This window comes from Equus caballus, chromosome 10, assembly GCF_041296265.1.
Source record: "Equus caballus isolate H_3958 breed thoroughbred chromosome 10, TB-T2T, whole genome shotgun sequence".
NCBI classification, from domain to species: Eukaryota; Metazoa; Chordata; class Mammalia; order Perissodactyla; family Equidae; genus Equus; species Equus caballus.
Window position 1 is genome coordinate 84,123,211 of NC_091693.1, and position 144,179 is coordinate 84,267,389.

Genomic DNA, 144,179 nt, shown 5'->3' on the forward strand with positions numbered 1-144,179 from the left:
TATCATACTGTTTTACTCGATGAGTAGGGCACAGTCTCTAGTCCCTGAATATTGGGGGCGAGGAGGAGTAACCCGTGCCCCTCCTTGGCTTTGCTGTTTGCAGTGTTCTCTTAGCACTGTTCATCGACGCCCTCCTCGATCCATTTCGCCCTTGTCCTCTCTGCCCATGACCCTCGTCCCCAAGCCGCTCTCCTGGAGCCTGTTTCCAGGCAGACTGGCGGCTAACCAGTTGGGCGCTCCCTGGCTGTGTAGACAGAGCGGGCATTCTCAGTGTCTTCTCGGGCCAGGTTTGGCTCCGCACGCGCAGCGCCCGCGCGGCCCGCCAGGGGGACCCCGACCCGTCCAGGCGGCGTCTGATAAGAAAGAGTCCGAGGGGCGTGGAGCCAAGGCGCCTGCTCAAGGAAACCCGGGAATCGGCCGGGGCTTCCCTACCGCTCCGGGAGACCAGCGGGCCCCGGACCCCCAGCTCTGAGACCCGGGCTTCCACCGCAGCTCTAGGCGCGCTTCGCGGGTGGGCGTGTCCATTTCCACCCTGTGGCCTTCCACCCCGGTGAAGAGCTCCTGAAAGCGGGTATTTTGTTCCCAAAGATAGGTTTTGTCTCTGGTGATCCCGGTTCTTTGCGGCCGGGGCACGGTCGGGGGGTTGGGGGTCCTGGAGGGGGAGGAGTGGATCCTGTCTGCAGCCTGGAGGAGGAGGAGGAGGACCGCGAGCGGGGGTGCAGCAGGCGGGGGGAGTTCCCACGGGTCGTGGGCCGTGGTGAGATTGGCGGGGACCTGGGTCCCGATCGGGCGGCGTCGCTCCAGGATGCCCGCCCCGCCCCGCCCCCAGCCCGCCTCTTCGGCGCTTTGGGCGTGAGGTTTGGTTGGGATCCGTCTGGAGCCAAGCAGAAAACTTTTCCCCTCCCAGCTCCCGGGTCCCTTTTGTCTTTCGCGGCGGCGGCGGCGGCGACGCCTGAGCTGCGAGTCCCAGTCCCCTGCCCGGCGCGCCGCGCCCGCTGACCCCGAGGGCAGGAGCGCCCGGACGCTGCACGCCCCATGGCTGCGGCCGGCGGCCCCGCGACCCGCACCCAGCACGGGCAGCGCCGCGCCCCCCGCCCCGAGGCCGCCGCCGCCCCGGCGCGCGGGTAGGGACGCCCGCACCCCTCGCCGCCCGCCCCCTCGCCTGACTCATCCGCCCGCTGTGGCCGCGCCGCGTCCGCTGCCCGAGCCCGCTGGGATGGGGAGGGAGAGCGCGGCTGCCCGCGGCTGCCGGGGTTCCTGTTGACGCCCCCGACCCCGCCGCCTCCTTCCTCGTCTCCAGAGGCGCCCGACGTCCCACGACTCCTGGAGGGAGAGCCCAAGGAGGCGACTGGACCCCCCGAGGCCCCGCGCTCAGGACAGGTGAGGGGCAGGAAGGGTGCTGCCGGGACCGGGGAGATGGGTGGGCAACCCCTGCAGCTGAGACTGCAGCCCCCGCCCTTCTCCCCCCTTTAGCCTCCAGAGTTAGGGTAGACACTGTCTCCCGAAGTTTGGGAAATAAACCAAGTCAGCCATCAGTTCCGGACTCCCCAGTCCCCGGAGCGCAAGAGAAGCCGTTCGGGGCAGCCTCCGAGGACCCGGAGCCCTGGAGCGCCGGGCTGGGATCCTCCAAGCTACACCCTCCTTTGTCTCCGTTCCAGAGAATCGGCGTTCTCTGTGAAGAGGTCCACAGCGTTCCTTTATAGTAGTGCCCGGCAGGAGCAAAGTGGACAGGATTTCCTAGAGCAGTATCTGTATGTGGTAGTGTCTGCAGAGGGAAAATGGAGAGGCGAAGCAATTATTTGCCAAATTCAGCACTACTCTCTCTCTATAGTCTATCCTTAGGAGAAAGGGCTGAGGGTTTGCAAGATTTGCTTCATTAATCATTCTTTTGCTGTGATTAATTGTCCAAGCCAGCATTTCACATTGTGTAGGTGCAAGCTTTCTGTGTGTATTTACTACCCTTAGATTTAGGTTGAGAAGTGTGTGTGTGTGTGCACGATGTTTATAGTAAAAACAATTCATCGTTCAGTACCAGGCATTGGTAATGCCGGGAAGTCAGATGCTTCCCATACATGTAATTTACTAATCGGAGTCAGTCCCGGGTACACCTTAGTCTCGTGTATTTCAGAACCAAATACGTTTGACTAAAATGTCTCTTACCTTTTTTTCTGAAGACCTTCAGAAATAGCTGTACACAACTGTTTATATAGGAAATGTTTCAAGAATCGACAACTGTTTCTATTTGTCAGTAAGAATATTAAACTCTTTTGGTTCTGCAGTCAGACCAAGTTCTGAGGTACACTTTCTGAAGAGCTTTATGCATAAATATTACCAGGGCCTCTGAAAGCTATTTACTTTGATGGCTTGTCATGTCTTGTGTTATGGAGATACTTATTATAAAATGACCTTCGCTTGTTATTTGGCTACTGATACTAGACTGTATTACCATTTTGTGAAAAGTAGGCTAAGTTTTGAAACTTCTTAAACCTCACTTTATTTTTCCACTACTGTTTACCCAAACAGAAGCATCTGCTTGTGGTTTCCGAGCTTTTCAGTTTCAGTGAAGAATAGAGTCCTTCTAAGCAGAAAATAATGTTTCCATGAAGTGGAAACTAGAGTTAAATGGTTTACTAATTTAATGTTACAAGATTTTTATTTTATTTTATTTTTACTCTTAAAAATATATACTGAGGTGTTAGGAATGATTTTCTCTAATGAAGTCTTTCTAGAGAGCTCATAATTATGAGATGATTTAAGTGTAATTTGTAGTTCTGGTTATAATTAGCTTTGTATCCTAGGCTGGGGAAGCCTTTGGTGGAAGAGAGAGAGTTGTTGCATGGAAAATCTCTGTGTGCAGTTTCCCGGCAGTTGGCCCAGAAAGCTTTTACCTGTTGCTTCTGCGTTGGGTCCAAAAGGCACCCGTTATCAGAAGGGATTCTTCAGGAAAGATCATTGTAAGGAAGGATGGCTGCACTTGTTATTTCAACTTGGAGGAATTTTTAGTGAAACTCCAAGAGTTCGATTGCCATTGTAGACTTGTGTAGTTTCAGAATTTTGACAACAGTTCATTGGGCAGAGAAAGATAACTCCTGACATATAAAGGGAGCGAGTCTGAGCTGATTGTTTAAATTCTCTCCATCCCACAATGATTCTCAGCTTAAAGGGAAAGAAATTCGTATTTCACTTGGGAAAATAGGTGAGAACAAAGATAAAAGCAGATGTCACTTTTTACATTTCTTAAGCAAAATTAGTAGAAGGTAAAATAACAGTCCTCATGGTCATGTGTATTCCTCATCAAGTAGAATGTAGAGTCTGAAAGAGGAGGCATTTTTAAAATAAATTCCTTTAGTGTTACTGTCCGCAAATAGGAGACAGCAGGGGGAGGTTCATCAAGCAAAACACATCTGGAATAAGAACTTGTGTAGTGATGGAAAAAACAAATCTGCAGTGCGATGGACCCTTTGTTTTATTAAGGAACATATGATTTGCAGTTTTATCAAGCGTGTCCATTTCAAGGATTAAGATGTGTTTATCTACTAAGGTCTGACACATACCCAAGCATTCAGAATGTGGATGGACACTTGTGGTGACCTGCTAGCCACTGGATGGCAAGGTAGCCTCTCCTATGGGAGCTTACAGGCTGGTGGGGGAAGGAACTGGAAAATGTGCCACAGATCACTGAGCACCTGGGATGGTCCTTGAGTATCAGGGAACCGGTCTATACTGGAGAGAAGAATGGTGGGTTGCAAAGAGCACTGGATGAGGAGTTGGGAAATCCAAGTTGTCATCCTGACCAAACCACTGATTACATGGCCCTGGGTACATTGCTTGACTTTTCTGGGCCTCTGTGCCCTCATCAATAGATCCAGGGCTTGGGATTGATCTTTCCGTCCTCTTTTAAAATGCTTCAAGATGAGTTCTGGTGATATTAAGGAGAGGGAGAAATTAGAATGTAGTGTGGGGGTGCGGTTAGTGGAGTTTGGGCTGGGGGTGGACAGGCTGGAGGCCGTACTGGACATAGGGAAGGGTCATATGGTGCTAAGAGGAGGTAAAGGAGATCTGACCGGGAGCATCTGGCCCATCATGGATTATCTGAGTTCACAATACGTAATGAAAAAATACATACCAGCTGTCACTTAGTACTGGATGGTTTTCGATGAATTTTCACAAATAATGGCAATTGATCTTTCATAACAACTTTAAAACGTAATTAGAGGTGATGAAATCAGGACTAATACTGCACAGCACGTTTACCCCAGTATGCTCCATTGCCTTTCTGCAGGATTTGTAGAGATAGAATCCGAAACGTGTTCTGGAAACCCCATGTAAATGGGAGAGAGAGATAAGGTTGGTGTTAGATTTTAGTGGAGGTTCAAATGTCTTAGTAAAAATTTCGTTTATGTTCTGAAAGATGAGAGTCTCGGTTTAAGAGATCGAGACCTCCTGAAATGTCTTGGATTCTGATCACTGGTGTTTAGTCTGATTACTCCTGTTCTGTGCTTCCTCCTTCCCTCACCTCCCTCCCCTTCCTCAGCAGGAATTCTGGGGATTTGACTATTACAGAATCATTGATAAGACTCTTCCAAGAGCTTTGAGTGCAACTGGAAAAAGGAAATTCTCGTATAAAGGTGAGGATTCTTGGGCCGTTGCACTGTTAGTTAATGGGGTATGTTCCAGTAGCATGTTGTGCTTCAGAAACTTTGTCACCAGAGGTGAAATTACACAGAACTCACAGGAATGTGAGCTGAGCATGGTGTGAAGATGTGGATCTATACGTTCCCTCCTGCAGCACTCTTGTCACTCTGCCCCAAGCAGTAAGTACACCAAAGCTGGACTAGTCCCACCCCCCTACCCCGCCACCCTACAGAAGGACTTGTTGGCTCATGTGACTGCAAAGTCCAAAGGTTGACCTTGCTTCAGTCATGGCTGGAACCCAGAGACTCGCAGGACTTTGTCAAGGTTCTTTCTCTCTCCCCCCGTTTCTCAGCTCCTTTTCTCTGGTTCAGCTTCATTCTGAGGCCCCTTTCCGTGTGCTGAGAAAGACAACTGCTGTTACTTCTAATCCTGCGTTCTTGGGCTTTTCAGCTGTAAGAAAGAGAGATCTTGTCTCTTCCAGATCCCATTTATAGAAATCTCCTGGAAGGACTCTGACCGTGCTTCAGTGGTCATTGACTCAGTCTCCGCCTCTGTCAGAGAGTGCTACTATAAGAATCCTGGGCTGGATCTCGTGCCTAGTGCTGTGTGTATGTGGTACTGGTGGTGGGGTGGGGAGGAGGAGCCTGGTAGGAGCATCGTGATGGGTAGTTGGGTGAAGATCACATAGAGGTGCGGTTCTCCTGAGCTAACGATGCTGCCAATCAAAACCAACATGTCTACTATTGAGGAGAGTTGCCCCTTGCTTTTTCGGAACAGCCCCCTGCACAATGATATGAAGTTTGCACATGGAGGCAACTCAGATGCTCTAGGCCATACAAATTCTAGAAGTGTGACCCTCCTCTAGCCAAGGCAAAGTCCAGTGGTGAAATAATGCCTTTATGTCTAGACTTTGCTGGAAGGATTGTGGTTCCCAGAGTATTGTTGACTGAGGAGCCCACTGTTTATTCAAATATTTATATATTTTCAGCAAATACCCTTGTGCTTTATTTCCAGTCTAGGGATTTCATTTCTGGAAGCCGTGGTTATCTAGAGATCATGAGATTGGAGACTCCCTACTTTAGACGTGATAGATCCAGTGAAGTTTGAACAGGAAAGGGAACAGAGAACTATTGCTTATGCAGATTCATTGGGTTTCTGGGAGGTGGGCAGAGGGAAGGCAGTAGGCACAGCCTAGAGCTAGACTTCGCTGAGGAGGCATAAGGTCATGGTCCCAAATTAGAATATTAGCATGTGTAAGCAACATTCTGGAAGTCTAGTGAGGTTGCATGTCAGGAGGAAGGAGCATCTGTGTTGACAGAAGCATTTGTGGGATGAAATGGATCAGGAGGGACCAGACCAGGAAGACAGGCTGGGCCAGTAGGTGAAATGGCAGTGTGTTGTGGGCAGGTTCATGGCAACTGGATTGTGTAGAAAGGGGGCCAGTTGTCACCACAAGTTCAAGAGGCCAACCCTTTATATGTGTGGCATTGACATTTATTGAGGACCCACTTAGTATGCCAGGTCCCACATTACGTGCTTTAAATTCATTATATTACTTAAATCTCATAAAAGGCCTTTAAGGTGAGAAAATGGAAAGTTAGGGAGGTAAATAACCTTCTCAGGTTATGTGGTCATGAAGTGGTAGCACTGGGGTTCAAATCCTGGCAGTCTGAAACAAAAGTCTGTGCTTTAATAAACCACACAACACTGCCTCTCAAGCCCAAGGTCAGAATCCAGGATATGAGGCCAACTTGAAGGACAGGTCCAAGGTTGGGCCTTCTACTAGGCAACTGGAGTGACAGAGGTTCCAGAGGAGATGGAATAGAGGCCCTCAGGGCGAAGGTGTGGAGCATCCACACTCAGCAGCAAACTGGACAGGAATGCCTAAGTAAGACTATCGTGTGCATCGATTCTTGGTTTGGGGTTTGGGGTATGGGGTATACCAAGGGAGGTGGGTGAGAGCGGTTTCAGGAAATTGAACAGATGGGTAATCAATACAACAACTAGAGCTTCATTGTGGATCTAAGAACAGGAACTCTACCATCTGCCCAGCTCGAAGTGCCCTTCCGGGTGTAAGTCAATGAGAATACAGAGCTGGCGGCTCCTCAGAGGGAGACAGGATTCTCTTAGCTGTCAGGCATTATTAGAGAAGAAAGAGCTAACATTTGCAGAGCATTTGCCATATGCCTTAGGTACATAATCTCACTAATCATCATTAGAGTCCTGGGAGGGTAAATATTGTGGCTTTTTTTTTTTTTTTTTTGAGCCGGGAAATAGGGGCTTAGAGAGGTTAAATTACTTGCCTGAGCTCCTGGAGCAAGGTTGGAGGATGAAGCAGCTGTCATGGAAACCCAGATCTGTCTGCATCTCGACCTCATCCTGGATCTTTGGGGAGTCATCCTGGTCCTAGCAGGGCAAGGTCAATTTCAAGTCTAGGCGATAGAAAAGGGGAAGTCAGCAGGGCCATACGATTGTGAAGGGAGACCAGGAGTTAACTTTTAGACATGAGAATGTGAGATGGGAGCAGGTCATCTGAAGAGAGTTGCCCGGCAGGATTATATCCAGCTTTGGCAGAAAACTTAATAATCTAGTGGGATTTTTCCCCTCAGTGCGGGATCTCTATCATTATGCAGGATAGATACGTCAGCAAGTCAGATGTTTGGAAGGCTTAATTTTAGTCACCGATTTCAGTTGAAGAGAAGGGACCTCTGCCAGCTACCATGGCCTGAATTTACCTTTATATATACAGGTACTTTGCCCTGAAATATGATAAATAGATACATACAGAGAGAGAGAGAAAGCGTGAGCGAGCAGTAGCACATACTGAATGTAGCAGGAACATGGAACACACTCCAGTTATAAAGGTCTAGATTTGACGATATTCTAAATGAAACTATTTACTGATGGAATATGAGTGACATCAGATCATTCTCCAACAATGCAAGGTGAAATTCTTATCTGCTTAGACTTATGACTAAACATAGATTTTGCGATGTGTAGTGGACTCTGTATATGTATATATAATAAGAGGGAAGTGCATTAGAAGGTGTATAAAAATATATATTTGAGGCATATTTGTGAGAACTCATAGCCTGTTTGGGGAGATAAAACAACCATGCAGGAAACTTTTAAAGCAACACAGTAGAATAATATGATTCCAGAGTTGGAAAGATTTTTCAGAGAATAGCCAGGATCACAGTGCTAGTTAGAATTATGCAATACCAACTTAATAGCAGCAGTTGAACGTAAGTGTTATGGAGACTAAAAGGAGTGGGACCATCTGAAACCCAGAAGGTCAATCAGAGGAGGCTTCCAGGAGGAAGTGAGTTCTGTTTCATATATATGGACAGAGAAAAAAGAAGAGGGCATTCCAGATAGGACTAAGAATTTACCAATGTCCTCCAGCCAGAGACCACCAGGAAATTACCTGTGATTGAAGAGGCTGGGTTTGCTACTGGTTACAGCGAGGGAGGATGCACACCATAGGGAAACAGGGCGTCTCGGTAGGAGGGTGGGAGAAATTAGTTATTATGGGATTTGGAGTTGTATTAAGTGATGTGGGAGAGGATTTAAAGAAGCAGGGCTCTGTTGTGGATGGAAGCGGGGATAATCCTGTGATTTTGTGTCTTAATAAATCTTCTCTGGAAGGAGACAAGACTAGAGAGGCTAACGCTGTAACTGGCCAAGAAGCAGCAGTCGCTTATTAGCTACATTGGGGGGATATTGGTCATGTTGGGGTGGGACAGTGTCGTGGTTTTGTTTGTGTTCAGATATGATCATGTGCTGGTCTTGTTTCTGTCCTGAGCCAGGAGGTCACAGAGTTGCCTTGTCTAGTGGTGATGTTCTGTGAAATCGTTTCCATCCAACAGGAGAACACGGGGGTCGAGCTGTGAGCGCCAGCTCAGCTCCTGTGTCAGTGGCCGCTCTGCTCTCTCACAGCCTGGAAATTATATTCCAAATGTATCTGATTCCGTGCACCAACCAGGATTCCCAATACAACAGGATCCTGTTAGCGAGTGTTTCTCTTGGGGGTTATTAAGGTGACTTTCTTCTTGTATTGTAATAATTTATTTAACAGCATTTATTAAGTGCCCGCTGTTTACCAGGTACTCAGATTCTGGGGATGTCAGGATGAGAAAGATCTCAAGAATTTCATAATCTGATGAGAGAACCGGCTATAAACCAGTGATTACAATACATTGACATAAAGCTGGTAGAGAGATTAGAATAGGTAAAGAACGTTGGAGGCTCCTCGATGGAAGTCATGCTGAAGGAGCAGACTCTTGCAAAAAGTGAGCTAATCACAGAGGTGCTGAGAGGTGGGCAGCTGCTCAGGAATATTTTCCTTTTGGAGAATCAGCATCTTTGGGCTGAAATGCAGGGTGAATCCAGAGAACCTCAGGAGCCTCTCTAAGCTGATTTTGGCACAAATTTTGGCTCATGTGGCAAACCGCGTATCAGATCAGCTCAATCAACACAGGTGTGCAAGAAATTTTAATACAATACAATTACTTAGCATTTCTGAAGAGATGCTGTTATTTCTAATCATAAAAGCAATACATGCTCCCAATAAAGACTTTGGAAAATACATTAAGTATAAAAACATCAGGGAGAAAACTTGCCTCTAATCCCATGACCCAAAGGCACCCATAACAATTTAGCATTTTCTTCCTCTTTATTTTTAATGAATTTTTTCCATAGTTAATAAAATTACAGTCTGCTGTTTGCTTAACCTTGTGTCCTAAACATTTTCCAACTTCTCAGCAAGCTTTATTAATGTCTGTATATTTGATTGTATGGATACACCATAATTTATTAACTGTTCCCTTAAAATTGGTCCTTTAGGCTGTTTCCAAATATCTGATATTATAAATGGCATTTTGATGAAATCTTTATTCAAATTTCAGATTACTTCTTTAAGCAAGATCCATGGAAGGGTAATTCCTGGGTCAAAGGGTATGAATGTCTTAAGACTCTTGATACTGTAAAACTGATGTTCAGAATAGGTGAACTGGTGATTGACAGTGCAACTGAATGCCCCCTCGCCATGCCTGAGCCAGGGATTTATATATTTATTGTTAGATAAGAAACTCTACCATTTCAAAATGAGTAACAGTTTATGCTCACTCCTGACTTTGTTTCTTTGTTACCAAAAACTCTCTTTTTGGATGTAGACTATTAACATATTGTGATAAACCACGCAATTTTTAAAAATTTCTGAGTATGCAGATAGAGGTGCATGACAGAGAACATTGGCTCGTGAGTGGTTTCTTAAAGGCAGGGATTTGCACATCCTGTGAGGGCGTTCTTCAGCCCATAGCGTTGAGAGGCTGCGAGTGGAGGTGGTGCAGAACAAGAGCCCCGCTCTGCAGAGGGAAGCCTCCCCAGCTCCACCTCGGTAGCCCAGTGGCCAGGTCCTAGCAGTCATGGGATGTTGTAGCTGTTGTGTTCATGGTCCCCCGCTGTTCAAAGGGCTGTAACCCCCGTGAAGGCAGGGCCGTGTCTGGTTTGTTGGTGGCTGTGTCCCAGCAGGTGACCGAGGACCAGGTTGTGCTGGTAAGTAGCATGTGAGGGAGGATGTGCTCAAGGTAGGATGGGAAAACGCTTGAGATTCCTCCTTAAGGATTCCTCCTATGTTAGTCACTGATTCCCCCAAAACAAACAAAGATCTTGCATTCTGAGCCTTTAATTTTACTCCCTTTTCCAGAGAAAAGCCAACCACATCCTAGTATCTAGTTTTCATAGTGATGAACTCTGACTTGCCCCACAAGGAGGAACTCGGATCTTACTTAAACCCCTGTAGGGTTTTTTATTGTCCAAAAACATTGCTTGAGACTGCCAGGGGACTAGTAAACCTACTCTAGCAGTCCATTTGAGGTGGGTTTTGAGTGCCAGTTTCCATTTTTCCACAACTGCTGTTCTTCCACAAAAATATTTGACAACTAAAATAAAAATAATTTTGGTTTTCTTCTAAAAGTTGAAGGAAAATATTATTTTGCATTGTAATTCCATTTTCTTTGACAGATCTCAGTCAATAATTTTGAGCAAAATTATTTTCATTCATTTGTTCACCAAATGATTATTTAGTGAGATTCATTGAGTAGTTATTATTAAATTATACTCATGACACATTTTGTCAAATATGAGGCACACGTCACGTAATGATAGTGTAGAAAACCGTGCGGGAAAGCATGATCTATACATTTATTATTGGCTTTCTGATAAGACATGGAAAAGTTCTCATAATATGCATGAAATAGTCAACTCGAGCTCTCTAGGAAGTTCATTCATTAATAATTTATTCAATGAATATTATGTGCTGGCAGGTGGGGACACAGTAGGGGGTAACACAAAGGTTGTGGGGAAGGGTCCATTCTAGGTGGGGGAGACAGGCAGTTTCCGAGGGTGGAGAGTTCTGCGAGGACAGTGAAGGAAGCCGACGGAATAGAGTGCTCAGGCGTTTGTAGATCAGATGGTCAGGGAAGACATCTGTGTTTGAGGCATTTGAACTAAGACCTGCAAGACGATAAGGAACCAGCCTTGCATACTTGGGTGGCTTTGTGCTCAGTGCACTGGGAAGCCGTTAGGAGGTTTTGCTTTGGGAACATGATGTTTGAGATCATTTATTAAAACTAGGAGTTGAGGTTAAGAATGCAGATTAGCACCTCACTGTGATGAGGGCATTGGGGTTGGGAGCAGAAGCAGCATTCACGTTAGAAACTCTCTGGGAAGTTATGCCTTATGTCATTATGTGGCTGAAGACATTCCGTATACGCTGTATCTAACTTCAAATAAAAATATTAAATTCTAATATAAATATTGTCCTCTCAGTAGAATGTAAACAGTTTAGTCAGTCCACTGCAAAGTTTTGTGACGCTTATATTTTTTAATATTTTTTATATTGTTCAATTTTTTTATATTTTGTTATGTGAAGCTTATATCTTTTAACTGTACCTAGCATGGGTGACCCGTGTATTGTAGGCATTCAGTAAATGTTTGCTGAATTAATTATATTGAGTCTTCCATAATGTCAGGGAAAGAAATCACCCTAGGATGTAAAATCATATTTAAGAAATAGTATTTTTATCGAAAGACCAAATCATTTCTTTGAAGAAATTTAGATAAAATGTTAACTGTACTCTCAATAGTATTTGAAAATTATATTCTGAGTGTTAAAAATTGAAATATTGAAACTAAAAATATAATACACAGCTATAATTATCCTCTTTACATACTTCCCCATCCCACCCCAGTATAGGTGGAAATCTCTGGAAACTCCACATGTTAGATAAAGGTTTCATTAGCATCAGTTGGTCTTATCACACTAGCTTTACACCTGTGGAAATTCCTTATTTATTTTGTGAATCTCCCAATCCTTGAACTAACCTCTATTCAGAACTCTTCTGCCATCACCTGTATAGATGAATGTAAGTTGACCATTAGTGATGTTTGTTACGGAATATTTAGCTCCGCGTCTTCTGGGAGATCTAGTTCACAATATACCGATGGAGCCACAAGACATTTCTGGAGAGCGTGCTGAGTGGCAGCCCCTGTGGTCAGTGCTGGGAAGTCAGAGGCTCTCCTTCAAGAACCCACAGTCTAGAGGGCGGTGGGATAAGACTGTACGTAGTCAGAGTGAGTGTGAGAGTTTTGAAATAAGATGGTACATAGGTCACCTTGAGTCTAAATTTGGGGAAATGGGTGGTAGTGAGCGAAATTGTGGATTAATTCACAGAAGCCTTGAATTCGGAATTTGGTTAAGTGATGTTTAAAAGACAGATTACAAAAAGAAGACAAAGGTGGAAAAGGTAGCACACGCCGTCCATCTCCAGGTAACAAGGCCACCAACGTCCTGACTCCTGGTTCTGCAGCTCTTACCTTGCGGACGCCCTGTTCTCCTCCCCAAAGCCAGAGGCTCATTGTTCTTTTGGCAGGAGACCAGCTGACTGGCAGGCCCCCGGGACTCAGCCCCGCCTGCCGCCCCATGAACCCAGCCCTCCATTCTGCAGCCTCCTGAATGGGGCAGGGCTGGAAATGGGGGGACTGCCTCTTGTCTCTCCTGCCTTGGGATCCAGCCGCCTAAGCTCCTCCTCCAAGTCCTCATGGGCACAACTCCTCCCTGACCGTCACATACTTCTGCAGCTTTAGACTGGCGGATTCTCAGTCTTGCTGCCTTCTTGATGTCTAGCAGGACATCCCTCATTCATTCCTTTATTCATTCATTCAATAAATATTTTCCGGGGACCTACTATGGGCTATTTTAGGCACTGTATATATAACAGGAAACAAAACAAAGTTCCTCTCGTTGTGACTCCTACATTCCAGTTGGAGAGACAGACATTACACGTATAATTTGTTGTGACAAATAAGAAGAAGAAAAATGAAACAGAACTAGGGGACAGAGAGCACTGGGGTGGGCAGTAGATAGCACAGTCCTGGAAAGCCCCTCTGATTAGCAGAGTTTCATTTGAGCGGAGACCCAAATGAATGAGGGAAGGAATCCTTAGGATGTCTCAGGAAGGACAGTGCCAGGCAGGGGGACAGAAGTGCAAAGACTGTAAGGAGGGGGCATGTGAAGTGGGAGCTGGCTTGCAATGTTTGAATAGCAAAGGGCCAGTGTGATTAAAACAAAGCAGGAGCTCAGAAAGGCCTTGGGCCACAAGGAACTTTGGACTTTATTCTGAGTAACAGAGGGGATCCTAGCCTACAGTCAGGGCTTTGCTGGGCCCCCCCAAGGTCGTTGCTAGTCTCAGATGGACATAGGCAGTGAGTGGAGGCCTGGGTGACTGCATCATCACCAGATGGGCTGAACTCCAATTCAGGGCTCTCAGAAATCACGCGATCAAGTGAAAGTGACATTGATAAAGACCTTGAAGCAAGGCTAGCCTAGAGAATTCCAAAGTCAATGAGAGATGTTTTACGTTGGGTGTGAACAAAATTTTCTTTTGGATTGAAAACAGTGTGCATTCCCAGATGCACAGTGGAAGAGCCTGAGGAGACATTTTCAGACGACAGTGAGAAACCTGAGGTTGGGAGAGGTAGTTCACTTTTTCTAAAGTCCACTTACTAAATACTAGGTGCAAATACGAGATTTCTCCTCCTAACCTTGGCCCTTGAGTAGTGGGGGTGAAGACCATGTGTTAAGGGAAAGAAAAGCTGTGAAATTGGGGCTGAAATTAGCCACCTAATAAGGACCAGGGCTGTCAGATCAATGACTTGGAGCATGTCCAGAAACCTCCTTAAGTATCAGCATTCATTTGGTCAACAGACAGTCACAGAGCACCTGCTGTCTTCTAGGCACTGCACTGGGGATGTGTGTGATGCTGAGGAAAGCTGTACACGGGGTGGACAGGGAGCCTATCCTCTCGTAGTGGGGGCAAAAAAGTGACATCATAAATAATGTGTGATTAGTGCCACGAAGACATGCAGGTTGCTAGGAGAGAGGGTCATTAGTCAGAGGGTTAGTGAATGCGTCTCCGGGAAATGTTTCGCAAGATGGGACCAGAGACCAGAGGAGCTTGTCCAGAGAAGGTCCATTCCAGAGAGAAAAACCCATGCAGGTGGGCTGAGAAAGGAAGGAGTTTGGTGTCTTCGAAGAACAGAAAGAAAGGACTATTGTTGGATGACAGTGAGCAGGGGAGAGAGGGTGGAAGGAGAGGTTATGGGCTGGGCAAGGCCATCATGCAGTGCCCGGAGGGAAATAGTAAGGGTTGGACACGTGATCCAAGGAGCAGGCTCTGAAAAAAAGAGGAGTGACAAGATCCGATTTACAGTTAGACACCACTCTGGCAGTTTTGTGATGAAGGGGTTGGAGGAGGCAAGAATGCATGAAGGAAGAGATAACAGGGCCTGAGAGTGGGTGGCGGCAGTGAGGTTGGAGACAAGTGGACAGAGTAAAGGGGTTTTGAAGGCAGCGTCAGCAGACGTCAGTAACTGATAGCACGTGGGGAACTGTGGTCCAAGATTTTAGCATGAGCGGGTAGATAGATGGTGGTAGCGTTTGCACAGATGAGGAAAACTTTTCCTATGTTCAGTTCGTGAATTCAGCTTTGGACATGTTACATTTGAGATGCCTGTGAGATCTGCCAGGGCAAAGAGCAGGTAGACAGTTGGACAGATGCATCTGGAGCTCAGATGAGAAATTTGAACTGGAGACACAAATTTGAGAGTCGTCAGTGTGTAGTTGGTAATAAAGCCTTGGAGAATAGAGACTGAGCAAAGAAGGTGATTTGGGAGCCTGCTTTGGAGATTTGCACATCGAAGGGTAGTTAGAGAAGCATATGAAGAAGGAGCAGCCCTGGAGGCAGGAAAGAAGCTGGGGGACGTTATTGATAAAGGGGCATGAGGTTAACAGTAAAGCTTTGCTTGCTCATGCCCCTCATGTGCTCCTTTAGCCCTTTCTGAAGATTCTGGTTCAGTTTCTTTCTCCAACCTCATCTACCAGTGCAATTTGATGTAGTGTAGCCTTCAAATTTTTGGGTGAAATGGGGATAGAAATTACTGAAAATCTTTTTCTGAATTTCATATAGCTATTGCTACTGAATTAGAACAGAATAGACACACGAGTCATACCTCCACAATAATGATAAAATAACGTATCCGAAGGTCAGTTTCGTTATCATGCTGATTATTATCTGTTCCTACTATCAATTCCTCTGCTGCCTTCTAATTTAATAGATCTTCATACCTTTTAAAGCATTTGCATATGCTTTATTTAATTGAGATGTAATTAACATGTAACATTATATTAATTTCAAGTGTAAAACATAATGATTTATGTAAATATTGTGAAGCGATTACCACAATAAGTCTGGCTAACATCCATCACCACACATAGTTACGAATTTTCTTTAGGGTGATGAGAACTTTTAAGATCTCCTCTCTTAGCAATTTTCAAATATACAGTACAGTATCATTAGCTGTAGTCACGAAGCTGCACATTATGGCCCCAGGACTTATGTATTTCCTAACTTTATTTTAAAGCATTAGTAGGTCATATATTATCTTTGCGATAGATGTTTTTAAAGCCACAAATAGAGGTTTAAGTTATTTTCTTTTCCAGGACATGATAAGGAAAGTGTATAATTTAAAAGAGAATTGCTTGAGCAGCTAGCAGAAGACTCGGAGGATTACCCTGGCTCTTATTACAAATGCATTTTAGCTCATTAAAATGGAAGAGAAGAGATACCTGTTATTGGAGGCTGCCGTTAGTGTCTCTGTTTGGGAGCTTAGCTTAGCCCATTCTGTATGTGATGGTGGGCCCAGAGGGAGCATCACATCCTTGTTCTTATTTTCCTGCAAGGAAAGGCAGTGAAGAGCCGTCAGTAGTACATGAAACTAATGTGCAAAAATCGAAAATCATCCTCGTGTGAACATCATCAAATTAGAAGTGATTAACCACATTTACTTTACATTTTCTCTAATCTTCTAATATAGTCTTTTTATTTTTTATATTTTTCATCATATTAAAAGATTATTTAAGATTCAAGAGTAACCTTATTTATAAAATGATGTTGACAAAGCACTTAATGGTGCTTATTATGTCCATAGTACTTTCTTTTTGATCTTTTTGTTGAGGAAGATTGTCCCTGAGCTAACATCTGTGGCAATCTTCCTCTGTTTTGTATGTGGGATGCCATCACAGCATGGCTTGACTGAGTGATATGTTGGTCCACACCTGAGATCCAAACTTGCAAACCCTGGGCTGCGGAAGTGGAGCTCGCAAATTTAACCACTACGCCACTGGGCCGGGCCCCATAGTTCTTTCTTAAGTTATGATTGGAAAGTGTAAAATAAGTACTCTCCTGGAAGTATTTGTGGAAGTTGCCCTCCCCTTGGATAACTATGTCTGGTGCAGAAATTGAGTGAAAAATAACTACCAGTCCTGGGTTCCAGTGCTGGGGAACCTTTTCTCCAATGACAGTGCCCTTAGAACGTCATTCTTCTTTTTGTGGCAGCCGCAGCATGTTGAGTGACAGTCCCAAAGCTGCCTTGTGCTGCACCTGACAAATATTATAGCGTATTATCCCTGGATGAGGGGAGGCAGCCTTTTTTTTTTTTTTCTGTTGAAGTGTGCATATAAAAAGCAGTTTGTGTAAAGAGTCAGAGTGTCACTTTAAAATTTAAGCGTAGGGACCAGAAAGGTTTGTTTGGTTTTCATCCTTTAGTTCTGTAGTTTATCTAATAGGATTTGGGGAATTGCTAACTAAAGGTTAAGCTTTGAGAGGCTGCTTAACCTGCCTGCCTAGAGCTTCTCTGAATGGGATCCCATCCTGATCTGTGCTCCCTCTCCATTCATTGCAGAACCCGCTGCCATCTGGTCGCCCAGCTCTGGTGGCTCTCCTTCAAAGATATTTTTAAAAATATGTAGTTGACTTTTGATTGTCTGGCTATTTATGATTTAAGTGAGATTTTGTTTGAAAAAAAGAGTCCCATTACCGGGGATCATTTGAAAAACACTGGAGAATTTGAGCTTTCCCAGCTAAGACCTATGTGACTTGGTCAAATTACTTACCCTTGCTGAGGCCCAGTTCACTCACCTGTAGCATGGGACATGACATCCTGAGAAGGGTTATGGGGAGTTACTCACATCCTTTACATGCGAGTAAAGGATCTGGCACAGTGTGTGACATGAAGGGACACTGCACAGTGCTGGTCCCTTCTCTCCCTTCAGTCTTACCAGGATGCCCATACTTTGCACATATTCTGTGTGAAACAGCTGTTATCCCTGCTGGATGGGAAATCCTTGCTGGGGGGAGCACTTTTCATTCTTCCAGATCTACCTAGAATGCACCTCTTCTCTGGAGTCTTCCCTGCCTCTTCCAGGAGAGTTGGCTGCACCTTCCAGGGCTTTCGAGGTGCTTTGCTCATGCCAGCAATTAAGCCTGATGCACGGAGAGTGACTTGTCTACCTTCCAGACTCAAGGGTACAAGTAGAAAGAATGGACCTCACGTCTCCCTCAGGACAACATAAAGAGTTGAATGGAAAGTGGAAGTGGAATTAGTTTTTTCCGTTAGTGGTGTTACCCCTAGTAATGTTACCGAAAAGTAGAGCCTACTTCAGCTTTGTTGGTGTGGAGTTGAGCGCTTGCCTTTTGGAGACCAGAGGACAGGCATCTGAAGAAAGGCTGCAGCCCCACAAGTATCCCCTCCCTGCCCCCAGGAAACTTCTCCCTCCTTCCTCTTGGGGCAGGGGCAAGGTAGCTGCCCTGAGCAGGAAAATTTCTGCTACTGTTAAGTTACTGTCTGTGGCCAGGCTAATCAGGGCACCTGCTCTGGCTCCCTAGCGACTCTAGACGGGGAGCGAACTCTCTCACCTGGAGAATTGCGTGAGCTCCTTAAGGCCAGACTTAGTGCTGTGTTGTGTTTATGAGTCCTCTCTGAGGACTGAATTGTTGAATTAAATTGAGTTGGGGCAGCTGCTCTGAGGGGTTCATTAGATCCCTGTGACATCGGGTGGGGTGTCACCTTGATGGAGGGGCGGGTCTTATCAAACCAAGGGAACTAACTAGTTCAGAGGAAGAGCCACCCTAGACTTAGAAATTTTCTTCTTCGTGATTGCTAAGAAGTGAGCAATGCCATGCTGAAGAGAATGAAACCCCATGAGGCAGCAAGCCTGGGCATGCTGGCATTCTAAAATGTAGCCAGATGGGGAGTATTCAGTGACGAGAGACAATCCAGTCCTTTTCTTGGCCTTCCTCATTTTAATGTTTTGAAACATCCGTGAGGCCCTCTTAATAAACTTGAAAACTGAACACTTGAATGCCTGGCTGTGGCAAATAATATGATTCCCATAGCCCATAACTCTGCCATGTATCTAGATACTGTTTTCTGCATCTCTCTGAAAATACTGATCAATAAATTATGAGCTGTCATGCTCAAACCCCAAGAAATGTCTTCAGTTTTCTTTTAGTGTTTAGTGTTTTAGTAAATCACATTTGGTTGGCATGGAGATAAAAATGAATATCAAAAAGTGGTGAATTCTGTCTTAATTATGAGTACAAAGGATTATTTTTCACTTTTTTAAACTTTCTGAATAATTCTGACAGGTATTAAAACTTTCAGGGCCAATGGAACCAAAGAAGTCTATAGGAATAATTTATTCAAATAACACGAAAAAAGAAGAAATGTTTCTCAAGTACTTTCTCAACATTATAAGTTGTATTTATCAGTGTTTTATATAAAATAAATTTACCTTTATGAATGTGGTTTGTTTTTAGTTTATTATAAATGTTTGTCATATTATTGAAGTTTTGGTAAATATATCTTTCTAAAGGCTGCATGATATTGGTTACCTGTGTTTTTAAATTAAAGTTTTTAATTAATAAAAAAGGAAATATTGATTCTCATGACTTTTAAAAATTTCCTTTGCAATTTCCTTGAATCAGGAAAGAAAAGCATGTTTCCCAGATAGATCGTTGGATATTGTGGCATTTTCTCTAAAGCTTCACATCTGAAGTGATGATCAAACCCTACTGAAATTCACTTGTCAATGGGCAGATAACTCCTCTCAAGTTTTCTGACAGAACTGTTTCTCTTCTTCTTTTTAGATGCTTAAGAATGTCAGACGGTTTGGGATTATTTTTGCTTTTCTTTTAATATTACAAAAGTTTACATCTGGAGTACATTTATTTATTATCTTTTCTGCAAAAGGATTTGTCTCTATCTCAGCATCTTATCCATCCAGTGGTAGAGAAACCATTCAGTCATGTTGAATACAATCTGTTGGATATAAATATGAAAGAAAGTAGTGAGAAAAAGCAGTCTTTCTCTAGAAAGGGGATTTGCTTTGCTAACATTATGCTGCCTGCATGCACTTTTGGGGCATTATCAGTTACGGAGATCACATAATAAAACTTTTATTTCCTTAGCGAATGGAGCGCCTGCAAGGTCTGAGGGGGCTCGCTCCTGGGACCCTGGACCCTGGAGGTGAGTGAGCAGCAGTGAGGGATGACCTCAGGGCCTGGGGGACTGGTTGGCACCCAGAAGATGGCTTTTTATGGTCGTTTTTATAATCTGTTTATTCTTCCAGAGATCTGACAGAGTTCCTTTAGATTCTAAACAGTTTATCGTCCGGGACTTGTCAGGCCATTTCTTTTGTTAACCTTATTAGGTAGAACAGTTGGCTTATTTTGCCAGATCAAAGTTCCTCCAGTAAATACTTTCAATGCACAATAAAGATAGGTTGCTACCCTGGAAAAACACCCACTGTAAAAATAAGTTTATAGATCATTTTGTGGAGGAGGCTGTTTGACAAGGTTGTTCCCCATTCCTCCAGTTCTTTCCTCTCACCCAGATCCTCAAAGGAAAATGCCCTTAATTAGAAGCTCATTGTCTAAAGAAGAAATTAATTTCTTTGCACTTCTGTAATTTTGTAATTATATCATGTTCTGCTTGGAATAAAATGTGGTTTATAACCTTGTAACCAGGCATCTTTCATGCCATTTTCCATTTTGAAAAGCTTATCTGAGAGTCTGAGCATCAACCAACTCATACTGCTATGTAATTTCACATTATTATAAATAAACTACAAGAAGAGTTTTCAGTTGAGTTTATAGGGGCACCCTTTTGCCCTCTGGCCATGCTTTGAAATGCAAAGTGGACAGCTGAGAAAATTATCCTTCAGTGGAGGAAGAAAATCCCCTTTGTCTGAAATCATATTGCTATTCTAGGGGAAATTGTTTATATATTTGTGAGGGGAAGGTTCTTAAACATGGATTTTCTAGAATTTTCCTCTATTCTTTATTATTTCCCTTGTGTGTATGTATCTGGGTTTATATGACTACATATAGTCATTGGGAAAAATATCTGAAGAATTGAGGAGCTTCTTGCTTTCTGTTCTCTGAGGTGACCCCAGCCCTGTCCCTGAGAGGTAAATGTTCTCTACAAAAGTGAAACAGGAGCTCACACAGGGATCTGTCCTCTTCAACTGGCGCTCAGAGGAAGGGTAAGCGATACCCATGTCACAGCACTGGAGTGTTCTGACATCTTCTCTGCTGAAAGGCTAGCAGCTGAGTTTGCTTGGGGCAGAGCTGAAAGCTGCTCTGGACTGAGGTTGTGTCTGTCAGAGCAAGCTAGGGTTGCCCTAACAGGGCACCTTTTAGACTTTACTTTTAGAGTTTCCAAAGGAAACCGTGTTATTGTCAGCGGTAAAGACTGGCACATGGGAACCGATGGTGTTTTCAGAGCAGTGGACAGCATCTGGGAAGTGTTTAGAGAAGCCTTCTAACCTCCTCATCTTAGGTGTCAATGCCCACCCCCCCCAACACACGCCCACATGGACACAACGTTGCCCCCAATCTCTGCCCCTTCCAAAGGTCAACCTTCTAGTTCAGAATGGAAACCAAGAGTCTTCAAAAGCTACTCCAGATGTTTAGCACTGAAATACGCTTTTCACCAAAAAAGAAAAAGAAACTAGTAAAAATGTAATCTCAATAGAGACGACCTTGAAACATTTTCTAATAAAACAAATTCACTTTGCATTACAATGCTGTTATTTTAAAACCGCTCAATAGGCAGTATTCCTTGTTCTTCGTCAGCAGCATTTATTTGAAAGCCAGGTCCTTTTATAGATGACACTGCGGGACTCCCAGGCACTCCCTCAAGGAGAACCTCTGTCTGAATGGAAGCCTTTCCGTTGTAGAGGCAGTCGCCCAACACAGCTCATTCATCGGTAATCCTTTAATGCTATTCGAGCGAGTGGGTAGAATGGGGCCTTTTCTTTAATTACCAATTCTAAGAAGATTGACCTATAAGATTTTTTCTAGCTCCATCATTTTGTGACATATATCTTTCTTGTATAAAAGCGGTGATGCAAGATACTAAAATGCTCGGAAAGAAAGAGTGAGGGGTCATCTGTCTGTAACTGTCTCCCAACCCTCTTGTGTTTATAATAAAAATAACATAACAACATTCAAGTCCTTTGCAAGAACTCCCATAATACCTAGAGAATGTTTCCCTGGAACAGACGCATGTGAGGCTCTTTGGCAACTGGACTTGGGAATATTTAGGTTTAAAGTTTCTGACTAGAGTGGTTTGGAGCCTTGTCAATTTTGGGGAGTTTTTCTCTTTGGAAATTTTTTAAATTGCATTTGTCACCGTGAAGGTAAGAAAGCATAAAATATTTGAGGGGTAGGTATTTCAATGTTTTAGAGAATTGGAAATTTACAGTTTTTGTTTCTCAAAATAATTCTTCTTTCCCAGGTGGAAGTTTTCATAATGAGTAGCACTGGAGTGGAAGGGAGAATGGCAGGTACCACTCCGGAAAGAGGAGAGTCAAGTGTTAAAATTCAGAAACTTCATTATCCTCGGAAGATACCCTTCAATATCCTTGGTGGAGACCCTTGGAGATTATCACGTCTACTTCAGTTCTCTACAAATAAAGAGGGAAGTGAAGGAATTGAAGCTTAAGTGAGCAATAAGGCTTGATTAAGAAGTTGGAAAATGTGAAAGGAACTAGGATTATTCTGGTGAAGAGGAGGCTTATATTAATAGCTTGCAAATGTAAGAATCAGATATCTCCCTCTTTAGGGAAAAGCCAATTAGAAGGGAAATGTGCTTAAATTACAGCATTAGGAAACTAGCTAGGTAGATGCTTCCTAACTAAGTTGATAGCCCCCAGGATGAATTATCACGGGAGGTATCATATCTGTCCTTAGAGAAAATGGGACCTATCCTGACGGTGTGACAATTCATTGCTTAGATAAAAAATGTTTCTCTTGATACTGTATGTGCTTTCTTGCTCTGGTATGTTTTCATTCATGTATAGTATTTCATAATCTAAATCCATATAGCCCTGTTTTTTCCTATTTCTGATAAGGTGATTGATTCTTTCAGTGAGTCACATAATTAGATAATCATGCTTCCTCAATCTTGTCACCAGAAAAACAATGACTATTAATTTTTATATTTGTAGGTATATATTTGATTTGTGTGTGTGTGAGGAAGAGTGGCCCTGAGCTAAGTCTGCACCAATCTTCCTCTATTTTGTCTGTGGGATGCTGCCACAGCATGGCTTGATGGGCGATGTGTAGGTCCACACCTGGGATCTGAACCCGCACACCCCAGGCTGCCAAAGCAGAGCACACAAACTTAACCACTCTGCCACCTGGCAAGCCCCCGATTTTTAAAATAATTTCAGTACTTATAAAACACGTGTCACTCAATTATAAACACTAAAATTACTAGAACTGAAGAAAGCAAGCATTTGAATATCCTTATAGAAAGTATAATTATTGCTGTTTATGTGACTTACATCAACCACTGCAGGTCTGTGTGCTTATGAAACCATTTAATTCAAGGCATTCAGCACATCACTAAAGGGCAATTATTTTAACACTAATCATTATGCTTATGGAGAAGAAAAGCAAATTTATTTTTTTTAGAAAATCCTTCATCGTTCATCTAATAAAGATATATTGAATATAAATATAAGATAAAATGTATTTTATATAAAATAAAATAATAAGAAAGTACTACTACATTTCAGCTCCTTTATCTTTAGATAATCAGATAAGTCAATGATATTTTCTTTGCCTCTCAACAAGTAGAACCTTAGGATGTAGTTTTAGATTATAACTATAGATTGTTGGATCTGGATAGACTGTGGAAGATCTAATATATCCTCTGATTTTGCATATGAGGAAACGAAGATTTAGAATTGATACTCAGTAAGACAGCAAAATATTAGTGGAAGCAGAAATCAGATTGGGTTGAGGTGGGGGGAAGTCTCCTGATTCTCAGCCCAGGGGATGTCCCACCATAGTGCACTGTCCAGAATGCCAAGTGTAGATTTTTAGAAGGGCATGAAGGCAAATGCTGCAAATAATGACAAAGAGAGTGACTATTCCAGTGTTTGTACAATTAGGGAGGAACGAGGCGTGAGCCTGCAGAAAAGTATTAAGGAAGCTAGGACCAGAAACTGTAGTTCACCAAGCCAACTCACAGTGGTCACTGGGAAAGGTGGCCTTTTCAAATATAAAGGGCTGTGTGGGGTAAATCTTACTTTAGAATTTGAATTTCCTCCTTCTGTGAAGGCAGTGCCTAACATTCGTTAGTGGGCACTCTGTGTACCCTGCTAGGTAGTTTATTCCTGCATTCTCGTTTGATTCTTGCTGCACCGTGTGAGGTGACAATTCTCCATGGAAGAATGTTCTAGAAAAGTGAAGGAACTTGTCCTTGGTTGCTGACCAAGTAAGGAGCATGTCACCAGAGCTCTGCTCTTTGGACACTATGTTACCTCCTTCAACTCACAACTCTATCATCATATTAGGAGAAAAAAAAAATTTTTTTTGAGGAAGATTAGCCCTGAGCTAACTGCTGTCAGTCCTCTTTTTGCTGAGGAAGACTGGCCCTGAGCTAACATCCATGCCCGTCTTCCTCTACTTTATATGTGGGACGCCTGCCACAGCATGGCTTACCAAGTGGTGCGTGTCCGCACCTGGGATCTGAACCAGCGAACCCCGGGCCGCCAAAGTGGAACATGCGCACTTAACCACTGTGCCGCCGAGCCAGCCCCTTAAAGAAAAAAATTTGAGCGAAAAAAGGTGTTACAAACTTGAAACTCATACGTAGTGTTAATATTGGATCCGAGGACCGTCCACCCCAAATTTTTGAATATGATGGGGAGAAAGTAGTGATATTTTTGAGAATTTTGAGAAACCATTAGTTTGGATACGGAAGATCACAGTCAGATTTTAACACCATCAGTTGATTCTGATGATTTGCTGAATTTCAGATTTTCTCAGAAATTTCAAAATTTGTCCGTAAAATTTCCAGGTCAGTTGTCCTGAGTAAGAGGTATACGTTCAAAGTTCCATGGGCTCGTTTCATTACGTGGGCTTCCATTGTTATAATACAGCTATAGAGGCTCCACCCAGTTCTTTGTTAATATGCTTTGCTGAAGGTTTAGCCGTGTAAAAATTGCTCATACTGTCACTTAAGGGTTACTAGTAAAAATTATTCTGCTTCCAGGTGCATTAAGCACTTGTCAAGAATTGTCAGAAATAAGCTTTCTAGTTTCTTGGATGTTCTGGTTAATGAAGAATTACTATAAATGCTCTATCAATTTTCAAAAAAGTATAAAAAATGAAATGTGCAACAGATCCCAAACTATTTTTAACTATAATTTAATCTTTTTTGATTACACTATCTCAGAGCCTGATAGACACGATTATAAATCATACAGTTTTGTATATTCTATCTCAGTCGTTTGGATCCTGGAGAAATGAGGTCTCATTATACCTCTCAGTCGTCTGGTTTTAACCAAGAAGCATTCTGCAGTTTTTAACTGTAGCTATAGAGCGAATTTGAATGTGTCACATTTTGGTGAAATGACTGGTGTCTTTTACTATGTCGTGCGCGTGTGGCACGCATTATGCAGGGCGCTGTCATGCAGGGGCAGGAGGCGCATGAGAGCGACTTGCGTTCAGAGCAGCTCTCCCACTTTCTCTGTGGTCTGAAGTACGTCATTTCATCTCAGTGAGCCATTTCTGCATTTACAAAGCGAGACTAGTGCTACCTACTTCATAGGATTGCTCTGAGTTTTAAATGATGGAGCATGTGGAAAAGCTTGACAAGAGTTAGTATTCTTTATGCACTTAAATGTGCAAAGCCTGTCTTTCTCATGAATATTTCTCCCCCATAGATGGGGGGAGTGCATTACATCTAATAGGGGCTTAATAAATAATAAATAATTGATTGGGACTGTGAAAATACATACTGCCCATCGAGGAGCAGATGTCCACTAGGATTAGATAATGGCTCATTGCCTGGTGAATGCCTTCTTCTGGAGTCAGCTCCAGTGTTGGTGAGGTTGCCGTCATCCTCCGAGGCAGGCTCGAGGGTTTGCTCTCCTCTGCCCTGGCCTCTGTCCCTCTTCTTCTTACAGCAGGACTTCTCAACCTCCAGACTATTGACGATTAGGACCAGATAATTCTTTGTTGTGGGGAATCATCCTATGTATTGTAGGATGTTTTGCCATATCTTTAGCCTCTACTTACTAGATGCCAGTAATGCCCCACCCCAAGTTGTAGCAATAAGAAATGTCTCCAGACATTGCCTCTCGTCCAGTGGGGCCAAAGTTGACCCCAGTTCAGAACTACTGTCCACAGCGGTCATCCGGCATTTCCCGTTTTGGGATGTCATAACGGGTTTGTCTGCGCCCCTTCCCCACCAGGCTGCCAGCCCCTAGAGGGCAGCGCTGTGTCTTTCTCTGAGCCACAGCTCCTGCACATGGTAGATGAGTAATAAATATGGAAAGAGGAAAAGGAAAAGATACTTAAAGAACTAATCAGTTACAGTAATTGTGCTGGTCTGTTATATGTAGTGGATTTTTGTTTTCTTCTGGACCAAAAGTGCAAGGACTCGCCATAACCTCTCGGGTTTCTTCACTGAAAACATTAATGTCACCACCTTCTCAGATCTTTCTCTCCCCCATGCCCCAGTCGTTGACAGAATTATGCAATGTGCTCACTCAAAGTAGAGGATGATCTGGGGTTGGATACAGGAGACTTCAGGCTTCAAGGTCTGGGCAGAGATTAAAGGCACCTCTCTCTCCCTCTCAACCTCTGTAATGCCTTCCACACCAGGTCCCAACTAGCTCGTATATTTGAAGAGCCCTGAATATGCATCTCTAGCTTAGAACGTCCCTGTTAGTTCCAGAATCATGTTTTCTAGCCCCACTAGTAGTCTCCTCTTATGTATTTCACATGCTCCAGAAATAGAAACCCAGCATGAATACAACTGAACTCATCTTACTTTCTGCTCCTTTTAGACTTCCTGCAGGATTCTTTCTCCCAGGGAATGCTGTAGGCTCTGAGTCAGAAGCTTCCTTTTCCTCTTGATAACTAAGTGACCTTGTGTAGACTATTTCTCCTTTTGTTGCCTTGTTTTCCTCGTCTGTCAAATGGATACTGATTTTCCAGAGTTATTGTGAGGGTCAAATTAGGTAAGGCAAATAGATCACTTAGAAAGCAACTCCTGGTCTGCTTACTAAGTGGTAGATGCTGTTATTGTCTAAAAACGTGCTTTAAGCAGACACCCAAGGGCCATCTCTTACTCCTTCCCTCACCATTTTCCTCTTCCCATCCAAAAAGTCCCTATATTTGTTAATCCTGCCTTCCACTTAAAGTCAATGTGGCCCATCCTTATCCATTTCAAGTGCAGTGGCTTCAGTGCCAGCTTTGATCCTTCTTGCCCAGATTATTACAAAGCCTCTTAACCAGCCTTTCTGCCTCGTTTCACCTTCAGCCTATCTGTCCACTGTCTTGCTTCAGTCCCTTAGTCCATTGTCTTGTTCCCCAGGCAGAGAAATTCCTAGTGTCTCCAATTGCCTTTGTAATAAAGGCAAGCCTCTCAAGTGTGTTGTAGATGGTCCTCTGTGACCTGCCTGAGACTGCTTTTCAGTCTCACGATGGATAGCATCCCGACATGCATTAGCAATCATATCCCAACATGCCAGGCCCCCTCATGCTTCCGTGCCTTTGTGCCAACTTTTCCCTCTTTCTTGTTTTTCTTCTTTTTGTTGACCTATATTTCATTTTTAAGACAAAGCTCCATCATCTGTTCATCTTAGAAGCAACAATTGGCCACCCTTCACTGAGATTGTTGCTCCACTATGTGCTTCTCCTCTTACTACACTGATGCTCTGTGCATATGCATCTTCTCGCACTTACCATGCATAACTTATGCTTCTTGATTGTGTCCCCCACTAAATTGTGAATTTTTGACATTGCATTCATTTGGTTTTCATTCATTTTGGTTTCTATGGTGACTAGCTCACTTCTTGACATGTAGTAGGCATGTAATAATAACTATTTATAGTTGAATAAAGCTAGGATTCATGAGATTGAGTCAAGCAGGATAGACTTACAACTTGGCAGAACAACACTGAATCAGAATAAGCTGACAGAATTAACCGGAATGAAGAAACCATGCAGACATTTCTATTGGATAGAACCAGGAGATCAATGGATAGAGTATCTAAAAGAGAATCCTAAAGCTGGGATCAAGTTAAAGGTCCTAACTTAGTAAGGTAATCTGTATTGGGTAGTAGAGGGAGGAACACCGAGGGGTCTGGTGTTATAGCATGCTGCCTCCTTTTCCTGTCTCTGACTTCAGGGAACTTGGTCTCACAAAGGAGAAACACCGGAAGAAAAAGTAAATTAATTCTTACAATAGAGTACTATTTGAAAAGGTTTGTACCTAGTGTTACGGCAATAGAGACGAAGTAATTTTTCAACAAATGGAGTCACGTCATCGCCTGCAGGCCAGAAATGACCGGCTCAAACATCAGAGGCAGACGTGCAGGGGGCAGATGTTTTACATCAATTTCAAGCCTCCAGTGTCAATAACAGTTTTATGTAAAGAGCCTGATCAAAGATCACGTTCAGTGGGCGAGACTGTCTCAGGATCACATGGCCTCAGCCGCAAAAGGTGCCAGTGTTCTTGTCGTTTCTACCTAAGCATTTTTAGACTAGTTTGCAGCTTAAAGCTATAGTCTCAAGAGTCCTTTTTTCAGGAATATTATCTTTCAGCCCTGTCATGTAAAACAGGGAAACATGGTATGTCATTTTCTCAGCACTAAGGCAATGACCAAAACATCATTTAGTGACATCACTAACCGTTTTAACCTGTGATTTCTTCAAAGAAACCATGTTGTTCTGGTTGGTCCAAGGAACATGTTTCTACATTGGCCAAATATGTGCTCTCATAAATTACGTTAGAAAAATCTCTAACCACATTTTATCTTTTGGAATCTTGTCTCGCCTTCTGAGAAAGGACTTTATTCCTTTCTTGATCTTACGGATTAAGTATTGCATATCGCTCTTCAATTATAGTAACGAATGAGTTTCCCTTCCCATTATTTGTACATTGCTTTTTTGTTGAGGTGAACTAGCAATGAATCACATCCCTGGTTGTATTTAGTGATTATACAAACTGTAAACGTAAGTCAGTTGTTAGGATTTGAAGTCAATATTTGTCTATTTCTCAAAATCCTTATACCAACCTGGAAGATTTGGCTCTTGACTGCTCTGTATCGATGAAGCCAACACCCTTCGGCTAAACCCAGCCTAGAGTCTGTAAGCCTGAGACTGCTTCAAGGGAAATGCCGAACTGGTGTGCAAGAAAGAACCCTTATCAAGGCTTGGTATGATTTTGCTGTTAAACAGCTGTCATGTCGAAATTCCCTTCCGTTCCTGCAGAAGGGAATACTTACTTCTGCCAGCAGGTCCCTGCCAAGAACTGGAATGAATCCCTGTAAATACACAGAATAGCGGGGGTAGAAGAGCTTTCTTCTCTCCCCAAGCTGCTTCTGCTTCTGGCGAACGGTTGGGTATTGGCAGGGGCGCCCCGCCTCTGCACAGTCTGCTCCGGGAGGTGGGGGATTCCTCTGACTTCCAATTACCAGTTTCTTTGCATGTGGGAGGACATTTTTTTGGCACAGATTATGCTCTTCTCTTCATGTCTGGCTGACAGTACCCTTGCTAATTTATTTTTTGGCATCCTTTATGCATTTGTTAAGATGTCAAAAGGTACCTACAAAGCATTGGAGTGAAGGCTGAATTTACATTCTGGAGCTTCCAGTAGGTAGGAGATGTTAAAAGTTCCCTCTCTGGAATAGAGGTTACAGGCATGGGTAAATTGAGGGTAATGAGTGTGATTTACTTGCCCTCTTGCAAAAGTCTCAAGACTCCTTAGCGAACAGTGAGTCATGGAATCGTAAAGTTGTGAGCGGTTAAGGATTGGAAAGCTCACGTGCTCTATTACCTTCATTTCCAAGCCGAGGAAATTGAGGCCAGGAGGGCTTAAGTGACTTGCCCAAGGCCACTCAGCTGGCCAGCACCAGAGCCTCTGCTGGAATTCTGGTCTTCTCTCTTCGTCCTGTATTATTTTCACTATATTGCAATGTTTTGAAAGTTGTGGGCACTCAGTAAATTGTATTAGGCATATTGAGTATCTGTCTTCATTATTCTTTCTGCATATAGGATGGGAAAAAAAAGAACATCTTCCCTTTTCCCCTCCAAAAAAATTCTGAGTAGCTCCATAGCCATAGTGGATGGATTGGCTATGCTTCCTGAAGCTAGATTGAGTTGCCCGGAAAGGGGTCACTTCAGTGGTTTCCCGTCTCCCTAGTGGCTGGAACCCTTAGCTGAAATGCCAGCCCACTGAAACATGTCAAAATCAATTTGTGATGTTGGAGGCTGTGGAAAAGCAGTTCCTATCGCCTGCCCGGGACAGTCTGTTCCATTAAACTATCTGAAACATTAATAGCAGATTTGTGAAGGCATGCTCGGGAGGAGTAGATCTCACCAATTGTTTCTTCAGAGGAAATGATGATATTAACAACTCGTTTGAAAGAAAGTAGCTAAGAAAATATTTTAGGTTCTGGTTGAGGATCTCAAGCGCTCAATTAAGTAATATTTTAAAAGGTCCTATTAAACCCACTATTAGGAAGTGATTTTTTCCTAAAATAAAAGGTTAGTGAACTAAATTTCTGTTCATAACCATTGGTTTTAAATTCACTGGTCAGAGGGAGAAGGTTTTGCTGGCAATGGTGATAGAACAGGCTGACTGAACACTTCCTTGACTGGGTTACGTTGTGTATCCAGGAAGGTAACTTGAGCTGGATCAAAGTCCAGTTGAATTTAAAGCAAATGCTACGTGTAATGGCAGTTAAAATACAGAGACTGTAGTTGTGTGGTCATTTAAGACAGGACTCATTTTTTTATGGCAATTCTAAAAAGGGCAGGGATAGCAAACTTGTGATGGTGCCCTTAGTGGCTAAGACTTAGCACTTTAACATCTCTCTCTTCCTGCCTGGAGGAAATATGAAAACAGTGAGAAGCAATGTTTCATGTTGGCATCATTTTCAAAGAAAAGTATCGGACATTCTTTAGTTAAGAACTTTTGTGCTAAATCATTGTGGTTTAATGTTTTGTTTTGTTTTGGTTTTTTTTTTTTTTTTTGGCTTAATATCAACTAAAACTTTAAAAAAGTTTCTCTACTGTCAGACTTTCTGTTTATTACATTCGTGTTTCTGACATTTATGGACACGGGACCAGCAGTTTCTTACACACAGTGAGTGCCCTGCAGATATTGGCAGCTCAGATTGTAGGAGATTTAGAAGTTTAAGGAAAATCACACCAATTTTTTTATGTATTTTTGTTTGTTTATATTTTTATTGGAATTTTGAGAAACTCCTCAGACTTATTTTGGATTTTGACTTTTTTTTTTTAAACAAAGAATATTCTAAATTGGTGAGATAAAAGTTGTAAAGAGTCAAATTTCTCAAGAGGAAATGAGGGAGCTGGTTTCTGTGTTGTTGCTGTTGGTTTTATAAAAATGATACTTGGCCTTTCTTTTAAAAAACAAATCAGATAATTTAGAAAAGTAGAGAGAAGTAAATAAAAGTCAGTAATAAGCTCTCTCTCCAAAGAAATTGACTATCCACATTTTGGGCATAGCCTTCCTGATTTTTTTTAAAATTATATACATATTATTCCTTATATAAATATAGTATATATTTAAAAATATATACATATTAGATATATACATACACATACAGATTTATATACTTAATATATTTAGCAAAAGTAGAATCACCATATATCTATTTTGAAATCTGCTGTTTTATGTTTAATAGTGAAATACATAAAATATGCAAAAATATACAGAGAATAGGAGACACCTATGTACCCATCACCCAGACTTAATTTACTTCAACATTTTACCATTTAAAAAATACTTTTTAAGAAATAAAATGCTCCAGGTACCGTTGGAAACCCCCTCCCCCACATCCCAGGCCCCACCCCCCTCCTTGGAGGGCACTGGTACCTCGGGCAGCCTTCACTCCCTACTTCTAGACTTTTGTCATATATGTTTGTATCTATGATTATTTAAAGCATTATCCTGTGTATTTTAAAACTTACATAAATGTTTTCTTATCCCACATACCCAGCGTTGAAGAATAAGTGTTTAGAAAGGGAATCATTAGGTCTAAGAGTATACACATTTTTACAAATTGGATAGATTGTTTAGGAATATATATGTATGTATGTGTGTGTGTATATATTCAGGATAGTGGTTACATGTGAAGAGAGAACAAGGTTACGAATGGGAAGGACATTTGGAGGGCTTAGAGGAGCTCATAACATTCCCTGTCTGAACTTGAGTGGTTACCTGAGAGTTTACTTTATAACTATGCATTAAACAGTACATGTGTATTGAATACCAAAAAAAAAGAAGATAACTATTACAAGATTGTTATCCCGAAGGGTTATACCAATTATACTGCCAGCTCCACACTTCCTCCCACTTTGCCATCACTAGGTCTTTTCGGTTGTTTTAACTGTGCGAATTTGATAGGTAAAAAATGACATATTGCTTTACTTGGTATTTCTTTGTTAATAAGGTTGAGCATCTTTTTTTGTGTGTTAATAACCTTTTTAAATTTTTTATAAATTTCCTGATAATATTCTATTTTTCCGTTGGGGTGTTGTTTTTTTAAAAACATTGATTTCTAGCAACTCCTTATATTTTAGGGATAGTATTCTCTTGCCTGTCATATATGTTGTGATTTTTCTCTATTTGCAATTTCTCTTCTAAATTTGACTACAGTGGCTTTACTTTACAAGAATTTTGAATTTTATATATTCATAGCTTCCTAGTTTTTTTTTAAAAAAAAAACGTAATAGCTTTTGGGTTTATTACTATGACTAAAATACTCAAAAGAAGGAATTTATGAACTGCTTTTATCAGAAAAAAATTCTAACTTGACATCGGAGTAATTCATAGAATAAGCAAATGGAGGATTATGTAAAAATAATGTTTCCCAGAATAAATAGGGAAAAAACTTATATTTATACACTTAAAATAGTTAAAATCATGAAACTTTAAAGTGAAATACAACAGACAATTTTCAAGGAATTAAAATTGAGACCCTGTGCATCTCGTGGAGAGACTACAACTCTATTCGTGGAAAGTAAGAATCAATTGAGTAATAAGTGGAAAAAAGCTTAAGAGGCGCAGGAGATCTAAAGTAAAGAAGTGCAAAACCCACAGTCAGCGTGCTTATTTACAGATTGTTAGGGATTTGCTATTAACTGAATAGGCCCTACGAAGGAGCTTTATATTATATACTCTTGAGAGTTACTTGTGCATCTATCCAACTTTAAAGAAACTTTATTTTTGTGTTTATTATTCAGGTAACAAGTATTGATTACCTCCTGTGTACCAGAATGTAATTTGTGGGTGATGATTTTGGCTTATTAGATAGAGCCATATGAAATTGCTGATGTTTGACCTTTTTTCTCCTGCAATTCTAGCAATTTCATATGATTCAACCTAATACCAGCTCAGCTTCATCCTTCCCTCCTCTTCCCTCCTTTCTACTCCAGCCCCAGCTGCTAGGAGGAGCCAAGGCTCATTTGTCCACCTCGAGTTCCATAATTCCCTTCCTCTTCTAGAATCGACTCTATCAATTATGCCTAACTTTCTATATCTTCGATATTCCCCTCTCCCTTTGACTCCTGTTCTTCAGCCTGTGACATGGCCAAGATCTTTCAAAATGGATCATTTTATTGTGAAACATGCTGCAGAAGCAAAAGAGAGAGAGATGGTCTGTGCAGTTAAAACAACTCATATCCAACTCAAGGACTTTCTATAAGTCCTAGGTTTACAATTTCCTTAATTTTACAGAAAGTTGATACACAAAGTTTATTAAAAGTACATATGTTAGATGAAGTAAAATACCCTGTTTTCTATTAGAAACTTTATTTATATAACATCTTAAGTTACTGTAAAAATATTGCCTGTTTAAATTATCTACTTGTACGTAAGAGCCTTTCTTTATCTCTTTTCTCTCTCTCATGTCGCTTTTACCACAGTTTTTGCATGTTGGTCCTATTTACCACTCTCCATACTCTGAATCTGCAGTGGCTTAATTTCACGTGATTGCTGTCATTGGCAGCCCTGCTTCTCTCCTTCTGTCTCTAAGAGTAGCTGTACTAGGTGGAAACACTTGAGAAAAGCACATGGATGGAAAGTTCTGTCTTGGATTCCTCACTCCAACAGTCCCCTCCATTCTGAGAAGTGTCTAGCATGTGACTGCCTTAGTGATCACTAACTACTAATTGGAACTCTGTTGATAAATGTAGCAAAACATCCACAAGAATGCTTTATGATTTTTTTTTTTTTTTTTTTTTTTGCTGAGGAAGATTTTCCCTGAGCTAACGTCTGTGCTGATCTTCCTCTATTTTGTATGCGGGTCACTGCCACAGCATGGCTGCCTCCAAGTGGTATAGCCAAGGAATCAAACTCAGGCTACTGAAGCGGAGCATGCTGAACTTAACCAGTAAGCCACAGGAGGAGCCCCTACGATTAATATTTGATGACAGCAGATCACAGATTTCCTTTCCAGTTGTTCAGGCAGAATGTATGACCAAAGAAGATAGCACTTTCATACCAAGTAAATCCTAGATGCTGTAATGATGAATTTTTCTTTATTGTTGTTATTATTTTGATAAATAGTGTCCAGAAATCATTCTCTTTTTTTTTTAGCTTCAAGGACATTTTTTCTTGTGAATTTACATTGGTGCTCATTTATATATTCAGAGCATTATTGAAAGAAGCAAATTATATGTTTAAAATTACAGAATTTTGAATAAGAAATGTATGATCTTGATAACTTGTAGTTTTAAGCGAAAGACATGGATCATTCTATGGTTTTTGAGTGAATCCTTCTTATTTCAGAAACCCTTAAGAATTGCTCTTCTCACTGAAATCCACTACCACACAGTTTGTTCTGATTTCTTCTTACAGTTCACTTTCCATTAGTCGACTTTGTGTCATGGTAAGAGTCATTCTAGCTAAGAATGAGAAAGTATGTGCATTCACCTCCATGTGACAGTCTCTCACCTCTGACACCAGGATCGATCAATGCTGCTGGGGAGAATGCCGCAACTTTGCAGGTCGGTGCCATTACACAGCATGGTTTCAGCCCCGGGGTGCTTTCAGCGCTGCTTAGGGTCCTCTCGTGCACCTCTTGTCCTCTCCCTGTGCTGGGTCACACCGCCCTCCCAGGTCTCCTCACTGCTTCCTTGTCCAGATGGCCCACCTGCGATGGTTCACACCTTACTGGACTGTTGCCTCTCCACCTCTTCGATGGACCCATATGAAATTGCCAATGTTTGACTGGTTTTGACTTGAAAAATCAGCAATTACATCTACTTCAAGCTAATATATGCTTATCTTCATCCTTTTATCATTCCTGGACTTCTGAGAATAGAGGACTGTCTTGTCCAAGGTTAATTCATCCACGTCAGGAGCCCCTAAATCACTTCTCTGGAGGATCTGTTGCCATCAGTTGTCCTTGTCTCTTCAGAGCTTCCATTTCTAGCTTTGCACCTTGGCTCCTGTCCATTAACATATAATATAGCCCAGTCTTTTCTGTCTTTATATTTGATTTTTAAAACTATATACAACATACCACATGTATAAAGGAGAAATATAAAATATATGTGCAGTTTAAAGAATAATAGCATAACAAACACTACCCAGCTTAAGACCAGACTCTTTCAAATACAGCTGAAGCTCTTGGGTGCTCTGATCTCTTCTTCTTCACTCCCGCCAAACATATCTTGAATTTTGTGTTATTTTCTCCCTTGCTTTTCCTTATAGTTAATCATATGTGTATGTATCTCTTGAAAATCTTTTGTTTAGTCTCATGTGTTTTTTAGTATAAATGGAATAATAATGTACCTAGTCTTCAAAAATCAGCTTTTCCACTCACCGTTACGTTTGTGAGATTGATCTTTTTTAACGTGTAGTTTCCTCCTATCTGGTTCCTGTTTTCCTGGTGCACTGGTGTAGACTCTATACCAGGCATAATGTCCTGAATTCCAAACAAAATAACTGAACTGCTCAGTTTTTATTGCCCAAACATAGCTTATTTTGTTTCATTTTGTCAGCCTTGTTGCCAGAAACAAAACTCTTCTGTCTTAAAGAGAAAACCAATCCCTTCTCCTTAATTGTGGATTCATCTCTAACTACTGCTCTCCTTTCTCCTTTCCTTCAAGGCTAAGTCTCAGAGAGTAGTTCGTACCGACGTCTCCGTGTCTTAGCCTCCCATCCAGCCTTTATTTGACCTCTTGATGGTTGACCTCTCCGTGGTTTTTAAACTTTTCCCTTTGGTTTTCTTGACAAAGCTCATGACAGGCTCTTTCTTTTCTCTGCTAAATGTTAAATGTAAGCCTCAAAGAGTTTATAATCTGTTTTTCTTGGTTTTGAGCACATTGTACCTGATTTGAATGTAGCCTTCCTTTTATTTTCATAGAGATAAAGTGAGGACTCTCTTACATAGTGTAAGAGGCTCCTGGATTAGAATTGTGCTCTGGAACTCTCATGGTGCCGTATTAAGCCTGTGTGGATGAGGGGGAGAGAGACGGCAGAGAAACTTGACCTTGCATCTGAAAATGCTTAAATGTATTTTAGTGCCTTCCTATTAACAGTGATAGAAGCAAAATTAATTGGAAAAAATCGAACCTAATGTTTCCTTTTGTTTAGGGATCCAACTCACTTTGGAATGGGGTTCAAGCATCAAGATTGTGAAATATCTTGGCAGCAGGATTGCTAGCTTCTTCTCATTTGGGCAAAGATCTTACTAGAGTAGGATTGTCAGCGTTTAGGAGATATGTTTTGTATGCATTTGCAAAGTTTAGCAAAGAGAATTAAAATAACGATCTAGGTAATTCAAAACCAAAACCTTTATTGCCTCAATTATCTCTATTCAAATAATTATCTCCATAATTTAGCATAAATCACCCATGTCCATTTACACCTATGGACAGGAAGATACTTGCTTTGGTCAATATCATAAATGTCCACCATGTTTAAAACGCTGATCGGTGTTGCAAGAAACCTGGAGATGAATAAGACATACAGCCTTCAAGTTGCCTCCAATCTAGAGGAGAAAAAACCAAAGTAGACAAATAATTTATATTGTCTGCAAATCAGACTACAAATGGCATTTAAGAATGAGAAAAGGTATGTAAATGTTCATGTGAAAAGGGAGGTTGACTCTCACAAACTTTGAAATTTATTCTCTTTGGAAGGAAGTTTAAGAGACTGCATCTCAGCATCTCTGAATTTTCTATCCTCTATCCTTTTTATTTTTATATAACACCTGTGATGTATTATTTACATCCTCTCTGTATCCTGACATTGGTGATAAACACAGTTCATTCATCAAACTTGTGTTGGGCACTTACTCTGGTCCACTACATAGTGTGGGCATATCAAGTTCGGTCTGACGTGGTTGAGAAGTTCAGAGCAGTAAGGAGACAGATCTGGAAACTGTATTCCCAGTACAGTACAAGTGCCCCATTGTCCACAATCCTTCGTGGAGGGAGGCATGAACTCTGACTGATCAGGCAGAGTAGATTGCACAGGCTTCAGGATCCCATGGGGCATTTGAAGGTTGAATAGAAATTTACCAGGGAGACACAAAAAGAGAGCATTCCAGTTTTTTGTTCCAGCTACACCTGGGGCTGGAGGAGGTTGAAGACAAACCTCTTCCCAGACCCTGTGATTAGTTCTGGCATTGCTCCTGTCTCCACCCTCTGATCTAGACCTTCTGTTTCTTACCTACTTTCCATAATTTCTGTCTCCAGGCTCTGTATGGCCCCAGAGCCCAGAATAGGTTTGGTAGGTGTTGTGGCTTAGAGTGGGTTGGGGTGTCAGACACAGTGAGGAAAGCAAGAAGCATGTGAAAAATCAGGGAAGCAAAAATGGCATGAGGCATGTGGAGAGCATGAGTGATGTGCATGGCTTGACATAGTAGGGTGCTTATGGAGAAGAGGGGAGAAATAGAGCTGCCCAGAAAATTGGGCTCCAGATCATGAAAGAACATCTGTGTTCTGCTGAAGGGTTTGGACGTTGCTATGTGTGAATGGGGGAACCAGAGTGACAGGAAAAGCCTTGTGGAGTATGTGCATACTGTGTAGCTAGTTTTACTGTTCCTGTGTTGAAGCCGTTGATGAGGTGCGCTTCTCCAGTCTCCCTTCAGGAGAGAACCTGCTGTAGGAGTAACTGGACAACAGGTCACAGGTGCCCCATCTTCTGATCTGCCACAGCATCCCACAGCGTGATACTCTCCCTGGGCTGCTCCAGGCCATGCCTGAGCATCGTGGGTACTAGCCAGGCGGCTTCTGCCCGAGGCAGGACTCTTCTAGTGGGCGGTCCCTGCTTGAGGTTGGGCTGGCTGAGAGTCCTCAGAGGCGCAAGCGTCTAAGGCTCCCCCTGCTCAATACTTCTTTCTCTCTTTCCTTTCACGAAGGCCAAGGGTTTATGGTGGTCTGAGGCTTCCTCTGCCTGTTCCTGAACAAACCCTCCCCCCATTATCTGTCACAGGTGTTTCCCCTAGTAATCTCTCGAATTTCTAATTCTGGCTTCACATCTGCTTCTCACAGGACATAAACTGACACATGACACCTCAGTCTATTTTTAACTTTTAGTATATATCTGTACGTGGTTATTTATATGTTTTACCCTTTGAACTTCATGTTTTCCTTTATATGAATAAACTGTTTTACAAAGTCAGAGGTCATCTGAAGTATGTTATCTCAGGAAGGATTGGACCCCTGGGCATGCCAGGCTGCTCTGCACAAGTTTATCATTTGCAGCTCCCTGGGATCTGACAGGCTTCTGGAGGACCGGCGCAGAACTGCCAGTATCGCTTAGTTCTACTTCGTAATGTATTTCCCACATCCCATCACGGCACGATTGGCTCAGGTCCAAAGGGTTGATGGACAGGAAAGGCTTCAGACAGATAGGATTTTTTTCCTGACTGTCATTCTTATAATATAAAGTATTTTGATATCTCATGACTAGCAGGTGGTTAGATAAAAGAGACAGATAATTCAGCATCTTAAAAGCCCGTGACCCAGCATTTGGGAGGACCAGGTTAATTATAGCAAACCACCGTGTCATTTCGGAGGCTGTTTTTCTCTATGGAATATTGTGTCTTATGTATGAAAGGCACTTCCTCTCTCTCTTTTTAATAAAATTCCCTAAGTAAAACCAGTGAATCATGTCCTTGAAGTAGGTGGTAATCTTCAAACATCAGAAAAGTATGGAAGTTAATTTTTTAGTCTTTAGAAAGTCTGTCAGATTTATTGCAATTTGTAAAATATGGCTAACAGCAAAATTGTACACTACATTTATTTAAAATAAAAATGCTGGGTTGAATATCAAGATTTTGAAACTAAAATGAATGTGTTTGAGTTACATTATAGAACTGAGCCTTATCTAATCTCTTGGGCAGACTTTCAGATGTCCCTCTGATCGGAGCTCCTTGGGAGTTCTCTGTGAACAAGAATTCCCTGTGTGGTCCAGGATGTAGGGAGGGACTGAGGACCAGCCTCATGGTTTTAGCTGTGCTGCTTTGCTCACATCTTACACGTTAGAATCTCTTTAGTAAGACACACCTGAAAGGCTGACAAAAATTCAAATGGATTCAAAATCTGTAGAGTGGTAAAAAGTTAAATGCTTTTAACATTAACTTTTCCATTTTTTTAAAAAAAAATCTTCTAAGTCCAAATGATCTAATTGAATCGTGGGCATTTTCCTCTAAGTTTTCATTTAAAGAGAATACATAGTAATTGCGTAAGTGTGAAAAGAACCACGTAAAGAAAAATCTCATATTTCTGTGAAATTGTCTAACAGTGCTGAGAAGTCTGTTTGGTGAAAGGCTTTCGTGTGCTATCATAACTTTGCAGTATTTAGAACCCAGATGCAAATGAGACGTGGTTCCTATTCAGTGTGGAGTTTGCTTGTTTAAACAAAGCTAAATGATACTTAGCAGACATGACAGGAGTGATCACTCCAAAAGTCCAAGTGAAATGTTAATGAACTTATGTCTCAATTCTGATAAGATTGAATTTGGAGGGCATGACCTTCTTATTTAATTAAGAATAATTTATCAGTGTTGTCACAGCTCTAGGGAAATCACAGTGAATTGTAGACTTGGCTGCTATGGGGAGGCTGCCTACGTCAAGTGGAAGTTTTGGAGAATTAATATGGCATCTTACATTGAATTTTTTTTATTTTAATTGAGATCATACTTAATTATTGGTTTGTAACATTGTGCAATTTCAGGTGTACATTATTATATATCAGTTTCTGTATAGACTGCTTTGTGCTCCCCCCTGGTAACCACTAATCTCTTTATCCTTGTGATTCTTAATCTTCCACGTATGAGTGAAATCGTACGGTGTTTGTGTTTCTCTGTCTGGCTTATTTCACTTAACATAATATCCTCAAGTTCCCTCCAAGTTGTTGAAAATGGGACAATTTTGTCTTTTTTTGTGACTGAGTAGTATTCCGTTGCATGTATGTACCACATCTTAATCCATTTATCAGTTCATGGGCACTTGGGTTGGTTCCACATCTTGGCTATAGTGAATAATGCTGCAGTGAATGTAGGGGTGCATAAATCTCTTTGGATTGTTGATTTCAAGTTCTTTGGATAAATACCCAGTAGTGGGATAGCTGGATTGTATGGTATTTCTATTTTTAATGTTTTGAGAAATCTCCGTACTGTTTTCCACAGTGGCTGCACCAGTTTGCCTTCTCACCAGCAGTGTATGAGAGTTCGCTTTTCTCCACATCCTCTCCAACATTTGTTATTTCTTGTCTTGTTAATTATAGCCATTCTGACAGGCGTAAGGTAATATCTCAATGTAGTTTTGATTTGTGTTTCCCTAATAATTAATGATGTTGACCATCTTTTCACGTGCCTGTATATCCTCTTTAGAAAAATGTTTGTTCATATCCTCTGTCCTTTTTTTGATGAGGTTGTTTGTTTTTTTGTTGTTGAGTTGAGTTCTTGATATATTTTGGAAATTAACCCCTTGTCAGATACATGATTTGCAAATATCTTCTCCCAGTTGGTGGATTGTCTTTTCATTTTGTTCATGGTTTTCTTTGTCTTGAAAATCTTTTTAGTCTGATACAGTCCCACTTGTTTATTTTTTCTTTTGTTTCCCTGGCCTGAGTACACATGGTATTTGAAAAGATGCTGCTAAGACCGATGTTAGAGAATGTACTGCCTATATTTTCTTCTAAGAGTTTTGTGGTTTCAGGTCTTGTGTTCAAGACTTTAATCCATTTTGAGTTAATTTTTGTGTATGGTGTAAGATAATGGTCTACTTTCATTTCTTTTGCATGTGGCTGTCCAGTTTTCCCAACACCGTTTATTGAAGAGACTTGCCTTTCTCCATTGTGTATTCTTGGGTCCTTTGTTGAAGATTAGCTGTCTGTAGACATGTGGGCTTATTTCTGGGTTTTCAAGCCTGTTCCATTGATCTGTGTGTCTGTTTTTGTGCCAGTACCATGCTGTTTTGATTACTACAGCTTTGTAGCATCTTTTGAAGTCAGGGATTGTGATGCCTCCAGCTTTTTTCTTTTGTCTCTGGGTTGCTTTGGCTATTCAGGATCTTTTGCTGTCCCATAAAAATTTTAACATTCTTTGTTCTATTTCCATGAAGAATGTCATTGGGATTCTGCTTGGGTTTGCTTTGAGTCTGTAGCTTTAGGTATTATGGACATTTTGATTATGTTTATTCTTCCGCTGCATGAGTGTGGAATATCTTTCCATTTCTTTGCATCTTTGATTTTTTTCAACAATTTCTTATAGTTTTCAGTGTGTAGGTCTTTCACCTCCTTGGTTAAGTTTATTCCTAGATATTTTATTCTTTTTGCTGCAATTGTAGATGGGATTGTATACTTGACTTCTCTTTCTGCTAGTTCATTGTTAGTACATGGAAATGCAACTGATTTTTCTAAGTTAATGTTGTACCCTGCCACTTTTCTGTAGTTATTGATTAGTTCTAATAGTTTTCTGATGGATTCTTTAGGGTTTTCTATACATGGAATCATGTCATCTGCAAACAGAAAGAGTTTTACTTCTTCCTTTCCAATTTGGATACCTTTTATTTCTTTTTCTTGCTTAACTGCTCTCAGCAAAATCTCCAGTACTATGTTGAATAGGAGTGGCGGGAGTAGGCACCCTTATCTTATTCCTATTCTTAGAGGGATATCTTTCAGTTTTTCCCCACTGAGTATGATGTTGGCTGTGGGTTTGTCCTAGATGGCGTTTATTATGTTGAGGTTCTTTCTTTCTATACCTATTTTATTGAGAGTTTTTTTTTATCATAAATGGATGTTGGATCTTGTCAAATGCTTTCTCTGCATGTATTGAGAGGATCACATGATTTTTATTCCTCATTTGGTTAATGTGGTGTATCACATTGATTGATTTGCAGATGTTGAACTGTCCCTGCATTTCTGGCATAAATCCCATTTGATCATGGTGTATGATCCTTTTAATGTATTGCTGTATTTGGTTTGTCAATATTTTGTTGAGGATTTTTGCATCTATGTTCATCAGTAATATTGGCCTGTAATTTTCCTTCTTCATGTTGGCCTTATCTGGTTTTGGTATCAGGGTAATGTTAGCCTCATAGAATGAGTTAGGAAATGTCCCATCTTCTTCAATTTTTTTAGAATAGTTTGAGAAGGATAGGAATTAAATCTTCTTCAAAAGGTTGGTAGAATTCTCCAGAGAAGCCATCTGTTCCTACACTTTTGCTTTTTGGGAGGTTTTTGATTATGTTGCAATCTCTTTACTTGTGATTGGTCTGTTCATATTCTCTATTTCTTGATTCAGTTTTGGGAGGTTGTATGAGTCTAAGAATTTGTCCATATCTTCTAGGTTATCCAATATGTTGGCATATAGTTTTTCATAGTATTCCCTTATAATCCTTGGTATTTCTGTGGTATCTTTTGTAATTTCTCCTCTTTCACTTCTAATTTTACTTATTTGAGCCTTCTTTCTGTTTTCCTTAGTGAGTCTAGCTAAGGGTTTGTCAATTTTGTTTATCTTCTCCAAGAACCAGCTCTTAGTTTCATTGATCCTTTCTATTGTTTATTTTTAGTCTCTATTTCAGTTGTTTCTGATGACTTTGGGTTTTGTCTGTTCTTCTTTTTCTAGTTCTGTTAGGTGTAGTTTAAGATTGGTTATTTGAGATTTTTCTTATTTGTTAAGGTGGGCCTGTGTTTCTATGAATTTCCCTCCTAGTCCTGCTTTTGCTGCATCCCATAAGACTTGCTATATTGTGTTTTCATTTTCATTTGTCTCCAGATATTTTTTGATTTCTCCTTTGATTTCTTCATTGATCTAATGGTTGTTCAGTAGCATGTTGTTTAATCTCCACATATTTATGCCTTTCCCAGATTTTTTTCTTGTAGTTAATTTCTAGTTTCATAGCCCTGTGGTCAGAAAAGATGCTTGATATGGTTTCAGTCTTCTTAAATTTATTGAGGCTTGCTTTGTTTCCCAACATATGGTCTATCTTTGAGAATGCTCCATGTGCACTTGAGAATAATGTGTATTCTGCTGTTTGGGGTTGGAATGTTCTATATGTATCTATTAAGTCCATCTGGTCTAGTATTTTGCTTAAGGCCAGTGTTTCCTTGTTGACTTTCTGTCTGGATGAAATATACATTGATGTAAGTGGAGTGTTGAAGTCCCATATTATTATTGTGTTGCTGTTAATTTCTCCCTTTAGGTTTAAGAGTTGCTTTACTGTGGTGCTCCTGTGTTAGGTGCATATATATTCATAAGTGTTATGTCCTCTTGGTAGAATGTCCCTTTTATCATTGTATACTGCCCCTCTTTATCTCTCATTGTCTTTTTTATCTTGAAGTCTGCTTTGTCTGATATAAGTGTGGCAACACTGCTTTCTTTTGCTTGCCATTTGCTTGGAGTATCATCTTCCATTCCTTCACTCTGAACCTATGTTTGTCTTTAGAGCAGAAATGTGTTTCCTGGAGGCTGCATATTGTTGGGTCTTATTTTTTTAATTCATCCTTTTACTCTGTTTCTTTTGATTGGAGAATTCAATTCATTTTTATTTTGACTGAGTATTGATATATGAGGGCTTAATACTGCCATTTTATCTCTTGTTTTCCAACTGTTCTATATTTCCATTGTTCCTTTTTTCTTGTATTTCTGACTGCCTTTTCAGTTTGGTGGTGTTCAGCTATTATTTCTTCGAACAAGCTCTCTGTTCCTTTCTCTCTCTCTTCTCCTTCTGGAATATGTATAATCCTGTGTTGCTTTGCCTAATTGAGTCAAATATTTCTTGAAGAATTTCTTCATTTTTTAAAAAAATCTTAGTTCTCTCTCCTCCTCTACCTGAAGCATTTCTTTATTTCTATCCTCTAAATCAGTAATTCTCTCCTCCATAATATCAGCTCTATTTTTTATGATTTCTCAGTTATTTTTTGTCTCATTAATTGTGCTCTTTATATCCAGAATTTCTGTTTTTTGGGGTTTTTTTAGAATTTCAGTTTCTTTGTTGAAGTATTCCTTCTGCTCATTAATTTTATTCCTGAGCTCATTGAACTATCTTTCTTGTCACTTTCTTATAACTCATTGAGTTTCTTTATGACAACTATTTTGAATTCTCTGTCATTTAGATTATAAATTTCTGTGGTTTCTGGAGACTTGTCATTTTCCTTCTGCTCTGAAGTGTTAATGTAGTTCTTCATGGTGTTTGATGAATTGATTCTTTGCTGGTGCATTTGTGGTAGTATCAGGTCACAGATTCCGACTACCACCACTGTCAGGGGCAGGAGCTGTGTTTTCTGATCCTCCCTTGTCTGCTGGAAGTTTTGCGGGTAGGGCTGCTCAACGTTTCCTCAGGCTGGCCTCAGCCGCTTGGCAGGTCATGCACACACATGCAGGTGGGGCCCCTGTGCTCCACTGGCAGGCAGGTTGCTCTCTGCAGGAGGGACCACTGTGCTGGCTTGGCAGGGGATCTGCCAAGCTGCTGCACTAGGCAGGAGGGGAGGGGTGCTTTCTTTCATTCCTGGACCAGCTCTGCACTCACAGCAGCTCATCCGAGCCACTGCACTTGGTGGACAGGGCTTCCTCATAGGGGCTGAGCCACCACTGCTTGGTGAGGAGTGCTCCCATGAGTAGGACCAGTGTGGCATGGTAGGCACTCCTGTGGGCCAGGCCACCACTTGGAAAGTGTTCATGTGCTGGCCACACTGCCCCCACCTTCTCTCACAGTCGCACTGGCTGCTGTGTGAGGACCTATGATCTGGATTGCTGCTGCTGGGGAGGGAAAGAGGATGGGGGTCTGCTCACCCAATACCACTGCTTTCTGAGGATCCAGTCCACCCACCTTCAGCTGTATGGTTGCATGGATCTTTCAGGCATCCCACTGTGCTGTGTAGGGAATCCTCTCTGGGTTGATAAATGTCCATTTAGTTGTAACTTAGAGAGGAGAGACAAAGGGAATAACTCACTTCACCATGGGGCTGATATCCCTGTGTCACATTGACTCTTGAGATTTGTTTCAAACCAGTAATTGACTGTGTTGGGATGACTGGATGGGGCACTAGGGCAAATCAATGCCATTTTTTAAAGTGTTTATTTATTTTTTTAAACCTCATGCTTACATACATTTTGCAAGTACAGTACAGGGACTGTTTTTCCTAAACCACTTGAAAATAACTTGTTGGCATGATGTCCTCACCTCCAAGTACTTTAATGTACATTTCTTACAAATAAAGACATTCTCTACATAACTGCAATATAACCACCAAATCAAAACCTTAACATTGGTATACTACTATCATTGAATCCTCAGACCCCACTCAAGTTTTGCCAGTTGTCCCAATAATGTCTTTTATGACAAAACAATTCAGTCGTCATGTCTCCTTCAATCTGGAATGTTTCCTTAGTCTTCCCTAGACTTTCAGGATCTTAAAAGGCCAGTTATTGTAGGATGTCTCTCAGTGTGGGTTTGTCTGATGCTTCTGTGTTAGATTCTGGTTTGGCAGGAGTATCACAGAAGTGGCTGTTGGGGAGGAAAATAACTTTTCCTCTACCCTCTTTAGTTCAGTGTTTGGAGGCCTGTGAATTAAACTGACAAAAGACAAATTAGCAAGAGGAAAAAAAATAGATTTAATTACATATGCACAGGAGTTCTCAAAGAAATGTGACTCAAAGAGGCTGTTAGAATTTAGGGCTTATATACCATCTTAATAGAGAATAAGGAGTACCAGAGGGACACTTCTAGGAGAACAAATTACTTCTTAGAAAGGAAGTGGGAAAAAGGGGCACTTATGGAAAAACAAATGAATTTTTGGAAAAATAAATGGTTCTTTAGGAGAAAGGATAGTTTTGTGGCAGTATCTGTTTGGATGTGGTGCCAACTTCTCTCTCCTAAGGAGAAGATTGGAGTTGTTCCCAGGGATGGGATTTATGACAATTGAATTGTTCTGAGTTCTTTTGGGAGGCTCTGTTTTTAGACAGATAAGGGATTTCAGGAACTGAAATGCCTCTAGCTTAAAATAATTTTTTGCTACCGTGGCGTCTTCTGGATCCCTTCATGGTGCTGTATTCTCATTGTGTCAGTTAGTGCATGATTTCACTGCATGATTATCTCATGATAATGATGTTCACTTCCATCATTTGATTAAGGGCATCTGCCACTGTAAAGTTTCACATTGTTTTCCACTTTTAATTAATATTAGGATTAGTATTTTTTGAGGAGTACTTTGAATTTATGCAAATACCTTGTTCCTTCTTAAACTTTCAATTTATACATTTGTTAATTTAGTTATTATGGTCTCATGGTTTAATGGAATATAATTTATTACTATTATTATTTATTTTGATGCTCAGTTATCCCATATTTGACCAATGGGAGCTCATTCAAGCTGGCTTCTATGTCCTTTTGACATACTGCCATCATTCCTTGAGCATTTTCTCATTTATTTATTTTTTTGGGGGGGGGGCACACATTATTCTGAGATCATCTTTTCCTGCCCTAGCTCTGAAATAGCCATTTCTCCCAGAAGCCTTGATTCCTTTTAGTGGAGAATGGTGTTTAGTAATCAAGATCTGAATGAGAGGTGTGCTCATTGCTGTCAGGGCATTGCTGCTGCTCACAGGCCCTCTCAGTAGGTAAACAGTGTGTCATCACTACTGCCTCCACCCCACCCCAGGGGGACTCTCTCTGCACTTTTAATGCTGTGATTCCCTGTGCTAGGCTACTGTGCAATAGACTCCTTCCCCATGCTGCCCAGGTATTAACACCTATGCCAGGCCACCTTGCCCCCTCCCACAGGGAGTCCTGTCTCACCTCACTCAGGCTCTCACACTCTGTGCTTGACCACAGCCCCATGTGGAAATGTTCCTTGTTCCTCTCGGGCTCTGAAATTCTGTGCCTGGGCATCCCAACTCCCTCCCTATGGGGATGCCCTCTTTATTCTGCTCAGATTTTGACAGCCAGTTGGGGCTACCACCCCTCTGAGTGAACATCCTCCTCAAGCTAGCCAGCCTCTGACACCCCACTCTCGGTCACCATGGCTCCCCTACTCCTGTGTGGATTTCTACCTTGCCAGCCCCCCCAAGTGGCTTTAGGAATGAATTTTTCGTGAAGGGGAGTGGGCCTCAATGCCATTTTTAAATGTTGATTTCTAAGTTACCCGATAATTTGTCAAACTCCAAATAGCTGTGGTCATATTTTTTAACCAAGATTCTGGGACATATAATTGAAGAGAAATGATTTCTTAAGTCTCCTGGTGTCAATTTACTTTTTTAATATTTATTTTTTAATATGAAGATATATATATTTTAATAAGGCAAAACTTTGATATTTAATTGATTCTACATTTAGTGAGAAATGAACACATATTTATAGCATATCTTCTTCAAAATAGGCATGTGCATTAATTACTTTAGGAGGAAATTGACTTGAGAGGATTTGTGTGCAATGTAATCCATGATGGAAACTTCAGCCGTTCCTCATTTACATTCCATCAGATCTGTGGTCTTTCAAATCAGACAAAAAATCTAAGATACTTTCCATTCTACACATGGGATGTATACTGATGACCCTGAATTTTTATATTTCCAGCCCCAACCTTGGTGCTAGAATTGCCTTAAAAGCTCTCTACTTTGGACTACCCTCTTGTTTCAATTGTGCAAAAGCTTTGTCTTTGAGATGTCTGTGAGATATCAAAATGCAAACGTCAAGTAGGCATCCCATGCTCCTATAGCCAGTACCCTTGTGACATCTCCATTTTGATGTCTCACAGGCGTCTCAAACTCGGCATGTCCACACCTGAACTCCTGATTCCCAATACTGCCCTCCCCAGTGCAAATCTGCTTCTTCCCAGTAAATAGCACAACCATTCCCCTAGCCAGAAATCTGGAAATATCCTTGATTCGTTTTTTTATCCCTTATGTAGAATAGACCAGAGCATTCTGCATCTATTCTGTTCTTTTCAGCACCTCCTGCCTCAACCGTAGTTCAACATAGGTAAGAGATCTACTCATGTCTCTTATCTGATCTACTTCTTACTTCTGTTCTTGCCACCTGGGAATCCATTATCCTCACAGCTGCCAAAGTGATGTCTGTGTATCAGATCATGCCACTAATCTGCTTAAACACACCCAGCAAACCACACACTTCTTACGCACCGCTGCCTGACCAGCCCCCGTCCATCTCTCCAGTCTCATCTTGTGCTTTCACCCTCTCACTTTCTATGCTCCAGCACTCTGGCCTTTTCTGTTCCTGGGAGATACCAAACTTTTTGCTACCTTAGAGCTTTTGAACATCGTCTGCCTAGAATATCATTATCTTCCCTATTCCAAATAGAACCTTACAATCTTCACACTGGAGTCAAATGCTAACTGGTGAGTGTGATTTGGGGACTAATTTCTGTTCTCTTACAGTATTATTTATTTTGTACTTGGAGAAGCTCAGTGGCAATTAGTATGGAATAATTGTTAAACCTAATTTACTATTAAGAAAACAACAACAAGAAAGAGCCTATTTCCAGCTGCTTCCAAAAATGTCTTAGTAAAAATCAGTGTAATTATGATATTTAAAATGTAAAAAGGAAAAAAAAGCCACAGTGTCTATAAATGTTCAGTTTATGAAATACTTTGAAACTCTGGAAGAAAAGAGAAATCAAAGTCTTATTGTTATCAAATTATTACTAGTTTAATTTTCACATGCCTCATTTTAGTAAAGATGGCAAACTTTTATTAATGGTGTTTATAAATATTATGGTAATTCCTTACATGTACAGCGCACAGTCCAGTGTATGAGAATGTGTGCATGCGTTGCCTCTCTTAAATTTCCAACCTCATGAGCACAGAGAAGGGAATTGTGTAAGTAACATCACTGGGCCACGTCTAGTTCTGTAGACTCCACCTTCATTCAATGAACATTATTTGAGAGGATACTGTGCATCAGGTGTTATGCTAGCATTTGTGAACCAAAATGCTCCCTTAGAGCCTGTGACCTAATGGAGGAGACACATAATAAACAAGGCAGGCAGCAAATACAAGTGTGTGGTTGGAGGGCTATTTCTCCTTGCTCATACACACTGTTTTTCCGGAGCCAGGAACATACTGAATTTCCAAACTAACATGTGGATATGAAACACAAAGGAAAGGAAGAGTCAGGGACTCTTCTGGCATATTAACTGCTGGGAGGTAATTATTTGGAATAGTATACAAGATTTTATTGTTTTGTAGGTAATCTGTCTATGAGAACTGAAAGCTCATCCTTACCACTCCATCCAGGAGAGAATTCAGTGGGATGGAAGGACTTGCAAATTCAGCCTCTGAGAAAGCAGGAGACAAGGTGTTACTCTAGGGGAAGAGAGCCAAAGAGTTAGGGCCCATGCAGGGTGGGAAGAAGAGAGGTTGGCCCAAAGAGGGGAGTTTCTTCTCCTGCTAAGTGCCAAAGTGCCGAGCTGGGAGGGTGAGCAGAGGCAAGTAAAGGAACCTCTCCCACCCCCATTCCCTGTGCACCCTGTACAGACCAAAAGATAAAATTGGAACCTGAAGGGGTGAATCACTGGTATGTTCTCCTCAGTTCTGTGTGCTTGACTTGCCAATGACAAACTTCATTATTAATGAATTGCATATTCCTTGGTGAAGAAATCAGCGCCTCATAATTTAAACAGAACTACATGTCAGCAGTTAGAAAAAAGAGAACCAGAATCTCCGTAACATGATAGAGACTTAACATTTGAAAGGACATTGGGACTCCTTTTAGGCCTACTTTCACAGTTTACTAAATTCTGATGAATCTGCCCTAAGTGTCATGTGACCCCCTTTCCCGCTGCCCACAGGACAATTCTTGGAGGATGTCTGAGCTTGTGTCCTTATCTAAAAGGAAACTGCAATCTGATGTGTAAACAGGTTACTGTGCCATGTATGTGTAAGGAAGTATTATAGTATTTATAAGCATCATTAGTGAAAATTCATCATCTTTATTCAACCAAGTCATTTGAAAATTAAACTAGAAGTAATTTGATGACAGTAGTACTTTGAGTTCCCTTTTCTTCCAAGGTTTCAAAGTGTTTCATATACTGAATATTTTATCGACACTCTGGCTATTTTTTTCCTTTTCACATTTTAAATGTCATAATTACATTGATTTTTATTGAGACTTTTATTTCGGAAGCAGGCTTTTATTGGTTGTTACTGTCTTAACAGTAAATTAAGTCTAACAGTTAATTAATATAAATTAATTTAACAATGAATACTAATTGCTACTGAGATGCTCCTTCAAGTTATGAAATAAATGATACTGTAAGAGAACAGAAATTAGTTCCCAAATCACATTCATCATTTAGTATTTGACTCTAGTGTGAAGATTCAAAGAGTTTATTTCACTAAGAAAAACAACATTATTATGAGTCATAGTCAGTAAGCCTTGTGCTTCTTTTATCAGTGGATTGAATTTTCAGCTTTTGATTATAGGATTGCTGTGTATGTGTGTAGAGTCAATTAACAGTAAGACTCTAGAAATATGAGAACAAATAACATATTCAAAACTAAACTCCTCCTTCAAACAGCTTCTTTTCGTTTGTGCCTTATTTCTCTTTGAGGTGTCATCATCCATCCAATTGCTCAAGCCAGTAACTGGGCATCATCTTGACAAGCTCCTCTCTCTTACCTCCCACATCTACGCTAACGCCAGATCTTTTTAGCCTGCCCTCTAAACTGCCTTCTCAGCTATGTCCACTGTCTTCACCCATGGCCACCAGCCTGGGTCAAGCTTCCGTCACCTCTCCCCTGGATTGCTCTAGGGCTTCTGAATTGGTCTTCCTGCGTCTATTTTTGCCCCTTTCCATATGGCTGCAGGAATCTTATAATAATGCAAATCTGCTCCTGTTCTATCTCTGCTTAAAACCCACTGCTTGTGTCTCCTAAGATAAAGTTCAAAGCTCTTCACATGATCTATGAAGTCACATGTGACCTTGACCTTTTCACTCACTCCCCTGCCCAAGCCACATTGCATTTTGTTCATTTCTTTGAGACCGGCTACTCTCCCGTTTCAGAGTCTCGGCACATGCTATTCTCCCCTCCCTGCTCCGCACTATCTCCGTTTAAAGTCATTTCATCAAACTGCTCAGACTTGGATGCGATGCCTTGATATTCATTTCCATGCCATCCTACATTTCCCCTTCTTTGATACATATCACACTTGTTTGTTCAATGTCTGTCTTCCTCACTGAACAGCTAGCTCTAAGGAGGTGAGGGTAAAGTCTGAGTTGTTCATCATGTCATTATCCTTGGCCCCCAGCAGACTGCTTGACACTTAGTGAATGCTCAGTAAATATTTGTTGGATGAATGAAAATGAATAAATGAAATGATTGAGTGAATGAATGAAAGTCTGATATGAATATCACTCAAATACTTACTTTTGGTGTTGAATTATTCTGACAATTTGAGTTAAAAAAACCCCGAAATTATAAAAATTTGAGCACAGTTGGGTGGCTTTTAAAAAATTTGTTCTGAAGTATCATCAACAGTCTTGTCTACTCAGGTTCAAATTGACTTGGGATGTATGGCTGCATATAGAAAGAATCTTTCAGATGAGGAAATTTAAATATATTGGTTAGCCCTAAACAAGTGGAAAAGACTCTTTATGAGAATGTATGTGGAATGTAAAATCTGGAAGAGATTTGTTTTCCTGTACTCATGCTACAGTGTGTCTAAACAGCTCTCCAGCATTTAAAAGCTGATGCAACATAGTAACTTCATGCTCACTGGAAATTTGCAGACCTATTAAGAACACAGCAAAACCAGAAATTAGGCAGACACCCAAAAAATCAAAAAACAAAATAAATACATGTCATAAAGCCCAAAGCATATGTATACCCAAAGTCTTCTCTCCAACTTTGCTTGCTCTTAATTTGCATACAGTATGAATAAAGTTCTTTACTTTTTCATCTCCCTTCTAAGGTCAAAACCCCAAACAAGAACTGGACAGGGAAAGGCAATTGAAGTAACCCACTAGTCCCAATACAGTGTTGGCCAACAGCAGAGTCATCTCTCTCTCTTCCAGACTTCTGTGGAATTTCACTAACCACGTTCGCCTTGAGGCACAATTATGCTTTTAAAAAACCATTTCCAAGCCAGCCCTGATGGCCTAGTGGTTAAAGTTCTGTGCTCTCCCCTTTGGCAGCCCACTCAGTTCCTGGTTTGGTTCTGTTCCCAGTTTCAGAACCACACCACTCGTCTGTCAGTAGCCATACTGTGTCAGTAGCTCACACGAGAACTAGAAGGACTTACAACTAGAATATACAACTATGTACTGGTGCTTTGGGAAGGGGAAAAAAAGAGGAAGATTGGCAACAGATGTTAGCTCAGGGTGAATCTTTCCCAGCAAAAAAAATTTGAAAAAAAAAAGTCATTTCCCATTCTTGCTCTTAAACTTCATAAGGAAAGACCTTGGTTTTCATAAGACTTTCAGAGTATCACTCAAAACCATGTCATAGTTAATATTCATAATCAAAACAAACAACTCTGAGTCATCAAGAGAAAATTATGTTTAATATTGTTTGAGGCACCTGGAATGAAGTATTATATTTTAGAAATATTTTCATCTCTAATAATGAACGTAAAAAGGTTTTCTTCTAAAAGAGACGAATACAAAGTTATTACTTCCAATTTTTAGAGCCACTCATCAACCAGAGAGTGTCCCAGAGCTGAAGTTTTACTGTTTACTAGTTCTAATTAGCTTGATGTAGTGTTTGCAAACCCTTTAATCTCAGTCTAGCTCATAGCAACCTGCGAGGAAGGGAGGGTAAGTATCCTTGCTCTACAAAGAGTAACCTGAAGCCATAGCTTAAGTTATTACCTCAAGATTACAGGAATTAAGGACTAGAACTTTTAGTCTTTTCAGGATACATTTAGCCATAAAAGCGATGTGGCATCATGATAAAGTCATAAGCTTTAGTGTCAGAAAGATCTATACTTGGATCCTTCCTTTGGTCACATACCAACTGCGTCACAGTGGGCAATGTGCTTGATCTCTTTAGATAAGGCCAATCTCTAAGCAACTATTGGTCATGGAATATTAACACCTATCAGTTTGGTGAAGTATAAACTGGAGCCGTGAGAGGGAATCTTTGAGGAATCAGCTAATGAATTTCCTTTGGTTCCTGAAGCCAGAGGATCAGGCATTAAACAAAAAGACATTTACCCAGTGACACCACCCCCTGTGGTTTAATAAGTTGCTTTTTTAGCCTCTCTGACTCTCAATTTCTTTATGTGTAACATTGAAATAATAGTACTACCTGTATCAGTCAGGATAGATTATGTGCAGCAACAAACAAGCCCTAAATCTCAGTGACTTGAAATAATGATGTGTTCCTTACTCATTCGTGTCTACTGTGGACTGACAGTGGCTCTTGCTCATCATCCTTACATGAGAAGCTGGGATGATTGACTTTTTACCATCTGGAATGTTTTCGGTCACCATGACAAGGGGAAGGGATCATGGCCAATCACACACTGGCCCTTAAAGGTTTTTTGCCAGGAAGGGACACAGGTCTTTTCATTCACATTTTGCTCACCACAGCAAGCCACCTCTCTGTGCCTAACTTCATGGGGGCTGGGAAAATGCAATCCAACAACAGGCCTGTGGGTCTGGAGGGAGAATGGAATATTGGTGAACAGCCCTAATGACCACCACGTGGCCCTATTGGGATTGTCAGGAGGATTAAGTTAGTGAATGTAAAACACAAAACACGGTGCCTGGTACCTTACAAGAACTCAGAAAATGTTAGGGATTGGTATGACTTATATTGGTTACAAACCTTATTCATAATGATAACTTGAAGCTTGTTTCAGCTTGTTGCATGTAGTGTCCCTTCAGAAAATGACTCTTCTAAAATAAAGCCTGTGTGGGAAAAAAAATAGGGCTGCCTAACTTCACAGCCTTGCGTGATGAAAATGCCTCAGTGTACTACACAGACACAGCATCACGAAACTGTTGAAGGACTCGGATGACGTCGGTGTAATGGTTTCAGTTATTCTTTTCTATCCAGATGGGAAATTTGCGATTTATCAACTGCTAAAGAACAAACAGGATTGAAATGACACATTTCCTTTGATGGAGTCAAGTTCATTATTTTTGGGTGTCCACCCCTGTTTGTGCATGCTCTTTTGCACCATGTTAAGCTGCAAAACCATCCCCCTGCTTATGGCTCATGGATTCTTCCAGGTTGAGAGTAAGCAGGTCAGAGCCTAGTCAAAGCAAGTCGGGAAAAAGTAGGTCCTCTTGGTTTTTAGGGTCCTTTCTCCATTTTTCCCTTGGGAGGAGACCATTCTCATGCCCTATTTCTTCAGTTTTCTAAACAGGACAGAATCATCATTGTGATTGATGGGGAATTGGTTACAGTTTACCATGAAGGACTTCGCATGTGTTCCTTCAGTCGGCACTTTCGTCTTAAATTTATTCTGGCCTGTGAGCTCCTCTGAAGTGGACATCCTGCATCCTTTAGCCTTGGGTCCCCAGTGCCTGGCGGCATCTGGAACGTAGCTGGTCTTCACTGTGAATGAAGGACAGAAAGAATGTGCAACAAAAGACACAGTCCCTGTTTAAAGGAGTTTTAGGCATAGAGACAGCACAAGGGGACAGTTCCACAGTGCAGGGGCCCCTGGAATTCTGTGCTTATTTTCTTTTTCCTTCCCACTCATTTTTTCTTCCAACCTTCATGGCCACTGGGGAAACAAAGAGGAGTCTCCTTGACCCCACAGCACTGCTGGATGTTGTCGCCTCGAGCCACGTTGCTCTAACAATAGCATTCCCTTCTCTACCTCCTTCCACCCCTGAAAAAGAATCCTGTTTTAGGAGAAATACAGTCAGCAGTTCCCTCCCGGCTGTTTCATCTGAGGAGAGGCTGGGTCTGTTGAGGACATTCCTCCATCTCAGTGGCTCTCAACCATCAGCAGTATGAATCACCGAGGGGAGGCACAGGGGCCTCGTGAAAACAGATTGCTGGCCAGCCCCAGGGCTCTGATCCAGCAGACGGAAGTGGGCCCATGAACTTGCATTTCTAACAAGCTCACGGGTTGTCCCAGAGTTGCTGGACCGAGGACCATCCTTGAGCAGCACTGCTCTATCCGAACACCTCCAGTTCTCCTTTCTCCCTATATCCCGGTCTTCCTGGCGCTGCTTACTTTTCAGGTACTGGACTTGCCTAGTCCTTCATGTTGCTTTTGAACTGTTGCTTTGATCCTGATTATTTGTCCTTCTGATATCACAATACTAGTGTTCTCTTTTATGTGGCTGCCCAAAGGTGGTTTTGACTGTGACAGATTACGGATTCCTACACATGAGAATTGTCTTGTCCCAGAAGATCCTAGAGAGAGAGAAAGCCAAGGCATTTGCCTGCCCCACTCTCATGAGGGCTGTATTTGGTTAGAACAGTTAAAGGCATGGTTTCTCCACAGCAAAGACATCTGGGCCCTTTAACCAACTATTTAAGAAATTTGTGTGAGTGTTTTTGTAACACTCCTGGTATCTAGCTAGTGAGCCTGTTGGCCTTTTTGAAAGCATTAAAAAAGCCGTGCTTCAGCTGTATTGGTGGGAGATAAAATTAATGTGCCTGCAGTTTTGTACAAGGAATTTTATTATTTGGTTGACTGATTCAAGCTATAAATTCATAGTTGTAGCTCTTAAATTGATCTTGATGTAACAACAAAGTAATTTGACTTTTGAGAATAAAGACACACATGAGCTGAAGAAATGCAAGTCCAGATTATAAGTGATCCTCTATTGGGGAAGTCCTATAATTAGTTTGTCAAATCATCGTGTTAATATAACTGAAAGGGAAAAAAGTACGTATTGGAAATTACCCTCTGGAAAGAGAGAGAAACTTACATAAACGTTGCTAACAAATAAAAAACCTTTTGCTGATATTTCCCTATTTTATTCTTCTCATGTGATACTTTAGGGAAAAAATGAAATCTTTAAGCTGATTGAGTTTAAAAATATTATCAATCAGTTTAAGGCGATGAGTCATTTTTTAATATCTTTCTCTAAGTTTTGGAGACAGATGGTCAAGTCTGTAGCCATAAAGAGATAAAATACCAAAAAATATGTCTCAAAGTAGTAAGATGTGTAAGAAACTAAATAGATTGAGTGTTGCCATCGTTACTTGCTTTCTGGAATATTTGATCTTTATTTTATCTATGCATTGGGTGATTTTTTTTTTGAGGAACTTGATAATTTCTCACATACAGTTTTGATAATTTTTGTAGAAGTAGGTTCTTACAAAGGTTAGAAGTTGAACTCATTTGTCATCACCAACAGCTGCACGTTATCAAGGGCATGACGCTGTCCTATGCCATCCAGAGATGCATATCATTTCTTTCTTTAACATATTTTTTCTCACTGCAGTCTAAATTCGTAATCATGAACTCCTCTTTCTCCCTCTCGTCTCCTTGCTTTCACTCAGCATTTCCAGTCATGCCTCCTTCCCCTAATCCTATGTCTGTTAATCTGCAGTGTGATTAAAGAAGAAACCGCACGTTCTTTAAGCTAAATAGATCTGGATTTGAAACCTTGTTCTTCTACTTCCAGGCTGTGTGGTGTTGAGCAAATTACTTACCCTCTTTGAGCCTCAATGAACTAGTACAGTATTTCCTGCCTCACCAACTTTTTCTGAAAACTTAATACAATAATATATATTAAGCTCCTAAAAAATAATCAAAGCTCAATAAACAGTAGTTTCCTTCTCTTTTCTAATTTTTCATTCTTCCTTCTCAATTTTCATACTTTCCCCCCAAAGTCTCCAGACAAATAATTATAACTTCTTGGCAGTGGTCTTGGGAAACAGTTAGAATAATACTTTTTTCTTTCTTTCTGGAATTCATCGTTATTAAAAAGTCACCATTTAATTAATATTTACTTTGATCTCAGTATGGCTGTAGACCTTGGTTTAGTCGACTTTATCCATTTAAATCTGAACGAATCCTAAAATGACCTTTTAAGCAGTATAGTCCTCAGCTATTTTATGGGAAGGAGCTACCATCCAGAGACCGTCAGGCGAGCAGGCAGGGCTAGAGGGGGATCTGATGGCGACTGGTGTCTCCATAAGCTGAGACTTCGAGATTCTACCGCAGAGTTCTGTCTTCTGTTTTGGAATTTCTGATAGAAAGTTAGGCTTCTCACATCTAAACCCCCAGCCAGTCTGAATTCGTGCAAGTCCCTTTGTACTATACCCTGGCTCATCTTTCCTCTGTTTACTCTGATGGGAATTCCTCTCTGCCTCTTTGCTTTTCCTCCTTCTGTCCTTGAAGACAGCTTAAGGGTCACCTTCTTTATGAAACCTCTCCTGCTCCTTTCCTCTGCCTCCCCCCACCCACTAAGGTCGCTGTCCCCTTTTGGCCTTCTCTGAACCCCATGAATTCTCCCATCATTGTGCCTAGAAGGCTTCTTAGTACTTGCTTCTCTCCCTGCTTCTTGCTCTGAGCCTGATAAGAGCACAGAGGATGTCGATGTTACTTATGGAGCTCTGGCACCTAGTTGGTGTTCAACCAGTATCTGTTGGATGCAGAAATAAATGTTAACCATCACAAGCCTGGATCCCTCAGATAAAGGAGCGTAGGAGGTTGAAATAATTATAAGTCGTGATCTGGATTAATAGCAGCCCAAGCAGAGCTAAATAGAGATGAGTGAGACTCTGCTTTCCAAAGTGAGCCAGAAATTTGAATCAATTATTGACATTGTTGTGGAAGAATTAGGAAGGTTATTTGATTTATTTGATTACTTGATTTCATTATCTTATGTGGATTTAGGAAGAAAGAAGAGTCCTCTTCATCATTCGAAAAGTAATACAAAAATAATCAAGACACCCTATAAATATAGGATATAAAGCAAAGGATATGGAAGCCTGGACAAGGTGAACAATCACTTCAATTCTCTACGCCATTTGCATTTTGCAGATACAGCCAGTTCAGAAGCAATGTAATGGCTGCAGAAGTTGTCCAGTCAGAACTTGGGTCAGGAGGCCTGTAAAAGAGTTACTTACAGACAAATCACACATCTTCCCTGACTCTTAGCTCTTCCATATAAGCGGGGGTGTTGATAACTACTTTCCAGAGTTGTTATGAGGAATTAATGAGCCAGTATGTGAATAAGCCAACAAACGTTTGGTTAATCTCCAAAAGGCTACAAATAAAATCTGAGGGTTAGCAGGTAACTACAGCAAATCTGAAAAATGCTTAAGAGCATTATAATGAGTTATCTTTGTCTGGGTGTCTGATATCATTGAGCATCAAAAATGTAAACAAATGCTAAGTATTTGTTTAAAAAGCATACACGTATCAAAAACTCATCATTATAACCCTACTAGTGTTTCATTTTGATGGAGAAAATCAAGATGGAAGGCATTTTTAAAACTCAGAGTGAAGTTGTGTAAATCTATAGGACAGCTCAACCTTGACATAAACTCATCTTAAATAAGCCCAGGGATGTTAATGCCTTGAAGCAAAGATCAATGTATATATACCTTCTTTAGGTTCCAATTAAGCGGGGAAAAGCCACGCTTGGGGTAACCCCTGAGTGGAGGGGACAGTCTCCTTCCCACCACCCCACCCCCTCCTACCATAAGGCCCTGCCAAGACACACCCTCACCCACTGGGTGACTCTTGGGTCTCTGTAGACACAGGGCTCTGCTGCACACAAGGGTGAAACAGGGTAAATGGAGGGGGCAGAACAGAGATTTAATTTCAGCGCACAAACATTAAATAAAATTCAGTCTTGCTCCATCATCTTTATGAGGAGATGCATGTAAATCTGGTTACGTGGAAGAACCTTTTCTGGAGCCCATCTCAGTTGCCCTCTTATAATGAAGCCGCAGGCCTCTGTCCAGCCTCTGTGGCTGCGTGCTTGATGAGAGTAATAACTCTGCAGCTGTGGAATATTCTCAGAAAGAAGCCCCTTTCCGTAAGTGAATCAAAGTCGTAAGGTTAGAGTAACAGAAGATCATCAGTGAGGACTGAGCTCTGGGGAAAGAAAAAAGCCAAGCTCCCTCTGAAGACCAGGAGGTTGCTGTGTGAGTAAGTCAGGATGCCCCAGGCACAGATGAAGCTAGTCAATCCTGATAACAGATTTACTTTATGATACACAGCATTAGCCTCAGGCATATGCTGAATTATGAATTTCTTAAAGCCAGATGCCAGTTTTTAATTCATCCTTTACATTACCTTGCACCCAATAAATGCAGGGGTTGCCCAGGTGGGTAGAACTGTTTTCTGTGCCTCAAGATTATTTATATCATAAGTAAATCTTTCATTCCTGAATTTCTGATTTAGTCTGGTTAGTGATTTTAGCCATTTTCTATTTTCTCTGGTTCTGCATTTTTTGCCCCAAAGGCTACACCACGCCTGTTTTAAATTAGCAAGCCCACCGAACTACCGAAATGTCTATCAGGCTGCTTTGCTTTTTACTTTATTTTCCAAGCTTTCAGCATCCTTTTGTTTTTGCTCTGTGTTAATTAGAGTTCCAAAGCGGAAATGAAATAAAAGCAGTGCATGTTCCTTGCAGAAAGGTGAATAATTTGGTTCTATATACGGGAGCGTTCTGTTAGGTGTTGCCCACAATCCTACTTTTTCGGCATAAGCACCGTTCGCAGTAATGTTGCCTTCCACCTCACTTCAGTGCACATCCAAACATGTGTTCTGTATGTTTGTTATAAAGAGGATCTCACTCTTTATTTCTGTTCTAAAATCTGAAAAATACAACGTGAAAAATTTTCCTGATTGGTATATATTAATGGTTTTTAATATCTCTATAATATTCTATTATATAGATGCAGCACGATTGACTTAGCTCGTCTTCTGCTGACGAACAGCTAAGTTGTTTCCAGGCTGTGCCCATTACTCTAGTGCTGCGTGCATACATTTATGAAGACTTCTGCAACTCTTTCTAGAGGATATGTTCGTAGAAGTGAAACGTGGGAGCGGCAAAGGGGATGCCATTTAAACTTTTGAAAGTCATCCCAAATTAACCTCAAAAAAGTACCAATTTGTCATCTCATTGACAGTCCATTGGAGTCTATTTTCTTACACCTCATCAATAATAGTGATAGTCAACCCCCCTTTTTTTCATTTTTGTCAACTAGTAAGTGAAGTTATATCTTTACTTGTGAAATTGCTTTAGTTTGCATTTCTTTGCTTACTGTTGAATTGCTCTTTTCATTTGTTAACCGGACATTTGTAGTTTTTCTTCTATTGCTCTTTTCATTTGTTAACCGGACATTTGTAGTTTTTCTTCTATGAATTGAGTATTAACGCCTTTTGTCCATTTTTCTCTTGGATGCTATCTCTCACAGGAAATTACCGGTGAAGCCAACCATTATAAAATAGAACAGATATTTGAAGCTAAAAATATCTCAGGCATGATCCCAAAATACCCCACCCTTGTAGAAAGTGGAAATGTGCGTGAATGGTGTTCATGGAAACCTCGTTTGATCTTCTGTTGTTGTTAGGTTAGGCCTCCCTTGAAATCATTTTTACTGCTAAGCATTCTTTCCAATCTTTTTTCATATTCCTGACACCTCAATTTTTCCCTTTCAGCTAATATAGTTAGAGTCAGGATGTGGTAGATGATTCAGTAATTAATCCCAGCCATCCCAGAAGGACGATTCCTGTCTTTAGAGAAATGCTTTGTAAAAGAAGAGATGGAAAGAAGTAAGGGCCTTTAAGAAAATATATGGGAGTTATTCTTGGTTTCAGATAGTTAGCGTTTGCATTCATCCATAGTTTTCTCCCCAGCACACATTTCTCCTTGTCTTCCTCCACCTCTCCCTCTTCCTTCTTCTCTGCGCTTTGCCCTTCCTGTCGACGGTCCTCTGTCTTCCTCTCCAGCAGCAGCTCTCAATCAATTCGTTTGGTCTCCTGAAATTCTAGGTAAAAACTCTCAATAAAGCAGGCATTGACAAGTACTTCTTCAATGGTAAAACAGCAAGCGCACCCATCAAATTCAGCAGAAGGCAGGGATGTCCACGTTGTTAACTTGTCATCCTTGTTGACTTTACCTTCGCTCTCCAGGGAGCAGGCGATACAGTTAGAAAATAGCAATTGTAGCTTTCAAATCGGGAAAGGAGGCAAAAATATTCTATGTGGATGACATAATTGTATTTCTAGAACATCTAAGAGAATGAACTGAAAAACCTTTTTTTTTTGAACAGTGAGTTCAGGTAAGTAGCTTAGTACAAAATTAGTGCACAAAGATCAGTAGCCTTTCTCCATCCAAACAGCAACCACTTGAAGATAGAAATGATCGGGAAAGAAAACATACTGATATATGATAAAAATCCAGTAGAAAATACCCAGGAAACAAAAAGTAACAAGAAATGAGAAAGATCTATGTTTAAAATGTGACAAAAAAGAAAACTTTTTAGATAAAATGTTACAGTGGTACAACAATGCCAGTTCTCCATATGTTTATGTAGAGATTTAGCATAATTCCAATAAAAATACCAACCAGAATTTTAAAAATCAAATTCTAAAGTTCATAGGCAACAAAAAATGTTTAAGAATAGACAAGAGACTTTTAACAAAGAATAATGAGAATAGGCTGATTTTATCAGATATTCAAATGTATATTATAATACTAATAGTAATTAAATCAGTTCTGTTCTGGCAAATTAATAGATTAATGCAAGAGAATGGTAAGTCTTAATATTGACTCAAATGCATATGAGATTTGGTAGATAGTACAAATAGATGAAATCAATATGTAATGAGGGTAGCATTTCAAACCAAAGGAGGAGAGATTGATTACCTGTCAACAAGTTAGATCTCTACCTCTAATTACACAAAAAGACATTCTAGATACATCGAAAAATTGAAATGTAAGAGAATTCAATCATAAAATGATCAGAAGAAAACATGGAATTTTAAAAATATAATCTTATATTGTAGAAGGTCTGTCTGAAGATTACATGAAACTATCAATCAACATACTGATAAGGTTAGCCACATACAATTGAAATTTTCTGCTTAATAAGAAATACAATCAAAAAAAGCAAAATGTAAGTTAAATGTTTGCCAGGCATATCACTTCCAGAGAGCTGATTTCTTCAATATGTAAAGAGCTTGTATAAATCCATTCTAAAAACCAAATGAGAAAATCCTCCCTCTGCAGAAATAGCTATGAGAAATCCAGCACTTTGCTTCTCTCTGGAAGGCGGAACAAGGAAACCAGGGAGGGGAAGGTTTGTACTGTTGGGTTTTTACCAGGAGCACAAATAGTTTCCAAATAGTTAGAGATAGATGAGAGAAAGACAGGCTAACTAACAGATACCTTTTTTTTTTTAATTGGAAGTCTAAAAATCTCTATTTTCCTCAATTGTTGTCGCTGCCACTGCACGTACAAGTAGGAGAAGACAGAGAAGAAGACAAACGTAGAATGTCACATGCATTCCCACCGCCTCCCTTATTTTGTTCCAATACGTTTACCATTTGTGGAGTTTGTCCAGAGGACCTGTAGAATATGCCCCTTAAATGCTGAAGGACTTCGGTATTTCTAAGCTTAGTAGATTCATTCTTTTTGTGAGTGGTGAGGACTTGGTCTTGCCATCCTTCATGAGGCCTCCCTTCATTGCTTTAAGAGCGATCCTGCTCAGATTTTACTTACGGGGAAAAAAAGGTAAAATTCTCCAGGGGAAATGGTGTAGTTTGAACTATTTTCTAATGTTTTTCTAGGGTTTTAAAAATGCTAATGTAGCTTTGACCTACCATCGGTTGGAAAACTTTATAAGAAATTTGAGGTACAGCGTGTCACTGTGGATTAAAAGATGACACAGCTCCTTGCTAATTTACATAGTGTTTTTGCTCTGATGAGAGATGGTTCCTTATTTGCAGTAGAAGAAAGCAAGACCTCTTGCATCTTTAACAGTATTGGCCCAGCTGTGTTACTCACAAAACTGGTAGACTTATGTAAGCCCTTTGATAAAGTGGAGCCACTAGAATTGAAACTTACTACTATGCTCCAGCTTTTCCCTTGTGTAAGAATGCCAACAGCATGCCCAGGATTTTCTAGGCATTTAAAATCACTGGAAAAGATACGAATACTTACTAGAGTCTCATTTTCCAATGTTGTCTCCAAAGACATGGTCACCAGACCTCTAAGTAAAGTTACCGTCTATGTTCCTCTGCAGAGGAAGGACCTGTATAAAAAATCCAATTTGTGATTTTAAATACTTCAGCTCTTTATTCAGGAATATCCCAGCTAATTTCCTGTATTTTAATAAATTTGTGACTTCTTTAGCAATAGCTTCTTTATACCAATTTCAAGTTGACTTCCTGCCAGGAAATGCAGTGAACAGGGAGTGTGACAGTCATTATAAGAGCTTGTCCAGATTTGAAGATTGGGGTACAGGGCAGGAAGCATATTTCTACTTGGGGGAAATAGGTTTCTAATTTCTTCTGTTCCTGCAGAAAATGTCTCCCACAGGGTCTCAGCAGGGTTTTTTTCTAACAGCTTATTATGGATCCGTTATTTGGCCTCCTGAAGTCTTCCGTGTTCTGTGGGCTTCGTGGCTCTTCGTCCTTGATGAGCACTTCCATTTCATTGTCCCACAGCTCATAATAGGTTTGGGCCCATATTTTATAGTTTTCCAGGCTGGCAGGTTTTGAAAGCATCAGTAACAAAAAACACGTATAGATTTCCAAGGGCATTCTCTACTCCCAGCGTTTTCTACATGCTTAGGATATACTTAACCACAAAGTGATATTTTATATTTAGTGACTTGGGTATCATTCTGCTAATTATTAAAAAAAAAAATCAGTATTTCCTTTTAGTTCCAGCACTCATACGAATGTAGAACTATACTGAATATTATGAAACCATTCTCTCCAAGGCAGACCAGCAAAGGTCCTCACAACGTACATAAAATCAGAGCTTACACTTCTTGTCACAAAATTAACATCTGGAGATTTTCATGTTCTGTCCCCCTTATGGCATCTTCTCTGGTCCCCACGTCCCCAGGCCCCGTGTTCCTCTTCGTTTTCAGACTTTTTCACGCCCGAGTGTCTCAATGGAAACAGAATAGTGCGCGCAGAATTGGTCAGGCCGCTCATCGTTTGATTCGATTGCATCATTAAGACAAGGAAAAACATCAGATCAACCAGTTTGGGTTTTCGATCTTGTTTTATTATTGCTGTTACTTTCTGTCACAAGACAGGTCTCCAAATCTGAATTATACAGAAAGGCATACTTTGTTCTTTCTGGAATCTCCCAACTGCCTCTTATATAAACTCCACTCTTTGCCACTACTGAATTATTAATGCTTCTGCCACTAAAATACACAGTCTCCATTCAGATAGTTTTTGACTCTAGGTCCCAGCACAAACTTATAGTCCTACTTTCCTCTCCATATACAATGAGCCATCATTAATTATTTAACTTAGTATATTAAAATATATTTTGGTTTCTCTACCTAAGCAATAAAAGAGTTAATATCACTGAGCAATGAGGAGTTAATAATAATAGCTATTGTTTATTGAGAATTTACTACAATCAACACTATAGTAAACATTTTATATATATTACTTCATTTTGTCCTCAAAATGACCATATACTTGGACACAACTAATGTTACTAATGTAGACCTTAGTTCCCAGACAGTGAGCTGGGCTTTGCATTCATTGTGTCCTTTGCTTTACAACAGCCTTACAGGTATTGTTACTATCCCCACTTTACAGATGAGGAAACTGAGGCTCCAAGAGGTTGAGTCAGTTGTTCAAGTGTGGCTATTAAGTGGTTGGTAGGAATCAAGCCCCCTCGCCCAGGTCTTCTGCCTCCAGTGTATTATATACTGTCTATTAAAGAAGGGTTTTGCCATCTTACAGATGGAGGAACTGAGATAAGAGTTTAAAACAGCTTGTCCAAGGTTGTATGGCTATCAAGTGTCTCTGATTCCAGTGTTCATGTGCAAAACCATGATGCTGCCCATACGTTAAGAAATGATTTCTAGGAGCCGGCCCGGTGGTGCAGTAGTTAAGTCTGTGTGCTCTGCTTCGGTGGCCCAGGGTTCACCGGTTCGGATCCCAGGTGAGGATCTAGTCACCACTTATCAAGCCACGCTGTGGCAGGCATTCCACATATGGAGCAAGATGGGCACAGGTGTTAACCCAGGGCCAGTCTTCCTCTGCAAAAAGGAGGATTGAAGGCAGATGTTAGCTTAGGGCTAATCTTCCTCAAAAAAAAAAAAAGAGAAATGATTTGCAGTCTATTCTTATTTTTTAAAGTTTAATATGATTGAACTATTAGTCACCCATATGCATTTTCTGTTTCAGCTCTGGCAAAGATATAGACTAAAAATCCTCTTCTAAAAGTTTAAAATGTCTCTACTGGGAAGAAAGTCCTAAAACTCTTTCTAGCTTGAACAGAAAATCTTTCCATCTGTCACATTTGTCATACCACATGGGGTTTTTATATAATGTTTTTGTTTGGTCCTGAAGGCATAGATTAATTTTTACTTCCTTTTGGCAGATACCGCATATTCTGGTGAATTTTTAAACCTCAAGATAAGAATAAAAATTCAAGCATGTAACTAAGACAATACAAATATATTTAAAATAATAGGAATACTTCAGCCTGTTATTGAAAAGATGAAGAAAAACCATAGGACAAGGACCCTTGTGAGACAGTGAAGGACAGGATGAATTAGAATCTGTCTACATGGCCAGCTCCTACTGATGCGCCAAGCCCCTATGAACTGCTGCCACTTCTTGGATGCCTCCCCTGATTTCTCCAGATAGTGAGGAAGAGCATTCTCCAGTATCACTCCATCATAGCAATTAGTTCATTTCATTTTAAATGCGTACTTTGACTGCTTTCCCACTGAACTCTGTATTCCGTGCAATCAGAGACCAGGTATTATTAACTCTGTGCCCCTATGCCCAGCACATTTCAGTCTTTTCAAGCATCCATCAAGTCAGTTCACAGTCAACAGACGAACTTACATATTTATTACATTCCGGGCCCTCTGCAAGGTATTGGGATAATGTGAAAAAAAATAGAAAGAGGAACATGTAATCAAGAGTGAACGTTGGACTGGGAGTCTGAAAACTTGAATTCCAGTCCTATTCTTTCTGCCAATTCATTGTTGGATCTTAGATGACATTCCTGGTCCTTTCTTGGCGAAAAGGAATGTCTGGATTCAAAGACTTCTAAAGTCTCTCAATTCTGCAGGCCTATTTACCTATCAGCATCTTAGATATAAGTGTGTGAATGCATCTAGAACCATGTCTGATGTATGGTAGGCTCAGAATGTGGTCAGAAAAGTAGGTCAGTGTGCTCAGAAGAGGACCTGAGTGTACAGGAATAAACTTCTGTGAGTGTTTAAACTGAAAACTGGTATGGACTAGTGCCATGAAAAGCAAATTCCAGACTGGGTTTAAGCTTGTAAAGACAGTAAAAGGTAACAACAATAAGGCTTTTAAGACTATTATTGAAGCAAGAATAGGGGAGGATAAGCCTGAAGATAGAAGCGCTGATCTAGTGTTAATATGATACACAAGGCAGAAATCTTCCGAGTCAAGGAGAAAGAGCTTTCTGCTGCAAGAGGGGCAGTAAACATGGTCCGGAGGGGAAGATGAGCCCAAGGTAGGTGAGCTGACAGTAATGGAGTGTTTGAATGAGGCAAGAGTCTACATCTGGAGTGAGAAAGGTAGAAAATGAGACTGAATTCCTGCTGGTGATTTCTGAGATCTGCAATGACTGGGTAGCATGGCAGAGGCCTGGAGATAGTCCAACAGGGCCCTGGTTTGCACAGTGAAGGTATGTTGCACAAATTTTGAGCTGGTAATCTTGATACCTGTTGCTGGCATAATTGTGGCTGATCTATGGACATTAGGAATGGAAAATAGGATGATCAAAGTGTGGCCAAAAGTTAACCCAAACTAATTTTTATTTTGGCTTGGCAAGAGAAGAATATTATGTATATCTGTCTTTTAGTTTGCTTTTGACAAAATCATATCTTTTTTTTTTCTTTTTCGAGGAAGATTAGCCCTGAGCTAACATCTGCTGCCCATCCTCCTCTTTTTGCTGAGAAAGACTGACCCTGAGCTAAGATCCATGCCCATCTTCCTCTACTTTATACGTGGGATGCCTCCCACAGCATGGCTTCCCAAGTGGTGCCACGTCTGCACCCAGGAGCCAAGCCGGTGAACCCCAGGCCGCCAAAGCAGAACGTGCGCACTTAACCACTGAGCCACCGGTGGGGCCAGCCCTGACAAAATCATGATATCTTTTTAGAGAATATGGAAACGTTGAGTGTGACTAACCCTCTAGTTAGGTTTATTTATAGCTAGTTGAATGGCCTCATGAGAAAGATGATTGCTGATCATTATATTCTTGAGGCCAAAGAACGTTATTTTGAGCCCTATACTTCTGCAAAGCCAGATATCAGTTTTTACTAATTACATGAATGAATATCTACACAAATTAACAGTGTCCACCTAGGAGGAGGTGTCTAGTGAAATACCACAGGGCTCTGGGCTCTATACTTGATCTTCAAGTTCTAAAAGTTTGGATGAAGGTTTGGTTCCAGAGAAATTGATAAGCAAAAACTCTGTGCCCAAGTTAACAAAATGAAGTTCGGTGTAGCAAAATTCTTCACTTGGGTCTTTGAAGAAATAAGTCCCGGCCCTGCCCTGTCAGGGAAGGTAGGGAGCAAAGAGGAGTGTGGAGGTGGGGAGTGGTGTGCTCTGAGTCAGCACCTTCCTGTGCCGGAGGAGATCTACACAGTGTGAGGGGCCTGATGCTCACCCAAGGACACGTCTTCAGCCTCATCTCTTACACCTGGCTTTTCCTGGGATGTCAGTGTGATTCGAGAAATGGAAGTCGGTTGGTCCATAGTTGCAGTTTTAAAGGCAAAGCAGCATTCTTGAAGGTCTGGTTTTCTGATGGAAACACGAATCAAAATAAGGAAAACTGACAAGGAAAGAAAACCTCGAGTGAGAGCAAATTTGGAGGTCTAGCCATATCTCAGACTCTGTAAGACACAGACTCTGGAGCTGCCGCCGAGCTGTGTGACCTTAGGCAACTTACCTAAACTCTCTGAGCATCAGTTTTCTCCTCTGAAAAATAGAGCTCATATTATTGTCTCTGCTTCCAGAATTGTTGTGAGAATCCATATGTTCTTAGACCTAAAGCTCTTAGAATAGTGCCAGACCGTGGGCAGTCTGAGTTAGCTCTTATGCTATCATTGCTATTATTAAAACTTAGGAAGATGCTGTCGTTTGTTATGAAAAGGAGACTGTAGTTAACAGGGTCTCTATCGCCCATGCCCTCCACGCCACCAAAAAAACCAAAAGTGACCAAAGTGAGGGTGGAGGGGATGGAGTTTGGCAGCACGAATGAAAACATAGACAGAGGCTGATTTCGCTTATCCTGGACACTTTGGACCAAGTTGACATTGCAGTTTGAAGATGCAGACTACAATGTTCTCTCCAGGTTTTATAGTCTCATCAGGTGTAAGCAAAACTGCCTGTAGCATCCTCAGGCTATTTCCCAGGATGAGCCTCTCATTACTGCGTTCAGCTACAAGTTGAGGTTAATTTTCCTAAGATGACGACAACGTATTTGTGTCTTACTCTGGGTCCACTGCGAATGAGTGTAAAATGCAAGTTTGAGAAAGACGCTGGTCCCCTTCTGAGACCTGGCCCCCTTCCTCTCCAGCCTTACCTGGTCTCCGCCTGAGGGTTGAGCTGTATGCTTAGGGCACACTGGAGCTCTGACCTCCAGCCTTTCTTTCACTTGACCTTCTCCGAAATGCTATTCACTTGACTTTTTTTTTTTTTTTAGGACGATTAGCCCTGAGCTCATATCTACCGCCAATCCTCCTCCTTTTATTGAGGAGTCTTGGCCCTGAGCTAACATCTGTACCCATCTTCCTCTACTTTATATGTGGGACGCCTGCCACAGCATGGCTTGCCAAGCGGTGTGTAGGTCGGCGCCCAGGATCTGAACCAGCAAACACCCGGCCCCTGAAGCATAGTGCATGAACTCAGCTGCTGCACCACCAGGCTGGCCCCTCACTTGACTTTTTTCCTGTGATAAATATCAGAATGCATGAAGCCTACTATAAAGGCCCTCCATAATTGAGACTTTCACTCTATGGGTTCTCTCAGTCCCTTTTGTTTAGATAGATTAGCTCCGTCATTAGGTTTCAAGCTCTTGAAGCCGGGACTGAGTTTGTGCCCCCTTGTTTTCCCCTCAAGGTCGGGTTGGGTTGTCTTAGTATTGAATTGCCCTAAATCGCATTCAAGGAGGACATTGGCCCCCAACCTGAGCTTGCTAATCCTTGGGAGTCTTGGTGTCCCTTGGGGCCTGGCCAGCATAGTCGGGCTGAAGAAGCTGTGTACTCCTTCCATTGCCCCCTCATTCTATTCTTTATTTCTAAACTCCTCCAGGAGTCTTTTCTCCTCTCATTTTCTATGCATTTTCACACTCAAACTGACCTTGCTTTATCTTGCTGTCTGGGCTCACCTGCTTTACTTGCTCACATAGGAGCCCAGTCACTCATCGCTCTTTCCCAACTTCCTGTCCTCATCTATCTTTCTCAAAATAATTGCCTCTCTTCCAGCCCCCTTTCCTCTATCAGCATCAGGAACGGAAAATGGGGATGCTAGCAGAAAATGCTTTAACAAGTGGGGGAGGACTAGGAATCTGGATGGAAGGGTAACTCAACATGGTTGCTTTTAAACCAGATAAAAGCTTTTTGCCCTTGTTTTCATTCTATTCAGAAGGATTTCAGTCTAAATCCCTATCCTGCCATATGGAAATAACTGAGTTAGATGGCTGCTATCCAATCTAAGCATTTTATTCAAACATTTGAAACTGGTTTGGGTTCTAGAATCCATAGGTTGACACTAAGCTTTGTTCTATCCAAGATTTGGGAGAAGTCCTGAGTGGTAGTATGTATACTTTGATAAATTGTGTAGACTAGAGCCGTGGGTTATGATATCGTTTGTTCTTCCAACATTAAATATTTTAATCCTAGTTAAAATTTCCCTGGAGACTGGATTTACTCACCAGCTTGTTCAGCTAGCTAAAACTGTAGATGCCGTCCACAACCCTGTTCTTTAAACACAATTCAGAAATCATAAATAGCAATTCAGAAGGAGAGGTTGATTTTGCAAGATGAGGTTTGATGCCATAACAAAACCCTCTCAGAAATTTGCCAGAGACCTTGTGAGTCTTAAAATATCCTGCGTTTCCCACCAGCCAGACTTGGCAGCTTGAGAACGATTCATAACAAATAATGACAAATATTTTACCAACTCACAAAATGTTGCTTTTTGTCTTGGTATTAATTTTCTTTGTTCACATTTTTAACTAGGAAGGTTAGTATAGTAATATGATGGTCATCCAGCTAATCTCAGGAAAAGGATTACTTCCTTACTGAGTGGTTTAGCAAATATTTCTTGACCACTGGCTATGTACAAGGTACTATATTGAATGTTTATGGTAATAAAAAGATGAATTAAACTTGATGTTTGACCACAGGAAGTGAAAGAACCAAGATGTTATAATATGGTGAGTGCTGTAGAAAACTTGCTAAAAATGCTCTGAGGAATGAGAACTCTGTGGAATTTGCTGAGTCCACCAGAGAAGCCTTCATAAAGGAAGTGGGATATGAGCTTTGATGACTAGCCAGATGTTAATATGTGAAATTAGGGGGAGAAGAAGGGGGATCTAGACAGATGAAACATTATTAACAAAGTCTCAGAAACAGTATAGTACGGAGCACAGGGAATATTGTTGGTTTTGGTTTTATGTAAATGAAAGGGAAGAGTAGAGATAAAGATAAATTTAAGTCTGAAATCTCAGATTAAACTTTGGTAGGTAGTGGGGATTATTTTATCCATTATTCCACTCTTTAAACAACTCCAGAGCTGTGTTTTGGGATAATAACCTGCCCTCCGTATGTAAGCTTGATTGTGGAGAAAGAGAAATTGGAGTTTTGAAGACTGGTTGGGAGGTTATTATAATGGTCTAGTAAGAGTTAGTAAGAGTTGCACTAGGCTAGGAAGAGGAGGGTTGGAACAGAGTGGTGAACTTGATGGTGGTGAAAATTTCCAGGATTTAGAACCTGATTGGAAGATGAGAGGAAGAAGAAAGGGTGGAGTTAAAGATAACTATGAAGAGTCAAGCCTGAGAACTGACACCATCAGAAAAGTCAGACAAGTCAAGTAGTGCCACTGGAAGGAGAATTCAGCCGTGTGTGGTGTGTGGTGGAAGGAGAGTTCAGCTTTGCTAGCGGTGCACAAATATATATACTATACATGTGTTCCCCGACGGAGAGTTGAAATGTGAAATTGAAACTCAGGCTATGACTTGAAATATAGGCTTGGGACTCATTAGCATAAAGGAAAGGGTGGAAGGTGTAGAAGTGGATATGGATGCCAAGAGAGAGTGTAAAGAGAAGATGGCCAAGGACAGGACCCTCGGGGGAAGGTGGTCTCCTTTTAGGTGAGGGAAGATGAGCCAAAACTGAAATAGTCAGCAAGATCAGAGAGGAGCCAGGAAGACTCATAAAAGACTGGAGAAGAGAGTCTCAAGAAAGGAGAGGCCAGTAGTATCTATGGAAACAGAGAAGTAAGGAAGATGAGAATTGAGAGGGAGATATTAAATGTGGTAGTTAAGAGTTCACTAGTGACTCTCATAAGACTGGTCTTAGAATCATAAATTGCTGGACTGTATTCTCTTTGTAAGTCTAGGGTTTTTGGGGGGCCTATTAAGTGTTCTGGATTTTTCCATTTCTTTGAAATAAAACAAATAATGAAGGATGAGGTGTGTGTGTGTGTGTGTGTGTGTGTGTGTGTGTGTATGTATGTGTGTGCATGCATGCACATGTGAGAGAGAGAGAGAATGTGTCTTGGGACCAGGGGACTATTTTACATAATAAATGATAAAATTATTTAAGTAAAATACACCTTGAGCTCATATCTCATTAATAATAGAAACACTAATTCAGCCAAAAAAGGGAATCTCCAGAATTTTACATTAGTCAATAAGCAAAACTTCTACCCAAACTATGTCAATTAAAAAGATATTCTTGTGTCCCATTTCGTTATACGAAGCAACAACTATAACAAAAATATATAAATAATTGCTGAATTGGTGAGCATACCCCAGAACATACTTGCATTACCTTTCTCCCTTCTTTTCAGAATAAAAGACCAAGCTATGATAGCAACTGGAGGAGTGATAACCGGCCTGGCTGCCTTGAAGAGGCAAGACTCTGCCAGATCACAGCATCATGTTAACCTCAGCCCATCGCCTGCTGCTCAAGAAAAGAAACCAGTCAGGCGTCGGCCTCGGGCTGATGTTGTGGTTGTTCGAGGCAAAATCCGGCTTTATTCCCCATCTGGTTTTTTCCTCATTTTGGGAGTGCTTATCTCCATTGTAGGAATTGCAATGGCAGTCCTTGGATATTGGCCCCAAAAAGAACATTTTATTGATGCGGAGACAACACTGTCAACAAACGAAACTCAGGTCATTCGGAACCAAGGCGGTGTGGTAGTTCGCTTCTTTGAGCAACATTTACATTCTGATAAAATGAAAATGCTTGGCCCTTTCACAATGGGGATTGGCATCTTCATTTTCATTTGTGCTAATGCCATTCTTCATGAGAACCGTGACAAAGAAACCAAAATCATACACATGAGGGATATCTATTCCACCGTCATCGACATCCACACGCTAAGGATCAAGGAGCAAAAGCATATGAATGGCATCTACACTGGTTTGATGGGAGAAACAGAAGTCAAACAAAATGGGAGCTCCTGTACCTCAAGACTGGCAGCAAATACCATTGCCTCTTTCTCAGGTTTTAGGAGCAGTTTTCGGATGGACAGCTCTGTCGAGGAGGATGAGCTTGTGCTAAATGAAAGCAAAAGTCTGGGGCATCTTATGCCACCTTTGTCCTCTGACAGCTCTGTCTCTGTCTTTGGCCTCTACCCACCTCCTTCCAAGACAACCGATGATAAGACCAGCGGCCCTAAGAAATGTGAAACCAAGTCGATTGTGTCATCATCCATCAGTGCATTCACGTTGCCTGTGATCAAACTTAATAACTGTGTTATTGATGAGCCCAGTATAGATAGCATCACGGAGGATGCTGAGAACCTCAAAAGTAGGTCAAGGAATTTGTCAATGGATTCCCTCGTGGTCCCTTTGCCCAACACCGCTGAGTCCTTCCAGCCCGTCAGCACAATGCTCCCGCGGAATAATTCCGTTGGGGAGTCATTGTCAAGTCAGTACAAGTCCTCTGTGGCCCTTGGAGCTGGGGCTGGACAGCTCTTATCTCCTGGGGCTGCTAGAAGACAGTTTGGGTCCAACACATCCTTGCATTTGCTCTCGTCGCATTCAAAGTCCTTAGACTTAGACCGGGGTCCCTCCACCCTGACTGTTCAGGCAGAACAACGGAAACATCCAAGTTGGCCTCGGTTGGATCGAAGCAACAGCAAAGGGTACGTGAAACTAGAGAACAAAGAGGACCCGATGGAGCGATTGCTCGTGCCCCAAGCCACAATCAAAAAAGACTTTACCAATAAGGAGAAGCTTATTATGATTTCAAGATCTCACAATAATTTGAGTTTTGAACATGATGAATTTTTGAGTAACAACCTAAAGCGAGGAACTTCTGAAACAAGGTTTTAATGTTAAAAAACATATCATTTTACAAGGCTATATATTTTAAAACTATTTTCACTAGTGTTTCCTCATTAAACATTGCTTGTAAGCCTTTTTAATCAAATGGTTTGTAGTGTATTAGACCTGGCTACTTAATTCTCTGGAGATGGTTGTATGCTCTGGTTACTTATGATGGCAGTATTCTATATTATCACATATGATTTTATTTTTCCCACTTATTTGAAAGCTTATGATCTCTTTCCACTCATGATCTTTTATTAATATGAATTCAAAATACTTCCATCTGAATTAAAGTTCCTTTTCTTTTCTTTTAAGTTCTTTCATTGATGCTCATATTTATAGAACGAAGTGTCCAGTTAGCAAAAGGTAGGGTACCAAGTGTGGACTAGAAGTACCAAATTCCAGCCCAAGATTCAACGTGTATTTATAAATGAGTGTGAGTGCAAATCAAGATGTGATTTTCTGAATAGTTGCTTTTATATAGGATTGGTTAAATTGTTTAAAATGGAAAAGATCTAGCTTCTGTGTGAGCTAAATAATATGAATTGGTTAAATTGGTTTAGTTCTGTGTGAGCTAATTGATATGAATTGATCAAGTCAATTATGACTTCTACTCGGAATTCTAGGAAGATAGTATTTTTTTCAAAATCAGTTCTATTTTTAGTGATATGTTATCAAGAAACCATGTATTCAAGAACCATGGCTGAGAATGCCAGATATTCTTAGGGGTAAATAGCTATAATTTTAGATATTCAGAATCAAAATTTCTTTGCAGCTGACTTGAAAAATGAATGAACCAATATAGTTTTTAGAAATGCTATCTTAAAGTAATTATATCCATGAAGAAAATATTGACTAATGAATTAAAATACATTATATGCTAGTTAATGTTGATAGTCTCTATACCTTTTCCAGGTCGTCTCTGTTACCCACTATCTACTCATTCCCACATCCTTATTATCCCCCAATATTTTTTAGATCCTGTTATTTGGAAAATAATCAGCTAACCTTGACATTTCTTTTTATCTTCGCATATCACTAACTTGGTGGTTCAAGAGAAATTAGTCCTTGATAAATTGCCTTGAAATTTACTTTGTGCTGGAAAACCTTATGAGGACTCCAAAGACTTTCTTATGGTGTAATAAATATTTAGGATTGTGGTTCTCAGTTATTGAAAATTATAAATATTAAAATAGATTTTTCATCAGAAAATTTTCATGTTTTCCATTAAGGTAACATAATTTTAAGAATTGTTTCATGGAATACTCAGGAAATTTTACAAGTTTTCCCCAATGTCTAAATGTTTCTGAACATCAGTGTTGCAGATATTGCGGAAGAGGAGAAGGAAGATATATTTCTGTTTGTAGCTCCCCACGATTCCCCCTGTGTTGGCGTCATGAGCTTGCCTGAGGCACAGTGTTACTTGTTAGAACATCAGGCCTGTGTATTGTAATACAGTGGGCTCAATATTTTACTATAAAGCATTTAATAAACTTCTGTTCTTAATAGAAGTTTGTGTTCTTCATACATTTGCCATTATTTTCTAAATAAAATGTACATTTCTGCTTAAAGTACTGTTTCTCAAACTTTGAGGTACGTTCTACTGAAGGTTCTTGATACCCTGGTATAGGTACTGGGTGCTGTGGCTTTTTTATTTTGCTTCTATTTGGTTAAAGAGCTAGGTCCATCCACCTGTTGAATTAGGCTCTTTTCATATGTTGTCATCTTGGTGTGATGGTTAATTTTATGTGTCAACTTGACGGGGCTAAGGGATGCCCACATTTCTAGGTGTGTCTGTTAGGGTGTCTCCAGAAGAGATTAGCTTGAATCTGTAGATGAAGTAAACAAAATTGTCCTCACTAATGCAGGTGGACATTGTCCAATCCGTTGAAGGCCTGAATAGAACAAAAAGGCAGAGGAAGGGCTAATTCCCTCTCTGTGCTTCAGCTGGGACATCCATCTTCTCCTGCCTTTGGACGTCAGTGCTCCCGGTCCTCAGGCCTTCAGACTCAGACGGGGCCTTGAGTTTGTACCAGAACTACACCACCAGCTTTCTGGGCCTTTCTAGCTTACGAGAGGCCGGAAATCGTAGGACTTCTTGGCTTCTAGTCATGTGAGCCAATCCTCATAATAAATCTCTCTATGTATCCTGTTGGCTCATTTTCTCTGGAGAACCTTGTTTAATACACTTGGGATCATTTCCACTTAAAATTTCATTGACTCTCCGGAAAATAACGCGATGTATAGCATCTAGCAAATGTCAGTGATACTCCCAGATTTGAAAACGATGGCTCTCAACACCTTTGATGTGACAAATGACTAAAGCTGTATAATTTGCTCAGTTCACCCCTGAAAGGGCTGTAGCAACTTGAAGAGGACTAAACAGCATGGGTCTTGAAGGATCCCAAAAAAGGAATTTGGGGCTCAAAGCAGTGATTCCTAGTCAACCTTCTCTCCATCAAAAAGCCTGAGGTTTTTATTTACCAAACAAATTAACTTTATCAAATGATAAATAGTTTTCTCATTTTAAATTAGTCAAAGACACTTGTTGCTAATTAAAGCTTCAGATGAATGGGAAGTAGCTAATGTTAGTGTATCAACTTGGTATAATTCCACCCAAAAACAAGGAAACCTGAAATTAGTTAGACTGTATTCTGTACACTTCCCTTGGGCTTTTATAAGCATTGAAAATTATTTAGAATCTCCATTTCTTCCTCTGGGAAACCCCAGGAATCTGGTCCGTGGGCTAGCTGCCTCCAGTCCAGTTTCTACGGCGTGTGGCTGATCTGAGTATTAGCCTGCTCGGGCTGCCATAACAAAATACCTAACACTGGGTGGCTTAAACAATAGAAACTTCTTTTCTCACAGATCTAGAGGCTAGAGGTCCAAGATAAAGGTGTTTGGTCTCTCCTGAGGCCTGTCTCCTCGGCTTGCAGAAGGTCACCTTCTTGCTGTGTCTTCACATGGCCTTTGCTCTGTGTCTGCTCACCTCTTCTTATAAGGACACCATCATACTGGATTAGAGCCCCACCCTGTCAGTCTGTTTCACCTTAATCACCTTTTTAAAGGCCCTATCCCCAAATATGGTTACATCCTGAGGTACAGGGGCTTAGAATTTACACATGTGAATACGAGGGGCACAATTCAGCCCATGCCATGGGCTGTACCCTTGAGAGGTGGGAAAGCTGAGAGAGAGTTTTCTTAGCTGAGTAGGTGGGAAGACCGCAACATCCCCCATGGCTTTGCCACCCCAGTTCCATAGCCTTGTGTAAATCACTTAAACTCTCAATTTCAGTTAATTCAACTTCAATTAATTTCTTAATTTCAGGCCTTAGATTCCTCAGCTGTGAACTGAGATGAGTAAGAACATAAACCATAAGGTCCTTTCTAACTCTAAAGGTCCAGGGTTCTTGGTGCTCTGGGATGAAGATGCACTGCCTCTCACTATCTCATTCCTGCAGTTTGCTTCTCAAATGAGGGGCAGGACCTGTGGTGGAGCAGAGTGGTTAGACTCATGGATGTTGGAACCAGAGTACTGGGTGCAAATCCTGGCTCTGCCACTTTCTTGTCAAGTGGCCGTGGGCATGGGCAATGACTCATCAGAGGTGCTGAGAACTGGTGAGGCAAGCCCACCAGTGCGTACCAACCAAGGGTCAGCCCTGTTCCCCAGCTGCTGTAGAGTAAATGAGCTGATGCTCATAGAGGGTCTGGGATGATGCTGGGGTGCACACAGAGTGAGCATTCAACATGTATGTGCTGTTACTACCTAAAGGGTCACCTAAGAGCTTTCCAACCTTCACCTCCTCTCCATCCCACCCCCAAATATATCCCCTGTGGTAGGGTGAATAAAGGCCCCCTAAAAATGCCCATGTCCCACTCCCTGGAACCTGCGAATATTACCTTATATGGCAAAATAGACTTGCAACTCTAAGTTAAGGATCTTGAGATGGGGGACAGTATCTTGGATTATTCAGGTGGGATCAATGTAACCACAAGAGTCCTTAAAAGAAGGAGGCAGAGGAGGATTGACCACAGAGGAGAAGATGATGTGAGCAAAGCACAGAGAGAATGGAAGATGCTAAGATCCCGGCTTTGAAGATGGAGGGAGGAGCCAAGAGCCAAGAAATGCAAAGAATGAAGCTCTAGAAGCTGGAAAAAGCCAACAAGTGGATTTTCCCCTCAGAGCCTCCACAGGAACCAGCCCTACGGACACCTTGACTTTAGCCAGCTGAAACTGATTTTGGAATCCTGGCTTCCGAAACTGTAAGAGAATAAACATGTGATAAATAGACTTAAATAAATTTAATCCACTAAGTTTGTGTAATTTGTTACAGCAGCCATAGGGAACTAATACTTTCCCACAAACCAGAGAAGCTTCTTCAGAACAGTGAGCCAGGAGTCGGCAGATTTATAAGCAAGGCGGAAGGTATCCAGACCAGGTGACGGCAGGTGGCCTAAAGCAGAACGTCTGATCAGTTTTAGATTCACTTTAGCGTCGATAATCTTGATGTAAGTATAATAACCTAAACAAAAGAGGCAGAGCTTCTTTGAAGCAGGAAATAATGATTTTGATACTTAACACAAGCTATAAAATCCCATAGTTGGCTAACAGCAGCACCAATTGTAAAAGCTTTCAGGCTCAAATTAGTGTTTCTGTCTATATAATTTTAGAAGAAAAAGTGGTAATACCGGTAAAAAGGAAAACTTTTTTTAGCACAACATTGTTTCAAAATTAGTTACTTGTTTTAGCAGTGCAAATTTAACCCTTTTTAATACTTACAGAAACACACCATGTAAAATAAAAATTTGAAGTAAAGTAAATCTGCAAAAAAAGATCCATCAGGCCTGCCCAAGAACAGGGCTCATTAAAGTCACAGAATTAGGTCACATACCTTTACATGTCGGCAGGTCAATTCCGATTCTTGAAACACGTCTTTGGTAAACTTACTTACATTTATATTTCTTCTGCTGCTGACAGTGTAAAAAAAGAGAAAATAAGGAATAAATAGGATACAGGAAACCTACACACAGGATCTTGTCATTCTCACAACATCAAGTTGGTTTTTGCTATAATCCCAAACTTAGTGTGTTTTCTTATTGCTTCCCTTTACTACTGGTTAGTTCAGTAGCTATTTTATTACAGAAATGATTGAAAAAATTCATTTTAGTTTTGTCTCCTTTCCTATTAATTCACCATGTAATAGTCTGAGGTTTCTAATAATTCTCTAGTTCCTTCTCATCATCCAATAGCACAGACTGTGTCTCCAGGAGCATGTGCACTCTACAAATTAGATTAAGATTTTGTTTGCAGTGCAATTGTTTATAATCTAGACAAGGCCACAATACTTGTGGTATAAAATATAGAATACTTGCTAATAGAAACACAAAAATCTGGAATTTAGAAGCAATAAGGACATTAGAGCTGACGCCCAGTGGAACACAGAAGTTAGTGTCCAAATCAGGACTGGAATCCAGGACTGTTGATTGCCAGTATCCACGTCAATTAAAATCAAACCAGGCTTTTAAAAACATATATTCAAAATCTGATGAATAGATTTGGGGTTTTTTAGGACTCGTAGGGAGAATAGTATCTAAAATCTCAGGCAGAAAATATAGTTTGAAATGTTCGTAATATCTTAGAAGGGTGTGTGGGGTGAGTGGGGGTGGGAGGTGATATACGAGGGACTAACCCTATCGAAGTTACAGAGTTTGGAATGGGAGTTTTTAGTATTTATTTTAACACTGATTTCCTGTTTTTTAATATATTAACTATGTAACTCTGACATGAAAATTATGCCATTTCGCCCTTCTGAGCCATTGTATTATCTTTGAACAAGATCTATGGAACTAAAATGAGTAATTTGCATCCATATTCAATAAACCATATGAACTAGAAGGAAGATGGCAAGACAAGGAGGAGGGAGGGAAGCAGTATGGGATTTTGGGGACAGAGGGAGGAGAAAATGCCATATGAGTTTCCTGCTTATTGAAAACCCATGCACAGCAAAAGGCATTCCGTTTACACTTTATTTGGAATAAAACCAAGCTCATAATTTTTAATCACTGAAACGGTGAGAAAATATTCTTAGTTGATTTTAAAATATGTTTTAGTAGACGTTGACAATGTGTATTAATCCAGCTCATTTGAGTCATTCACCCTAAGGGTTAGTGGATTAATCATTAATTTGAAGTTGTCAACTAATGAGTCATCAATAGCTCAAAGCTGTTCAGAAATTATTATTTACAAAATGAAATTATTTTCTTTCTGCATTCAGATATTTTCTGTCTTCAGTAGGTATATATTTTTCCCCAAAGCATTTCCAAATTCCAAATGCATTACCCTGTGTTGTCATTTACAATGTTAATAACCTGAGAAGTCAAATTAACTTTCCAGCCCGTTAGTTGAAGAGTTAAAGAGATACCTTTCAAAGTCTCTTGCATTTTATGAGCTTGTTTTTATAGTCTATTACTGACTCAGGGCCTTAAGAGAGTCGAATAAAATATATATGAGCAAAAAGTATGAAAGACATAGAGAACCTGGATTATATTCAATATAGGCTCTAATTATCCCTAATAGTGTAGTATGCTCATTACCATTTAACAGACAGGACAAAATTCTCTTGTGAAGAAATCTAAAGTGAAATATATTCTCTTTGGCATGTGAACACTACATTGTGCTTTATATTGACTAACAATGTGTTCATCAGCTTACAAAGTAAATTTAATACAAGCCATTCTTTTCTTACTCTAGAGTTCTGGCAGTGACATACACTAAGAAATTTTGATACAAAATATTGTAAGTTTATAAAATTACACCAAAACATCTAGTCTTCAAACTATAGCCTTCTCTCAAATATTTAAATATTTAGTATTTAATCTATGGATCATTCAGACAGAACCCTGCATAGTCTCTCTCATTACTCCTCTGACCTTATCAACTACTCCCCCTCACTCAGCTGCACCCACTCGCTTTTCTTCCTGTGCATGGAACACAACAGGCTTTTACCTGCTTTAAGGCTTTCTCCACTGTATGCCTTTTTGCCTGAAATGCTATTCCTCCAGACAGCAGCCCCTGCCCTGGACCAAGGGGCGTGCCTTCCTCATTTCAGAGGCTGAGATAGTATTTATGGTTTACTCCTTTCTCATGCTTTCTCCCTCCCCCAGCTCCCCAAAGCATAGCTTGAAACTACATCTGTGTCCTGCCTCCTTTGGACCACAGATGCTGATTCTTACCGGAGCTGTGTCTTTCACATCTTCCTCTCTTGCTGTCCTGTCATTAGCTGTTCCCTGTCTATTTAGGTTCTCAACCACACCTAGGTTTTTCCTTTTGATTTGACACCCCAAGCTACTTCTTCCCCTTTGCTTTCAGGGCTTTCTTCAACTATTATTCATACATTTAAAGTTATTTGCATGATATTACCGGTTATGGAAATAATGTGTGGTCGCTATAAAAAAAATAAACCTGTCCCAACAAAATGGAACTGTATAACTGAGAAAGTGAAATGTCCCCCATGATCCCACCCTCAGACAGCCACTGTCACAATCACTTCTTGAGAGCCCATTGTGTACCAGGCATTGTGCTAGGCACTGCAGAAACAAAGCCAATTAAGACATTGCCTGTCCTTCAAAGAGCTTACAAAACTTGGGTAACCAAATCCTCCTTCACTGCGTGGACATAGCCAGTGGACAAAGGCCATGGCCTTTAGCTCACACCTTGCTCTGGACACTAACCATTCACTCTGGCCTGGGTCACTGTCCTGCCTCTATGGTCCGCTCTAGCCTTGTGGATGAACAGAACTCCTGCTGACAGCATGAAGGATGAGGAGGTGGAAACCGTGGACTCAGAATGAAGAGGCTGGATAAGGCCAGGAAGACCAAAGCAAACAGTTTTGAAAAGACTATATCTGACATGATCCAGAAACTCAAAAATTGTTTAGTCATGTCACCTATAACGGAATGGATTTGAGTATATTCTAAGTTTCTTGCTTTCTCAGTGACAGATCTTCTGAGAACTAAAATCATTATAAAAAAACGAAAGGAAGAAATCCCTTAGGGTAAAACTAAGTCTTCTAAACCTTGAGAAGCAGAGTGACGCATATTCCCAGCAACACTTGAAAAAGCATCCGGGTGAGGAGATGCCCTTGACCTGCCCAGAGGATGCCCTAGGGAAATTTTAACATGTGTCTGTTTGCAGGTCAGCCTTCATACTCTCCTCTTCCTCTCTATGCACACGTTCTTTGGAAGTAACTTCCTCCATCCTCTGAGCTCCCAAGAGGAAAAGCTCTAAAATGATCATTCATGGTTGTTAATTGATTAATTGATTACAATTTATTTTAAGCCTTTTATCTCTAGCTGTGGAGTCGAACACCACTGTTGTCCAGTAAATGGTCCCAGTCTTGGGTGGGGCAGGGGAAATTATACTTCTGCAGGCTCTGTTCTTCTCCTGGAAATTCTCTTCTCAAGAAGGGAATACCAGGCCTGGCTTAACTGCCAGAAAACTATTTTCCGGAACTGCTGGGAATGGAGGAGCCTAAGTCCCATATCACCTGCTTTTTTCTAGGACCTAGAAATGCTACATTCCCTGCATACCAGCCCCTCCCCCAACTCCTCCTCCTCTCTTCTCTGCCTGAATTTGGATTCCACTACCTTCTCGTCCCTTAGCCTTATTCCTCCTCCAACTTCCTAACCCTTTATTCCAAGTCTCCTGAGTACATACTTTATGGTTTTCATGGGCACAAATAACCATTAAGTTCTTTTTGGTCGGTTATATAACTCACCAATAGTCACGGATCTGTGTAGCTAGTCTCTCCCCTTGCTGCCAGGTTATAATGAAGGCAAGTCTCCTACCAAGTTCTGTGATGATATAGACATTTATTAGCAAGTAGGAGAAAAACCGTTCTGTAAACCCGATAAGGTTCTAATTCTCCAAGAATTTATATGCTCCCGTTCCCCTCTAGGGGAGGGAGAAGTTGTCCTCAACCCTCTTAGAGTTCCTGACTGGGTCTGAAAATTAAACTAACAAAGCTAGATTAACAGGGAAAAGCACACATACAAATTTTATTAAATTCTTCCATGTACGTGGGTGCCTTCATTCAAGAGAATGAAGATAGAAGAAGTGACCAAAGCAGGAAGGCTTTATACCTTTCAGACAAGGAAATAATAAATTTGTGAGGAATTCACAAGACAAAGGAGTTTGGGCTTGGGGTACCAAATGGTGAATTAACAAGTTGTGTTTACACAGCCTTCTCAGCCCTAAATTCTCTCCTCCGGTGAGGAGGATGTCTCCCTTCCTCCTGGTACAGGGGGGCACCCTTCACCTGGGAGATTTATTTCCTCCTTTCAGGGAAGAAGAGCAAGTAGGGGGAGGTGCATCTGCCATTTTCTCAAACTCCTTCAGCTTAAACTGGTCAGTACGCCAAGGGGCCGTATTTTGGGATAGCGTGTTCTGAACCCCATCAGTATCTTGCATAACAGTTTCATTCAAGGCAGACATGATAACAATCTAAAGTAGAGGTTCCCAAACTCTTTTTGGCTCAGGAACCCTTTATACTCTTAAAACTTGTTGAAGGCTCCAAAGAAATTTTGATTATGTGTTTTATGTCTAAGGGCATTTATAGTATTGGAAAATAAAACTGAGAACTTTCTAATATATAAACACATCTCCCACTAGTTGTCAGAGCAATGATGTTTTCATGCATCGTGTAGCCTCTGGAAAACTCCATGGTACACTCCTGAGAATGAGAGCAAAAAAGCAAACATAACCTTATTATTAGGAAAATAATTTCCACCTCACAGACCTCTTCCAAGTCTTGAGGTCCCTGGGGGTCCCAGAAACACACTTTCAGAATCACTGATCTATCTGAACAGAGATTTCGCCAAAGAAGATATACAGATGACCAACAGGTGCATGAAAAGATGCCCAACATCATTAACTATGAGGGAAATGCAAATCAAAACTACAATGAGATATCACCTCACTCTGGTCAGAATGGCTATAATTAACAAGACAGGAAACAACACGTGTTGGAGAGGATGTGGGGAGAAGGGAACACTTGTACACTGCTGGTGGGAGTGTAAACTGGTGCAGCCACTATGGAAAGCAGTATGGAGTATCCTCAGAAAGTTGCAAATAGATCTACCACATGATCCAGTATTTCATTGCTGGGTATTTATCCAAAGAACTTGAAAACACAAATGCATAAAGACACATACACCCCTATGTCCATCACAACATATTCACAATAGCCAAGACTTGGGAGCAACCTAGGTGCCCATCAAGGGATGAATGGATAAAGAAGATGTGGTATATATACACAATGGAATACCACTCAGCCATAAGAAAAGACGAAATCTGGCCACTTGTGACAACATGGATGGATCTTGAGGGTATTATGCTAAGTGAAATAACTCAGAGGGAGAAAGTCAAATACCATATGATCTCACTCATAAGTAGAAGAAAAAACAATGACAAACAAACACATAGCAAAAGAGATTGGTTTGATGGTTACCAGAGGGGAAGGGGGGAGGCGGGGGAAGGGGTGATTAGGCATACAGGTGTGGTGATGGGTTATAATTAGTCTTTGTGTGGTGAACATGATGTAATCTAAACAGAATTCAAAATATATTATGATGTACATGTGAAAGCTATATAATGTTATAATCCAATGTTACTGCTATAAAAGCAAAAATTAAAATTAAAAACTAAAATTAAATTAAAAATAGATGGTACATAAATAATAACACTAAGGAAAAAAAAGAATCACTGATCTAGAGTCAGGATTCAGTTATTCAAAAATGGGCAGATGCAACTAGAATCCTCTGAACCAATATCTGGATATTGAACAATTTAGGAATAAATCCTCAGGCATCATCTTTAATGGTAAAAGATGAAGAAGGAAATAAAAGGGATCCCAGGACTTGTAAACCTGTTCCTACAACTGCAGGGATAACTCCAAAACATCTTGTCTTAAATTCCACAGATTTCACAAGTGGAAGCCTATCTCTCACATCCATTTTTGTTTTTAGCAAGCTACTCGTTTTCATAATGGAAACTCATTTCTAATATCATTTTACTAATGAGCAAAGTCTCTGCTGTTGATGAGAGGTTAAAAAAAGAAAAAGGTCGAGGTCTCACCCCACTACCATTACCCAGTGAGTTATTTTGGAGCAGGTCCCAGATATAGCATTTCATCTGTAAATGTTCCAGCATTTATCCCTAGAGGAGTCTCCTTTCATCTTAATTTAATCACAACACCATCACCACACCAAAAAAGTTAACACTAATTCCTTAATATTATCAAATACTCTCTTGGTATTCAAATTTCCCCCAATTGTTTCATAATTTTTTTTCTGTTGGTTTCTTCATATCAGAATACAAACAAGGTCCACACATTATAATCAGTTAATATTTCTCTCTTAATCTTTAGGTTCCTCTTCCTTTTTTTTTCCTTGCAAATTCTTTGTTGAAGAAACCAAATCCACATTTTGGATTCAACTGATTGCTTCCTTCTGGTGTTATTTCAGAAGTTTCTCTGGCCCATATGTCCTATGTATGGGTTGTCTGATCAGTGAGGTTTTTTGGCCAGAGCATTTTATAGATGGTATTGTGGACTTCTCATTGGATCCCCATAGGAGGCATATGAGACCCATGGTCTCTTTTATGATTTTAAGATTGTTAAGTGGGATGTTAAAATTGGATTGTGTTGGAAATGGGAAATAATCTTTATTGAATTAAACCACTGAGATTTCTGGGATTTTCTGTTATTCGTCATTATTGATACATCTCTAGTAACATCTCTGTGTCCAGGAGGAGTATTATAAAGTAAATTAGAGGCATCAAAGCAATCATTTTTGACATGATTGATTTTTTTGTTTTTGGTGAGGAAGATTGACGGTGAACTAATATCCATGTCACTCTTCCACTATTTTGTATGTGGGACACCACCACAGCATGGCTTGATGAGAGGGGCATAGGTCTGCGCCTGGGATCTGAACTCATGAACCCTGGGCTGCTGAAGTGGAGCTCGCAAACTTAACCGCTATGCCACCAGGACAGCCCCTGACATGACTGATTTTTTAAACTATTTTCATAATGTAACCCTCTTTACCTGAAGTGCATAACTATTTCTATTATCATTTCTCCCTCTGATACTAAAATTTCTGAGAGAAATATGTGACTGGAACTCTTTGTTGATAATGATTTTATCATCTTTTAAAACCAGGACAACTTAATCTCCAACCAACCATGCCAGGTAACAAAGATTTTTTTTAATTGTCTCCATTTTCCATTAAGTCTTTTGTTTAAACAGTAATAATCTCTTCCTGCCCAATAAAAGACTTTCTTCATAATAGCACCCTGTATTTGATGGTTTGGCAAAGCTCTCTCAAGCACGCAATCTCTGTAGAAACTACAAACATTTAAAACTTCAAAGATTATGATAATCTAGAGTCACTAGATTCTCAAAAGATGAGGATCCACGGCAAAAGGAGAAAATAATAGAAAAAAAAAAACATGCTCTTTAAGTTTTCCTTTACGAGGTGGAGTTCATCATCAAACCTTCCTTTTTGCCCCCTGAAAAAGTCATTCAACGCCCCCTACAACTGAGCTAGCAAAAAGTTTTTCAGTGAATGAAAATGGAAAGGAGACTTCCTTACTCACAGGGAACAGAACTGGATGATAATTCTTAAACGGTCTGGAAAGGAGGATTTTGGCTCAAATGCTTTTAGAAAAGCGTTTGCTGCTCTTTGTTTATTAATTTGGCCAGAAATGATGTGATTGCAGCTCCACCATTAGCCCTGCTCGTATTAATCATCTCCAAGGTGATCCCAGTTTCCATGGCAACGGTAATATTTATTTCTGCGCTGCAGCACTGGCTGGTCTCCGATGGCTGGGAGGGGAGAGTAATCCTGAAACACTGAGACTCAGTCATAAATTTCTCATTGCTAATGTTAGAAAATGAGTTCAGCACGTTGACATATTATTCCTAATCTGTATTCAGACAACTGAATTACAAAGGCATTCTAAGCCAGCTCGTCCTTTGGTTCCGGGTTACCAGGCTTTAAGGTCCAAAGGGTTTTTGCTGACTAAAGAAGCTCCTGGCATTTGCATCAAATTTTCATAAGAATTTTAAACATACATAATGTATCACTATCGTATTTCTATGGAAATAGATGGATGAGGTCTAAGCATAACTTCCTCCAGGAAAAAGAAAATAAATATTGAGTATAACTTTATATATTTTTCAAAACAGATATATCAATCAAACCCAACTGACATTGAATTAAAGTTTCCAAATATCATTAAAATTAATAAAATTTAAGAGGGAATTTTAAATGAGGAAAATACTCTGAGCTTTTCTGTCTTCCCCAGAAGTAATAAATATTGTACCAGTTATCAAGATTTTCCTAGAAAGAGTCTCCAGAATAATGGAAGCGAGCAGGCTGTCTTACACCTAGTTGGATTCAAAGGTGGAAGAATGTCTTTTCTGAAACATGGCCTGGGTTTTTGGTCCCTTGAATCAACAGTGTTGGTATCCTTGTCATGTTTCTTCAAGTTCTTTTCATCCTGTCTGTCTTCTAAAATATCTGATTCACCTATTAGACTCATAACTCATAAACTTTAAAATGATAACTCTCCTAGGCATTTTAAAAAATCATTCCCTGTAGGCATCTTCCATGCTGCCTGCACACAAAATTGGCCCCACCTTTTTCCCTTGCCAAGGATTGGAATGGTACCACAGAATGGCACATTGCCCTACTAGAAACCTGTTCTCATCATCTCTGGGACAGGAGGTAGGGAAAGCTGTGGTGGGGGCAGAGAGGAGGAAGGGTGAGGATAGAGAATGAAGTCACCAATGCCAGACTGGCCATTTTGGAGGGTCCCACTGGGACTCCTACCCTGCCGTCTAGCGCGAGCTGCCCCCACTAAGTTCAGAAGCGTTCATACTTGGGTGGTTGCAGAGCAGACAAGGTTTAGGGAAGCTGACTATAGAGGGGTCTTTACACACCACAGGCTCAGAGGATACACGCAAGAAGATGGAAGGAAAAACCTTATTTCCAGCCAAAGCGCACAGTTTAAAACAAAGAGCAATCTCTTACGTTGCACATATCCAAACTTTTGAGCTTTTTCTACCATATTCCTTAATTCAGAGACAGTAGATATCTCCAGGTATGAAAATATGACCACACAAAGTGAATACCATCTCGAGTCCTGCTACTTCCTGCAAAATTCGAAACTCAACAATTATTAACTCGTTTTTTTATTCTTTCAATGCTTCCAGCATAAAGGGAGGAGGGGGGACAAAAAACACGGCCTGCATTGGGACACAGTAACTAGGTCTGCTTCTCTGTCATGTTTTTATTTCCTGTTGAGGAAAATCCCCAGAGTCTCAGACTCATTTTAAAGTCCACTGTCATCGTGATAAAAGGAATCATTTGAATTAGACATGAAGGTAATCAGCTCAGTTCCCATAAAGGGAGCCCTTTATCTCTAAGGCGGCTTTCCAGAGAGGGGACACTCCCCAAGGGAAGACTTTCAAATAGGCAAGATGGATGTGATTCTTTAAAACCAAATTATTGTATGAAAGCAAGCTATAGAGTCTGGGCTCCTGGTGGCGGGTGCTCTCTACTGGGTGAGTGGAAATGTGGGTTTCCTGACATCACTCTTTCACTTTTCTCTTTTGTGTGTGTGTGTGTGGAAAATGACTCCCTCAGTGGAACAAAGAGGAGTTCTGCTTCTTGTATTTCCTTCAACTTTGAGCATTCTTCTTGTTGTGTAATGGGTACTTCTCTGTCTCAAACACAGTGCACAGAGACACCGAACAGTGGCTGGAGTGGAGTGCTTACAGAGCACAGGTCCCAATGGCCCCCTCATGGCCGCGCCCCCTGCATGGGAAAGCAGGTGTGAGGGGCTCACTTAGAGCCAGATCCTCCAAGGATGAACACACGCATACTAACCAAAAGTATGAGAAAAGCCCGCCATCGAGCATGTTGGATCTGCAGCTGGCTTACAGGCTGACCTTGCACAGAAAGAGAGAGAAAGAGGTGCCGTGGGTCAGGGTGGCCCCTTCTCCAGTAGCTCTGTCTGGGGCCAGGCCAGAAGCCGTGTGCTGGCCCTCTTGGGGCCGTGTCCCACTGCAGGGGAATAGTACGGTTTGAAGCCAAACGATAGCTCGATTTTATGTTCTGATGGACGTTTCCTATGTGATTGGGGAACTTGAATTTGGGGGGGCCACAAGTGAGATACGAGGTAATAGAGTGTGCTGGCAACTGTAAGTCACGTTGTCACAGCCATGGGTCCTGCCTGCACAGTCACTATGTTTTCCAAACCAGATGAGAAGGGAGGAAACACAAGAAAGTCAAGACAGCCAAGATGACAAAATTGCAGAAGCACAGAGCTGAACGGGTACCAACAAATTCTGATGTGAATACACTTGAAGGGACATTAAGATTATATGGTCCAATCAGAATCCCACATGTCCTCTCTCCCTCTCTCTCTCTCTCTCTCTCTCCTGCTTTAAATAAAGCAAGCTTGCGGCCTCTTCTCTGCAGACATTCAGCACTGAAGCGCCTTTCTGTTATGTCAGTCCTGACCTTCCCTCTCCCCTACAGTGACTGAAGTTTCCTCTGGGGTCCCTGCCTAGCCCTAGAGCCTCTGGCTTCCCTGCAGGGATGCACAGCCGGAAAAACCGTCCTGGCCTCCTTGCTGCCCTTGGAAGGCATCCTCCTTGCCTCCCTTTCATTTTTAAGTGAAGGACTTCAGATGAAAGACAGTGTCTCAGAGAGGAAAAGAAGGGACAAAAGGGTGTGTGCAGCAGAAGGGCTCCGGACTGTTGAAAAGGCTCCAGGCTCCATTTGCACCAGCCTGGAGAACCATCCCGTTCTGCAGGCCTTAGGGAGCCAGACCCCTGGGAGATGGTCCAGCTGACTCCTGCCACATTCCTCCCAGTCCCTACCTCACCCTTGGGCTGGCTCTGCCCCTCCAACCCTCAGCCCACTGTGGCAGGCAGATAGGATGCTGATACAAGAGAAGACCAAGTCATGAACCAGATCAAAAGCCATGCTCATAGACCAGATTAACTGCCTGACCCCCAGAAGCCTGTGAACGTTTGTCCACTGGAGGGTGTTTCCCAGTGGGTTCTTTGGAATCTAGGCAGTCCATCAGGTAATGGAAAGAACACCCGTTAGAGAAGAGAGACCTGAGCTCAGTCGTGGTTCTGCTCTAAACACAAGTGTTCCCTTCTGTGATGGAGAATACAGAGTGCCTTCCTCCTAGGGCTCCTGAGAAGATTCAATGAGATAAAGCCCATTAAATGTGTAGAAAGTGCATTACAAACGTTCACTGTTGTTCTTGGCGCAGTCAGCCTTAAGCAAAATTTTAAGGCATGCTCTGTTAAGTTTTAGAATCTTTTTGTTCTTCTTTCCATTCTTCCACATCTTATTGGGCAGCTTCAATCCTCCAGTGCCCAGAGCTCTAGTGTCTGTGTACCACATTCCCTGTAAGTCCCTCACCTAGGACTCTGATAACATCTGAGCCCCTTCCCCAAATTAGCCAGGCACATAGCTCCCAGCGCCTCATGAATCAAAGAATGTTAAGACTGAAGTTGTCTCCACAGAAGCATCTTTGGAAGTTGTCTAGTTAAACAACAAAAACAACTTACTTTAGGGGCTGGCCCCGTGGCTGAGTGGTTAAGTTCGCGCGCTCCACTGCAGGCGGCCCAGTGTTTCGTTGGTTCGAATCCTGGGCACGGACATGGCACTGCTCATCAAACCACGCAGAGGCAGCGTCCCACATGTCACAACTAGAAGGACCCACAACGAAGAATATACAACTATGTACCAGGGGGCTTTGGGGGGAAAAAGGAAAAAAATAAAATCTTTAAAAAAAAAAAAACTTACTTTATATTCAAAACTCAGGAAACAGCTCATCCTTCATCTAAATTAAAATGTCTGTTTACCGTCCTCCACGCACTATGCTAAGATTATGCTTAAAACCAAGTGGTACTAAGTTGTAAAGGGTTTCCTCTACCAGGTGGTATGTTTACATAATAACAAGGGCTTTCTTTGCCCAAACCAACATGAACGATGAGTGGGGGGCCTTGAATGCTGTGCTGGCCAACTCAAGTAGAAGGGCCATTGATTACTGCAGTAAGGAATGGCAGTGCCAGGCAGATGGCAACACCTGTTTTGGAAAATAGTATGTTAAAGGACTATGCAAGAGTTGCTTATGATCGATAAACCCCATCCTTCAGGACATGGAAATGCTCTCTTAAAGAAAATCTTGCCTTTAAAAGTAATTAATTAAAACAGCTTTACTTATAGACCATTTATTATTGAATTATCAAAAAGAATCTCTGTTTCTAATATCAGTGAAGACCATGGGTTGCAAACTTCATGACTATAAGAATTCCTTAGGACGCTCATCAAATATATTCTAGAATGGCCTCTAGGACTCTGTATTTCAATGAGCACACCAGGTGTTTCTGACACAGGTGGTTTAGGATAAGGTTTTGAGAAAAACTGCTGTAGACACATTCTGTCTAAGAGTAGTTCTTAAATGGGGATAAATCTGCCCCCAGGGAACATTTGACAATGTCTGGAGGTATTTTTGACGGTCATAACTTGGGGGCTGCCTGCTGGCATCTAGTGGGCAGAACCGAAGATGCTGTTAAACGTGCCCAGGACCAATCCCCACAACGATGAGTCATCTGATTCAAAATGGTGATGGTACTGAGGTTGAGAAAACCTGCCCGATAGCCACACTGACCGAGTCAGACCTGGGTCCAATACCTAGAACATTCTGCCTCTAGTTCGCAGTTTCTCCATGTGTCAGGCCTGTGCATGGTCCCTGCTCACCACTTACCCTAACCCATGCCAGCTCAGTCTCAGGAGTTTAGTACAGAGCATTCTGACAACCTGGGTACCAAGATGGAGGATGGGAAATGCTGACTCATCTCTGACCCTTTGGAGGCAATTATACTCACAGGCCTGAAGGACGATTGGCTGCTCTGTGGCCACTGCTGAGTCACCACTGCATTTGGCAGACACACTGATGCTGGAGAGTGTTCTCTATGGATTTCAATTCTGCTTGCAGTTCTCAAACAGTGGAGTTGAAATCAAAGTAGATGATAAAAAAGCATGGTTAAACTAGAAAGCTGTGGAAGCGTTGCTGACCAATTATGTTCTGTGTCTCATCTCAACTCAACAATTCAACAAACAGTTCTGTGCCAGGCAAAGTGTAAGACACAGGGAAGGATTCAAAATTGAATAAGACAATCCCTTCCTCAAGGAGTCACACCCTCCGCCTTTCTTCTCTCTGCTGTTACTTCCTCTCACCCACCTAAAACGCCCTGCCTTATGATTTCCTTGTATTTATTGACTGCTGAGAACCTACAAAGCTAAAATGACCCAGAGAGACCAATCTAGAAGACTCAGAATAGGCAACAGAACAATACCCCTGTTTTCAGAAAGGTCCTGAAAAGTTATCATTTACAAAGTAACAGCCTTCAATACAACTGTTAAATGCTGAATTTCTAGGGACAAGAACTATCTCAGTTACAAGGACTCTAATTTGTAGAAAGCCCCTATTTGCAGATGAGGTTACTCTGCTAGTTTAGGCGTATTAACCGTAAGACTCTAGTGTGCCTGGAAAAAATGCAAAAGAAGTGAAAGCGTAACATGCTGGAGTCAAAGTAAGAACAAGGACCCCTGCCGGCCCACTCAGACCTTATCAATGTGCCTGGGCACCACCCAGCTGGCCTCTGCAGCGCAGAGAAGCGGGGTTATGGTTAGAGTACTCAGAAACTTCATGACGTTCTTCTTGGGGAAGAAAAATTACTCAATGAAACAGGATCTATTGTCCTATCACTCACACCATTTACTCTGCTTTGCATTCTTTTGAAAAGCAGCCTCACATTGCTGGGTTCTAAGATCAAGACAGATGTTATCTTCCTAGGACAAGAGAGGCACTCTGGGACCCCACCCCGGAAGCTTCAACAGCAGGCAATATTCTTTTTCTTAAGTTGGATGGTGGGTATTGATGTATTATTATGCATCAGCCTTTGAATAGATGGTAACTATATTCCTCGGGATATATAAAATATTTCATTGTAATGAAAAAAGTTCCCAAGGTAATTCTTATGATCAGCCAGATGTGCATTCAGTGTTTCTCTAAATTTCATGATTCCTCTGCTTCTTCCAAACTCCTCTTCCTCTAATGCTTCCTATTCCCTTCCCCTGAGCTTGTCTCTCTGTGCTTTCCCGATCCTGTATCTCCACCTGCCACTTCCTCCCACTGCCTCCCCTTCCCTTCTGGCTCTGTGTCCCATTTCTGCAAAGCCTCCTACACTTCCTCCCACAGCCTGGGCATCTGTGAGGAGGGAGGGGCTGGTATGACTCCTCAGGTTAATTCTAGACCAAAGCTTCACTTTAAGATTGTCCACATGGTCCCTACCTCCTCAGATGTTTTCACAATCATACTTCTTTAAAAGTTTTTGTTACCTAACCTTCTGCACCAAGGATTTGAGGCTATTTACAAAGATGCATAGAATATAGAAGGACTGAATAAATAGTAGAGGGAACAGAACAAAGATCTCTCCATGTTACTGGGTTGTGTTTGCACTAAATTGTTCTATTATCAAATTAATTAAGCTGGAATCATATTTCCTAGAATCCTCATCCTTGAGTGGTTCTGGGTTAGAACTGGCCAACAGAGAGTTTTGTGCAAAATTTGGGAGGCAAATTAAGCAGCAGCCTCCATCTCTGAAGGCCATACGGTCAGAGGTGCCAGCAGGTCCCAGTTTCAACGTACTCTCCCCCGCTTCCCTTCCAGCCACTCGTCCTGATTTCTGACCCTGCTGATCAACAGGAGCCCCAAGCCTATCTCCGGACACCTGGCTGTGGACCCAGAGACTTCTCCTGTAGACTTCTCTACTAGCTCCTCCTTTGTGACCCACTTCTGTGGCTGCATGTGTTTGGCTTCTCAAACTGACTGGTCAAGCACTCTGTTGACCCTCCGACTCCCCTACCAGACCATTGATTCCCATCAGCCGCCGCTTCCCCATACCTGGGAAAGGTTTAATTCCTGTGATAAATCTGTTGTCTCATAATTCTTAGACATTCAGCTTCCCGGCTTGATACGGTGAGAACAATGTTCAGGACTAAAAAGATGTGAGCACCATGAGGTAATCTAGTCCACCAATCTCATTTACAGATGAGGGAACCGAACCCAGAGACACTGAGTCAAGATCATCATCATCAAGGTCACACTGTGATGCTGGCACACACGGGAAGAGGACCCAGCTTAGAGACTTGCATACTTTCAAATTTTTATTTAAAAAGACTACAGCCATATTTTAAATTACTGATTTTTACGTCAGTTTGCTTAAAAGTAAAAGAAAAGGATGTGTCAAAGCAGTAATTAGTACTTTGACACTGCTTGGAGAATTATTTTAGAAAATAGAGAACTGGTGTGATTATTTTGGTTAATATCTAACAAGAAGCTAGACAGTATATCATACAGGTACTGAATTTCACTTTCTTTAAAAAAGATCAATATTAAAGTTTATTAGAATGAAAAAATTACGAGCATATGAGAATCTCAAAGTCAATCCTGCATCTAAAGTTACTATGGCAACATTACTTAGCAAATTTTGTGTATTAATTTCATGGTTCACTGAAGATATTAGCATCTTCAATATTTAAAAATAAACATTCGTCTCAAGATGTTCCTATTTATGTTTTTAACAAGTGGATATGTTGTTTATGAAGTATATTTTAGCTGTCACTAAGACAGACACACAAACACTGCGAATTTCCTCACTTCCAGCTTAAAAATTTTCCCCCTTAAAATCAATTTGAGTCTATAAAAATATAAATAGAAAATGTGTTGATCGAAACAGCAGTATGTGCATGAAATTATTTTCTGGGTGTGAAAGAAAAGAAAGACTGAGATTGTGTAAACCATTGTTTGTGTAGCTGCCTGGGCAGGGCCCCGGGGAAGACATAGACCTCAGGTCCATACAGGTTTCGGGGGCTGAGCATCAGGTGGCTCATGGCAGGAAAAAGTGTTCTGGAGACCAGCCCCTTTGTGTCGCTCACTAACTGCGTAACCCTGGGAAAATCACGTCAACCCTGCTCTGGTTTGTTTCATCCCTAAAATAACAGAGTAAATCCTGGTAAGCTCTCAAGTATCTTTCTTTTCTTAAATCCCATCTTTTTTGCAGTGCCAAGATATAGCATAAGGGTATAGATGAAATTTTGTCAAAGATATTGTACTGGTATAGATGTACTCTACTTTTCCCAATTCATAGAATTGTAATTCTGACAAATTTCTAGATACTATAGCAATCATGATCAAAAATTAACTTTTGGGGGCATCCCTGATGCAGGCAGGATTCACCATCAGAGCAGCCATTGGTATAAGGTAAGCTTAGCTCCATCTCAGGTAATACAGATTTTTTCAGCTCCAGAATCCAGAGTTCCCTCCACAGTGCTTCTGGAGCATGCTGATGCAGACACTTTGGCTTGGCTACCCACAGCCATTCACAACCCCACCTTCCTTCTTTTGCTTGACCATGAGAATCCAGAAAGCTATAATACTCACCTCCCCAGTCTTTCCTGTATGTGGACTGACAATATGACCCAGTTCTGGCCAGTGAGAGTCAGGCAGAAGTCACTGAGAAGTGGGAACACGTTATAGAAGAGGCAGGTAGGGCGGTGTTCTCCTCTGTGGTTGACTCACCTCCCTCCCCGCTGAGACATGGACTCAAAGCTGAGAGGGTAGCACTCCTGACACCATGAGGTCAAGGCCACATGCTAAGGAAGGAGGAGCAGTCAGTAGGAATCTGGGCCCTGATGGCATCTCTGAGCTGTTCTCCAGCTTAACACGCTCCAGAATCCTTGTTGGGGAGGACAAAGTCCTGACTAGCTTTGAGTGTCCTATTGCTTGTAGCCAAACACAGTCTAACTTATACACATGGAATCTGTGACCAGTGTTAAAACCGGTCTGTAACTTGGCTTAAAGTGGGAAGAGGGGACAAATAAGTTTAGACCACTACACCTGAATGCTATTGTTTAAAAGCAACAGATTTTATATATACTTAGTGAGAGCAAGAACAGTTAGTTATAAACAGAACCAAAGAGAGAATGTTGCTGGTTTATAGAAGGACAAGGAGTAAAGCCACAAAGCCAGGCAGAGAAGTGGGGAGCAAGGATGACGAGAGGCTTCTCTGGAGAGAGGTGAGAAAGTAAGTCCCTCCCCTTCCCTGGGGACCACACCAAACACAGCAGAACAGTTGGAGGAATGTATGCTTTTAAAATTGTTGGTTAAAAGCAAATACAAGTTTTTAAAACTTTGATCATCATAATTCCTCTCTATCCGTCACTACTCATGTCACTACTCATTCCCATTTTTCCACAATCAACAACACAAATGATTTCCAATCATCATGATTTTTGTCATCAGATACAAGATTGGATTTCTAGCACCTTGGATTTTTACTGACTATGGTAGACTAAATAATGGCACCCCAAAGACGTCCACATCCTAATCCTCAGATCCTGTGAACACATTACCTTACTTGGTAAAGGAACTCTGCAGATGTAATTAAGTTAAAGATCTTGAGACGGAGATGTGGCTGACCTAGAGAGATTATCTAGGTGAGCCCCATGTAACCACAAGTGTCCTTATAAGAGAGAGGCAAGAAGGTCAGAGTCAGAAAAAGGCCACCTGATGATGGAAGCAGAGAAAGCGATTAGAAGATGCTATGCTGCTGGCTTTGAAGATGAAGGATGGGGCTTCAAATCAAGGAATGCAGGCATCCTTAAGAAGCTGGAAAAGGCAAGCAAATGGATTCTAGAGACTGCAGGAAACAGAACTCGGCCAACATCTTGATTTTAGGACTTCTGACCTCCAGAACTGCAAGGGGACACATTCATGTTGTTTTAGGCCACAACATGTGTGGGATTTTCTTCCATCAGCAGTAGGAAACTAACACACAGACCTATTTCCCCTCAGAAGAACTGCCTGGACCAAGCCAAGCTGGCAAAGACAATCTATGTACATGGCCAACCTTGGACAGTTTTGGGTTTTTTTGATTGAGAAATATTTAATGTAGAGCTTTTTGGAGTTTTGCTTTGTTTTCCAGCTTTATTGAGATATCATTGACATATAACATGTAAGTTTAAGGTGTACATTGTGATGATTAGGTACATGTATATATTGCAAAATGATTACATAACAAGGTTAGTTAACACCTCTACCCCCCACACATAATTATGATTTGTGTGTGTGTGTGTATGTGGTGGTAACATTTAAGGTCTACTCTCTTAATGACTTTCAGGTATATAACAAAGTGTTGTTAATTATAATCACTATGCTGTGCCTTAGATACCCAGATCTTATTTGTCTCATAGCTAGGACATTGTACCCATTGACCAATATCTCCCCATTTCGCCTACCCCCCAGCCCCTGGCAACTGCCATTCTACTCTCTATTCCTATCAGTTTGACTTTTTTCCGATTCAACACATAAGTAAGAACGTGCAATATTTGTCTTTCTCTGTCTGACTTATTTCACTTAGCACAAAGCCTCCAAGGTCCATCCATGTTGTCACCAAAGGCAGGATTTTCCTCTTTTTATGGCTGAAAATATTCCATTGTATATATATAACACAATTTCTTGGTCCATTTCCATGTCTTGGCTATTGTGAATAAACTAGATAGTTTTAAAGTAGGAACCAGGCAGACTCGTGTCAGAAACCTTCCTTTACCTGTACGTGACTCTTTCTCCCCACAGGGCCCCCAGGCTCCCTGCCCTGCCTTCCTCACCGCCTGTGTCTCAGGCCTCTCCTTCTCCCCTCTTGACACAGTTATCTGTCCTGTTTCCTCAGGAGCATGGGCTCCTTCTTGTGTACCCTCGTTCATAAATGAGCTCGTCGATATCAAAATGGTTCAGGAGTCCCTGCTCTGCAGATGGACTGCTAGGATCTGGCTACTACTATTCATGTGGTCTTATACAAATTCACCCAGGCAAAGTAACTGGTCCCTTCATTTGCTACGTAGGGATAACAGCAAATACTCTGTAAGGATAGGGTAGAGATTTGAATATCTGTGAAGTGTTTAGCATGGGCACATAGTAACGCTCAGGAAATATTAGCAATGACTGCTGATGACCTGGTGTCATTTCATTCAAGTCATTTGGAGGTTAGAAAAGGCTTTTTCAAAATATCACCTTAACACCCATCGCTTCCCCTCTTATTACAGAATTTCCCTCATCTGACAGATTGGTTTAGGTGGCATTAGGGGCCAGGAAGACCTTACCTGGCCCATCATATCAGTGTGTAACTATGCATTAGACATCACCAGTTCACTCAGTGACGCAGTCAGCCCTGGGGCAGAGCGTGTGTGTGTGTGTATGGTGAGGAGCACACAGAAATAAGGAGGGTTTCTTCCCTCTAAGCATTCACTGCATCACAGGCCATAAGGCTTCTTCCTCCAGAGCATCCTACCCACCCCCGTATATTGTCTAGTGCCCCTTGTGGGGTTGAGCACTTGCAGGGGTGGGGATGGGGGTTGAGGGAGGATGGTAGTTTGCGCTGCAGTGAGCCTGTTGGAGAAGGAACCTGCTGCCTTTGGGGCCTAGATGGCAGGAATGGAACTGGCCCTGTGTTATGCAAGTCAACTTTATCACCAACATACTTTGGGAAGATAAAAGAACTCTCAGATGCTTCAAGTAACCATTTCCAACAAAAGGAGCTGGTTTTCTGAAGTCTGTAGCATAATTACCTGTGTTCTTAGCCTGTGAGGGTCTCTTCCCACCATGAAGGTGGTTTTCCAATACTGAATATTCTAGGTTTTAGCTCAACCAATTTAACTGGCCATAGGGGGCCAGTTGGGGGTGGAACTAGGGACTATGAATCAAAAGTAGGACCATTTCCACTGACATCAAACAGGAGTGACAAACAGGTAATTAAGGCTAGCATGTTTCTAATTAAAACTTTAATTGCGTCAAGCTTTTCTGACCCAAATAGAAAGCCACAATTCCTACTGCTTAATGAAAGCAAAATTCTTACCAATCGGTGCTCTAGTCTAATGCTCATTCATTTCTGTAAAGGTCAATTGCCACATAATATCCACCGCTGATTGCCACCTACAGAAAAGTGGTGGGAGGGAAAAAAACTCATGTGATGTTGGTTACTCTTGCCTAGTTTTCCAGCTTTTTAAAATACCTGTGTCTGCGTGATGAGTACACTGGGAGGCCTTGATTGCAGGCCGTTCTTGTATAAAGGATTAGAAGCAACTGTGCTTTTTAGCTGTTATGATATAATATCGGAGTGTACCTACAGGACAACAAGTCCTTTTGTTAGTTGTCATTATCACAGTTAGTCACACAGAGAATACCAGAGAATACGTAAGTGCATCCAGCTCAATCTCTTAAAATGCCTCCATTGCTCATTGGAAGAACATTGTCAGACATGATTCATGTTCCCACCTGTCAAATTTCAATCCTATTTTCAAACACTTACAAAGCAAGATAACATACCATAACCAAATCCCAAAAAACTGAGATCTCAAAGGAGCTGGCAGCCCAGTCATGAAGTAAAATGCATCCCTCCAGATGCTTTCCTAATTTTCGCGCTAGAAATTTTACCTGCTCTGCTAATTAGCTGACCGAGAATGGAAAAGCAACATGCCACAATTCAACAGAGGATGGGAAAATCTTACAGGGTGTACTGTAAGGAGCCCCCTTTTTTAAAAAATCAGAAAAAAACAAAGTTGTCAGTGAGTCAAGTTTAGTAATGAGATGGCATACTTGGGGTTTTTTTGAGGAACATTAGCCTTAAGCTAACATCTGTGGCAATCTTCCTCTATTTGCATGTGGGATGCTGCCACAGCATGGCTTGGTGAGCAGTGTGTAGGTCCATGCCCAGAATCCAAACCAGCGAACCTCAGGCTGCTGAAGTAGAGCAAGCAAACTTAACTGCTACACCATCAGGCTGACCCCCATACTTGTGTTTTTGAGGCAAATTCTAAACATCAGAAGAAAATTTAATTGAAAGTGCTCTTCTGAAAAGCAGAAGGGAAGTCATACAAGTGAGTTTATTTCTTCCTGCAAACAAGGATGGAGTGATATTCCAGAATGGAGTGAGACAATTCGGAGGTTCCTCTAAGCCCCTTAGAGTCACTGACGAGTCAGTCACAGGGGCATGCATCCTGCAGATACGCTGACAGACTGCACGTTACACTGTCCAGTGCTTCTCTGGGGCTCTGGTTTCCCTTCCTGTCTGGAGTCCATCGTCAGGGCTATCTGCTCTCACATTGGATCCCTGTGTACTCTCCTCCCAGCTCCCACCTGCTCATGGTTTCACAACATGGAACATCTCAGACCCAAAACTTACTTTCCTTCACCCAAAACTTACTTCTTCTGTTCTATTTTCCTCAACAACTGTTCTTATTCTGCTAACCTCAGGAACCTATTTTGCCTAAAGTGTTAATGGCCCTTAATGGTTTCAGCTTACATAAAGTTCTCCTGCTCGACCCTAGGTACTCGATTTGCAGTTAAAAAGGTGCTTTCTCAAAATAATAACTTATTGTTGCCCTATCTTAAAATAGAACCTGAGGGTATAAACAGTCCTGGAAGCAAACACTGTCCCCATGGAGCCCCACCCAGTCTCAGCTCGGGCGAGTGCCCCCACCACACATACCCAGTGCCAAGGAGGGCTCTGTAGCTGGCGTGGTCACGGCCAATCACTGCTAAGATCCGTCAGCTGCAGGTGGACTGAGGCAGCAGAACGTGGACCTGAGGAGGCTGATATCCATGGGCTGACCAAGGTTTCAAATCCCGTGTGATGCGGCCTCCGGTGGTGCAGATTTGCATATGTATAAATGAGCTCATTTTTCTTTCATAGCCCTTTACATCGTAAGGAATTTTTAAACTGGTACTAGTGTTCTTTGTTAAAGGCCAGAATGGTCTTTCAAAAATGCAATCTGGTCATGTCGCTAAGTGGCTTAAAACTCTTCAATGAATTTCCGTTCTGATTCTCCTTTAATAGAGACCACCCAAGGAAAGAAGTACAGAGCCCAGCACTGGCCTGGCGTCGGGGCACCGGCTGACTAGGTACTCTGCACTTCTGGTCAAGAGGAGCACTTAGAGGGACACGAAAATCATCTCGGTCTGTCTGCTGAGGGGACACTCAGGCAGAGCGGCTCCATCTTGGGCCTAGAAAGTTCTTTCAACACCTTCTCAAACTCCTCTCCCCTAACTCCTTGCTCGCCCCTCCTCTTAAAGATAAAATTATGTGGGACTTGTTAAAACGGTAAGGAGGTCTTTATTCAGGACTTTCGCAATAGGTGTCAAGACTGTCACGACAGGGGAAAGAGATCTGGCTCAACCAGGAATACAAGGACAGCGGGAATTTATAGCCAACGAATAGAGTGAGGTGGTCAGTGATGGAAAATTCCTAAGAGGAGACATCAAGGGCAGGGGGTTCTTGCTAAATCAGCTTAGGATTCCTGCTGAAGGCAGGCCACGTTGATCAGATTTCAAAGGTGGGGATTCTTTCTAAAGTGACTCAGCAGGATTCTTGCTAAAACTGGGCTAGTTAGGCCAAAGACGGGACCAGGAGGAGGTGGAAAGGTCAAGGCCTAGTCAAAGAGATGGCTCAGAGGAGCCTGACTAAATTTGCTCAAGGAAAGAGTCTTTGTCATTCCCCAGCCTCCCAACCAGGCTCCTTCCAGGCCCCCCTGCTCCCTGTCCTCTCTCCTCAGAGGGAACATTCTTCACTCACCCCCTTTTCTCCCCCAGCACTTACCCATGGCTGAGATCTCAGCTCACAGGTGCCCTCCCCTGGGAAGCCTTCTTTGATCCCGCAGACCCCACATTACTGGCACATTGGGTTCTTGTTATTCCCCAGGATAGAAATCAAGAGAGATAACAAATGAAAGCAGAAAAGTAAAAGTGTGTTAGCTTGTGCACAGGAGAAGCACAAGAGAGCTGGTGCAGAAAGGAAAGGGGCAAGTGACTGGTTCTTTAGGGAGCCAGATTGTGGGACTTTTTATCAGGCAAAGGCTGGGGAGGAGGGCCTCATCATGTTATGTAGAGGTGGGGTTGTGCTTGCACTTGTGCTACTGTTCAACGTGCCACCATACGAGTTGCATGTATTATTAGCAAGCCAGCTCTCCACCCCTGGGTGTGATTTTTAGTATGGTAATGGGGCTAGAGTCACCTCCAGACAACTCCTGGGTGCTAGGGCACATGCATAAGCCTGAGAAAGACCCAAGGCTGCAGAATATGGATCTTGATGGTCTCTATCTGATTCCCTTAGCTTACCGATTGGTTAGGGGTCAATCTTTTTGGCCAGGGGCCTTGCGGACAACCCTGTCTCATTAGGCTGGTAGCTGTCTCACCCCGGCTGGGTCTTCCTAACTACGATCACTGAGAGACCTTCAGACCATCTCCTCTATTAGCAGCACACAGCATGGAGGCTCTTTTTACAAACTCAGCCCATCATCACCAAGGCATGTCAGCAACTGCTGGAAGTTGTGTGGGCAGAGCAGAAATGCAGACAACACATCGTAAAATTCCTGGGAGCCTTCTTGGCTGTTTGCTGAAAAGTCTTAGTCAAGTTAATGAAAATTTTTTGTCATACTATTTTGCAATTTAAAGATAAGGGAGTAAAAAAATGATGTAAAGAACTCAATTTTTTGATAAGATTCAAAACCAGGTTAGTGTGTTGCTTTGAACTCCTAGTTCTTTCTCTAACTCCATAACCACGCCATTGTCTGCATTAATTTAAGGAATACTCGTGGATGGTTTGCCTTGTTTCTTGTAAAATGCAATTTGTTTGTTTTCTTAATAAAAAAAGTAATTTTAAGGGATGATGTAATGTTTTCTGGAATGTTTGACAGTATTTTCATCAGCATTTAATGGCATCCTCTGGTGTGACCATGATTTTGGATTGTATCCTTCTAAGCCATCTGACAAGGAAATGCTCATAGCATTTTCAACACAGAGGTGATTGAGTTTAATCTCCAACTTTATCTCTTGATGTTGGCTCAATTTCTGAGCCTTCTTTCCTAATAACTATAACTGAAAACTTCAGAAAAGTCACATTTTTGGTGATTCTAGGCTCGTAAATACCTTTCCATAGACGATTTTTTACTAAAGTGGGTGTTGTTTGACATCATTCATTTGTCCTTTTGTTACCTAACCCCCATTTAAGATCACTGAGTTGGAAAAACTGAGATATTTTGTCTTGTATGGGTTCAACAAGTTATCTGAATCATATGATATATTTCCTATCCAAGCCCTGAGATGACACACTGGTGATTACAGTTGAACAATTTAAAGTTCTGAAATGGCTGTCTGCCTGATTTGCTGAACTATCTATCAGAGCATCTTTTTCAATGTGAAAACAATTCAATTCTGAATCCACAGTGATGCCCAGAAATGCCCAGAGTCAACTTACCAGTACTTTGCCACCCACACAGCACTAATTTACATTGTCCCCCCCACCAGCCACTGTTTCATTTATTCTTCAAGCCCATAAACCATGTCATAAAAAACATGGAGCAGATTATTGCTATTGATTGTGATTATTGAGAACGCATGATCTTAAATTTGCCATGAGGTAAAAATCATATCACTTAATGGACCAGCCAGTTGTGAATATTGCAACCAACATCTGATAGTTCTGTTCTCAAAGAGCTAATCGTAATCATAGAAATAGCTAACAATTGTTGTGCACTTACCATGGGATAGGTACTACGCTAAGTTTTTACATACATGTTCAGCATAATCCACTGATTATACTGATTTATAATTATCAACTGATGGAGAGATTCTGTTGGGGCCATAATAGCTTCAAAAAGCAAAATCAATACTATAATTACTTTGATTTCTTCATTAGTCATGATAATTCCTTTCTTTTAAAATGCAAAAAACATTAAATTGAGAGTATTGGATTTTTTTTTCTAAAAGGGAGCGTCGATTAAAGAAATTGAGACAGATTATTCTGAAGGAAGAAATAACTATAATATAAAGCAGAAGAAGATAAATGCCAAGAAAGATGCACGGACAGAAGTTCTCATCTGGAGAGAGAAGGGCAGGAAGTGGTCAGAAAAAAATCTTAATGAAAGAGGTTGCAGTTGAGAGAGGGTTTGAATGGCTGGTGGCATTTTTTTGACAAAAATGACATAAAAATTAGCATAAGTCAGGAAAAGATGGCAATTGATGTGGAAGAAACAGCAGAGTTATGGTGGCAAGAAGGGGATGGGCACTCAGCAAACAGGAAGAAAATAAAGTCAGGTTGATATTTAGAGGAGAGGTAAAGGAACAGTGAGAGAAGATTCTGGAAGAGGAAGATAGGACAGAGCTGTGAAGCCTCACTGAGGAGCTTGGGTTTAATCTGATAAAGTAGTGGGGAGACATTAAAGCTTCTGAGCAGAGATGTGACATGGTCAGCACAGTACTTAAGGAAAAGGAACCCGGCAGAGATGTTTTTCTGAAGGCACAGGTTCAGAAGGGGACTGATTTGGAGGAAACTAGTTGGAAGCTGTTACAACGTCCAGGGGAGAGAGAGCGAGGCCCGGAGCCAGGGTGGTGGCGGCGATAATGAGGAGCTGGGAAAGAGTAAAACCGCCTATGGCTGCAGACGTTGATCTCTGCACATCACCAGCTCTTCGGTTAATGGGGAAACGACAGGGAATGTTCTCACAAGCTGTGAAAGCCCCTCACGATTTTATGTTTAATTCAGCAGATCCCTTCTTATTTTCTCTAGAGCAAACCTCTCCCTTGTTGCTTATCTCTAACAGAAGTAATTGAAGTTTCTTTGAGTAATAAAAAAATAAGGATTCAAATTAGAAAAAATACTATGAAATTTTTAGTTTATTTCTCTGAGGATTAAGAGAACGGGCCATGTGTGAAGTTCAAGTTTAAAGGGATGCCATGGGCATAAAAGTCTTCATATGGCACATGGGCGTGACTGTGCATGCCGTATGTAACAGAGAGTTGTACTATATATAACTGACTGGAAAAAATATAGTGAAGAGGAAATAATTCTTACAAGATCATCCCTTTGTTGAAATAGCACAAGTGATTTTGCATTATCAAAATGCACAAAGCAAGAAAATTGAAGTTTCTGACCATGCCTATCACAGCAGGGAAGTCCAGTCCTGTGACACGATTAATTCGTATTACAATTATGTTTGTAATTAAGTTACTCTCGCTTTCTATTCTAATCCCTAAAAATGTATTAAACACGTCACACTTCATAGACTCAATTATCAAGGTTGATAGCCTTAGGTTTGGAAAACGTTGAACTTGACCACAGCCATTAACGTTTTGCTTCTGAGGAAATCCCCGACCAGTAATGGCAGCAGGATTGTACAACTGCTTTTTAATTTTCTGATTCTCCTGCCAGCGGCTCAAGCTGTGTAGCTTGTCTCTAAATCTCCTTGCCAAGTTTCTGTTTTTCTTTATATGTAACCTGGATGCCAGAAAAGAAAAAACCAGGGCCCTGAAGCTGAGATGGATGTGGCGTATAAAAAGAGGAATGGCCCCATTCTTTTCTCTACCGAGCGGCTTCTTTTTCTCTCCTTTAACATCCATTACCTATGTACATAAGTTGTGAGCAGGTAAACATTCTCTGAGAATGTCAGAAAGGGGAATACACCTAAACAGAGCTTGATATTATAATCAGATGAAATCTGCATCCCCAAATCTCTGAAACCAACTAACTGATTAAGCGTTATCAATCACAAAGGGTCAGCCAACAATTTCTATGAGACTTGTACAAACCAGTTTTAGGAGTATTGGCTCTTTGTTATTTCCAAGTAGGTGCAGTTTTTAAGTGCTACAATGAACCTGCTCCTTTGCTCTTTTCAAACTGTTACCCCACAATCACGTTAAAAAAAAATCTTCACACACACACATACACACATTAATTTGTATTCCTCCCACAAATGACAAGTAAGCCCTTTGTCAAAAATGGAAGCTCTCATTCCCTGCCCACCCTTCCAAGACCTGTTTGCTTCCCTACACACATTTCACGTCCCTAAAGCAAAAAGTTATGCATTCCAGAAGTATCTAGAAAGTAAAATTGCTAGGAGGTGGTTGCTGATGGTGAGGGAGCAGGAAAGGGAGTGCTCTCAGATAACTTCTAAGTTTCTGGCTGCAGGAAGGTAACGAAGAGCTTCAGCCTTACGAGACCTGGAGCAGAGGAATCAGCCAAGCCAGCAGGCTCTGACACAGAACTGTGAGACTAACTTGTACTGTTCTAAAACGTTAAGTATGTTCATACAGACTGTCTTTTCAGTTCTATTCAATTTACTGTCTGACTTCAACATGTGTGTTTGGGTGCCTATCTCCTGTCGAGTGTTATGCTAGATGCTGGTGGTTTTATTTATGCGTGTGTGTGTGTACCATAATTACATTTATTTATATATGCGTTATATATGGTCATAGACACATATAGTGATTGTATATATAAATATATTTGACCTTACACAATTATCAGAGATGAATAAACAGTCTAAGTAAAACTGTTGTTACTGCATCTGTGCTAAAGCTTGAAGTCTGTAGGGCAGGCAGTTGGGAAGGAGAAAGAAATGTGAAGTGATGGGGAGAGAGAAGACAAACGGGGACCCAGAAGCACAAACTGGAATTCACAATAAACTGAAAGCCATATTGTTTATTCACCACCCTCAAGCCTCCAAATTGATGATGACATGTTCTTCTATTAAAAAGTTAAACCCACACCTGGTCTAGGAGTCAGAGAAGTGAAGGAGCTGGAGCAGATACATGCCCATCGTTGTCCCAGGCATTACGATGAGCCGACATATAAGCATCAGTGTGTATAAACTGCAGCAGCGCCTGGTGCCTCTGCACCTACTTTCTGAGCATTAAAGGAACATGATTGCCTCTTCTGCCTTCCAATCTTGCACAAAATGTCTCTTGTGACTCACGCGAATATGGTACTATTCAAGGAAAGGGATTCTGGGAAATGTAGTTTCAGTTTGGCTAAGTTGACACATATAAATCCTCTACGTTCCACCCAGTGTCAATCTGCCATCTATATCCACCTCCTTAAACCACACTTACCTTACAAATATAGGCAAGATCATGCTTCTGTTTAACATAATGCAACAATCCCCTCACATAACCGAAAACACGGTAACCCTCCAAAGAAGAGACTGTCTATTGACCCATCTTCAGGTGATGTTCATTCTAGCTGAGTCCCACTCCCCCTTGATATTCTGTAACTCAAATACAGAGATACGAAATTAGCTCCTACTAACTATCTTATGTTAGATACTAGAAGAATAGGACACGGGAAGACAAATATATATTTTTTATATCAAAATAAAGAAGAAATACTCAAACTATTACATTCTTTGTTTCCGTAACTGGTCATGTGGTCACAGTTGGTGACTAAAACTCCCGTCTTCCTCTACTCAGTTCCCTTTGCCCTCAGCAAGCACTTCAGATGGCCATGGTTCCTTGTCTGGTAGGGTAACCCAGGCCTTCATTCCTGAAGGATCTGGGCCACCAGCAGTCCTGCCTGAATCCAGTTGATGTGGTTTTTTCATTGATTCAGTCACAGAACCTGGCAGTACCAAAGAGGTGCCCTATGGGATCTCTTGCATTCCAGACATCGTCCTCCTTACTCCCATTGTGTGGAAGCAGCCCAATTTCTCCTTAATAATCAAGATCAATCATCCCAGCCATTACAGTAACTCCCTTCTTTGCCTGGTGACTTGCTGGTGTAAGTTGCCAAACAAGGTAGGTGGCAGTCTACACTTTCAGTTTTGTGGAACCACTACTGTGTCGTCTGGTGGAAGTATTCCTTACTTGGAAACTAAAACGCCTAAGAGTCATAAGTCTTGAGTACAGGAAGCGAAAATTTCACTGCTTGAGCTCTAGTGAGAAGAACTACTCCATTTCTCGCCCCTTCATTCCTAGACCTGTGAGTCCTCACTGTGGGAGAACTGGTATTACCTATTGGTTGCTGATTTACAGCATATACCATTTCCTGGAATTGTATCCCAACCCTGCCATTCTGGGGTCTGGAGTAACCATTCATAACCGAGCCTTCAAAAAGCCATTCTACCTTCTATCAGGCCAGCTGCTTCAGGGTGATAAAGAATATAATCATGCCAGTAAATGCTACGAGCTTGAGCTCATTGCTGTACTTCATTGGCTGTCATCCCTGGGAACAGGGTCATTAATGACACTAAATCTAATCATGTCAGAGAATCGATTCCAGATAATGCAAAACTAATTCAGAGAACCTACCCTTAAGGTTCTGTTCCTGTGGAAACACTTCCACTACCAAAATCTGTGTCAGTCAAGGTTCAGTCAGAAAAACAGCATTAGGATTTACTAAAGAATTTGAGCTTACATACTTGTGGGAAGTTGTTAAACAGTCTACATAAGACATTGTCTTTACATCTGGTACTGAAATTTGAGGCCACTGGGAAGGGAAAATGAATGTGAAGGGAGGACAGAAAAGAAAACTTGGACCCCACAAACCGTTGGTCTTTAAGTCTCCAACTTTGGTGACACGAATGTCCTATAGGAGCAAAACATGTACCTGGTGCAGAAGTCAGAGAAGCTGAAGGAGGATCTGGCAGGAGCTGAAGTAGCTGCATGCCCAGGGCTGCCTGCTGGACACCAGCAAGGTGAGCCAGCAGATAAGTGATGATATGCAAGAGCTTGGTTCACCAACTCTTCTGGCATAAAACAACATGGCTGCTGCTTCACTTCTGCCTTTCAAATCTCAATTAAAATTTTTCTTGTGACTCGTGCTAACATGGAACTATTCAAAGAAGAGGATTCTTAGCTAAGTTGGAGTAGTACAAACCCATGAGAATATGTAACCTTTATAGCTAACACGGTGAACTGAAACTGGTCCCACTAAATGAGACAGCAGTCTTTCTGATGAGTTTGAGACAACAGTGGTACGTTGGTTTCAATCTTTTCTGCCCTAGTGTTTTAAGCACTTTTTCTGTCCTACAGATATTCAGTGAAGTATAATAGTTATCCTGGTTTATTTTTAGAACTGTTGTTGCTAGCAGTGAAAACCCATGTTAAATAACCAGTGACTACTGCTCATGGTGTATTTTGTTGAACAGACAGAGTGCTCAGTTCTGAACAGACCATGGAGGCACAATTGGCCTGTGGCCAGCTGGCTTTCCATCTGAATATAGCTCAATGCAGTTAGGATCTGTTTCTTGTTAAAGGTTTTTACATCTAGACCTCTAAACAGATTTTTTTCTCTCTTATTTTATTTTCAAAGGGAAAGTGATTGTAAACTTACCTTTCTAAATTCACTTTTCCCTTTTGAAGATTTAACGTCAGTAAAAGGATGAAAGTGATGAATGTTTGAGGATAGAGTTGCTCTCATGTTGTAGATATTGCTAGAGGTTGAGCAATCTAGGGGGCCATGAGGAAACATCCCTATTTCCTTCTAGATTCCAACCAAATGGAGATAGACTCCCAAACTGTCAGCCTCATTGTTGCTAATCACCTCCAGACTTCAAGGCTTCTGTAAACTGTGGTGGTCATGTAGCTTACAGTAGGGGGAGCTTCTTCCCCCTGAGTCTTATAGACTGGCTGTGAGGATAGCCAAACTTGTAGGGCAGATACCAAGTACCTTGTTTATTCTAACCCACTGCAAGGTTAGCAGGGTGGCCTCATGTACGTTGTCACTGTCAGGACAAGGAAAGTGAGCAATAATAGGCATACACATGCAGAAGAACAGATGTGCTTATGTGCTTAACAGGGCAGCAGGAGGTTAAGAGGAGGGCTAGAATGAAGGAGCATGCACCTCATCCGATTCCATGGAGATGCCTGAGAGCAAGAAGGCCCGCCACACATGAACCACGTGCTCTACCCACTGAAAACCTGAGTCATTCTGCTTCCTAGGGGGAGGACGAATATGAGACCAAAAGAGGTCTCCCCAGTACTCACCCTTTCGAGGCAGGGGACAGAAGTCCCTAGTTATGCAAATGTGAGGTGGGGAGGATAAGACTGCCTCCAACAGATATAGATTTGTGTCAATCTACAGTCCTGTTTTCATATAAATATCCCAGTCAACCCTCACAATCAATTTGTGAAGAAAGCCGTTTTACACAGAATCAAATACATTACATTCTATACTCATTTACTAAAAAGAACAGCAACATTTGAGGAGGTTAAATGGCTAGCCCAAGGTCATCCGGATATCATTATTAAACCAGGACATAGAACTGGGTCCTCTGACCGCAGGCTCACTCTCTTGGCACCACACATGGGATGCTTTAGCGTTAAGCAATCTTAGAAGTCATCCTGCCCAACCTCCAGAAAGGCATCCTCAGGCAAGGCTGGCTCTTTTGAGGTTTTATTAGGGACCGCAATCCCAGGGAAGCAAGAGCGAGGGAGAAGGGAAGTGAGGCAGAAGTGGAGGGAGAACAAAGTGTGTGTTACTGAGTCAGCCCTGCTTGTAGCAAGCTGATGTTTATTGAGCATATGCCTTCTTTGTCAGGCACTGTTCTAAGGATGTCACAGGTAGTAACTCCTTTAGCGCCCGCAACAACCTCGTGTACTCTTGAGATATGGACTATTATTACCTTTGTGCCACAGACTGAATGTTTGTGTCCACCACACCCCTAAATCCATATGTTGAAACCTAATCCCCATTGTCACAGTATTTGAAGGTGGGACCTTTGGGAGGTGACCAGGTTAGGAGTGGGATTAGTGCCCTTACAAAAGAGGCACAAGAGAGCTCCTTCGCCCCTTCCACCCTGTGAGGACACAGCAAGAAGATGGATGTCTACGACCCAGGAAGCAGGCTCTCCCCAGACACCAAGTCTGCCAGCACCTTGATCCTGGACTTCTCAGCCTCCAGAACTGTGAGAAATAAATGTTTGTTGTTTAAGCCACTCAGTCTATGGGATTCTAACAGCCTGCATGGACTACGACGCCTCGTTTTATACGAATAAGACAACTGAGGCATGAAGAGGGTAAGTAACTCGCTCAGGATTACTCAGCTAGTGAATGTTATGCTTGTTTAAAGCTGGCTGTCTCACTGTAGATGCTACACACTCAACTCCTAGGCTTTCCTGCCTCTCCAGTAATGGAGCTTTCACAGGGGTAGTTAAGGCAAGAGGCAGAATGTGGCCCATCCTCCCAAGATAAGACTAAGGCGTCGAATTGTATGTGTATAAATTGTATGCCACTCAGGCTTTGAATGAAAACTGCTTCAAGGCAGAAGCTGTTTCATTTAAATCTACTGTACAAAATCTTACTAATCACTGTAGAAGCAAGGACTTTCTATTATTTTAAAGATTGGTTTTTAAAATTTTATTTTGTCAAGGGTTGGAGAGCAAATGCTGCTTTCATACTTAGGATAAATTCTTTTACAAGTGGGATTTTGATCAAAATTCTTATATAATCATAAGAGTTTCAATTTTCAGCCATCACCCACTTATTTCTCCTGGTATTTTATGTAACCCAATCCTAGAATACAAAGTAAGTAAGGCAGAATCAAGGTCATGGAGTCCTCTTAGTGATGCGAAGGTAACAGTGCCACACGCAATCCCCAGATCACCTGGTATGAATCTACGGAACGTTTTCATTGACATTAACCACTGTGAAGTCACTGTCTCAGAAAGGTCTACAGTAAGAGGTAGTTGAGAACCAAGCCGGCAGTCTCCCAGGAACAGACAACACTCGAAATGGGTGACATTTGTTGTGTGAGTATAATAAATGCCACTGCGATTGCTTGCTTACAGGGCTTCTTCAGAGATTTAGTAAATCTTTGAAGAATTCCATGGCCTATGAGCTAAGAGGAGCTACAGGAACACTCGAGAATGTTATAAGATAAAATCTGCCCAAGAACTACTGGTTTTACAGCAAGCAGTATTAGTTTTTCATCCATTCATTAACTTACGTAGACACACAGGGACGATAGCAAACCATCCTCAGATTTTTGAAGGATAGCGATTCCTGGAGAATAGCATTATAGAAAATCAATTTATAAAAACAACTCATTTGCATTTCTAAAGCTGTAGCTGTGTCAATGTTTTAATTTCCTTGGTTCTGACAATTGTTTTTAACACTTTCTCCACCAAAAGCAGAGTTTTAACTGTTTTTATTTAATATTGTATGCTTAGTGCCTAGAACAGTCTGGTTATTAGAGATGCACAATATATATTGAATAAATGGATGTACAAGATTTTGAAACAGAAGTGTTTTCATGTAATGTGTGCATGTAGTATGGCACTGGTAGCCTGCACTCAGCACTGCTCATTGGAGAGTGAGCAATGACCAAGGGCACCACCAATGGCAACCCAACTTGTAACAAACTGAGGAAGACAGCATTCATCTGTCTTAACGAAAGCACCTTATGTTAAAGATCATTCCAGTCCTTTGTTTCTGTTTTAAACTGACCAAGCAATATTTTTAATATAATTTTGCTTCCCAGGTAACTCTTCAATTTAGTGAAGAGAATGCACTAAACTATTTATTCAAGCTCTCTAGTCTTTCTTGTCAGTTTTATTTCTCATTGTATACTTGTCAATTAGTCTCCTGCAAAGTTGATTAGTATGAATCTGTCCATAAAGGTCTTATCAATTTTTGATGTACTGAGAAAGATGACATCCCAGCCTCACAAAGTTGTGGAAAGAACAGTGATTTGGGGGGGAAGACAGATCTGAATTTAATTCTCAATTATAATGACTTAATCTGTGAGCTTTACAGTGACTATTTTTCTGAGCTTCAGTTTCATGATTTCCTGTTACGAAAATGTGGACAATAAGTGGTGTTGAGATGAAATATAAGCAATGGGCTTATAGGTGGTTCATAGTAAATGCAATGTGTTATTTTTCTTTCCTTTTTCTCCACAAAGAAGAAAGACTAGACAGACTGGTATTTGCGGACCCAAAAATGATGCTGCCTGCCAGCATGCAGCCACAAAAGCTTGCAAGTATTCCAGATGATATTGCTACTCTATTTCCTAAATTGGAATGTCCTAGGTGTCACAGCAGAGATTGCATGATTTCGGGGCTCAGCTCCTGCTTGGTCTTATTCAGGTATTGATGAGCCCCCTTAGCCTACAGTCAGCTCTGTCTAGCTTCTGTCTGCCAGTCCTATTCCTGTCAGCAGGTGGATCTGGAAATAATCTCTTTGCCCTAAGCCTATTGAGGACTTTAGGGTCCAGCGTGCCTGTGTTAGTCAGGGTTCTCCAGACAAACAGAACCAATAGAGATATACAGATAAATAGAATGAGATTTATTATAAGGAACTGGCTCACACAGTCATGAGGTTGAGAAGTTCCACAACCTATTGTCTGCAAGCTGGCGACCCAGGAACGCCAGTGGTCTAGTTCAAAGGCCTAAGAGTCAGAGAGCCCGTGGTGTAGAATCCAGTCTGAATCTGAAGGTCTGAGAACCAGCCGCACCAAGGGCAGGAGAAGATGGATGTCCCAGCTCAACTAGTCAGGTAGAGAGTGAATTCAACCTTCCTCAGCATTTTTGTTCTCTTCAAGCCCTCAAAGAATTTGATGATGCCCACCCATATCTGCTTTACTCAGTCCTTCCGTTCAAATGCTATTCTTTTTGGAAACTCTCTCATAGACACTTCTCAAAATAATGTTTAACCAGATATCTGGGCATCCCATGGCCCAGTCAAGTTAACACATAAAATTAACCGTCACAATGCCTATCAAGCTATAGCATCCAAGTTACCATTGTATTGAAGGCTGGCCCTTGGGTGCTACCTACTATTTGGCCTTAACCCCAAACCCATTCATTTCCCATTATTATCCTTTCTCAATGATCAATGATATACAGCTTCTTCCTGGGGTAGGTAAATTATACAATTAGAGGATTATATATATATATACTTTTCAATTTAAAAAGCAGTTATTTAAATAATTTACCATTTTCCTCAAGCTGTTACCTTGAGGTCCCATACCACCTTAAAACTGGTACTGTAGGAGTTATATCATTGACTATCTAAACAAACATATTTCATTCTACCTTTTGATATATCTAGTGGGCCAAAAAGTCTTATTTTCATAATACAGCAACTTTGCTTTGTCAGATTTATTTGAATAGGAGAGAAAACAGATGGTTTTTATATGCTGAGACTTACAAATATGGGCATTACCTTTAAAAACTCTAAGTAATATTGCTGAATATTTGTCAAATGACAAAATTATGAATGATTTAGGAAATTAGAGTATTTAAATTAAGCCAGGGTTTGGGTAAAATCCTCTGTGAAATTTACCTACCCCAGAAAGAAGGGATATATCATAATTCTAGTCAAAACAAGCTTCTTCTAAAATAATTTTAGGTCCTTGTTTGCTGTGCTGACCTAAAACATAACTACATATATTCTCTTTATTTCCAAGATATACAACACTAATATGGACAAATATTCAATCAGAAAAAAATATGCAAGACAAATATGCACATAAACGATAAACTCTTTTTAAACATGTATGACTAGCTGGCAGACGCATTTCTAATCTATATCTCAATGAACCACATGGCTCACCAACTCACAAGGCATTCTACAATTATCAAGACTGAACTATTAAAAATCAAGTTAGTTGAGATACAATTTATACTCAGCAAAATGCACCTATTTTCAGTGTACACTTCCATGAGATTTACGAATGCATGTAGTTGCGACACCACCACTACAGTCACGATGCAGAATATTTTCACTCCCTCAAATTACCCTCATGCCCCTTTTGCAGTAAAGCTCCCCCACCCTCGCATCTTTTCAACCCTAAGTAACCACTTCTTTGATTTCCATTACTATAAATTAGAGTTGTCTTTTCCAGATTTTCATACAAATGGGATTATGCAGTATATACCTTTTGGTACCTGGCTTTCTTCATTCAGCATACTGTTTTAGAGACTCGCTCATGTTGTTGCATATGCCAGTAGTTATTTCTTTTTATTGCTGAGTAGTATTCCATTGTATGGATGCACCAAATCTTATTCTCCATTCACCCTGTTGATAGACAGTAGGGTTGTGTAGAGTTTGGGCCTATTATATATAAAGCTGCTATTCACGTACAAGCCTTTTTGTAGACGTAGACGTTCTTTCTTTTGGGTAAATATCTAGAAGTGCAATTGCTAGGTTATATGGCAAGCACATGTTTAATTTCATAAGAAACTGTTACACTATTTTCCACAGTGTTGATATCATTTCATATTCCATAAAATATTCATGAGAATTCCAGTTGCTCTATATCCTCGACAGTGTTTTATTTCAGACACTCTACTGGGTGTGCAGTGGTATCTCATTGTGGTTTTACTTTGTATTTCTCTGATGACCAATGATGTTGAACATGTTTTCATGTGCTCACAACCATTTATAAATCTTTTAGAAAGTATCTGTTCACATTTTTTGCCCAGTCTTTTGTCAGAAATAGATACTGCAAATATTTTCTCCCAATCCGTGGATTGCCTTTTCATTTTCTTAATGCTCCCTTAAGAAGAGCAGATGTGTTGTACACGTATGTATACAGTTGACTCTTCCTTTTTTCCAGTTTGATCTTTTCTGCCTTTTATTAAAGTGTTTACGTGAATTACGTTTAAGATAGTTATTGATGTGTTTGGGTTTAAATCTACCATCTTACTATTTGTCTTTCATTTTTCCTATCTGTTCTTTCTTGGTTGTTTTTTCCTTTCTTGTCTTCTTTTGAATTGAGTATTTTTATGATTCTTTGTCTCCCATATTAGATATTAGCTGTTATTCTTTGCTTAATGTTTTCAGTGTTTTACTGAAGGTTAAACATCTCATCTTTAACTTATCACAGTCTCACAGTCTACTTCCAAATATTATGCTATTTCACATACAGTGGCCCTCCATCCTTTTTTCTATTGTTGACATACATTTTACTTTTAAATATGTTGTAAATTCCACAAAAAATTGTCATTATTTTTATTTTCACTGCTCAATTATCTTTCAAAGTAAATTTCTAAACGAAAAAAACCTGCCTGGTATATTTGCCCACGTGTTTACCATTTGTAGCACTCTTCATTCCTTTATATAGATCTAATTTTCCATCTGGATTGTTTATTTCCACCTGAAGAACTTGCTTTAATATTTCTCATAATGAAAGTCTCTGTCAATGAATTCTATCAGCTTCTATTGGTCTGACAAAGTTTTGAATTAGGCTTCATTTTTGAAGGATATTTGTACTGGCTATAGAAATTGAAGTTGACGGTCTCCACTTCTTTCAGCACCTTAAAGATATTACCCCAACATCTTCTAACTTGCATAGTGCCTAATTATGTCTGAAACAATTCTATCTCATTCCTGTGTACATAATGTGCCTTTTTCTCCTCTGGCTACTTTTAAGATTTTTCTCTTTATCATTGGTGGGTATTGTTTTATACTTGGAGTATTAGAGATTTTTGCACTGTGGGTTTATAATTTTTGTCAAATTTGAAAACATTTTGGCCATTATTATTTAAATATATTTTCTGTTCCCTCCACTGTCTCTGTCTCTTTTCCATCTGAGACTCCAATTACACATATCTTAGACCGCATGATATTATCCCACATGTCACTGAGACTCAGTTAATTTTTTTAGTCTTTTTCTTCTCTGTGATTTATTATTGGATGGATTCTATTGCTATGTGTTCAAAATCATATGTTTTTTTGTTCTACAATATGTAGCTATCTGTTGATTCCACACATGAAAATTTCACTTCAGATACTATATATTTCATCTTTTGAAAGTCAATTTGATTCTTTTCTTTTTTATTGTGGGAAAATATACATAACATTAAATTTACCATTTTAACCATTTTTAAGTGTACAGTTCAGTAGCATTATGTACATTCACATCCTGTGTCATTTGGTTCTTTTTAATATCTTCTAGTTCTCTCCTCGTTATGTTTATATTTCCTTTAAATCCTAGAGCATAGTTACAACAACTGTTTTAATATTTTTAATGGCTAAGTCCATCATCTCTGGTGTTGATTCTTCAGATTTATTTTTCTTCTGGTAAAGCTCACATTTTCCTGCTCTTGACATGTCTAGTAATTTATTTTTGGATGCTGGAAATTGTGAATATGGTGTTGTTGAGTATCTGGATTATGTTTTCTTCCTTTACAGAGTGCTGGACTTTGTTTTTGCAGGCAGTTCAGTTACTTGGGAATCAGTTTGATCTCTTTAAGGTGTGGGATTAGTCTATAGTATCCTTTACTCCGGGGATAATTAATTCCTACTACTAACTTATGATCATTTTAGAGTCTCCACTCTGGCTGACCTGAGCTTGAGCATTTTCCCACCTTGTGTGAGCTTTGGAAATTGTTTACCATACAACTTCCTGATCATTCTTTGCCTAGTCTTGTGGAGTTTCACAGTCATGTAACTACAGCCCATTGCTCAGCAAAGCTCCAGTGGACTTCTATTTAGAGTTCTGAACTCTTTATCTGTGTTGCTTCCTCCTTTCCAGAGCTCTGTCCCACAATGAGCAGACCCTTCAGCCTGCTTGAACCCTAATTTCTCTCTCCTCAGTTCATTGAGGCTGCTGCTGAGCTATGCTTGTGTTCCTCTTCTCTGCTTCTATAGCCTTGATACTGGTTCTCAGCAGAAAACAGCCCAAACATGGGGCTCACCATCTTTGTTTCCTTCTCTCAGATATCACAGTACTGTGATGCTTATATGTTTAATGTCTGACAACAGTTGTTTCATATATATTTGCCAATTTAAGTTTTCATGGAAGGAAGTTAACTCCTGTCTTTGTTACTCCAACTTGGCTGGAAGTGAAATTTTTTAAATGCTAATCTTCATATCTTTCTTGCATTAGAATTAGTTGATTAGAAGTCTCGCTTTGGAAAAGTCTTAAACATATTATAGTGTTAAACAGAAATTTAGGAGACAGTAAAAATTTGGAAAGACTCAAGAGGAGATCAATTTTAAATTACTAGACATAAATTCTTCAAAACTAGACTTGTTTTAGTTCAAGCATGATTAACTGAAAGCTGTTTGGTGCTGAACGCCTCTTTTTTGGCTTCTGTCTGTATGTTCTTCAGAACCCTAAATAGGCTCCAAGAGACCTAAATAGGTTGCTAAGCTGTAACACTGTGCCAATTTTTTCCTGGGGTCATCAGCTTCATTTCTTTAAGGAATTCAGTTGCCCAAGAAAGGGCCACTGTTCTGCATAGATGTTTTCCTCTTAGTCATGGCATCTTAACTTCTGACAATGTGTAGCTTAGTCCACTGTTTTTATTTAGCTACATAGTGTTTTCCTTTCATAACATCTAGTTACGTATCATTTTTAGTTTTCTTTGTGTTACAGCTTTTCTCTATTTCCTAAAAGATAGGCATCTTGAAGTACTTATTTTCCAACCTCTGAAGGCAGTGAATATGACAACTAAAATGAAAAGTAACCTTCTAGGGAGAATTTCAAACGTTCTAGACAGTTCACTTGATATCTTGACTATCTGAAACATGTCTGCCAATTCTATTTTGGCTGTTAGTTTGTTCCAAATTGAAGTATTTAGTTTATATAAATGAAAGAAGAGCATCGCATTTTATTTCTCTTCAGCTCTATTCTTCAGACTTTTATTTTTTACTTACAATCCCAATGCTGAAAATGAAATCCAAGCCTCCTGGGGAATAGCACTAAAATTGTTGAGCAACTTTCCTTTCTTCAAAGAATTTGTTGCTATTCAGGATGTCTCATCCACACAGGTGTGCATGATAGATTAACTTAATAGACATTTTATTCCACAGTTTTTATTATCAGTACAGGCCAAGTAAAGGACACAGGTCCATTCATCAACTGGTTCATTCATTTATTCACTCAGCAAGTTTGTACTGAGTCCATAACAATGATATGTAGTGGTGAATTAAACAAATATAGTCTCTGCCCTCATGGATCTTATAGTACCAAGGTAAGGCTGAACAGTTAACATATTAACAAAAAATATATAATTACAAAATGTAATAGGTTATGAAGGAAACCAAAGCCCATGTAGTAGAGATGAATGGGGGCCAGGAGGCAGATTCTTTTGTAGACTTGTCAATAAGGACTCAAGGAAGCTGAGACAGAAAGAATTAGAAGAAGGTAGACTTTCAGAGATGGGAGAACTTTCCAGACAAAGGGAACTGCGTGTATAAAGGCCAAAAAGACTCGGCATTTCAAGTAAATGAAAGCAGGCATGTGAATCGACTATAGCGAGTAAGTGAGACAGCAACTAGAAAAGTCAGCAGGTCCCAGATTATTTAGGGCCTTTTGATGAAGGTAAGATGACTGGATTTTATTATCAATGCAATAGAAAGGCCCAGAAAGAGCTAAGCCAAGGAGTGAGATGAGATAATTTATATTTTTAAAAGATACAATCTACAGTGTGGAGACTGGATTGGGCAGGGAGGAAAGTCGAAGAGTAAAGAAGGGAGGCAGTTATTATAATAGCCCACGTGAGAGGAGATGGTGTAGATAAAGACGCAGTTAGAACTGAGATATATTTTGGTTGTAGAAACACCTGGACATGCTCATGTGTTAGCTGTATTTGTAAACACATATGTTACTGTTTGTGGGGATGAGGAGTCGGGGGTGGGTGAGGACATACGGAAATGAGGGAAGGCAAATGGTACAATCAGGGATTACTTCCCTGTTTTTAGATTGAACAAGTAGGTGGAAAGAGGTGCCATGTACTGAAATGGAAAGGAAATTCTGAATGGTCCACATTCTGAGTTTTCACACTAGTTCAAAGCAAGACCAACCTCAGTAACTGAAATACAAAAAGCATCCTTGTTTCCCCACTTTATTTATAATCACCAATATGACTGCATATTTGCATGTGTTGGAAAGTCATCTCAAATTGAAAACCAACCAATGCCATGAATGTCATTAAGATGTCAGGTAGAATTAATCTTCAGATGACCAAAATTATAGCTATTTTTTGTGTATGTATATGACCTCTGCCCAAGTGGTCCATAATCCTGCAAAGGGTTTCCACATAGGTTAAAACTAGCTCTCAACATATCAGAAAGGTCTAAGGCATTTGTTGTGCCTGTTGCTGCGTAAGCCCTTCATATTTTCCTTTGTTTATACAGTTTGGTATAAGAAAAAGTATCCTAAGTAACAGAGGTTGCAGACTTGCAATGGGCTGCTTGAGAAAGTTGGCAAATTGCTCCTTAATGTGGTTTTCATGTGTAAGATGATTGAGTGCCTTCTACTGGTAGCAGAGAATAGATAGCAGGCGTTTCTCTTCCCAGATATATGGTATACACTATCATGTTTCAATATAATAACTACATATACTAACCAGTACTTGACTCATGTAAAAATCTTAACGTAAGTGATACACACATTTAGTTAAATATTCATTAATTGAATTTATTTATTTATCTCTTGCCACCAGTGACCCACTTCTCTACTTCTTGGACACTTGCAGCAGGGACAGTTCCACACATTTCAGGTCTCAACTTAGGCATCACTTTCTCTAGGAATCTTCTTTGATTCTCTCCCTTCTCAACACCTGGCTGGACTAGATGTCTCTTTTCTATGCTTCAGTAACATCCAGTTTATTTTCCTCTCTGAGTACTTACAGGCTGTATTGGAATTGTTGGTTAACTGGATTACATTTTTTTGAGGGCAGGGACTATTTTCATATGTTGAGTACCTGATACTTTATTGGCACAAAATAAATGCATGTGGTATACATGAATGAATAAAAAGTCTAATAGTACAGGGTTTTGTCCTTGCACTATAATTTTACTTATTGTTTACAAAAGTAATGTATATAAGAACAAAGATAAAGACAATAGCATCTTCATTATACTCAGACTGAGTCAAAACTTACCATCCTACGATAGAGTAGAGCGATATGGTGGGAGTGGGTGATGGTGGGTGGGGCTAGGTGGAGGTAAGCAAGAACATTCTTATAACAAGTTTTAGCAGGTGGATTAAGTCCATAATTAATAGGTTATCATCTCTGAAAAAATATGTAAGCTGATTCTTTACCAAAGCATTTTTCTGACATCTTGTTGACGTGAATTCAAATAGAATTTTATCACCTCAAGGTTCATTGAGCTATTTAGGTTTGCAAAATCAGTTCTGACAGATTTACAAATCACTAAGGGTTATGTTAATTTGATAAGGAAATGTGCTCTTAGAATTTGAATTCTGTGGGGTTTTCTGAATTCTCAGACTAACAATTGCAACAAAGGTTATCTTCTGCTTTTATTTTCCCATATTAATATCCTTGTAGGAACTTTAGCAGAAGTACAACATAAAGCAAAAATAAACCAAATTAGTTAGTATCTGAGTCAGGTTAATAGAATACCTAATTCCTCTTCCCCAAATTCTGTTCATAATAATGACTTTAAATTAAACATTGTCAAGCTGACAAATGTAAAGTAACTTCTTTTTTTATTTGGATTTATGTTCTCAAATTACTAATAAGTTTGAGCATCTCTGTTTTGTAGCCATTTGGTTTGCTTCTTCATAATTTGCTTGTTTTTTGACTTGTCAGATGCCCATTTTTCTAGTTAGGCTCTCGACTTAATTTTATTGATTTCTAGAAGTTCCTTTATGGTCTAGATCAGGGGTCACCAAACTTTTTCTATAAAGGGCCAGATCGTAAATATTTTAGGCTTTGCAGGCCACACAGGGTCCCTATGGCGATTCCTCGCCTTGTGCTTCGTGGTGAGAAGCAGTTATGGACAGTATATAGTTTTCTTTGTTGGTGGAAAATAAAATAATACTGAGTCATACAACTGATAACTGACTTGGATTCTGTGATATTTGACGTAATGTTTGCCATAGACATTTGCATCATAATTCTTACTAAACTGGAGAAATTCACCTCTATTCCTGATTTGATAAGATGTAATCATCATTAGATATTGAACTTTGTCAAATAACTTTTCCACTTCTAGTAAGAAAACCATGATCAAGGCATCTCCTCTAGTCGGTTAATATGAGGAATTACATTGATATATTTTCTGATATTTAACCATCCTTGCATTTCTGTGGTAAACCCCATTGCTTATGCTATGGTATTTTTTAATACACTATTTGTGCCAGACAGCTGATATTTTATTCAGAATTTTTGTATCTGTGTTTATCAGCAAAACGAGCCCATGGTTTCTTTTCTTGGGTTGCCCTGCTCTGATTTTGAAATCAAGTTACACCATGCTCAGGAAATGAACTAGGAGGTGCCTTTTTCTATTTTCTAGAAAAATTTGTATAAGTTGCTATTTAACTATTTCTTGAAATTGATAGAATTCCCGAAATAAAACTGTCTTGGGTTTTGGTTTTTTGAGATGGAGATTTTTCTAAAACAGTTTCTATATGTTTAATACTCATTAATCTACTCAAGTTTTCTATATTTTTGGTGCTGATTTCTGTCTGGCATTTTATTTTTCTTCAGAAATCTGTATGTTTTATAATGATTTTCAATTTTACTAGCATATAGTTATTGACTTTTAAAAGTTATTTTAGAACTTTATCTGCAGCTGTTTCAACTTATTTATTCTGTATTTTATTTTAACCTTTTTTTCCTTGAAAAATCTTGCCCAAGGTATCTGTATTTAATTAACCTTTTCAAAGAACTTTTGTTCTTCTTCTCAATTTTTATTTCACTTATTTCTTTTCTTGTCTTTATTTCTTCTTTCTTGTTTCTTTGATTTTTGTACTGCTGCTTGTTCTGATTGCTTTAATTGAGTGCTTAGCTCATTTTTAAAAGATTTTTTTTTGTTTCTTGATAAACGCTTGAAGTATTTCTCTTATATTTAGTTCTTATATGTTTATTCTATATTATTCTTATTTCTTATATATTTCTCTCAAATTTCTCTTATATTGCTTTATCTGTGCCTCATAATTTATGATAAATGTGTTTTCATCATCATTCAGTTCTAAGTATTTTCCAATAGGCTTTATAAATTACTTTATTATAAGAGCTGTATAGTAGTATACTTTTTAAGTGCTATAAGCAAGGGTTTTTTTTAAACAACCCGCTTATTTTCTAGTTGAGTTTTAGTTGAATTATTCCCAGAGAATACAGTCTGTATTATTTTGTAATTGTTGCTGCTTCCTTTGTTGCCTGGTGCGTGGGGAGCATCTACACATTCTCTCTGTGTGCTCAAAAAGGGTGTCTTATTCTATTTGTCCACTTCTTGAGTGTAATACTTTAGCATGTTTCTAGTGTCCTACTATATTTTCTCCTATTATACAGCTGGTTTCAGTTTATTAGAAATTAAATTATTCATATATTCAGATCTTTGTATCTCTTTGACAGAGAGGGGACGTGTAAAATGTTTCCTACTAAAATTGCTAATTACTCTATTTCTCCCTGCTATTCTGTTGGTTATTATTTTTCTGTGTGTCTGGTTAGATAGTAATGTACATATCTATTCATGGTGATAATATCTCTTTATTCTGTTTTTATTCTTTTTCATTTTTAGCAATATATGACCGCGTATTGTTGCTTATAGGATTTTTTGTCTTGAATTCTATTACGTCAGACAACAACATATCTACTCCAGTTTTCTTTTGTCTGGCATCTCATTTCCTATTCTTTAATTTTCAAAATTTATTTACACACTTGCTTTAATTATATTTCTTGAACACAACATTTTGCTAGATCTTGTCTTTTGAAAAGGTCATTGGTAAATGTTGGCAAACATTAAAGAAATAAATCATATCAATCCCATACAACTTCTTCCAGAAAATAGTAGAGAAGGGAATACTTCCCAATTCATTTTAAGAGGCCAGAATTATCATGATAACATAACCAGACAAAGATATTGTAAAGAAGAAAACTATAGACCAATATCCTTCATGGACATAGACATAAAAATCCTCCACAAAACCTTAGCAAATTAAGTCCAGCAATATATGGGAAGGACCATACTTTATAACCATTCATATTCTGGGAAGGCAAGCCTGGCTTCAAACTATGAAAAATCAGCATAATTCATTATATTAACACACTAAAGAATTAATGTTATATGATAATCTCAATAGATGCAGAGAAAGCACTTGACAAAAGTCAACATCCCATTTCAGCTGTATTCCTTTCACCAGCATCCAGATACTTGCACTACAAGTGGAGGATCATCTCCTTGCAGGTCCTGTCTCTCCTTAAATTTTGGGCTACTTAGTTGCCCCGTGACCTCAGCTCTCTGAGAGTTTCAAGAAAAGTCATAAACTTGCAGTCTGTTCAGCTTTTTGTTGGTGGTGGAGTTGTTGCTATAATGTGTAACAGTAGGAACAATGCCTCCTTCAGCTTTCTGCATCCTAAGCAGAAACTAAAAATGATAATGACTATCTTTTTATCTCCCATATTTATAGTATGTTCTTTTCACATCTACCAGGACTTGTTTTATTTCTAGCTATTTTGATTCAAACTTTCTTACCTTAAAATAGAAATTATAGACTTCTGTTTCCAGGAAGATGGAGTCAACATATTTTTCCCTATTCCTGCTGCTGAGCACAAGCAAAATCCCAGGACATTACACATAAAACAAATGGATCACAACTCTAAAAGATGGCAAGAAGAAGGCAGATTGGCTAGGGGCCTTGAAACATGAGGAACAACACAGTAGTGAGTTCCCTGGGTTCTCTTTTTGCTTCAAATACATCAGATTTGGAGCTGAAGAAGCCAGCAACCCATATGCCATTAAGCATGCACAAAAAAGTCCCAAGAAAAGTCTGCTCCCTCCAGCCAAAGGAGCAGAAAATGGCCAGTCTAGCAAGACAGAATGCTTTTAGACAATAATTGCTCTTGTCCAGCCAAACACCATAGAAAAGACTGTGACTCCACCCCATTTACACCAGCAAAGGCCTCGACTTCCACCCTTGCCAGGCTGTAACGAGGTACCCCAATCCCATCCTAGGGTAGAGTCAGAGAAGAGGGTTCATTCTCAGCAGGTAGTAATGACACTTGTCCCTTGGGGTGTCCATGGAGACCATGTGGGGAGCCTGGACTGTAACCCCCCACCTGTCAGTAAGGAGGTGTCCCTCCCCTCTCCGCTGGGGTGATGTTGCAGGAGACCCAGCGGAGAGTGAGAATTGTCACCACCTCTCAGCGGGAACGAGGCTGCACACCCCTTCCTGGATTAACCCCAAAAACATGATCCATAAAAGGTAAAATTAACAAATTGGACTACATCAAAATTAAAACCTTTTGCTCTGTGAAAAACCAAGTGAAGAGGATGAAAAGTCAAGTTAAAGACTGAGAGAATATTTTGCAAACCACCTATCTGACAAAGGCCCAGTATCTGGAATGTATAGAGGAGACTCAAAACTCAACAGTGAAAAAATAAACAATCTCATTAGAAAATGGGCAAAGGATGTGGACAGACATTTCAGTGAACAGGATATACAGATAGAAATAAGCACAAAGAAAGCCATTAGCGAAACGCAAATTAAAACCGCGATGAGATATCACTACACACCTATCAGAATGGCTAAAATAAAAAAATAGTGGCAACGCCAAATGCTGGTGAAGATGTAGAGACACTGTATCACTCATCTATTGCTGGTAGGAAGTAAAATGGTACAGCTGCTCTTGAAAACAGTTAGGCAGTTTCTTAAAAACTAGACCTGTAACTATCATATGATCCAGGAATTGTATACCTGGGCATTTATTCCAGAGAAGTGAAAAATTTGCTGACACAAAAACCTATACATGAATGTTCATAGCAGCTTTATTTGTGACAGTCATAGACTGAAAACCACCAGATGTCCTTCAACAGGTGAATGGTTGAACTGAGACATCCATATCATGGAATACTATTCAGCAACAAATAGGAACAGACTATTCCTAAAAGCAGCAACCAGGATGAATTTCCAGAGAATTCTGCTGAGTGATAAAAGCCAGGCCCAAAAGGTTACATACTGCATGATTCCATTTACGTAACATACTTGAAATGACAAAATTATATAATATAGAAATTCAGAACAGATTAGTGGTTACTAGAGATTAAGAATGGAAGCAAGGATCTCGGGAGGGAATTGGATGTTGCTATAAAAGGGCAACAAGAGGGGTCCTTGTGGTGATGGAAATAGTCCGCATCTGACTGTATTAATGGCAATATCCTCGTTGAGATATTGTACTATTGCTTTGCAAGATGTTACCACTGGGGGACACTGGGTAAAGGGGACATGGGATCTATCTGTGTCACTTCTTACAACTGAATATGAATCTACAATCATCTCAAAAAAGGTTTAATTCAAGAATAAAAGTTATACATTCTTTATCTCTTTAAATATCCTACACACATTTGATATTACATGTAGTGAATTCACATTCAGATTTTTCCTTTTGTTGTTAGTGTTCCTTATCATTTTATTTCTTCACGTATTTGGAATTTTGTTTTATGTGCTTATGTGAAATGAAAGATTTGTGATTTTTTTCCCTCTCCATCCTCTCTCTTTCTCTCTCTCCTCTCTTTTCTTCATCTCTCCTCACTAACAGCTGCATCCTCCCCTTCAACATACATAAATCTGAGCTTATTATTCGCTGCCTAGAAGTTGGGGTTTTTATTTTATTTCTTCTGCCCAGAATTCAGGGATCCTAATCCAAAACAAGGAACCATAATGATGTTTTGGGATCGCTACGCTATGGTGTTAGGGACATTGCAAATACAGTCACTGAACCAGCAGGTGCATTGGTTTAGCTCATGGTCACGAAGGTGTGGCTTGTTCCAACCACTTTGCTGGGTCCTCTGTTTCCCATAAAGCTGAAGAGCCAGGAGGCAGTTCAGCAGCACTTAGTTATTCTCATTTCATGGGTCAGGGAACTGTACCAGAGCCCATGGCTTCACACAGCAAGCCTCTTTCCAACCCCTCATCTTGGGGACGATTCTGGCTCCCTTTGCTTGGCAGGAATGGAACTCCTGGCCACCACAGCTGGCTTCTGGAGCCAGATCCCAGAATGCCAATGGCTTCAGCCCCATTTATGTGTCCATTCTGTGCAGTTTCTGGTTCATGAAGATTTCATCTTGTTGTTGAACCTGGACATATATTTTTGGTTTTCTATTTTATCTATCATTGCTATAGGTTTGGAGCACAAACTCATTGTCTAAAGTCAACTGTACGATCTTGACCTGAAGCACAGCCATAGGAATTTGCCTTTTACCTACATGTTTATTTAATGTGAATGGTGAATGGATCTTAATGAGTGGAAGAAAAATAGCTCCTAGGTAAAAGGGACAATTCAAATCATATCATAACCTGCTAAAGATAGTATGTCAAATGTTTTAATTCGTTATATTTATTAAAACTTTCTATGTAACTGAGTTTTCTAACACTTTAGGGTATTTTCTAGGGACACTCACATTTTTTAACGTGTTAAAAATACGTTGTAAGGTATGAAATTAATGTCTTATCAAATATCACAGCTACCTGCCAAGCTTACAAAATATTCATTCATTTCTCCTACCCACAGACAACCAATAAATTATTATCAACTGATGTTGATAAACACTCAAAAAAAATGAAAGCAGCCATGAGAAGAAGCCCATCCTTTACCACATGAACAAGACATCAAAGGTATTCAGCCCCCAGCAGCAGAAGGTTAATGCACCTATGAACTCCACGCACGTCATCCTTCTTCCATATTTTAAGATAAATTGTGCTGAAATTGTGCAGGAGAAGAATTGGGGGGAAACTAACTGCCAGTGTTGCAGGGTATCATCCATAAGCACACAATAGTGATAAATGAAGTGTTCTGTCATGTTTTCCTCCTCATTTCTACTTCCCTTATTTTAGGTTATGTTCTTAGCTAAGAGCAATAACATACCTAGTTAATTATCTCTCCTGCCTGCATCCAGATATACTGCATTGTTAGTTTATGTCTGCGGTGCGCAGAGAGAATTTGGCTCTCTTTCAGTTCTCATAATAAGAGGGGACAGTCAACCCAAATAATTCAGGACAAATGTCCCAGTGGATCCCTGAAGCATCTTGCTTGTTATCCATGTTAATCATGTTAACTACATCACGGCCAAATTCCATTTTGCACTGTGTGGTATTGAGGCAATCTTAATGCTTTATTATTATTATATATGAATTCATGTTTACTTGATTAGTTTACCACAGCACAAGGTAAGCACCATTCACTTAAAGAATTAGGAGGTTCAGAAACTGAACGCATTTTTCTAGGATTTGGGTTCCACATCTTATGCATTAATAAACAAGTTAAAAACAATTGATAAGAAATCATATTTTAACTACTGGCTTTGTGCCCATAACCAAATCAATAAAAACATGAGAATTGAGACAAGTTGTACATATTCCCAGTTTAAAAAAATACCTTGTTAATTCATGGTCTCTCGATATCAGCACAATTGTCATTCTAGGCCAGGTAATGCTTAGCCTTGAGGAGCCATTCTGCGCGTTGTAGAATGTTGAGCAGCATCCTTGGTCTCTGCTGGCGAGATGCCAGTAGCAGCCCTGTCTTCCAAGTTAGGATAATCAAAAATGTCTCCAGACATTGACTAATTTCTTCTGGGGGTGCAAAATTGTCCCCACTACTAAGAACCATGGCTTAAATTTGATATTTTTTCAGGATATTGGTGTTTTTCACCTTCCAACACTTCAGTTCACTATTGTGGATGTGACCTTAGAGATTGTCGATGCAGACCTAGCCACTATAACTCTGCTTTTTTCCTATACTATACATGGGTAACAAATGCTATGAATTCATAATCTGAGATATTAACCAGCCATTCCGGTCTGTTTTCTCGCTCCACCCCCAATTATCCTCATACAACAACATAAGAGCTACGACTTGCCCAGATATTGAGAGGGGAATTTTCAACACTCAGCAAAGAAGCCAAATTCTATGCTTCTCAGGCTTTACAACTATCTGCAGGCTTTAAAACTGTCTGTGGAGAGCCTAAAATCAAGTTTAGATTGGCACCTCAATCTCCTTAATGACTAGAACTTCATCAATGCTGTATTTGAAATAAGTAATATGAATTTTGTGACCAGTTTACTTAAGATGTTTACATTTCCAGAGCCTCTAGATGCATATAAAATTTCAGTGTTGCTAGTAAATCAATGCACAAGTGATTCGTATAGAACTCTGTAATTCTTTACAAATCAACCATTACATAGATGTTTTAGATCTGAAATGAGTACTTTAAGCACACAATTTTTTTCTTGACTCTTTAATAGAGATTGGCTTATTTTCCAAAAGCAAGTTGATTGCTATGGCTTTCATATAAATCTTAATGCTGTTCTTGTGCACCTTTTTTTAGGCTTCTTTTCAAAAATCCTGATATTCAACAATGTAATTTGCACATCAATATCCTTAGATTGGCTCTGCAGCTTTTGACTAGTGCTTTGAAGTAATTTTGTGAAGTGTGTAGGAATAGTCTATAAGCACCAACTCTGTGGGGATAATAAAGTGAACTAGAAACACTAACGCAGAGTTAGATGTGAGTGCACAGGAATATGTGATGTGGGCTCGGCGAGCTGAGGAGTCGAAAGAAAGGTTTCTTGGACTCTCAAGGTCTGGTAGCAGTGCTCTTTTATTCAGAAAATAGCATGGAGTAGCATGGAGACAGGACCCATAGGCAGGGAACAGCTGTAGGCATGGGGAAAGGAACCATGGGCAGGGAAGAGATGCAAACATGGAGACAGGACCCATGGGCAGTGAAGAGCTGCAGGCACAGGGACAGGACCCGTGGGCAGGGAAGAGCTGCAGCATGGGGACAGGACCCAGGGACAGTAAGAGCTGCAGGCATGGGGACAGGACCCAGGGGCAGTAAGAGCTGCAGGCATGGGGACAGGACCCAGGGGCAGTAAGAGCTGCAATGAGTTGAGGGTAGGGCTAAATTTATAAGGCATACGTACGTGAATTATTTCTTTACAAGACAAATGAAAGATCACAAAAAAATATTGTTAAAATGGTATCAGTGCAGGTAGGGTCTGGTCATTGGGTAGTCCTATAACTTTGGATATGAATCAGATTAGATCAGGTCAGGACGTCCTATGCTTCCCTATGCCCCCCGGAGGATGACCTAGATCAGTATGTAGGGCAGGACACCTTGGGCTTCTCTTCCTGGGGCAGCCTGGATCCTCATCATGTGGGCCTGTTGGATAGTGGCCATTCTACAAATATGACAAGAGAATTTTACAAGATTCTCCAAAGGAATAGACATTAAAAAGGATAAATATTTAGTGCTGTATGTGAAAAAGATAATTCACATACTGTACTGTACGTGAAAAATACTGTATGTGAAAAAATTCACATGCTATATATGAAGGTATGTGAAAAAGATAATTAAAATATAATCGTTTTTATAGGTGTGGAAACATACAAGCATGAGGTTAGAAATAGAAGGACTAATTATAACAAACACATGAATAGCTATTACTATTATTTAATTCTATATTTTTCATTATTTTCTTGGAATTTGATAAGAAAGACTAGTAGGCAGAGGATAGAAAAAGATAATTCACAAATTAAGGAATACAATTAGTAAAATAATTTAATCAAATATATGGAAATTAAACCTAGGTACCATTTTTGTTTCATGTCTCTTAAATTAGAAAAAATATTTTAAACTTGTAATATCAAATAATGATGACAGCTTCTCCTTAATTTGCATACATTATTAAAGCATTATTAATTACTCTTTTTGGAAAACAGATTGAGAAGTTTATGAGCAATTTATAGTATCCATTCATTTTCAAATAGACATATAATTTGATCCAATTTACAGCACTAAAATTTGTCTTAAAAACTGTGTTCCTAAAAGTAGGATTTCTGAGTCAAAGGTACTATCTATCTTACTGTTTAAAAAATTGTAGCAATTTGTTTATCAAGAACTATACCTAGAAGTCTATATCAAACAAACAAAATCTAAGATAAAGAAAAACTATATGAATGATAATATAAATCATCAATGTTTGTTTAAAACAATCAGAAGCAAACCAGGTTTCCTACAATAGGGAAATGTTTGTTTAAATTATGGAAGATTCACTAGATAGAATATAATACAGCTATTAAAATATACAAGTTGATATGATATATAAAATATAAAGTGATAATTAAAATTAAAATAGAAGAATATTTAGAAGAAAGGAGAAATAGAAGTGATATGACAGCAAAGTTGTATCCCTTTGCAAAACAAACCACGGATCTGATGTGGAGGCAAGAAAGTCTCATTCTGTTAAAAGCTGACTGATAAATTTTTACTTGCTTTGCTGAGAATTTTAAGACTGAGGAAGGGAGAAGCGGAATGACTCTCCAGCAGGATATAATATCATCCCTAAGGGCTTTACATTTTGCAAAGAAAACTCCTTCACGCACATCTTCATGATGTTTCGTCTCAATTTTGACCAACATCAACAGTGAAGAATCATTTCAGGATGTGCAGGTGATAGAAAGCTCGGGAGTGGGTGACCCCACCACTTTACGGGCCACAATAATCCAAGAAGAGAAAGTCTGAGTATAAAATCCTATGTTTTGCCAGACCTTGTGGATTTCCAAAAGCTCGGTGTGAACTGGAAGGTGAGAGGACATGGAGAGAGTGAAAAAAAGAAGGTGGCCCAAGAGGTTTGGGGGTTCTACAAAGCTAAATTCTGATGACACAATTGTCACAATGAGGAAAGTATGTGAGGGCATTTTAAAAACGAACAGGACTGCTCACGGTGGTGGACACTCTCAGAAATGGCAAGAGACAAAAACAAGGATGAGAACAAAAAGGGGACACATGACAATTAAGGTAGTAAGATTCAATTCTAAAATGAGCTGAGGTCTGCTCTAATACTAAAGATAAAAAAGTATTAAAATCATAGAAAAGAGAGGGTGTCATCTTGGGTCATGGGAAATCATTTTAATACACTGCAGTCAGAAAATAGCATTCTTATTTTTTTTATTTTTGCCGTGGTCTTCTCCATCAAGAAGAATAATTTCCGAACTGTAAATGGTAAGATAAACATAAGAAGGAAATGAAGCCCAAGATTTGATAGGAAAGTAACAAGGCATCTGAATACTTTGCTGTGATCTGAGATCAACCACACCCGAATCTCCTCTGGAGGCATTTCAGAAACACAGACTCTTGGGCGCCCTGGACCTCGGAATAAGGATTTGCATTTTAATAAGATCCGCAGGTGATTCCTGTTTCTCAGAAGCACTGGCCTAAATGACTTAAGTCTTCAGACCATGATGAAATAAAAGAACTTACAGCTGTTAATTGATTAAACATTGTAACTCTTGAGAACACAGAAGAGAAGCCTAGAAATGGGTAAACGTCCCTATTTAACAGGAAATGTACATTCCAAAAAGTACAAAATAATGACATTTTATGAACTTACAGAAGGGAAAGGATATGACCTTTTTGGAAAGCAATTTGGCAATAGATGTGTTTTATTTAGGATAACACCAGCAATCCACTTCCAGGAAACTATACTAGGGAAATGACATGAATTGAAAAGCAAACTAACAAAAACTCACTATGTTCAAAGATATTCATCACACATTGTTTAAAATTTTGAAAAATTGGAAGACCCTAAATGTTTAGCAATAGAGAAATTAAGTATACTGTATATACCAGTGTGACATTTACAAGTATTTTTTCTTAACGTGGAAAAACACTTGAATACATATGCCAAAATGTCAGGTTAACAAAAGGAGGAAGAAAATGGTATATCTCATGAAATTTGGAATGACAATTTTTCTTTATACCTTATAGTATTTTCTACAAAGAACATGTGCTACTGTCATAATCAGAGAAAAATGAACATTATTTTAAAATACATATAGCATATCTATAGAATATACCAAAATATCACCAATAGTTTTTTTTCCCCTTCTCTGTACTGAGATTATGGTTTATTTTATTTTTTTCACATTTCTCTATATTTTGCATATATTTATAAACTACCTAATAAATATTAATATAATTTGTAATCAGAAAGTAAAAGGAAGTCATAATATTATGCATAAATTATCCAAAATATTTAATAATCATATAAGAACTTTTATATTGATATTTGAGAGAAACTCATTATTCACAGAGTGCTTTCACTGTGGCACACTATCCGGCTTGATAAAATCTTGTGCAGTAGTGGATATTTAATAAAAGCTGCTAGAATCAGGGAAGCCGAGAAGACAGAGGAATTTTTAGCTGATTAATGGACCTTGTCCAGAAAATATTGATAAATGGACTCCTGTCAAATGAGGGGAGGCTTCTGAAGTTAATGCCACGTCCTTTTGTCTTGTTAGATGTTTTCCTTGCATGATGACAGAAGACGTATTTAGCTAATAAGGTTGGGAGGCCAGACGGGGAAAGCTAGTTTAGCGTCTGTGACAGAATTGAGATATAAAAACATCTCCAATCAATGGAATAAAATTAATATAGAAACATGTCCTCATATATAGAAAAACTTTAATGTAAAATAAGGGAATCAATGTAAATCAATTAGGAACAATTGCATTCACCAATAAATGACACTGGGGAAGTGGCTATTTGAAACAACATATCAGATTAGGTCTCTACTCATACCACACCCCTCAATAAATTCCAGATGATTGAAGAGTGAGGTTTAAAAAACGAAAACCACAAAATGAAGAAAAATTGTGACTATCTGCTCTTGTAACTCATAAAATACTTAAAACATTCACAAAGAGAAGGTCAATAGATTCATCCACTTAAAAGTTAAAAACCTTGATGTCAAAAACTATCACAAACTTAAAAGGTAAAAAAAGAAAGTATGTGTTGGGGTGGGAGGGAGATAAGTAGTACAATGCGACATGGGCTTCTATCCTTAATATACGAATAATTTAAGATAAATATTAAGATCCCCCCCACACCCAAGTAGAAAATCAGCCAAGGACACAAATAGGTAATTTGTCTAAGTAGGAATGACTAAGAAAAAGATGCCAACTCACTGCAAATCAAAGAAATGCAAATTAATGTGAGTAACTATGACTTTTCACACTTAAAAAAAGGAAAGTGTAAAAATATGATTAATTCTCCATTCTGGGAAAGGCAGGGTCAGATAAAGTACCAACGAGAGCAAAAATCTCTCATGAAATTTGGCAGCAAAAATTGATGGTGGTTCAATCTCTCCAAAGCACAATGTATCAGACGTAAAAATGATGATCATCTTTGGCCCAGGAATTCCGCTCACAGGAATTTTACCTAAGGAAATAAGACAGACCCAGGCAATACACAAAGATGTTTTCACTTAAAAAAATAATGATGAAAAAAGAAAACAACTCAAAAATTTATCAATAGCAGAATAGCCACAAAGATTATGGTCCATGAATATCATTGTATCATGCAGATACCAAAGATTGTTTCAAATAATTTTTAATAAATATGAGAATATGCTTGTTATATATTTAGGAAAATAAAATAGGGTAAAACTCTATATACAATGTTATAATCCCATATAATATATTTATAAATACCAAAAAAGAGAGTCAGATTTCTTTAGATTATAGGGTTTTATTTTCTTCTTTAGAAAGTTTTATCTTTTTTATAAGAATGTCTTCTGTAATCAGAAAAAACAGGCTAGGGAAACACAAATAACAAAAATAGTAACTAATATTTATTTAAGATTTACTGTGTTCCAGAGACAGTGATGGTTTAGATGAATTTCCTTTAATCCTCAGACCAACACTCTCAAGCAGTCATTATTATAATCCTCATTTTACACACTCCTCATGTGGACGCTGCTATAAAACTTTCATAAAACAAAATTAACTGACTCTTAAAATATTTGCTTTATTGCTCGTACCTGGAATAACGCTCGATAAAAGTGTGTTGAGTGAATATATTTAAATCCACTATATGGAATTCAGTAGAATTACATGTCAGACACTTCGCTTAGGTTCAAAACCATTCACGAGGAAGGGCAGGGAGAGCCATCTGGCTTGGCAGCGCTCCTGTTCTCAATTAGCCTTGTGCCCCCGAGGAATGAGGCTCCCTACACTGAGTTCTCTTTGGTCACCTGACTAGAATGCTGAGGAGACGAATTTTCCTTGGAGTGAAAACATGATTAGGTTTCTTCCACCTTTGAAATTCCTTTAGAAAACTGTTTAAAAACCGGACTAGAGATCTCATCTATTACCTGCAGTTTCACACGCGAAATCATCGCTAACCTCAGAGCCAAATGCTTTTTCCTTCCTTTGAATTTTTCCATTAAAGGAAGATTTTCTTAGAAACAGATTGAGAACTCTTAATTCTTTGCCAAGAACCGGAGCGACGAAAGACACCCACTGGCTGCTTTGTCTGTCAAGAGAAAAGGGAAGCCTTTTCTCTCAATATCAAAAAAGGAAGGATGTTCCCTTAAGCACTGACGGCCACCCAGAGAGGAGGCTTAAGAAGAGTCGCAGTTATAAATCTCAAGGGTAGGTATAGAAGAAATATCACTTCCTCCCTTCTCCATAAATTAAATTCGTTTTTGACTCTGAGGTCCCATATCTCATGCTGGCAGGATATGAGTCACTTCTCCCCCCAACCCAAGGTGTGTGCACGGTCTAGCCTGTGGGCACAGTCTAGCCTGTGGGCATGCAGAGCAGCACCAAGGCATGCGTCCAGTGTGTCATGCTGTCTGCATGGCACCGGACCTGAACCAGGCCAGTAACCCCAGTGCTAGACCTTCAGGTCCCAGCAGGCCCCCTCCCGCCAGACCTGCTGCTGAGCTGCCTCAGGCAGAGGCCCTGCCTGCTGCCCAGCCACTCACCCAGCCCTTTCTCTTCCTTCTGCTGTGTGAAGTCCTTCTCTGTTTTGAGATGGACCTTAGGAAATTCGCTTTTCCTCCTTCTGTTTCCTCTAAGCCACTCTGCACCTTTTGCAGACCCTCTTTGTCAGATCTTGACGCAAGTCAAGAAGTCTTAGGAAACACATTTCCTTCATGCCCAGCCTCAAAACTCCTTTACACAAGAAAGCTCACAGGATCCCGCATGCCTCTGTCCTGAGGAGAGGCCAAAGCGGAAAATGCAGGAGGAGGCATTATCCAGCCACTTGAGTGACAAGCAAAGACAAGACGGTTGGGATTTGATTCCGGGGGTGCTCTGAAGTTCCACATCATATGTGGCGTGGCAGATGGGACATTAACTCTGCCCAGCTTCCCCACTGGCATCTAAATGGAGGAACCTGTGGAATGGTATGACAGCCCAGCAAACTTACACAGTCGAGCTTACTCCAGAAGGCGTAATATTCATAATCTCAAGGTATAAATGAGCATCTTAAAATAACTTCTAAAAATGTGAAAGTAATAAGGTTGCATGCTTGTTATAACAGTTCAAACAATATGAAGGTGTTAAAACTGAAGTTTCTCCTTATTCCAATCCCACCTTCCTGACTTATGCTAACTTATGCAATGTGTTAACATGTTGTCAATGCTCAAAAAACCACATATGAACGTACAGAGAGAAAAAATAAAAATAGAACCATACCTCACATACTAGTCTTCGAATTATGGGCTCCTTTAGATTTCCTTCACTTAGCAGCAGAGTATTTCAGAGTATCGATATTCATCATTTATTTCTCTGTGACTTATGGTGGACGTTTAGTTGTTTCGATTTATTTCTTATGGCAAATAATGAGTCAATAAACATTCTTGTACATATATTACATATCCCTGCTTTTATTTCTATCACAAATATTTCTAGAAGTGGGTTAGAAGTTATGCACATTTCAATTGACAAATTATGCAAGAATTACTTTCCAAAAATACTATGTACAAATCAACAATCTCACTAAGTACATATGAGAATGCCTGTTTTCCGAACACCCCTGCCAATACTAGATGTTATCAATCTTTTTGATGTTTGACAATCTGTTGAATTATAAATAAAGTATTTTTAAAATTTACATTTCCCCAAGTTCTAGTTTCACAAGCATCTTTTAATATATTTATTTTCTATTTGCAATTTCTTTCCTGTGAATTGTCTTGTTTATACTTTTTACCCAGTTTTATATTTTGCTATCTTTCCACTGATTTCTAGACATGATTGAAACCTTAGAGAATTTCTTCTTCTTTTTTTTTTTAAATAAGTGTTTTTTCTCAGTCTAACTGAATTTGATTTTTTTTTTTAGAGGAAGATTAGTCCTGAGCTAACATCTGCTGCCAATCCTCCTCTTTTTGCTGAGGAAGATTGGCCCTGAGCTTACATCTATGCCCATCTTCCTCTATTTTATATGTGGGATGCCTGCCACCACATGGCCTGACAAGTGGTATGTAGGTCCGTGGCCAGGATCCGAAACAGCAAATCCCAGGCTGCCGAAGCAGAGCACGCGAACCCAGCCACCACGCCACCAGGCCAGCCACCTGGATTTGATTTTTAAAATAACCTTTTAACACATAGAAATTATAAATTTTTACATAGGAAAATCTCTCAATGTTTTCCCTTTTGTTTTTCAATGGGTTTCTTCTCTTAGGAAACTTAGGAAAACTGTGCTCAATCTGGGATGGTAAATATTCTCCTGTATTTTTTTCAATACTTGTATAAATTTATGCTACATTTGGTTTTTACTTCACAGGGAAATTCCTTTAAATATGGGATGAGGTAGGGCTCTAGATTTATTTTCTTCAAAATTATTCCAACGATCTTTACTGAGTGTATCACCTTCCTTTCTTTTGGCTTATTTTTATTCTCCATTTGTATTTAATAGAACAGATATTACAAACTGACCAACCGCAAATATGTTCTGTTTGATTCACATTTATTTTTCTATTTTAATTCTTTCTTTCTTTCTTTCCTTTTAGTTATTTCTTATTTTATTTTTCTTTTAAGTTTTCGGTTACCTGAGCCTGGAACCTCTTCCTCAGTTCCCCCAGGCCCCGCCACTCTCGGTCGTCTGATAATAAAATCTTCACAACTTCACCTCTCTGCTTGGCCCCTGAAAGCATTTGAGTTTTCACTCCTTGACATTGATTTTTATAAGAAGTTTTATCCTTTTAATTGATCCGAGATAAATAGTTATCTGGTTTTTAATTTCTTTTTTCCCAAAAGTCAGTTATAAACATATTTTTAATATCTATATTTATATTTTTCTTATTGATTTATAGTTTTATTATATTTTTTCAGAGAATGTCCTTGTAAAACTTCTACCTTAAAGAATGCACTAAAGTTTTCTTTCTGCGTTAATGTATAGTGGACTTTTGTGAATGTTTCATGGGCATAAGAGAAAAACGTATATTTTTGTTTGTAGGATATAAAATTCTATAAATACCTTTACACTGATAATGTTTATTTTAGTATATTTATTCAAATTCTCCATAACCATGCATATTTTTTGTTCCATAATTGTCAAACTCTGCAAGACATTATTAAGTTCTGTCCTATTGTTTCAATTTTATCAAAATCCTGAGTTTCTGAGAGTTTTGACATTATATGTTTTTCAGCTTTACTGTTTGCTATGCAAAGTTGCATAATTGTTACAGCTTCTTTGTGCATTGTACGTTTCATCATGCTATCATATACCTCTGACCAACTTAAGGCTTATGGTTGTAAACTATACTTTCGTTGATATTAATATTGCCACTTTTTTGTTTTTGTTGTGTTTTCAAGTGCCTGATTGTGTTGCAAATGCCTATCTCCTTATTTTAAAATATTCATCTTTATTTTATTCCAGGTATTAACTTTTGATTTTTTGTTTGTTTTGGGGGAATTTTTTGTTGAGAAAGATTTGCTCTGAGCTAACATCCATTGCCAATCTTCCTTTTTTTTTTTTGCTTGAGGAAGATTCTTCCTGAGCTAACATCTGTGCCGGTCTTCCTCTACTTTGTATGTGGGATGCCTCCACAGCATGGCTGACAAGTGGTGTAGGTCTTGCACGTGGGATCTGCACCCACAAACTGGGGCCACCAAAGCAGAGTGTGCCAAACTTAACCACTACACCATGAAGCCTGGGCCCTAAATTTTGATTTTTAAATTACTCTGATACTATTTCTGAGGCTGTGTTTTTGAGACAGTTTAATGAGATACAATAGAATGTAACAGGGCCTCCTACTGTGCAAAAGATATCAGTGCTGGGTGAATGTTACTTCCCTGTACCTATTTCTTTGTGTCCCTTCTCAGAGCTCCATCAAGGGCAAAGGCGTATTTTCAGGAAGACTAGACTGGACTGAAATGATACAAGGAAACTGTAATCTACTAAACTGTGTTGCAACTGTCCTATTTGGGGTGATGATACGTTGATAGCCATTTCTGTGGAGTTCTGGAAGTCTAAAAGAAAGAGAGCTATTGAGCAAGAAGTTGTGAGTGCTTTTCTTGTGGAATCCAGGATGCTGGGGTTTTGTTTCTAGACAACTAGTAAGATTCTACAGACACACAGAAGCATCCTCATGGATATTTCTATAAAGCTACACTCGCATTTACCCCACAACTGTGTCACAAAATTGCATATTAGTAAAAGGAAAAGGAAATGGAAAAATGCAACAAGAGATATCTTCGGAGAGAAACTAGTCAGTGGGTTTTTAGGGACATTGTTGAGAAATGTTAAGGTGACAGATTCATGTGAATAAAGTTCTTTTCAATTCCATTTCTACTTAAAATAGATAAGATAACCATAGTGACCAATTCTCAAATTAGTGCTAATTAATTCAGGTTTACTGTACAGTAATACAATGCAGTAAAGAAAATCTGACACTACAGAGTCTGCCTAATTAGAGTCTGAGTCAGTTCTGGTAGGAAGAGTTTTTCCACTCTACATTTAAGAAGAGCCTTTTTTTAAACATATTTTACAAAAGGCATATTTTATCAGATTATACTCTCATTGTAATACTTATGTCAGTCATTTGATACCTGCAAGTTACTACTCTCATTGGAAATTCTTCTGTGAATAATTTCTTCTTTCGTTTAATGGTTTTAATAAAATATTTCTGGGCGATAATACAATTATTAAGGTCACTAACCTAACTCAGAAAACGGCCATGGAAAAGGTCTAAGAATACATCTAGTTCAATCCTGTCATTTTATTAATGAGGAAGCAGAGGCCCAGAAAGTTTAAGGAACTTGTTTAAGGCCACAGAGCAAGTCAGTGTCAGGAGCTGGACTAGAACCCATGATTCTGATTGCCTAGTACACTGATATTTTATTCTAACACTGGTAATGTGGGATGTATTTCAGAACATAAATAGAATGTTTTCCTCATGATTCATGAGATTATGAGAGGAAGTCCTATGAGAATTGAATGAAATAATACAGGTAGAAACAGATAATACATTACCTAGTACTTATGATGTACCCAGGAAAAGACTTATATGTCTTCCCTCTGATTAAAAATGTTATGAAATATAGCAGACATATCCATAATTCAGTTTAAGAAATAAAGTGCTACCAACACCATTGAAACCCCTCTATGTAATACTCTAAGATCCCCCTCATTCCCCACCAAATTAACTTTAATTTGGATATTTAATATTTCAGCTTATTTCTTTATGATTTTGTCATTTCTTTATGCTTACATATGTATATATCAAAAGCATATGTTTTATTATTTTATGTGTTTTAAAATCTGTAGAAATGTTATAAGGTCACATAACATTTTTTTGTTGCTCAACATTATCTTTATGGGACTTATTTATGGTGATTTAATTTGCTCTAGTTTATTCATTCATTTTCATCGCTGAACCATAATCTGGTCTGTGAAGATATCACAATATAATGACCTGATTTTCTGTTGAGAGTCTTTTATAGGATGTTTCCCATTTTTTGCCATATCAACAATCCTGCTGTAAACGTTGGTGAATGTTTTCCTGTGTATATGCACAGGAATTTCTCCAGGATATAGTCTTAGGAATATAATTGCTGAGTTGAGAGTTTTTCCTCTTCAGCTTAACTAGATGTTGTCAAGCTGCTGTCCAAAGTTGGTATCCAATCAGATCCCCACCTTGAGGTGTATAAGAGTTCCTGTTGCTCCACATCCCTGCCAACTTTTGGGATTGTCAGACTTTTACATTTTTAGCAATCTGAAGGGTACGAGATTCAATCTTATGGTTTTAATTTGCATTTCCTTAGTTAATAGAGAGATTGATCATGTTTTCATGTATTTATTTGTCATTTGTGTTTCCTTTGTTTGTGACTTGGTCATTCGTGTATTTTGCTCATTTTTCTATGGGTTGTGTTTATTTCATGTCAATTTTTAGGAATTTTTAAAAATATATATAGTCTGATATTAATCCTTTGTTTGGGTTTATGTGTAGAAATATCCTCTGCTATTTATGGTTTGTCTTTGAACTGTCTATGGTGTCTCTGTTGTAAAGTTTTAAATTTTAATATTTGTGGTATTTAATATTTAATATTTGGGTACTTTTTAAGAACTCTTTTTCCAGCCTGAGGTCACAAAGATATTCTCCAACACCTTTAAATTTAAATTTTTTACTTTTCACATTTAGATCTTTAATCCACTTGGAATTTATTTGTGTAAATTGCTTGAAATAGGAATCCAAGTTTACATTCTATTCAGCTGGAACTCAATTTTCCCAGGACTATTTTTTGAATCTTTTCCTCATTGCTTTGTAATGCCATATCTATATGATTCTATTCCTTGACCTAACCAAGTCCATTTGTTTATTTGTTTATCCCTGAACTAGTACCCCACGGTCAGGATTCCTATATACTTAATGTCTCGGTCTCTAGTGGGGATAATCCTTCGCCTCTGATTTTAGTGTGAATTTTGACTTCTTATTCTCTTTAGAGCTAATGACAAACACAGGGAAAAATTTGGAGAAGTGTCAAACCTCATGAGAGATTGGCAGATCGCTACCATCAGTATGGGGTGGTGGGGAAAGCACTGAAAACTGAGCCAAGAGCAACGAGAAGTGGTGCAATATTCACAGACTCTCTGGGATCCAGTTTCTTCATCTTTAAAATGGGTTTATCATTGGTTAGTAAAAATTGCTATTTTGAGATAGGGAGGGCAGCAAGGATGACGAAAAAGAGAAAGCCGTTTATGGAAAAATGAAGTGTCAATCTTAGGGGACATTCATGTGTAGGTAGGTACAGTGGGGCTGGATGGCCTTCTGGAAAGGATGGACCTGGCAGATTATGTTCGAAGCATCTGCAGAGAAGCACTTTTCCACTGGGATTCAGGTGTCTCACCCAAAGCTTAATAGGAGAGAGAGACGGCCTCCCCTGGCTGGGCCATAGAGTGAGCTGCTCAGCCTTGATATGAAGCAGCTGTAAACACCTAACGGCTTTGAAGGCCATGTTAAGTTGGACGAAGTATCTATACATCCCGATGTTCATGTAGTTGGTGCCTCAGATTGCCTTTCTCTAGCAAAATAGCCATGACCCTACACAGCTGACAGACTGAGTGTCGTACAAAAATCCAACAGAACGGAGGGCCATTAAAGCATAGTACGCAGAAGGCCCCCTCACACCCCATCCAGGGAAGAGAAGCACTTTGATCTGTTGATGTGGTGGGAGCGATTATTAACAGCAAACGTGATCCATTTGTTTAGAGCTTCCAGGATGAATTTTACTACGTACAGAAGCTCTTGGCCGTACTATGTGGTAAAGGACTCAGTCGTCTTCCTCAGTTTTGAGCTACAGACCCAAGACCAAGGGTGATATTGTTAACACTACGGCTTTAACAGCCAGCCCCATATCTCCTCAGGGCGCCTACCCATGAGTAGAGACAAATGAGATCGAATTCTAGAATTTAACCAGCAAGGTGTATTAAAGACCACTGAAACTAAAACTAAGAGCCATTTTGTCTTCCTTTGGAACCTGTAAGAAAGTGTTGGAATCTTATAATTAAGGTACATAAGTTGCCTGTAAAAACATCTAGTCTTCAGTGACTCTTTATACCTCCGGCTGACCTATGTGATGTCAGTTGTCTTCTCCATCTTACAGGTATGAAATAAGGTGCAGGAGAATTTGCCTAAGTGACCGAGTTAATAAGGCCAAGCTAGGACTTAAACCCACTGAGCCTTTCTCTTATTCTTCTTAACACATCCACCATACTTGTTTTTACTTCATGACATCGGCATTGGGTTGTGAAGGAGAACTCTGATAGAGAATCCAGTCTAGTGGTCTGAATTCACACTTACCAGTCAGTGTCTTCAAACAGTGAGAGGTAACCTCTACATTTTGGTGCCTTAATTTCACCTTCCCATAGTGCCCTGAGCTTTATCTAATCATGTCACCAAATATACTGCTTAGCAGGTGTGGGTTTATTTTTCTATCCTCCTAATACCTGCTAGGCATTTTGAAGGTGAAGACTGTCATTTTCTCTTCTTTGTATCCTCAGGGATTAGGGCTGTGTCAGATACATAGTAGGCACTAAATAAATGTTTGTTAAGAGAATAAATGATGGGCAGCTCCACTTCAAATTCTTTTAGAATTCTTCATTTTACCAATAATAAAACTGAGGCAGAAATCGGTAAAATTGACTTGCCAAAGACCTGCATTCATCTTACAGTAGAGTAGACACAGGACCCCTGTGTCTAGAATCTGCACCCAGTGCTCTTTCCACCATGGACAACTGAAATTGATGAACTTAATGCATGGAAAGAGAGAATCTGCGTATAGGGGGAAAGATTCCAGATTTTTTCTGTTACCTAGCGACACCATGAGAAACATTTTGTTTCAGTTTCATCTCTCATAAAAATGAAGGACGCCACTGTTAATAGCTGACTCCCATCAGCGCGGTGACAACTTCCTTGTCTGAACACCTGGAGAAACGAGCAGCATTAGTAAGTGCTCTCATTATAGAACCTCTAACAAGGCCATTTGTTAACTCACTATCCCCTTGCAAACCAAAATCCGACAAACAAGCTGGTCCATTTGAAGGTTTAGGGAAAGACAATTCTCAGTAGAAACAGAAATGAGGCTCTGCCGAGTATATGTGACATATTAAGTTCATCTGAAGCAAGCGCCATGACTCAGAGTCATACGGAAGACCCAGGACATCCTGCCTGTCCTGCTGGAGACCGGGTCATGAGGGTGCCAACAGGCAGAATGGCTTTACTGGGGAGGACTCTCTCGTTCTAACCTGCTGAGTAACAAGACACGGCCAGCAATGTTTTCAAAGGAAGTAGAAGGAAATTATGCTGATCCTCTGGTAAAATGAGCAGCAGATGAAGCCATTTCCTTAATTTGAGACACAAGTCTTCTGTGATCTGATGACCACAAACCCCTTTGTACCCAGTGATGCTCAGCATCCCGAGACATGGTGTCCCCATCTTGTGACTCTTACTGTCTCTCCTAGTTTGCCTGGATGACCTCCTCCTGCAGTGTCACTTATAAAACTTGTAACGGTTGATTTATGTCACTTTGACTAGGTGAAGGGATGTCCAGATAGCTGATAAGATATTATTTCTGGATGTGTCTGTGAGGATCTCAGGAAGAGATTTGAATCAGTAGATTGAGTAAAGAAGACCCACCCTCACCAACATGGGTGGGCATCATCGAGTTTATCGAGGGCCCAAATAGAACAAAAAGGCAGAGGACAGGTGAATTCTTTCTCTCTCCTCTTGACCTGGGATATCTATCTCCTCCTGTCCTCAGATACTGGAACT

At 40.2% G+C, this 144,179-nt stretch overlaps 1 protein-coding gene and 1 long non-coding RNA gene across 12 annotated transcripts; both read left to right on the top strand.

Annotated features, from left to right (window-relative positions):
* Positions 1-263: 263 nt before the first annotated feature.
* TMEM200A (transmembrane protein 200A) lies at positions 264-75,227 on the top strand. Of its 11 annotated transcripts, none has more exons than XM_070222746.1 (7): positions 270-571; positions 1,301-1,380; positions 4,538-4,628; positions 19,506-19,563; positions 20,427-20,581; positions 21,838-22,137; positions 72,231-75,227. In XM_070222746.1, the coding sequence occupies exon 7, from the start codon at positions 72,247-72,249 to the stop codon at positions 73,720-73,722; it is 1,476 nt and encodes a 491-aa protein (XP_070078847.1). In that variant the 5' UTR covers positions 270-571; positions 1,301-1,380; positions 4,538-4,628; positions 19,506-19,563; positions 20,427-20,581; positions 21,838-22,137; positions 72,231-72,246; the 3' UTR covers positions 73,723-75,227. The 11 variants fall into 11 exon arrangements, with proteins under 11 accessions (XP_070078851.1, XP_070078847.1, XP_023505153.1 ...); XM_070222749.1 differs by lacking the exon at positions 4,538-4,628 and adding an exon at positions 21,207-21,307 and having other exon boundaries at positions 359-571; XM_070222747.1 differs by lacking the exons at positions 4,538-4,628; positions 20,427-20,581 and having other exon boundaries at positions 388-571.
* Positions 75,228-111,352: 36,125 nt separating this feature from the next.
* On the top strand, positions 111,353-127,419 carry LOC111775503 (uncharacterized). The gene is made up of 2 exons (XR_002811211.2): positions 111,353-111,447; positions 127,132-127,419. It is a non-coding gene; the product is annotated as an uncharacterized lncRNA (long non-coding RNA).
* Positions 127,420-144,179: the final 16,760 nt, after the last annotated feature.

What these genes read in the sequence shown, in the direction of transcription:
- TMEM200A (XM_070222750.1), top strand. Translation starts at nt 72,247, where the DNA reads ATGATAGCAACTGGAGGAGTGATAACCGGCCTGGCTGCCTTGAAGAGG.